Source organism: Mytilus trossulus, chromosome 4 (assembly GCF_036588685.1).
Source record: "Mytilus trossulus isolate FHL-02 chromosome 4, PNRI_Mtr1.1.1.hap1, whole genome shotgun sequence".
NCBI lineage: Eukaryota > Metazoa > Mollusca > Bivalvia > Mytilida > Mytilidae > Mytilus > Mytilus trossulus.
Window position 1 is genome coordinate 81240654 of NC_086376.1, and position 138522 is coordinate 81379175.

Genomic DNA, 138522 nt, shown 5'->3' on the forward strand with positions numbered 1-138522 from the left:
CATTCGTTTGGTGTGTTTTAGCTTTTGGTTTTTCCATTAGTAGGGACTTTCCGTTTTAAATGTTCCTCGGATCTCAGTGTTTTCTGGGTTTTATTTTTGTTTTGAATTTTTAAGTGTCTACATATGTTTCCTAATCATCTAGCGGCTTAGTGCCTTTTCAGGATATTAACATTTAAGAAATGAACCATTGATTTGTGTGTCGGTTTATTATGTTAGGGTTTCACCGGTTGACTAGTGGCTGCGTTGTTACATTCATGTGCATTGTATGTCGGGAGGATATCTATGCATAATATCCGCATTTATTAACACGATTCGCTACTTCATCCAACCTACGTATTCAAACACAGAGCATGCAAACCTGCTGGCCTAAATAAGCTCTAATGATTACAAATACTATGTGTAAATAATCTTATATTGTAAATCAGAGAGAAAACGAAAGGGTTTTCTGAACATGTCGAACCTCGATTATGCTACCATCGGATGGTCGGTGAATGAAAGTGACATATGTTTATTTACTTTACAAAAACTCTTCTTTTTTTCAAAGTATTAAGGGTAATATATGCTCATATGTTTTACAAATGAAGACAACAGTAGTATACCACTGTTCAAAATTCATAAATCGATAGAGAAAAATATAACCGGATTACAAACTAAAACAGGGGGAAACGTATCAAATATAAGAGAACTACGACACAACAGAGACACATCACCGAAACGTAACACACAAACTAACGAACTTTAGTGTAACAATGTCCATTTTCCTGAATTGGTACAGGGCATTTTATGAAAAAATGGTGAGTTGAACCTGTTTTTGTGGCATGCCAAACCTCACGCTTTAATGGCAGTGTTAATTATAACATTAAAAGGACAGCATTGCACGACAGGGTTAAAATAACTAAACAGATAAATGGGAGAAAATATAGGACAGAGAAACAAACAAACAATAGCCATGAAAAGGTAACAGGTTAAAACATATATTTTTACGCTAGACGCGCGCTACGTCCACACAAAACTATGCTCAGATGTAAAATGTTTGAAAGCCATAACAACTACTAAGTTGAAGATCGCCGAGGACCACAAGTTCCAAAAAGTTGTGAGGCCAGGTTTATCCGCCTTGGACAAAAACACCATTAGGGACTTATCATTATTTATCGGGTAGGGGGGGATTGGGCTGGTCAAAATACAGGGGGTCAATTTTTTTCCTGTATGTGGAAGAAGGGGATTCAAATTTTATTGTTAGTTCAAAATGGGAGATCAATATTTTTGGCACAAAGTAATTTCTTTAGTAGTTTGAGCATCACTAATCATGGTATCTTTTTTAAGTCATTATAAGATCCCTTTTGGTTCATTTAAACTCACATTCACTCAAAATCTGTATTTTTGGGACTAACAATTCAAAATTTTTCGAGTTTCTATCAAACATTTATGAATGAAATATGTCAATAAATGAGCAAGTATGAAAGAATGAACTATCCATATTTAAACGTTTACAGACTCAATGGACATTTCAATCAGGCTTACTGTAAAACTTAATTTTTACGCAGCGAGTCCAAGAGTGGAACATATACCACGGGTAATAGATATCCCTCTTAGTAAATAATGTGTTGTTGCTGTATTAAAAAGATTACTTTTTACAGAACTATTTTGGAACAAGTTTTCTTCAATAGTTCAATATAGGGAATAAGAAAAAAGTCAGAAAAAAGCTTTCCATTTAAGCACTGGCTTGCAACCTGCCTTTTAATATTCATGGACTCAATCCACTGAGAATATTTCATGTTTGCATTATATCTATTATATAACAAGTATTTTACATGTTAAATAGAGGGGGGGGGGTCACATTTTTTAAAACTATTTTGCGGGGAGTTCAAATAAAAATATTGAAATATTATGGGGGGATCGAGAAAATTCTATATGTTTGAATTCAAAATGACCAGCCCCCTCCCAGGTAAATAATGATAAGTCCCTTATTATCAAGATTAATACAAAGTTTTGCAAACAGTGTAAATATTAGAAAATCACAGTCCTGTTAGCCATAGTCAATACAACGCCTAAAGTGGCGTCACATTTATATTTCTAAAACGTGTTCCAAAAATCAAGATAGAATTTGGATGAAAATCAAGATTAGATTTAAAATAGAGAATGGAAATGGGGAATGTATCAAGCATCGGTCACACCTTACCGGATAGCTCGAACGGACGCCTAACGGATACCTTTTTTCAATCCGTTCATATCCGTTAGACGTCCGTTCTTATCCGTTAGACGTTCGTCCATGTCCGTTGCATGTCCGTTAAGCGTACGTTTTATCCGTTGACGTCCGTTCTGTCCGGTGGAAAATTTTGAGCATGTTCAAAACTTTGAACGGACGTCCAACGGATAAAATGTCCGTTGAATGCCGTTAGGCGTTCGTTTAGTACGGCACTCGTCCGTTTCGTTTCCGTTTTGTATCCGTTACGTGTCCGTTATGCATCCGTTGGAGGTCTGGAAGATAAATTCACCAACGGACTTCTACCGGACGTTTAACGGATATAACGAATGAGAAACGGACTTCTACCGGACGCATAACGGACAAAACGGATGATGAACGGATCTAAAACGGATAAATGCCAATTGAAAATTTCGCGTCAGAAATGCCAATTATTGGTATGTCAGATTTCTTAAGGTTCATGAATTCTTGTTATTCATAATCGATCTTAGAGTATAGGCACGTCTTCACAATCCAGCAGCTCTTATTCAGGCCAGACATTGTCCTTTGGTGGCATTTTAAAGTACAAACCAAAACCAGTTACACAGAAACATTTTGAACATTTATGCGATGTATTATTATTGTCGCCTATGATTTTTTCGTATTTCTTGTTCATCCGTTTTATCCGGTATGCCTCCGTTAGGTGTCCGTTTTATGCGATACTCGTCCGTTGGATGTACGTTCGACATCCGTTCTGTCCGGTACGTTTCCGTTTCTCGTACGTTGCAAGTCCGGTGTGTGTCCGTTATGCATCCGTTACACGTCCGTTTTATTCGGTCAGTACATCAACGGACTCCCAACGGATAACAATTTTGTCAACGGACAACCTTTATTTTCATCCGTTAGTCGTCCGTTCGTGCTATCCGGTAAGGTTTGACCGAGGTTTCAAAGAGACAACAACCCGACCATAGAAAAAACAACAACAGAAGGTGACCAACAGGTCTTCAATGTAACGACAAATTCCCGCACCCGGAGGCGTCCTTCAGCTGGCCCCTAAATAAGTATAATTTTATACTAGTTCAGTGATAATAAACGCCATACTAATTTCCAAATTGTACACAAGAAACTAAAATTAAGATAATACAAGACTAACAAAGACTAGAGGCTCCTAACTTGGGACAGGCGCAAAAATGCGGCGGGGTTAAACATGTTTGTGAGATCTCAACCCTCCCCCTATACCTCTAGCCAATGTAGAAAGGTAAACGAATAACAATACGTACATTTGAAATTCAATTCAAGAGAAGTCCGAGTCTGATGTCAGAAGATGTAACCAAAGAAAATAAACAAAATGACAAGTATACATAAATAAAAACAGACTACTAGCAGTTAACTGACATGAAGCTCCAACCTTCAATTATAAACTGATTGAAAGATTATGATTTCATCATATGAATATCAGGCACAATCCTTCCCGTTAGGAGTTTAGTACCATACCATCATAACATGTACGAGAAGAACATAACCTGTGTCATGCCAACAACTGGTTTTTGAATAAATGTGTTTAGTTTTGTATGACTTATCTAACTTATATTAATAACAGTGAAAATTATAATACTAATTAATATATAATTGTAGTAGGAATTAGATAATTAATTTTATCATATACTTAGACTAAATAGCATATGATGTTTACTGTATAATAATAGCATTAAATTAACGTAAATTCCATATATCCGTTGATTCAAAATCAAATCTACCAAATGTACTGGATGAGTAGTTATCCCAAACACAACACAATAATACAGAGAGAAAAAAGACGATTTACAACTACAAACGCTTAGACATTTGACAAAGTCCGATGGCAACAACAAACACAACATCAAAACCCAACTAATTAATTTTGGATGGAAAAGTATCGTGCCACGTCTTAAAGCAATACGAATTCACACGAAGTCTGGACAAAGAAACATCGCATGGATCAACGAATTCGTGATGGTGTCCGTAACATTTACGTAGTGTCATTTTTAATCTGTCCTCCTGATAACTTTGTTGGGGCAGTTTCTGCGTTAGGAGCACACTCCTGTATATGAAGTCCGTATAGTGTGAACATGCACGCACGAGCATAGCGTGTTAATTGAGATATGTAAACACAATACGAAGGGGTAGAGGGTATGTTACTGCTGAGAAATCGGAAATTGATAATTGGGAAGTTGAAATCGTCCCGTTTATTATAATTTCGTGTGTAGTCGTCAATATTGAGGAAAGCTCAAGGTATGAAGCAGTCCTTCTAGTATCAGTAGTATCCTTAATTTCAAGTTCGCTGGGGTATATGAGATGCAAGTATTGGCTGAAATATGGGTTATACAGTGATAGGAGATCATCTATATATCGGAAAGTGAAATTAAAGAATTTCGCAAGGTGCTTTTTCTGTTTGTCTTTTAGAAGGGTTTGAATGAATACTGCTTCATATGAGTACAAATCGGCTAGTAGGGGTGCACAATTAGTACCCATTGGAATTCCGACTGTCTGTTGAAATGTGAATCCTCCAAACTCAACAAATATATTGTCGATCAAAAAGTACAGCATTTTGATAATTTCATCTTCAAATATGTTTGGTAGATGCAGTGTGGTTCTTCACAAAATATGAATAATTGTAACCCAAAACAAGAAATTTGTATCTACGATTCCCATTTTTATAGAAATAGCTCTGCTTAATGAGATGATGGAGTCATTTTTTCAATTGAGCATGGGGAATAGTAGTGTAAAGGGTAGAAAAATCGAAAGTTTTTATGTTGTGGCAAAATTGCAAAGATTGTGATCGAAAATTAAGCAACAGATCTTTCGAATTTTTGAGAATCTACATCTGGTAAACACCACTGGTAGAATATATCTCATCACAATATTTTTGGAGCCCATCTTTAACTGTAGAAAGAATAGTAGTCAGTATTTCTAGAAAGATGTTTAGTCGAACATTTTGACGATCCAGCGATGTATCGTTTTTTATAAGGAGTTTTGTGTAGTTTTGGTATCCAGTATAATGATGGTAACTTTTCTTCATTTTCTTTGATGTTGATATCAAAAGAAAGAAGGACAGATTTGTGATTTTGTAAAATCTACCCTGTTAAAAGATGTTAAGGAATATGTAGAATTACCAGTTGTTTTATTTGTTCCAAGCTCTGTTGCGAGACATTGTAAATAATGGTTATACATGTGAAGACAATATTATTAGAGGCTTTATCTGCTGGAACAACGAGATATGTGTCATGCAAAGAGGATAAAGCATCCACAACATCCGGATTCTTGAAAGGGTTAGTAACTCTTGTGCTCATAGTACATCGTAACTTTTGAATGCGCTTCTTAATGCGCGTTCGAATAGCTTTGATCCATTCAGACAAAGTGTCCAGTTCTGGTTCGTCTGGTTCGCGCTTTATTCATTTTCTCACATAGTCCTAAACTGCATCCATCAGTAACTTAAAGTTCTTTTTAATGTTGATGGGCTGGGGATTTCTATATTTTTGTCCCTTGGCTAACAACTCGCTTATATATTAGTTGTTCATTGGTAACAAAGGTCACCAGTAATAACATGACCAGCTGGACTATAATTGTATTGTGACGAAGTACATGAGCAATCTAGAGGCTTGGATTTCACATCTTTGAGGTTAAAGGCCTCTAAAACCCTCTTGTGGTTCAAAAATCTTGGATACAATAGACTAAGCGTAAGTATAAGAGATAACACTTGTAGCTTTATTTATGAAGTTATCAGGTATAGTTTTTGTACAGATTTCTGATGGAAAATATTGCTAAAATTTACAGCATCTAAACCTTTATTGGCAAATTATACATTAAAAAAAATACGTTTTTCCTCATTTTCGGATTTACTGGTTTGAATACAAAGGACTGCACTCTGACTCACATACCCAGTGAGTCATGAAAAAAACATTAGATTTACGGTTATACGGTTATAGTGTTTGCGGCACTGCAAGTATTTCTGCTTTTTATTTGCTCACCTGGCCCAAAGGGCCAAATGAACTTTTCTCATCACTTGGCGTCCGTCGTCCGTAAACTAACAAAAATCTTCTCCTCTGAAACTACTAGGCCAAATTTTACCAAACGTGGTCACATCATCGTTGGGGTATCTAGTTTAAAAAATGTGTCCGATCACCGAAATTTTGCCGTTTTTGGTTATTATCCTGAAAACTATTATAGATAGAGATAAACTGTACACAGCAATAATGTTCAGCAAAGTAAGATCTACAAATAAGTCAACATGACCAAAATGGTCAATGACCCTTTAAGGAGCTATTGACCTTATAGTCATGTTTTACCAATTTTTCGTTATTTTTTGTAATCTTTTACAAAAATCTTCTCATCGGTAACTACTGGACCAAATTTAACCAAACATGGCCACAAACATCACTGGTGTATCTAGTATAATAAAATGTGTCCCGTGACCAGACCAACCAATCAAGATGGCCGCTATGACTAAAAATAGAACATAGGGGGTAAAATGTAGATTTTGGCTATTTACTCTAAAACCAAAGCTAAACTGGAGTTAAATTGTTTATCAAGTCAAGATCTATCTACCCTGGAATTTTCAGATGAATTGGACAACTGGTTGTTGGGTTGCTGTCCCTTAATTGGTTATTTTTAAAGAAATTTTGCTGTTTTTAGCTCACCGGGCCCGAAGGGCCAAGTGAGCTTTTCTCATCACTTGGCGTCCGTCGTCCGTCGTCCGTCGTCTGTCGTCCGTCGTCCGTCGTCTGTCGTCCGTCGTCTGTCGTTAACTTTTACAAAAATCTTCTCCTCTGAAACTACTGGGCCAAATTAAACCAAACTTGGCCACAATCATCATTGATGTATCTAGTTAAAATTTGTGTTTTGTTACCCGGCCAACCAACCAAGATGGCCGCCATGGCTAAAAATAGAACATAGGGGTAAAATGCAGTTTTTGGCTAATAACTCAAAAACAAAAGCATTTAGAGCAAATCTGACATGGGGTATAATTGTTTATCTGGTCAAGATCTATCTGCCCTGAAATTTTTAGATAAATCAGACAACCCATTGTTGGGTTGCTGCCCCATAATTTGTAATTTTAAGGAAATTTTACTGTTTTTGGTTATTATCTTGAATATTATTATAGATGGAGATAAACTGTAAACAGCAATAATGTTCAGCAAAGTAAGATTTACAAATAAGTCAACCTGACCAAAATGGTCAGTTGACCCCTTTAGGAGTTATTGCCCTTTATAGTCAATTTTTAACCTTTTTTCGTAAATCTCCATGATCTTTTACAAAAATCATCTCCTCTGAAACTACTGGGCCAAATTAATCCAAACTTGGCTACAATCATCATTGATGTATCTAGTTTAAAATTTGGGTAACAATGTTTTGTTACCCGGCCAACCAACCAAGATGGCCGCCATGGCTAAAAATAGAACATAGGGGTAAAATGCAGTTTTTGGCTTATAACTCAAAAACCAAAGCATTTAGAGCAAATCTGACTGGGAGTAAAATTGTTTATCTGGTCAAGATCTATCTGCCCTGAAATATTTAGATGAATTGGACATCTCGTTGTTAGGTTGCTGCCCCTAAATTGGTAATTTTAAGGAAATTTTGCTGTTTTGGGTTATTATCCTGAATATTTTTATAGATAGAGATAAACTGTAAACAGCAATAATGTACAGCAATTTAAGACTCAAAAATAAGTCAAAATGACCAAAATGGTCAATTGACCCCCTAAGAAGTTATTGTCCTTTCTAATCAATTTTTAACAATTTTCATAAAATTTGTAAATTTTTACTAACATTTTCCACTGAAACTACACGGACAAGTTCATTATAGATAGAGATAATTGTAAGCAGCAAGAATGTTCATTAAAGTAAGATGTACAAACACATCACAATCACCTAAACACAATTTTGTCATGAACTGTCTGCTTCCTTTGTTTAATTCACATTCGTCAAGGTGAGCGACACAGGCTCTTTAGAGCCTCTAGTTAGTTATTATCTTGAAAACTATTATAGATAGAGATAAAATTGAGAATGGAAATGGGGAATGTGTCAAAGAGACAACAACCCGACCAAAATAAAAAAACACAACAGCAGAAGGTCACCAACAGGTCTTCAATGTAGCGAGAAATTCCCGCACCTGGAGGCGTCCTTCAGCTGGCCCCTAAACAAATATATACTAGTTCAGTGATAATGAACGCCATACTAATTTCCAAATTGTACACAAGAAACTAAAATTTAAATAATACAAGACTAACAAAGGCCAGAGGCTCCTGACTTGGGACAGGCGCAAAAATGCGGCGGGGTTAAACATGTTTGTGAGATCTCAACCCTCCCCCTATACCTCTAACCAGTGTAGAAAAGTAAAAGCATAACAATACGCACATTAAAAGTCAGTTCAAGAGAAGTCCGAGTCTGATGTCAGAAGATGTAAACTGTAAATAGCAATAATGTTTAGCAAAAAGTTATATCAAAGATTCCAGGATTATAATTTAGTACGCCAGGTGCGCGTTTCGTCTACATACGACTCATCAGTGACGCTTATATCCATATATATTTATAAAGTCAAACAAGTACAAAGTTGAAGAGCATTGAGAATTCAAAATCCCAAAAAGTTGTGCCAAATACAGCTAAGCTATGTCTGGGATAAGAAAATCCTTAGTTTTTCGAAAAATTCAAAGTTTTGTAAACAGGAAATTTATAAAAATGACCACATTATTGATATTCATGTCAACACCGAAGTGTTGACTACTGGGCTGGTGATGCCCTCGGGGACGAAACGTCCACCAGCAGTGGCATCGACCCAGTGGTGTAAATAGTTATTAAAGCCTTAAGGTACCTTATAATTTAGTTCGTCAGAAGCGCGTGTAACTAAAGGGCCACGTTTATTATGGATCCAGAAAATGGAAAGTAGCAAAAATGTTCAGTAAAGTAAGATCTACAAACACATCACCATCACCAAAACACAATTTTGTCATGAATCCATCTGTGTCCTTTGTTTAATAATTATGCACTGCATAGACCAAGGTGAGCGACACAGTCCCTAAAGAGCCTCTTGTTTTTGTTTTGGAGTATACATAGAACAAGTGCCATGCTGATGCAAATTGTATGTTCGTGTCTTCTTCAAAACCTCATTGTCAATTTCTAGATGTTAGTCAAGACTCGATATGAGTCAAACTTGTGGCCATGATTCAAACAAAAAAATCTTTAAACCTAATATTATTAAGATACTTGATTTCGTAATTAATATGCATAATATAGATGACTGATATACCCATATTTTGACTATTTTATTTATTGTGTCTGTTTATTTAACGCATCAATGTAAATATAACGAAATTTGATGAAACTGTCATTAAAGTGAGAGGGTTAGCGCAATAGAACCAGGTTTAATCCATCATTTTCTACATTTGAAAATGCCTGTACCAAGTCAGGAATATGACAGTTCTTGTCCATTCGTTTTTGATACGTTTTGTTATTTGGTTTTGCCATGTGATTATGGACTTTTCGAATTGATTTTCCTCTAAGTTCAGTATTTTTGTAATTTTACTTTTAACTGTATCTGTTGTGTCTTTCATCTCAAGTTCGATGGGATAGATGCGATAAATATAGCCGTCAAATTTTGAGAGAAAAGTTAGAGGGTACTGTTATTTTCTTTCCTGCATTCCTATATGAATTTCCTGTATGAATCAAGAAGTGATCACACAAGTGGGTAAGAAAGGGGACACGGTTGGCCCCCATAGGAATGCCGGTTTTTGTTGTTGTTGAAAAACGCGTCCTCCAAATGTAACACATATGTGTCAATAACGAAATCAAGTATCTTGATAATATTTGTTTTAAAGAATTTTTTGTTTGAATCACGGGCACATATAGTGATCTACACTTGAAGTATTCCTCAAGACAAGATACTTTTATTTACGTTAGTAATTCCTTTTTATGAAACCATGTTGGACCAAATTCTTCTACAAAGTAAGATTAACCATTCCCTTGTGCCTATTAAATTGAAGATAATGTATCAATCTACGTTTACTAGTCAGTCTTTTTGTGAAATTTGAAATTTCCCGAGAAAAAATATTTGAACATCCAATCAAAATTCCTCATTTCTTAACTGCAAGATATGAGTAATGACCGGAAGGAAGACAAATTTTCCGACCCAGACTGTGGACAAAATTGTTTTGATTTCTATAATGGCAGGAGAGAAGTAGCTTGTTGAAAGCAATTTCTATCCAGCATACCTTAACCAGTCATAGAGGGAAAATATGCAACATTTGTCATACCACTGTAATGCATGAAGAGCAAAAAATCTGCGATACAAGGAAGTCACCGAAAGTGAAAAGGCAAATTATTTGTAGTTTTGGTTAGTATCAAATAACATAGGTTGCATTTACAAATAAAAATAAGTCTATGTCAGAATGATAGTCAATTGATAAATCCTACTTAATGCTGTCCCCAATATTTAACTGTAAGCAGACGTCCTTACAAGTGTGTTGTTGTTTATAATGCAGTCTGGCACATGCAAAACCCATTTTACAATGCAAAACAAATTGTTATACATGTACTACATGTAATACAAATATTTTGAAACATTTCGTACGATGTAGGTCAATACCATCAACTTTTGAAACTTATAAACAGTTAGGTATACATTGTAAGATGGTACTAAATTATGTCAGTAATATACTAATAACTAATGTAAGCGTACTTTCATTCCCCTTGCCCTGTGTATTTTTCCTGGTTACTGTATTTCACTAGACAATATTAGATGTAAATAGTGTGGAATCATTGATCTTGATATTGTTAATTTGTTTCTATTCATGGTATTAGATCGGTTAATTGTTTACATAAATAAATAGGTTAAAAATTAAATAATTTTCAAGGTTTTAACAGCTCTTCAGAGCTTATGTTTGTACTTGTAAATCTAATTACGACCCTAAATGAAGCTTTACGTCTTATATCTTTACTTGTAATGCTTATACTGACTCTAAATAAACTTTATGTCCTATGTCTTTAGAAACCAGTTTAAAAAAGCTGAGTCAATTTAGTAAACAATATTGATGATGACCAGGAGGATATTTTTATAACTCATAATACTTTATCAATGATTAGGACATTCAACTTGATATAAACCAAATTTAAAGAGCAGATGTGTTCTTACATAAAGTTTTAATTAAAGAAGCAACCTTTGATATTGACAAGAAAATATGATTTAATATCCAAGTTGACCGAACTCCGAAAAGCAAATACACAGAAAAACTTCGGCCATCCAATAGATATAAATATTAAAACTAGAATGACTTATGTCAATTTTAAGGCATATGATTTCATAGAATTGCATAGAAAAAATATTTTATTGTGTTATTGTGTGTTCAAAATGAGTACTAATCATTTCATCAATGTAACAATCTAAACTTCTAAAGCACTAGTGCAGTCATTCTGGTTCAAAATCACAAGTGTAATCATTCTGGTTCAAAAACACTAGTGTGAACATTCCTTGGATGAAAACTCTCCACTTTTTATATAAATCAGCTATGCAAGATTTAAATACACTAAACACTTTTAAGCCAGATTTTACTTTAAAAAAAACACCCTTTTTAGAACCTTATAATGACTGGTTGACGTTTTACACTGGACCCAGATAGAAAATCCTTTTGAATTTTTGTTGTGGGATAAAAATCACTTCAATTTTTTTTCTTCTGGATGAATTACTAGTACACTGGTGGATTCAAACCACTGTTACACTCATATTAAAACATAAAGGCATACGAACATACAGACATGGGTTTGTCTCCTTTTGGATGAATTACTAATACACTGGCAGATTCATACCACTGTAACACTAACTCCATTTTGATTCAATTCAAAGCTTTATTTATAGTTGGCATGTTACATAACAAATAAACACAAGCTCTCGGAGCTTTTATAACCGAAAAATACATACATTTACACAATACACAATAGTAATATTCAAACATAAAGACATAGAACATACAGACATGGAATATTTGTATTTTCCGGACAATAACTTGTGTTTGTATGGATCTCTATGAAATTGTACCACAAGGTCCTTAGCTTATAGGCAAAAAGGAAGACTGGGATTCACTGAGTTTGGGGTACATGTATTTGCACCAAACATGCAGGAATTAAGGGTAAAAAAAGGACCAAAAGCAAACTTTTTTCTAGTTTCCAGTCAATAACGTTAACATCTCCCTAAAATTGTATAAAAAGGTTCCATACTACAAAAAGAAGGCTTGGATTGAGTTTAGGGGTATTTGCTCAAGGGGGGGGGGGGACTTTTTTTATTTCCATTTTTTTCTGCAAATTTCAAAATTTTGAAAAGTTTCAATAAGAAACATTCAATTACACAGTATTGCACAATAGATTTTTAAGATCTTTTACAACATTTAATTTTTGTAAACTACATCATTTTGAATTTTGTGCCAATATTTGCCCCAACTGTTCAGGGTTTTACCTCTTGGGTCGTATGAGGCTGTGCTCAATGTAAAGCATTTTGTTAAACTTGTCAAAGTCTTGAAAATAATTGATTGTTCATGATATGTTTGTTTGCAGTAGTTGTAAAGGAGTGTTTCATTTATATTGGCATTATTTTAAAAGAATTACAATGTACCAACAAATGTACTTGTGTACATTGTACATTGTACATCACTATAATTATTCAGTACCAAAACATGCAAAAAGGGGGAAAAGGATGATTTGGGTTTCACAGCATTAAAAAAGCAAAGTTTTTGTCTTGCCTTGACAGTACAAACTTGCAGTGTCCAAAAGCAATACATTCAGTTCTGATACATGTAGGTATGCTGTTTCTCACTTTTTAGCTGCTGTGTCAAAATTGTATTATTTTGTGATTAAGTCGTGTCAGTCTAGTTTATAGAGTACCACTATTGATGGGTCAACAATACATGTATTTTGTATGCATTTGTATTAGCATTAGCACATCTTGTTACCATGTATATTATTTGGCCCTACCCCTCAGTATATTGACTTTGAAACCTTTCTTAGTTTACATGTATTAGTTTCACTTTGTGATTACAATATAATATATTTAGGTCAGTTTATGGATAACACCTAGTGGTAGGTCATGATTAATGGTTCAAATACATGCAGTTGTATGAGCATTTGTATATCTTATTTCCATGAAGATTATTTGGCTTCACCCCCCTAGTTATGGTATATTGACTTTGAAACTTTTGCTTTTTTTCTCATGTACATGTATATTTGTGTATTAGATTTTGATCAGGTAAGTTTAAGGCGAATTATTAGACAGTGGTAGTTCAGTTATGATTGGTATGCAGTTGTATAAGCATTAGCATATTTCTCATTTCCATGAAGAATATTTGGTCCTTAACCCTCAGTTATGGTCTATTGACTTTGAAACTTTTGCTTAACAGTTAATATGTATTAATTTGTGATTAGGTCAGTTTAAGCTGAACAACTAATATTAGTTAAATCATTGATATTTAGTATTTAAATGTATTGCATTTGCAAGTTTCATTTCCATGGAGATTACCTAACCCTAATCCCTCATTATGGTTAATTGACTTTGACACTTTTACATAGTTTTATCTTATAATTACACATTAATGTTTTTGTTTATGTTTGTTTAAACTGGTTTAACTTACATGACATGTATGAAAAGTCATTAGTATTTGTAGCATCTGATTTTGCATTGAGATTGTTTAGCCCTGTTCATGTACATTCAGTCACAGTTAATTGACTCTGAATATTTGAATACATGCATGTACTTTACTGTGTCAACAGTTTATTTTGCAAAATATTGAATTTTGTTATTTACATTCATGTACATGTATGATTGTAAAACTTGCAAGTTTTAAATATATTTTGGTCCAAACAGTTTAGGATTTAGGGGACAAAAGTGTCCACAACTTAAACTTTGTTTGATTTCATCAAAAATTGAATTATTGGGGCTCTTTGATATGCTGAATCTAACTGTGTATTTAGGTTCTTAATTTTTGGTCCTGTTTTTAAATTGGTCTACATTAAGGTCCAAAGGGTCCAAAATTAAACATAGTTTGATTATAACAAAAATTGAATTCTGGGGGTTCTTTGATATGCTGAATCTAAACATGTACTTAGAGTTTTGATTATGGGCCCAGTTTTCAAGTTGGTTCAAATTCGGGTCCAAAATTAAACTTTGTTTGATTTCAGCAAAAATTGAATATATGGGGTACTTTGAATATTGTGTCCATACATGCCCAAACTGTTCAGGGTTTGACCTCTGCAGTCATATCAAGCAGTGCCCTGCAGAGCATCTGGTTCTTAACTAAAAGTCATTGATTGTTTTCATCAATAAGGTACAAATGTATATATAGGAATTTTTAAAGATTTATTCTTAAAATTATTACGATACTTTGACAGTTATTTTTTTCATGAACTTTTGCCCATTTGTTAACTTCAAAATTTTTAATCAAATGCCAGAAATGTTTGCAAGTGAAAATGAGTATTTAATGAATCTGACCATCATTCAGTAACCACAGATAACATGGATGAGATAAGCCTTAGAAAGCTTTTGTGATGATACATGCTTGAGGATTGACCTGTGTTCTGTCACTTTTATTATTTATTTTTTAAAGTTAACTTTCATGTGCTTAGAAAAACAAACAGAGTTGTATGTGTTATGTAAACAAAAACTTCAGACTTGAGAGGAAAAGTAAACCAATTATCACACAAGAGGTATATATATGTATGATGTGTAAGATATGACTGGTTTTTAAAATAGTAAATTTCATCAATGGGAAAGTCAAAAGTTGCTAGCCTAGTGAATAACTGTCATAGATTAAGATACTACTTGCTTTCTATTTAACTGTAAGTTAAGTTAGGTTAAGTTAGTATTTAATTGCTCATTTGACTTTGTCTTGTGTAAATATTTTAACATTGTATATTAAATTCATAAACATTTAAAAATCTTAATATATTTATTTGGATAGCATTTATACAAGTAATAATCACTATTTTTGGAAAGTTTGCTATAGCTTGCTATTGCTGCTTTCCATAGCCATCGGCCTCAAACTTATGGTGACAGATTATCGCCATTTATTCTGATCCGAGATAATTTAGTACTAGTACTAGGGTTTGAATTCTGAGTCTTGGAAGGTTCTTTTAAAATTTCGAGTAACTACTCATTTGACACAGCTTTAATAAAAAAGAATTGAATATTCACCGACGATTCAGATGAATTTAACTTCATTTTGAAAATGAGAATCTCAACACTGCCATACGATGAAGAGAAAATCACAAGATATCTACGCCAGATTGCGTCAGTTTCATTCATGAAAATTTCATGAATGAACATTTTCCGCTCTACTTTTACCTGTTTACTATATACGTACGTAAACGTGGTAAAAGCCCGAGAGTATCAAAAAATCGGGAATGACTGATTAAAATGCGAGAGCAAGTTGTCATTTTGACTGCCAAGCCGTCGGATAATTGACAAGACTTAGTGATGATGTTTTGTTAAACAAAACACAGGTGATAGAATATAAAATTATCGATAATTATATTCTAATTACTCATTAAGGGACGAGTACATGTAAATACGGTACCACCGGCTTTCATAAAAAAAAAATTAAATGCATTGTTTTTGTCGAAACACTGATCGAAATGTTTTGATGCCAAAAATCATTTGAAAAATTTTAATTCCGTTATTTAAACACATTCCAATGTGGATATAAGGGCCTTCACTCGTTCAGCATGCTAAAGTGGATCAAACTGACAGCAGAAAAACATCGACCCAACGTCAATTCTTCTTCAGTCTTCTTCCAACAATTTACATCATACCACCCGTCTGGTGTATTCTCGCAAATTCGTATCATATAGCATCCGTATTAAAAGCAACCGAGTGTCAGCATCTACTTCTTAGAATAACGTAGCTCAGGGTATGAAGACAAGTGCTGTAGAAATGATTAAGGTTCATGAAATTATGATGATGTGTACCCTTTGACTTAAATGGCTGCATTTCCACCTCAAAATTTATATAGATTACAGACAAACATGTGCATATAGCATGCCCTATTTTAATAGAAATTCAATTGCTTTGTCATCCAAACACAGAGGCAATGATTACCATAATAATAATAATATATCAAACGAATGGCTTACAACAAAAATTCTATGAATCTAGCGTATATAAACTTTTTATCCCTTTGGTCATACTGCTGTTGTTATACTCGCACCGTATTGAGTTTTATCCTTGCTCTTCTGTAAGTATGTACATTCTTCCCTTACTTATGTTCCTCTGTATATCCCAAAATTCGTTTCTGTTATCTTACTTTAGTTTGCCTGAACCAAATTGTATGAAACTGATACGCAATGCTTATAACCACAATCCACAATTCACAAGTCAAGTTTGAATTTAAGTTGCATATTTTTTACCATTCTATAGCGTTAAATGCTACTTTACAAAAAGAAAAGTTGCTGGAAATTTTAGTTTCTGTTCTCTAAGTATAGTTTGTCTTAACCAAATGTTATGAAACTTATACACAATTCTCATTACCACAAACACTGATCAAGTTTGAATTTTGGTGGATTTATTTTTACTGCTCTAGGGTTGTGCCTTGTTAAATGGAACCAGATGCTCCACAGGGCACCACTTTATACGACCGCAGAAGTCAAACCCTGAAGTTGAACAGTTGGGACAAGTATGGACACAACATTCAAGCTTGATACAGCTCTGAATTTGGATCGCAATGAAATTGTTGACATAACAAATAGGTTTCTGACAGAAAACAAATGTCAAGATCTTACGATTCTATTGCGCAATACTGTATAATTAGGATGAATACACAATGTTTATTAACTCATAATTCAGATCAAGTAAAAATTTTGGTAGTGTCACATTTACAGTTCTTGAGTTTATAACATTAATGCTAGCGAGGGCATCATTTGAATCCCATGGACATGTTCCCTATTTTTGATAAAAGCCTATAATATAAATTCACTTTTTTTACAGTTGTATTGATATAAGTTACTGTAACTATTTATAAGTAAGGATGCAGTATTTTTTGCAAAGAACCAATGCTATCCAAAAGAGTTCAAAGAATGAAAATGTATTAATAACTATAGGCCACAATAAAGGTTGTCAAAAATGAGAAATGTTTGTACCATATACATGTAGAAAGCTTTAAAAGGCCCCGCCAGATATGAAACATGTGGAACAATTCAAACAAACAAAAAACTTGCATGTTAATTTACTAAAAACAAATATGAAGGACCTAAACCAATAGAAACATACTAATTCACAGGCCCTTGAAGTTGACATGGTACTTAAAGAAATTAATAGAGCTTTCTGAATGTATTTTTCATTATTTTAGATCTACAGCTTAAGGTTGTAATCATGAGAAAATATCAAAACTTTTTATGATAAACATAAAAAAAGTGATTATCCTTACTGATGAGACAATGGTTGAGTTTAAAACATCAAAGCTGTGATGAAATACATATTTGAAATAATACATGTCTATAACCTTTTTGGAATAATACACAGCTACAGTTGCAAACTTTCCAGAGGTGCTATCCAGCACTTTGATTGATTCTGTCTATACATGTATACATTTTTGTAGGTTTACATGTTTTAAAAATAACTATTTGTATGTATATAGTCACCAATATTTGAAGGGAGTGGGGGAAGGGGGTAGGATGCTAATTTCATATTTTGATTTTAATGCCCTGGCTTCTAGGCTTAAGGAATGATTAAGTGTTACCCTGGTCTGTTCATCTTTAAGTACAATGTACATCCATCCCATAATGGGTTACTGTTCTTAAACATTAGTTTGCCTCAACCAAATGTAATGAAACTTATACACAATGCTTATTACCATTAAACACACATCAAGTTCGAATTCACCATTCTCTGGTTATGTCCCTTAAGCAGGTGCATCATCTTTGTGTTTTGTTGTGTTTTTGTTCTAATTCTGGTAACTTTAATTCTATTCCTCTACTGTCTATTAAAGGGTTCAATATATTTTTTTATGTCAGAAAACTCTAATACACATTGTTGTTAAGTGCAGATTTTTTCTATTTAAAAAAATTTGGTTTGAATATTGTACAGTTAGTCTAAATGTGTTATGATTGCTGACTGAAAAAGCTAAAATATCATCTATATTTAAACCTCCTACTGCCATTACAGCTCAATGTTCCTCTCAATGGGGTGAGGAATTTATTCCTTGTGGAAAAAGGACAAAAGTAAAAATGAATTAATGTTTTGTACATGTATGTAAAGTAATGTTTTGATAAACTATGATTTTTTTTTTTAAATCCAAGGTTCTGTCTCCCCCAGACAAAGTTGTTTGCTATGTCGTCTTCTGTCTAGATCTTCTACTATCCATTAATTATTAACCTCCTTCAATGGTGCACACTCTTTTAAAAATTTGACCAAACAAGTCCTGAAATGAAATTATATTTACCATTGTCTTGATTAAAACACAATAGTCAGTATTTATAGGAAAAGATATAGCTATATAGATAGACAATGTAAATGTCATGAACATTCAAAATTGAATATTTTACTAAATTTCTATATATTTTGTTTTTAAGATTCTATATCTGTTTTGGTATAATACAAAAGTTACATTTTAAATTTTTGATCAGATAATAGGTCTGTGAATCATCCATTTCCTGTTGACAACTTATATATTTTGATTTTAACCTGGTCAGATGTACATAGTATATGTATCTAAATTGATTTAAATCGTGTGATAATAGCCAGACTTATAACTTATGGCATGATGGTATTGTTTGCTCATGGAATGTTTAATCTGTTAAAAAATTGTTATTTGAATGAAATAATGAATGGATCAGAGACCACACCAACTCATATTATAAATGGAAACGTTCTTGTGGTTTGATAAATGGTATTAAAACTTTAGGGAGTTCTTTCTTCAGCTTATTGTATTCATAACATGTACAATCTAAAACAAAAATCTACATTTATGTTTTCCTCCAAATAGAGCCTACACATCATGCACATGTAGCTTGCACAAAATGTAAAAAAAACACATTTCTACCAAATGCGCAAATAAAATTTATTACCAAATTTAATAAGTAACACTAATGTCTTAATATGCTTTCTATGAGGGAAGGAGCTTATGTATTCTATTTTAACCTTCTATTTTAATATTTTAAATGGTATATTGTATGTCTTGCCTTTTTACAATTTTTTTCCAATCTTGTTATAATGCATGTAATGACAGAATAATGTATGCTTGGTCTCACTTTTTTCCTGCATATTTCTGTAATTCAGAATTTTTCATATGCTGATGGTTATCATGGTTATTGTCTTTCCCATATTTGGAAATATTGTAGTTTGAATTGTTTCATTCATTTTATAAGTTAATATAGACTACTAGGCTTTGAATTTCTTTTAAAAATGATTTGGTGAAGTTGTTTTAAAAATTTTGACTTGATTAGAATGATGTCCTAATTACAAGACTTGATTTAAATGCATGGTTGCTTAAAAAATACTATTGCTAGGACTGATAATTTATTTGAAGAGAGTAAGAAAAATACTAATTTCCTCATACATGCTGGTAAGCTGATCATGACATTATAAGGTCAAATACTCTGAAAGAATAATATTGTCTAAATTATTAATAAGGTAGACTCTGCCCTGTTGTTCTTAATTTTTCTTTTATATATTTATTGTTTGAAAAATGAGATGGGAAGATATAAGCTGTGAAAGATTACCTAAATCTGGGTCACATATGACAGCAAGTCAAGTTTTATAACAATAAGAAAAATGTACATACTTCCTTAAACCTCCATATCCTTCTTACACATACATACTTTGTTTGTTGTATAAAATACTGGTAAGTTTTACAATTATTTTCTCATTTTAAATTCTGAGAGGTTGCTTTTTTTTTAAAACCTGCACATTTTTGAGAGAGGAATAATAGTAATTTTACAGTAAACAAATTTGAATACAGGTATTGTTGTTGAAATGTACAGCTGTTTATTTTAAATGTATGAAGTTTTACACATACACAAAATGTATATATAGTCTTTAAAAAAAGATGAAACAGGATTTTGTCATTCAGTATTTTTTGCCAATTCTATACACATGGGCTATCTTGATCAGTGTAGCAATGAATTCATTCATTTCAAGGAGGTTAAGTTTCTTTGAGGAGGGTACAGGTTTAAATTACAAGATGGCTGAAACTACTTCCTATTGAATGATTAACAATCATTGATTGAGTCTTTGTTATTTAATGTCCAGTGGCAAATGTTTCATGCAAAATCAGGATGAGCACAATTTTATAATAAACAAAATTGGTAGGACTTGTATTTGAGGCTTATTGGATGAAATCAGACTACCTGTAAAAAATGAGGTTATATTAGATGGGGACAGAAATTTTGCCTTTCAATTCAGGCTACCTACGGACCATCTAAAGCTTCCTACTAAAAATCAAATGACAGATCGAATCCTTAAGTTTAAGTGTATGTCATGTATGTACAGGGGGTGTTTAAATGTAGGGACATTTAAGGTAAATTAACACTATCAATTGGCAACTTGTCCCTTCCACCTAAGAATCTTTTTGTTCTGTTTTAGTCAATAGATTTCAAAACTTTGTTAATAGGACAAAGGACCAAAAAAGGCAGTAGACACCAAAGTTATAACTTAAAACATTATTTTTAGTTCTATAAGTCTTATTTTCATTCTTTAATTTTGTATACTTTTAATTCATTTGAATTTTAACTCCAGTTTAGAATGTTGTATAAATGAGTAAATTCCATGAATTATTACTGAATAATGTTGTTTGTTTTTGACCGACCTGAAATTATACTACTTTAATGGCAAAAAAAATTGACAAGCACAACTTAACATTTAATGTTTTCTTAAAAAAATTATGTACGTGTAGTTAATGTTAAACAAATAAAAAAAAGAAATTTTAAAAGAATAGAAGTGATATTCAAACTAAGTGAAATACCATTTGTAACATATAATACAGTGAATGTACATGTACATGTAGAAAGAAGTACCTGTACACCCAGATTTGACAAGATAAACAATACACATACATACCAAAATGTCATAAGATATCAACATAATCCAGTAATAATTTATTTCTCTGTCCAGATCTGATACTGACCCTCCTAATCATACTCCTTATCTTATTAACTGCCAGGGGAGATTTTTTAATTGGAAGTTTAGTTTATGACTTATCAATTGGGTTATTGCACTCCAAAATATTTTTACAAAATGATATTCTTATGGATTTAAGTGATGGAGGTGGCTCTCAAAAACAGTTTACAGCTTAATTATTTGGATTACTGTACACTATTTTTTTTGTTCTTGAATACTTAGTGACTAAGGTACATGTAGCTTTCAATCAAAGGTCGGTAATTTTTTGTACTAAAATTCATACTATACTGCTCTTTGTGATCAATGTAATGACTCACAACATCTTGGTCATCATGACATGAAATGCACAAGTTCAAAGACTTATAAAAGGAAACAAGAAGTCTTTTAATTTGATTCTGGGCAGTTTGTTATATAATTTAGGTGGTATAACACATGAATAGATTAAAAAAAAATGTAGTGGTTTTAAGAAAAATTTCTGATATCAACCAAGGTGTCAATTTTAAGACTAATGTTTAGATTTCATGTGGTTGCAATTCAAACAGCTCACTCAAACAGCTCACCCTCATATATTTTTTAAGCATGCATCAAATAGTTCTATTCAAGACATTCATAAGCTTCTTGCTTAATTAAGAATAACTTATTAGACTTTCAGCCTGTGTGAACTTTTTGAGAATTGAAGTTTTAGTAAAATGTGAGGTTCCTGGGAATATTGATGCCCCATTCATGATCTATCCATGACCTAGTGTCTAGTGATCACCTCATTCTCCTTGGATTTCCACTGCCACTCTTGATTTTATCAGAATAACCCTTGAGTTTGAGATAGTATGTCACTTAGAAAAATAATTTGTTCAAGTATTATTTTGAGAGATTATTATTAACATCTAAATGCATTGTGAAAGTGAAAAATTACTTGTCTACCATGTAGGTATAAGATTCTGCCAAAGACTATTATTAAGTTCTATTTTTTTGGGACCATGGAACAAAGCTGGTACATACATGTACATTTAATATAGATATATATGTATTTCTATTTTAAAAGAAAGTACTGTTACTAAATGCAAATATTTTTCATTTGTTTAATAGTATCTTAAAGGCTCGTCCTTTAAACATTTTTTGAATCTCTGTCATCTCATTTATATGTACATGTACATTTAAAACTTAAAATATTAACTTGTTGTAAATGATATTACTGATTCTTAAAGGATTTAAAACTGGAAGGAAACAGTTTTTCTTCTTCCTGTTCATTGTGTTTAAAAAACTTAATGAACAACCTGTTACAGAAAATTATTAAAACAAACTCTACCTCATTGGGTTTTAAACATTTTAAAGTTTATTTCCTGCAATAGCTGTCTGGTATTTTAAATTTTTCTTCAGTTTAATTATATTTCTAGGTACATTCAAGTCTTTTAATTGGGTTAGCCAAGTGCATTTTTATTTAATTCAGCACAGCCCAAGAATATGTAAGTACTCTCTGACGACATTCGTAAACAACTTATGACTTAAAATGAATATCTAACTTGAAAAATGTCAGTCTATATAGCCCTTTCAAATATAAGTTGCATCATGTGCTTTTGTTTTTCTCGTTGCAGGTTGGCTAACTGTAACCATGCCAGAAGAAGTGTTATCTCCCTTGTTCCCGTTTATTCTATTTCCTGCTACATTATCAATAACTTAGATATATATATTCTATATATATAAGGCATTCTGGAACACGAAATGGCTGCTTCAAGGACAGGAAGTGTAAGGATTGTCCGTCGGATGAGTATGGAAACATACATGGTCCGTGTTTTTGCTGGACAGCTGAGCACAGACGAGTATACTTCAATTGAAGCTGAGAAGACCTCATGTTCTGCAGATATTGTAGCGGCAGCGTGCCTTAAACTAAGACTAGGAGATCCTAGAAATTATGAATTAGCTGAAGTGTTCTCCTCTTCTGGTCAATTATGTAAGGAACGTAGATTAGAGCCAACTGAAACACCCGTCAGAATACAACTCATGTGGCCAAAAATTACGAATAGTGCAATCGATAGAACTTCTGGATTAACTGGTTATAGATTTTACATACGGAAAAAAGATCTGGAAATCCCTGATCGAACGTTGTCATGGAGGGAATGTTCACAAGAATTAAATGCAATAGAAACCTTTTTAACTAGCTTTCTACAACAAGTAACTTGTAACAAGGAATATTCAGATCTGTGCAACCTTCCTGATCTAAATGAGCGGACATTGTTAGACAACGTCAAATCACGATTTCAGAATTCAAATATCTATACATATGTAGGATCTATATTAATAGCAGTGAACCCATTTAAATTCTTTCCAATTTACAATCCCAAATATGTTAAAATGTATCAGAATAAACGATTAGGGGAATTACCCCCTCACATCTTTGCAATAGCAGACACAGCATTCTATACAATGTTACGGAAACGCAAAAATCAGTGTATAGTAATATCTGGTGAATCGGGATCTGGCAAAACTGAAACAAACAATTTATTATTACATCATTTGACGGCCTTAAGTCAGAAAGGAGCTCATGGCAGTGGTGTTGAACAGACTATTCTTGGTGCAGGGCCAGTTTTAGAGGTTGGTATTCTGTAACCAGTTTTACATATATATACATGTATTATAGTATCCTCTTTTATGATAAGACACTTTTTTAATGTTAAAGATGCAGGGATAACTGCCTTATCACATTGGAATCACTTTGGAATGAATACTACATGTATACTGTTACACTATTAGAATTACTTTATATATACACAATTTTGAATAATAGGGCAGAATTGTATAATTGTAATAACACCCTGTAATTTGTAAGTCATGCTGTTACAATATAGGCTGTTGTTACATATACCCACATTTCTTTTTATGCCCCACCTACGATAGTAGAGGGGCATTATGTTTTCTGGTCTGTGGCTCCGTTTATTCGTCTGTTATTCCGTCTGTGCGTCCGTTCGTTCAGGTTAAAGTTTTTGGTCAAGGTAATTTTTGATGAAGCTGATTTTCCAATCAACTTGAATCTTAGTACACTTGTTGCTTGTGATATGATCTTTCTAATTTTAAAGCCAAATTAGACTTTTGACCCCAATTTCACGGTCCACTGAACATAGAAAATGAAAGTCAGAGTTTCAGGTTAAAGTTTTTGGTCAAGGTAGTTTTGGATGAAGCTGAAGTCCAATCAACTTGAAACTTAATACACTTGTTGCTTATGATATGATCTTTATAATTTTAAAGCCAAATTAGACTTTTGACCACAATTTCACGGTCCACTGAACATAGAAAATGAAAGTCAGAGTTTCAGGTCAGAGTTTCAGGTTAAAGTTTTTGGTCAAGGTAGTTTTTGATGAAGCTGAAGTCCAATCAACTTGAAACTTAATACACTTGTCTAATGATATGATCTTTATAATTTTTAAGCCAAATTAGACTTTTGACTCTTATTTCACGGTCCACTGAACATAGAAAATGAAAGTGGGAATTTCAGGTTAAAGTTTTTGGTCAAGGTTGTTTTTGATAAAATTGAAGTCCAATCAACTTGAAACTTAGTGCATATGTTCCCTATAGTATAATCTTTCTTATTTTAATGTCAAATTAGATTATTACCCAATTTCATGGTCCATGGAACATGGAAAAGGATAGTGCAAGTGGGGCATCCGTGTACTTTGGACACATTCTTGTTATTCATACAAACACATGCATGTATTTTTGAATGAAAACAGTACTAGTTCCTTATTTCATATTGATTTTATACATGTAGGGAAGATTCACACACTCTAGAGGATGTTCACCTTTTAATATAAACCACTTCAAATACATTTCTACTAAATACATTTGTACCAACCAATACAAGACATCATGCAATATCTAAACTACTAATGAACTACAAGAATGTACTTTACTTCTTACAATTTCAAAAGACAAATTAAATATGACATCTGATAAAAATGTGTTCATTGACCAAATCCTGAAATAAATGAAATGAACAGTTTGAAGTCTCCAAACAATGATTATGATAATTATATAAAGAAAACCTGATGGATATTGCACGGTAGTACATGTACAATAGACAACATCAAGGGCCAACACATGATTTCTCCCCCATCCCCCTTCGTTACTTACACACAAACTAAGACAAAAAACAACAGTTATATTACAATTCAGTGTATACAAGGACTGAAGTTGGACTTTAATTGAAAGGTAATACAATATACTTTATATATCTTGTAGTGATATAAGATTATCTTGCATACATGTACATATATATCAGCTTTTGTTTTAAGAAAATCCCTACAATGTAGTTTTTATCTTAAAAGATTGAAAATCACTTTTTAAAGAAAAGTAAATACACATATCCCCATGGTTTATTTGCATACAAGTTACTCACACAACACATTTTACTTTTACTAAAGTCAACTAACTGAAAGGAAGTTATCTTTTCCTATCACCAAATCTATTTCCTCCTATAAAGTTAGGCTAATTATATAAATTTTTGTATGTTTTAATTTGAATTATGTATGTTTTTAAGGAGATCATCAGATAACAAAAAAAATCATGTACCTAGTGTAATGATCTACATGCACATGAATGGAGAACTGCGGAAATACATAAGAAAAATTATGAACTGAAAAAACTTACTTATTTGAACCTTGCATATTTGTTCATAACTATATTAAAATTTTCCTTATTTGCCATAACAAATGCATGATTTAAGTGAAAGGATTGAAAAGTACATACATTGTACTAGATTCCCTGTATAAGTTTATTGTTTCTTTAAATTTGCTCTCAGTAGAATTAGCGGAGACGTTAGCCATTGTTGGGTATATACGCATGATAAGTTTATGAGACAGCAACCCAACCACACACAAAAACATCCAAAAGATATATAATTATCAAAATATACACATATGCATTCTTCTTGAAGTTCCACATCAGAAAGATGTCTTACTTTTTACAATATATGCCAAGCTCTACACAGTGCTCTAATTTGACTAAAATGCATAGAAACTGCTTCAAAGGTAAACACAAGGAAATAAAGTATTTATATGTCATGTAAATTTTTTGGTACATGTATGTTGGATATATAGGGGTCTATCAGAATGTTTTTCGAAAAGTCTTTTTCAATAGGTGAATTGGTTGCCCTGAATTGGAGTTATTGAGGTAGATTAAAAAGTTTGGGAATTCTGCATAATATTGAATTAATTTTATTCTCTTTGAGAATGAGTCTTTTGACTAGAAGATGAGGATTGCCAGAAAAATCTTTATTTTCTTAAAGAAGTAGATACCGTATTTATTCTATTTAAAGCCCCCCTTCTAATTAACGCCCCCCTACCGAAAAAACTGTGTTCAGAACTTTTGACTTCTAATAAACGCCCCCATTTTGTAGTTAATTTTATTGTTTTTTCAGTGACCATAGTCTGATTCTGTAGCCTCATTTAGGTCAGAATCTATTTCACCCTCACTCTCGCTAACTTCCATGGCTTCTTCGTCGTACGCTGAAATGTTAGCCAACATTTCCTCATCCACTTGGACATCTTCCACGTTGAACCCCTCGAAAGGATCATTATCATCATCGTGGTCATTTTGAAATAAATGATCTTCGCTTCTGTCCAACTCACTCGAGATCCCACACTTTTTAAACGATTTTCGTATAATTTCTGGAGTGATAGAATCCCATGCTTTTTTAATCCAACTGAGAAATACGGATTTTGTAGGGGCCGTTTATTGCCACCTTTGGTTCTCTCAACAGGTCCATTAAATAACCATTCGTCATACATTTCCGATAAGTATGAAACATCAGCTGGTTGTAATTTTGACATTACCGATAAACGCTATTTATAGATTATGGAGACAATAAGAAACACGTGTATGTTACTATAGTCCTGTAGTCCGTTTCAACAAAATTCAGGTAAAGGTCAATGAAGTAAGGTACGAAATTCGTTTCTCTAATTGACGCCCCCCTTTCAGAAATTGTCTTTGCCCCTGGGGCGTTTATTAGAATAAATACGGGTACATGTAGCATTTGATCTATTCATTAAAAAGTAAAGTTTTTAATTCATAATTGTACATTTTGTACCAGCGAAGTTAAATTTACCTATTTTGTTAAAAAATGAATGAATATATGTATTGACAAATCATCAAAGTATTAGAAATGTTTTAATGTGTATTGAATGTATGATAAACAAATAATCACCTGTCTATGTGGGAGTCTGTCATTCAAACCTAAACCTATAATTGTATATGACTGACCTATGAACAAGAGTTAAGAGATTTGTAAGTTTATTTGGAGCACAGGTTGATCTGTGTATGCAAATCTGTTAATCAGATGTTATGAGGTTGCATACATGTAGTTGTCCTTCAAAGTCTAAAATATCTTGATTTAAAAAAAAACATGTTGGTCCTATGTTGCAACTTTTTAAAAATACTTGATGCACAGACTATCAATATGATCAAAGAAGTGATTGGTACATGTACATGATTACTTATACAATGTACATAAAAAATAACATTGCAGTTCAATACTAGTCAGAGTTGCTCTGATGTCTGACGGCATATTTAGCAGACTGGTGGCAACTGTGACGAAATAACACACTGGTGCACTTAAATTCCATTAAAATTTAATGAATTCCTTGGGTCAATTAGTCTTTGAAATCTCATAGTAAGCTTCTTATTTAGCTGGAAAAAAATGTCAAAAGTAGATAGAAATCGCAGAAACAAGAAGTTGTAAAATAGTAATATAATGCACAAACGATATTTAAATGTAATGGATGTGAAATAGAAACAAATTCATAATTTCACACCTGAGTTCTTTACATTTACTAACAACATGTCATAAGTGATAAATAAAAGTTGACAAAATCCTTGGCTAACAAATGCTGTGTGTATAATGGTATTCAGGGCATCTGTTTATATGAATTTCTTATTGCTAGAATAGTGAAAAATGAGATGTCCTGTTTACCTGTAGGCCATATAATTAGATGTTGTCAAAACAATAAGGTTATGTTGTAGATTGTACAGGTTACAACTTTTACCTGTCTCAAATTTGAAATTTTACGTGCATGCACATTTACAAAGTAAAATGTGTTTACATATACATGTGCATTGTACAAATATTGCAAAAAGTGTTAATCTCAAAGTCATGACATGCAATGGCATGAAATTCATGTTTTTTTTTTTATTTCAAACTGGATTTTTTTATTTTTAAGAAGATATAAATGAAGGTGTACTCTCAGACAATTTAAGAATTAGGGTTTGGTCTTCATCCTTTATGCAGCTTTGTGGGCATATAATATTCATCATAAATGCTTTGTCCCTTAAGCTTTAGTTTAGAGAGTTTCACCAGAGGGTTCTACTTTGAAATGAATAATCTGTGTGCAATAGCTGGATGTCTTTTTAAAATTTTGCAGGAATCACTTGAACTTCAATGGCTTGGCTCTGTAACATGACTGTGTCCTGCAACTGGACATCTTATTATTGTTATCTAGGTCAGGTGTGGTTTTACCAAGGACTGTAGAACCCTTCCTAAGACATACATGTACTCAGCTGCTTTATGCATACCTTAAGCCTATGGCTACCTAACTTAAAGTAATTTTTTTAAAGGTTGTGTTTTTGATAATTATTTACCCAGATGCTACAATTTGAAGACTGAAGATGTAACATCAAAGGAGATATATTGATCAGGATGTTATCAAAACTTACTTTGAGAGGACTGGTCATGTATATATAGATTCCAAATGATCAATGCAGACTCATTTAGCTTTTTAGTTTGTATTTTTGTTGCATTATTGTAAATACATAAACTTAAATTGTATTTATCTATCATTTGTATCTGCCAGTCATTGAAGATTCAAATAAATAAATAAAAATAAACCCACACAGTGAAATAAGTATCTTTAAATTGGGGAACAAAAATCAACAAATTTACATGTTTATTCAAAATGTATTTTATTCTCATTGAATCATTGATGCATAAACACCTTACATATTGATAGTCACAAATTTCAGTTAATTTATGTATGATGTGTACATGGAAAATAGGATTTGATTCAAATATGATATGTTATTGATTCCCTTGGGGTATCGAAACTGTTCGTGGTGTATTGATTTGGGTTAGTGTAATTCTACTAAGTGCTCTAACATAGAGGTCTAGTTTCATTGAATGTCAAAGTGAAATGATAAAAAGATCACATTTGACCAAAATTTAAGTATACATGCACTGATTATGAAAGTGTTAATGTTTAATACTTTTTAATTATCATCACTGCAAAAGCAACATTGCGTAGGGTTCAAGAAAATAAATTGCTTCAAAATCACGTTCAAGCATACAGTTTTACTTGAAGTAAATTTACGAAAGATATTCCAATTAGTTACTTGACCTTATTTATATAAGTGTCTAAAGAAGTTTATCATTTTAAAAAGATTTTTTGTATGGCATTCAAAATGTAGGTTGTGGTTTATATTCAACAAGCAGAAATTTACTATGAAATATGATATACATGTATAGTATTCAAATTCAGAATGGTTTATGTTAGAAAAAAATATGATACAAAATCTTCAAACAATCATTGGCAAATCCAGGTGTTGGAAACCTCACCTTTATTTGGGTCGATCAATGCATTTGAAGAGGAACATATAGTTGGAAACCTGCGTTCTCTCAGGTTAGGAACCATCCCTTTTTAAATGGCTGAATCCTCCCCTGAACAATCATGATCATGATATTACATTAAAGGATTAAAGGAAATACCCAAAAAAAATACAGCAGACCACAACAAGCTTTAATACAGGACTTCTCTGAAAAGCCAGATGTACTCAGTGACAAAGAGACAACAACACATGTACATGGTTCTGATAGTCTGGCTTAAGGTTTTAACTAGCTAAGAAATATTTTCTCTGAAATTTTAAAAATAAAATAAATTGTCAGTGTATATGCTTAAACATGATAAAAGGGCAGCTTGTGCCAAAATTGGCAAACATTTAAGATGCTAGTCCAGTATTGATTCAGTGACATGTCATTTTATGTGTATCAGTGTTGACAGTGAAATACAACCACAGGATACAGAGGCTATTACCTTAAAGTCATTGTTTAACATAACACATCAAATTCTGATTTGTGTATTGAGGGAATTTGCATTAATCAAAATAAACTATTGAAGTTCTCTCACATGGTGGTCATTTCTGCTTTACATTTCTATCTGTTTGACTTGTGTCTTTCTGAAATTTTGAGAATGAAATCTCGGAAATTGAAATATATTATATCCATGTGGAAAAGTTCTCCCAAGGAAAGAACCAATTTTGTTTTTGTTGATTTTCCACCCTTTTGAGGGTTTATGGATGAAAATTGGATATATTTGTGTTTGTTTTGTGGAAGTTTGCTTGTTGGTGTTTGTGTTATAGTGAATATTACAGTAAAGAAGGTGAGATTTGAAACATCAGTTTCTGTATATATAGTAATTTTTAAATATGTGGAAATTTTGCCTTGTCATAGCAGCAATACATTTGTACCTCGTTGCTACATAACATCAGGTACAAAAATATAATCTGTGAACTCACTTTCTAACACAAAAAACATAGTAACAGAAAACGGAATTTATATAGATATAACCATGGTATTTTTGGAAACAAAGTTACCAAATTGAAAAGTAACGTAACCTGAGTCACTAAAGCTAACATTGTGTTTGAATTTATTTCAGGCTTTTGGTAATGCTAAGACAGTACATAATAATAACTCCAGTAGATTTGGCAAGTTTGTACAAGTCAATTACAAAGAAAATGGAATGGTTCATGGGTAGGTATATAAAACTATATATTTGTACTAGGGATTTTATTTCATAATCAATAATATATGTACATATATACTTATGTTACATCTGACATGATTTATCTCAAAATTTATAAATTTTCATTTAATGGTATACAAAACATTTAAAAAGAACCTGGTTTTTCATCACTAAAAAAATGTCCTGAAGTTTTAGAGTTACTCCACACTCGAGGTGAATTTTTACATTTTGGGTAAACCAATTCTGCAAGCTCAAAATAAATCCAAAATTTTGTAGGTGGGTCTTAATTATTTGGTTATATATAATGCTGAGTTCACACGTAATTCGAATTCAAGTCGCATTAACTAATTGGAATTAGTTTAATTAGCATTAGAAAAGTTTTACGTCCTAACGTCTATTCTAATTCGAATTAAAATTCGCTTTACTGTCCAACATAAGTTAACTTTTAATTTGTATTAACAAAAACGTATTTCTAATGTGAATTGACTAATTTGAATTAGTTAATTTGAATCAATTCGAATTAAAAAAGAAGAGTGTGTGAAAGCGTTTAGCAAATTCAATTCACATTCAATTGGAATTCAATTCGAATTAAATGTCCGTGTGAACGAGGCATAAATTGAATCTATGTGTTTTCATGTTCATTCTTTACATTATGTGAAAGAGATTGCCAAATATAAGATGGGTGGGGTGGGGAGGTGTTTGGAGGACAAATGCAATTATCAAAAAAATATGTCTGATATATAATTAATAGAGATTTGTATAGAGCAGGATACCAGTAATTAACATAGTGTACCCTTATATCAAATAGATTAATTATGCAACTAAAAAATGTGCAAGATAGGTGGTTAGGCAACTTACAGTTCAAACTTTAGAAAAACAAAGATAAGGTTAGCTCATTGTCTAATTATACATTTTAAGGTTATATCCATTGCATTCATACTCGGTGTAATTTTCTTTAAGGAAGAGTTTACCTTTACGAGGATGTTGTAAGACATAACATCCTTATTATGGATAATCTTGTTGTGTAAACTTTAAATTTGCATGTTAAAATCACATTGATGTACACTTTGTAAACCATCAATATATATGTAAACTATATGCCAATAATGTTTCAAATGACTGAAAAAAGGTCAGATTGACAACAAAATGTATGAAAAAATGTAGATAAATTTACAGGAAGAAAGTAGTGTAAAATCACTGTATCCTTATCCTTATTGTTGAAGGTCATTGGGTGAGGAAAATAAATTCCATTGTTTAAAAAGTATTTAGAATACAGGAATCAGTAGTATAAATAATACAAATAAATCATGTTGTTTAATGAATTAGAAATTAAAAAAAACCCACTGTATGTCAATTAATTTGAGAGAATTGATTTGTTTTAGTACACAAGGGGGATGTATGACAAAGCATACAGTAAACTTGATGATTCAGTGCATAGTAGTCAGTGTAGTAGTTTTTAAAAGGAATTTGTCATTTCAAATCTTTGCTAAAAAAAAGTGCATTACATGTATAATAAAACTTTAGGGATCAATAAATATGGTTTCAATTCATAAAGAGTACTTGTTCATAAGTTTCAAACCATTGCTTTTATGTACATTGTAAATGGAGTAATATTTGCATAAACTTGGATTTACTATTTTTTATGCATTCCAATTTTTGTGAACACTTTATTTTACAGATATAGGAAAATTCTATTTTGTTGGGAGTTTTAGGGTTACCTTTTTTCTCTTGAAATTCATGAGAAATAAGTACCCTGATAAGATTCTATTTTTTGAAATTTGACCACATTAGCTGGAAAATTCCTCTCAAACAATCAACTCACAAAGATTTCAATTAATATGCAGTCCAATTTTTTTTTAACTTTGGTGGAGTATCCAGTAAATGAGACATTGTACACCAAATTGGTTTTGAACTTTATGAATTCCATCACACCTATTTTTCAGAAGTTAAACAGTTTAGTTGTTCCCTGCAGGGCCTGCAGAAAGAATTCCTAATTCTCATATTGCATCAATTTCTTTGAGTTGGTTCATTGCCAAACTTGAAAACTATAACTTATCAGAGATTTATACTGCTTTTATATTTTTTGCTAATATTTATTTTGAAAAACAAAAGCTGGCTGGGGTAAATAAATTATAAGTAAAAGGAGGAAAGAAGAAGAACACCGTTAATAATAAAAAATAAATGAAAATAAAATGTATAAAACATTTAAAAACACAAAACTGAAGATTGAGCAACGTCAGATCAAAAACTCTGAAAAATTACAAAACTTATTTTTATTACTTCAGTTTAGTTGTAGTCCTTGTTTATTCAGTTTTATTTTTATTCTGACATCATATTAAGAGAATTTATGCCCCACCTAGAAGCATTATGTTTTTCAGTCTGTTCATTCCTTTTGTCCGTCTGTCCATTTGTCTATCTGTCAAGCTTCAAGTTAAAGTTAGGTTGAGATAGTTTTGATGAAGTTGATGTCTTATCAACTTGAAACGTAGTACATGTTTTCCCCATGATATGATCTTTCTGATTTTAATGCCAAATTAAACTTTTGTTCATAATTTCCACTGAACTTAAAAAATGATAATGCAAGTTGGGCATCTGTGTACTATGGACACATTCTTGTTTTAAAGTAGGGATAAGAAAAGTAAAAAGGTTGAATAATCCATAAGACAATATATGTACTTGAAATGATAAGATTGATTGAATGATTATTTGCTTCACATCCAGTGGAAACTATTACATGTTCCGTATGATGAAATGCTCTGAAACAACTGTGTGTTTGTTTGTTTGTTGTCTATAAATGCTTTTAAAATAAATTAAGTCTTTTCAAATTACACAACTGTAACAAAGTCAATTTTTATCTTTTACAGGGCCATTGTGGAAAAATATCTGTTGGAAAAATCACGAATCGTCAGTCAAGCTAAAAATGAAAGGTAAGTTGGTATTCAATACTGAAGGAATTTATACAGTTTCATATCCTTCAAACAAATACAAAAAGTATCAGCACTTCATTTGAAACATAATGCAAGACAGGGTAACAACTTGTCAGTGTTTGCATACAGCTTTATGTTTTAGAAGCTAGAAGATCAGTATTCTTCATACCTTGTATACAGATACCTTATGTTTCTGTCTGTCACATGTCCATAGTCCTTGACCTCATTTTCATGTTTCAGTGATTGTTACACAAATGATACAGTTACAGTCATCTTGTTATGTAAATATCATTATTTGTTTAAAATCAGTTAACAAGAATTTGGTTTTTCTTAATTTTTTCATGAAAATGAGATCATCATCATGTGTGATTTATAAATGTGTTAGCCAAAAATTAACCTACAGTGAGAAAAATTAACTGCTAAACTTTACAGCAAAATCCTATGTTTCATTGTAGAAATTACCATGTGTTCTATTATCTCCTTGCTGGGTCAGATGAAGAAGAGAGAGAAACGTTGCATCTACTGGAGCCACAGGAGTATACTTATTTGAAACAGGTAAGTTCCTATTGTGTTGACAGCCATTAAATAGTTTCCACAATATTATATTATATACTTGAGGCCAGAAAAAAAAAAGGTATGATAAATCCTTTTCCGGCTTTAATTCAGAAATCAAAAACGAAATATACATCTCTCGTAATGGTATCCTTTAGACGTTCATAAGAATTAGTCTTCAATATCATTATTTGTGTAATTTTAAAAAAATTCCATACATGTTTGCTTAGCACGACAATTATAAAATCTTGTTCACTGTTGTTGGCTTATTACTTGTCTGTATCAACTTTCAGACATTTTTAGAAATGTTTTATTTTGTAGAGTGAATGTTTTATATTGGATGGTTTTGAAGAAGAAAGAGTAGATGAGAAACATGAATTTGAAAGGTTAAAACAATCTATGGAAATGGTGGGATTTTCAGCAGTAACACAGAAAAGGTAAATTTAAACTCACCCCAAAAATAGCAAACACATCTCTAATATTACCTTAACACTTAAGGCCACGGTTTTTTAATTTGTTGGTTTACGGATTTTTCCCATAAAAAAGTCCGGTCGGTCGGTCGGGAAAAAAAAGAAAAAAAATATCTTTCAAAACAGAAAGATATGCGAAATAAATATATATTTCACCTTACTAATAAAATGTTTGTCGTATATGCTGTTTTGTCATCATTTCTTAACATTTAGTTCGATGAAATATTATTGATCAGTGATCATGAACATCGCATGACATTGTTTAATAACTTCCTGTAAAAAAGGGGGGTTGCATGGACAAAGACGAAATTAAGGGCATATCCAACAGTTTCAGGGGAGGTAATAACAAACGTAAACGTCGTCTATTGTTTCCCGTAATTTCACGGTGTTTCAACGACGTCATAATGGCCGTTTGGAAAGAGCGGTTTCTTTCCTCATTGGAAATGGCACGGCGGGAATCGGCAAAAAAATCATACAGAATATTAGCAGAACTAGAATTCAAAACTAAAAGATATCTTTGTCCATTTGGTCTATTATAAAAGAACTGCAATTATCTTAATCATTACTAGACCATTATACTCACTTTTAAGTTTCCGTTTTATTAAATTATCTTCAATACAGTAGAAAACAACGAGAGCAAATGCATAATGATTTATTATTGCATAAGAAAGTAACACAAATTGTAATTAGTTCTTTATCAACTTTTTCCGAGATTTTGTCATTCAGGATAGAAAACTTAAAGTTTGGTTTTACTTGAGAAAGATGAAAAAAAAGGTTTCTTGAGAAAAATAAATACGGCGTAAAATAGCATTTATCATGCATCTAGCTTTGCGTTGAAGTGCTAATATATATACAGTAGCTCTTTAAATGAATATGAACTTTAACTGGTAAACTATGTAAAACAAAAGATGACACAGAAATAAAAAAATATTGAAATAGGAAAACATTGTAATATATACACTGACATACAAGTAGAAGATATCCGACGATGTTGGTGTTTACTTATGTATGAGGAAACAAATATAATTAAAAAATAAAACACAAAAAAAACCAGTGTAGGTGTCTTTACTAATTAGACACGCCCTTTTCAGTCAGTAGGTCCATAACATGATGGGAAAAAAACAGTCTTTGACAAAATACCATAATTCAAAATGGGGAGGGGGGGGGGGGGGGGGGGGGTGCTAATAGCTTTACTCACGATTTTGATCATCATTCAACTTTATCTAGTACGGCATACGTTTAACCGCTAGTGCACTCTTTATATCTTGATAATGTATCAATCGATCCACTCTCGCCTCGTCGTAGATATGCGTGATATATTTGCCACTGGAGCACGGCAGCAATAAATTCATCAGTTTCATATAGTGATGCATAATCATTAGTTCTCAACTAATAATTTATTTGTCTCAAACAGTGTTCCAGTTTGGTTTTTTATTTTTATTTTATATCTTATTTTAAAAACGAAAATTTTAGAATTTCTTTCCGCATCTTTCTCTTTGAATTCACTTTTTTGAATAATCAATAATAATATAGAGTGGGGTGCTCAATTTCGCCATATCTTTCCATGTTTTCTTCAGTTTATGTTCAGGTCTTTATGTTTTTGAAGTATACTGATATTTCTATATGAAGATAACTTCAAATGCAAATTATTCTTAGCTTGAGAACGTGTTTGTTTTGAGAAAAATCATCTGAAAAGTGTGATTAAAGGGTGTTTGAAATTTCCTGATTTTTTGTCAACGGGGGACACATATTCGCCGTTTTAGCATATCTATTTTAAACCAAATAACTGCAGCTTTAAACAATATTTATTAAATAAATTTCATTAAATATGAATAGCAGACATTTGAAAGGTGTAAAAAACTGAAATTTTGGGCAATCAGTCAAAAAAATAACTAAGAAATATTTCTTTGAATTTTTTTTTTCATGTCCGTTTTTCTGTCCTTTGCGGTTAGTTCCGAAATTATGCCTCATTTTCAAAAATAACCATATTTGTTTTAAAAATATAATTTATCGGCATATTTCTTCCATTTCAACCATCCTTTGAAGTTTTTACACCTTAAAATTATAAAACGGCGTAATTGTGTCCACGGCGAATATGAGCGCCCCACTCTAGTAGTCTACATCAGTGGTTACATTGTATACAGCCAAACTATGTAGAGGGCAGTAGAACAGAAAACAATTTCCATTGTGTATATATGCAATAACTCATATATTGAAGCGTAAAACCACGGCAGTCAGGCTCGTTTAGGTGAAAAAAATACTGTCACAGTTTCAATTTTATATACTTATATAAATTATAGTAAATATGTCATAAAAGCAAAAACACACGAAAAAATGTCCACAATTTATTTTAACATTCAACATTTTTCGGTCGTTTTGTTTATGCTCAAGTTAATGTCAAACTGATCTGTTTTGTTCATCAAAGTATGTTTTCATCTACAACTGCAAAAGGAGCAACTTAAATTTTCATGTGACCTTTGTTGTTGTTTATAGATTTTATTCGAAGTTCGTATATCCCTTCAATCATTTATTTAGATGGTATTTTAGCGTATAGATAGCGCGAAACTCTCCTTACTCTATGCATCTGATATTACGACATTTTTGTTTCGACTAAATGAGGCTGCAAATTTATACATCCGAGCAGCTAAACGGCCGCACCCAATTTTAGCAAATATATACACGTAACTGTCGGACAGGAGCAGTCCAGAGACGGAATATTTCTATACCCAATCAATCCATTTTTAATGATAAAGATTTTAAAGGTATACATTAATACGTCAGCAAACCAACGACACATATAAATCAAAACACTAAGAGTTAACATACAGACTTTTGTTATAGCTAGAAGCCTGTAAAGAGAAAAAGCCAAAACTGCAACAGGAATATATAATACGGAGTGGGTGAGATTTTAGACAAGTGTTTGGTTGCAAAATTATACGTGCTCTTTATTGATTTCGATATGTGAAATTATATAGACAGTGTAATGTAAATCAGTGTAAGACAAACACTTCTTTGTAAAGTAACGGTAAAATAAATAATGACGACGGAAAAACATCAAATGTATATAATATGAAAATTAACCCTGCTTTGTACTATAGACCGACACACAGAAACGGACTTCTAACGTGTAATTCGTTTGTTGTAAAAGAGGGATGAAATACCGTATACGATAGCCGGGGACTATTTTAATAGTTTGTTATTCCATGGTTTGCTAAACCGAATAATTCAGTACCTCCCCGTAATCGATCTCTCCTACTTGCTAGGTAGTAATCGTAGATCAGCGGAATATAACGACTGAATTATTCGGGTTAATGGTTTGCATGTTTCACACCCGGGTTTCACAATTTTGACGAACACTTTAGTAGAGCTAACTATTTTATTATCTCGTTCATATACTGGTCCATTATAAAGAAGAAGAGGCGACATGACTGCTGTTGAGACAACTATCCAACAAAGTCACAGTGTAAAAATACATTTGTCTGCAACACCGTCGCACTGCCTATGAAAAATTAGCGGGAACTATAACGTTACGTTCCGAAACGTCTTATTTTTGGCGCAATTTGTGAGGCTTACGGAAGGGATTGAGTAAACAGTATGATATTACTCGATTTTTCTCAAAAACGAGTACGGTGACAAATATTTTTCAAAACGTTATGACGTTCCATTTTTTTCAAAGAATAACATATCTTACTTTGGTCAAATCGACACCGTTAGAAACATTTAAAAAAATCTAAAATGTGCATTTCAAATGTTCATTTCTTACCGTTTTTTGGGGTAACCATGACGTTTTTGGCTTTATTTGAGAAAGAATTAATTCTTTAAATGGTCAAGTTAGATTTTTCTAACCATCTTGAATTATTTTGCTTCAATTTGAGCCCAATTATATAAGTATATTTTGATTAAAAAATCATATTTAAATTTTTTAAATAAAAAACGTTTTTTACTCCAAAATTCCAAAAATGTTCAATTTTCACCAGCATTTTTTGCAAAAACGAAATCGACAACATATATTTTTTTGGGCAAAATTCGATTCTCTGTCAATTGAAGAATAAAATATCTTAAAGGGAAAAAATTCTCACCGTCAGAAATAAACTGTTGGATATGCCCTTAAATCAGTCATTTCACAAACAAGAAAAACAGATTCGCGTAGCTCTCAACCAATTTCAGAAAACTTGATAAACAATGATCTTCAATCACAAAAACTGACAAAGAAAAAAAATTTAAACACGTCGTACAAAAATAAGTTTCAACACACGTGTCGAAAAACGTAATAGACTCGTCCACTGGAAAAACGACAATATCGGGTTAATCAGTTGTCATGCAATCCGGTTTTTATCCCAATGATCGATATTTTTTATTTTCAATGAAACAAGAAAATTTCAAATGATTTGTTAATATTCAGTACTTTAATTGATGTATTCCACCTGTCCACATTTGGACAAGTCTATTTCTCTGAGATGATGCATCTTACGGACTGATGACAAATAAGGGAAACGAACTTGTTTTGTAATTGGTTTTAAACACAGGTTTCGTTCCGCAAAATTATTTGCGCAAAAGACATTTCAAGGTCAGTTATAATTGATTTGTCTATTTTTAGAAACGTAAATAGGAAGTTTTATTTTTCACAGCAGAAAGTGTTATCAACTTTGTTAATGATTAATGCATTTCATTTCATAAAAAAAGAAAATTTTAATTATTTTTCAGGGATAATGCATTGATAAGGGTCGGCAGGAATAAAAAAGCATGAAAAGTCAATTTTATTTTTCTTGTGAAAATCGGCAAAATCGGGTCGGCGGATCCGTAAACCAACAAATAAAAAAACCGTGGCCTAAGCAATGAAACCTAAAATTTGAGACAAAAGAAACACATTTGTCAATTTGACAAAGAAAAAATACTGACTTTATGAAACCATGAGTATTGTGTATATAAAAATGGTCTTTGTTCTGTTGTCCAGGTTGTAATGTTTCTTTTTATAAACAAATCATTTTATTTTCAGAATATTTTCTGTGTTATCAGCTGTTCTGCTGCTTGGAAATGTAGAATTCAAAAAGGTAAGAAATTTTTTCACCAATTTAATGGAAGATTTAGGTCACGTTAATGTAGAGTGATTCATCCATAATAAACTGAAATCTTTATGTAGTTTTCATCTTGCTGTAATTATAAATATTTTTTGTTTACTTTCATCTTTTCTTAGTCAGGATACTGGACTGTTGGCATTATTTTGAATTAACACTATTCTCTTTATCAATGCATTGACAGTTCATCCATTTAAACTAACTTTTCTTCAATGACATTTATACATTTTCCATGTAGTTATGCAATGAAATTCTCTTATAAAATATTCTTTTCCATTGTAGAAAGGGGATCAACATCATGATGAATCTGTCACAGTGAAAACAGAATCTGTGGTACAAATCATTTCAAGTCTCCTAAAGGTAAAAACATATATATAAGATGGAGTGAAAATAATTCTATATAATATAAGAATGAAACAATGTAATTATACCCCCGCTTTCCCTGCTTTGAAAAAAGGGGGGTATACTGTTTTACCTCTGTCTGTCCCTCCGTCAGTCAGTCTGTCCCATGAAACTTTCGTCACATTTTTCTCAGGAACTACACATCCACCCTTTCTGTAATTTGGTATTAACATTTATATATGTCAGCCATACCGTGTGATGCGTTTTCAGAGTCATCATTCATCGACTTCCTGTGTACTGAACACTTGTATGATTTTACACATGATAGCCAAGTTGAAAATTTTCATCACATTTTTCTCAGGAACTACAATACAAGGATTTCTGAAATTTGGTTTCAGGATTTATATAAGTCAGCTATACCGTGTGATGCGTTTTCAGATTTATCACTCGACAACTTCCTGTTTACTGAACACTTGCATATTTTTACACTATTTATATTATCCGCTTGCGTCGGGGGTATCATCAGTGAGCAGTAGCTCACAGTTTCACTTGTTGCCAATGAAATAACTCTCAACCAGAGAACAGATGCCATAGTAATTAACAACTATAGATCATCCTACGGCCTTCAATATTGAGCAAAACCAATGCCGCTTAGTAAGTTGTTAAAGGCATGGAAAAGACAAATGTAAAAAAATTAATACGAGAAAACAACCAACTGACTGATTGATGTACAAAACAATTAACGAAACCACATATGATATACAGCAATAAACAACAACCAATTACAGGCTTCTGATAAGAAAAATTGTTTTAGCATTTGCTTTACTTTTGATATTAATAGCTAAATTTTTAATCCAGAATACATTATTTCCGGTGAATTGTAACTTAATTAGCTAGCATGTGAAAAAATTTCTTGCTCAATTTAATTTCTTATTGGAATCATTTATATTTCTAGGTGAAGGAGAAGACATTAGTAGATGCCTTGACCCAGAAAAGAGCTACAGCAGGAGATGAGACAGTGGTCATGAACTATAAAATGGAGGATGTAAGTGTTTTTCATCAGGAGTAACTACAGGCTTTCATTTTCATTGTTCAAAATACTAGTTTCAAGAAATTTTACATGTACTCATATTATGGAGATCATATTCTTATCAAACTGAAAATGATGATTCACTAATAAAGAAATCATTGATTTAAAAAAGTAATTGATTAGATTGACAAGCATGTGTTTAGTAAAGTCAGTTTTTGTTTTGGTCACATTTTAAGTTACACTACACTAAATAAATTGGTAACAGCTCTTGCTTTCTTAACTGGCTATATATAAATGCTATAATAATTGAAAGAATTCAACTTCTAAATCAAATTGTAGTTACTTATCAAAATATATATCATGAAAGACATGAACATTTGTATAGCTTAGTAATAATAGGTGATACTTGATATCTGTTTTCAGGCAATAGCTACCAGAGATGCCATGGCAAAATGTTTGTATGGTGCCCTGTTTGACTGGATTGTTCTGAAAGTAAACCAGGCACTGTTAGCAAAACGACATCACAGTGATCATCAGGTAAAAAAGGAATTGTAAACAAATTATAATCTTTAGGATTAAATGAGTAGCCTAAAATAGAACAGATTGATTAGAAAATTAAGAATATAAAGTAAAACAAAAATATCAGTGACATTATTGAAAAAAATAAAAAAATATTTTTGTAAAATATGAACCATGGTTATGTTATTTTACATATTATATATCGATTTGGGGATATCCAGTCTTTTCAAATAATGAGTTATATGTTGTGGGGTTATCTTGCATTTTGTTATACACCATCCTTCAAAATTTGAAATTTCCTTTCTTCTACAATTCATAATTCATTACCACCATTTTCCTGTCAATCCCACACCTTAAACAAAATCAATGGAAAATACAGTAATATGTGATTAAAATATACTCATTTGAATACAGAGATTCTTATATTTTCAAGAAAAGAGAATGCATGACATGCTTTCAGGACAATAAAAAGATTATGAGTACAGTTAGTTTATATCAAAATTGAAATATAAAGCTGCAGTACAAAAAAACTATGTATATTTCTGGTTTCAGTATACAGGCCCATCAAATAAAGTAGTGAGTTCTATTTCTTTTGTATGTTAAAACAACAAATTATTTATAAATAGCACATTTCACTGAGGGGTTTCATAAACTCAGGTAGCAAATTATCACATTTCATGCACTAAAACTGAATGAAAATGAAAACTTAGTTGTGTTGTCATTGTCTTCAATGTCTGTTCTGCAAAAATGCATGTTTGTAAAGATTTTAACATCACATTGGTAAATACAAGAGTATTTGTATTTTTGTAGTGATAGATATTTAATTTCCATATCACTTTCATAAGAAAATAGAAAATTTTGCAATGACTTTGAAAGTCCTTGATGGCTGTTTCATTTAACATACATTGTACCTAGGGAAGGTAGTTTTAAATGGGTCAACCCCCTATGGAGAGAAATTTTGGCCCATTATACCTCCTCTATAATATTACCTCTTTGAAGGGTATATGTATATGCCCATTAGTTACTTTTGTAACTGTTTTTAGATCAGCCAATATTGATCTCGAAAAGAATCTTTTAAACAAAGTTTTTTTAAATGGTTTAAATAGTTCTCTATATTGATTTACTATGGCACTATGAATAATTTTTCAGACTAGAAAAGTGAGTATAAGGCACACCTTCTATTCATACATCTTTCTCTTAGTATATGCATATTATGCATATACATGCATTGCCAGGCAATAATTGTGGGTCGTATGTCATAAGTAGGAAATCTGCATTTAACTTTTACCAGCTTTCATGAATTAAAACGTGGGATTTTTTATAAAACCTTAATGAAATACCGTAATTAATTAGGTAAAGAATGAAGAAAAAAAAGAACAGATCATTAATATCTTAACAACATTTTTTAGTACAAATCTCTCACATCTTTCAATATTTTGTTGCAAGTTATCAGTTCTGTTTAAATTATATCTAGACCTGTTTAAAAATGTGTAGGTCAAGAGGTCAAATGTCAAGACATATAAGTTGTTTCTGTTGTAAAATCAGATTAACTTTGTTCATAAGAACTCAAGTGCAAGATGAAATTTGTTTTCACTGGAATATATACTTATTTGAAGGTTATTGTTTAAAACTATATTTTCAGTGAATCATTATTCTTTTTCCTCTTCAATTTGAAAAAAAATTATATCTAGTTTCTTTATATAGTCTTTGTTATACCCATTATTTATTGAATGTATGAAAAAGTATATTGTCATTCTTTTTATAAATACATGTGTATATATGTGTTTCTATCTTCAGTTTTACACCTCTCAATATTCCCAGAACGTTTTAGTATTTTACTACTGTGTAAAACTTTTTACTTATATACATACCTGGTACAAGTTATTATCTCAGTACATGTAGATGGTTTTTCATACAACATTATTTCAGAGTTACTCCCCTTGGCTCTATGTTTAAGGTATAAATGGCTGATTTTATTATTTTGTCCATCAAAATAAAAATAATTAGTACATGCAAGTCTGAGAAGATATCTGTACTAAATCCTATCGATAAATTATTCAGAGCTGCAATACTGATGTTTTATAAGAAATCTAGTGAAAACAAGTTTCATAGCATTCAGATACAAAACTAAATGTTCTGTACTACAAATAGGTGGAAGTTGAAACAGAAGGATAGATTTTTTTTATTTTAATATTATTATTTTTTAAGAATATGAAAAGATGTTTGAAAGACAGTTATAATTCTATAAGCACTTGTATATGATATAAGGAGATACACATGTTACCCTAGATACACATGTTACCCTAGATACATACATATTGCACTAGTGTAACTCTAGATGCAAGCATTTCCAAAAACTTGTTTTTACGACTCAAGCTTTTTCCATTTAATGCTTAGGCTAAATTAAGAAATAAGGAAGGTCTTTACTTCTAAAATAAAACTTGAAGGTAGATGCTTTGGCAATAACCATGTGCATTATTAAGGAAAGCCAGATGAATAGGAAAATATGTATATGTGTGTGTTTGATTGAGAGCATGCATTTTATGTGTGATGTATTTTTTATTTTCAAATTTAGAGTACAACCATTATTGAAATTTAAATCAGAAAGATTTGCATGAAATACACAGAAAATCTATATGTTGCATTGTGAAGTTTTTGTAATTGTGGAAAACAATTTATTCTTAAAACATGTATATAAGAATTTGACATGCAATTTAGATACCTAATATTTACCAAACACCAGCAAATTTAAGCTATAACATGCCTTTTTTTTCAAGGAATGTAGGTTTTTAAAATATTTTTTATGTTAATATTTATTCCTCAACAGTAATGTACTAATTAATCAAAGTAGAAAAAGTAACTGCTTACACTAAAACACAATCACAACTAATGGAAATTTTGGTTTGTACATGTAGTCATTTTTACTTAAACCTTGACTTTTAAAAGTTAGGACATGCCTTGAAAATGAAATATATAGTGAGGTTAACAACTATCACCTCCAACTTTGTGTAACTTGAGTGCATGAAATATTTTTTATTTTTACACCTAAATATTTTTTTTAAGTAGCAGTTGATAATTTACTTGGAAGAACATTATGAACGGTTTCTAGTGTAATTGCATACCTTGATTTTATTGATTGTTGTGTCGCCTGATAGTAAAGCTGCATTGATAACTAAAAATCACTTTGGTTATCTTGTTTTATCATCCTTGATATTTTCAACTACATGAAAATGGCTTGACAGAATTCAGCCTATTCAGATTCTTTTTGCAGGATGCATAGTTACATTGTATGTTCCTGTTTTTTTTTTTTTTACACTTTTGATATGAATGATTCTCAAGCCAAAACATGGACTTCATTATTTCTGCTAATATCATTTGGAGACAAAAGGAGATACACATTTCCCATTTAAAACATACACAATTTTATAATTACAGAATTTTATATTTCGAAAAATCAGAAATTTTTACTGTTTTAAAAGGACTTTTTGGAATAGTTATGCATGATTTTTGCCTTCCCTATTATAGTAATAAATTCATGGTTAATTTCTAATATAAATAATAAATAGTCATGACAAATAGCAAAATGAAATAGAATAGACATATTCATATATTTATATCATCTCAAAGTTATGAGAAATCTAAAAGAATATTTTTGAGCAATTTTGCTTAAATGGCAGTTTATGTGTTATCTCTATTTTATGGAAAAATGGTAATTAAGATAGAATTAAGTTGTTAAATATTTTTCTCTTTTTACTGCAAATAGGTTTACATGTTACTTCACTTTATATGCACAAATGAAAACTTATTCTAAATTTCTGTAGATATTGCAGTCACTTTATACATACCTTTCTAACTTTGATTATGTCTAATTTCAGGGTAATTCTATAGGAGTATTAGATATATTTGGATTTGAAGATTTCACCAAAAACAGTTTTGAACAGTTCTGTATAAACTACGCCAATGAACATTTGCAGTATTACTTTAATCAACATATCTTCAAATTTGAACAGGTGAGTTGGTACTGTAGTAATATAGGTGAGGGGGGATAGGACCTTTAGTGGGACTCTGGGACCGGGTGTTTTTAAGCTCTGGATTTCTGGATTGATCCTTTTCGAATCTGGGAATTATTTTTTGGGGATTTCGGGATGTTGGGATTGAACTCATTTAAATTCAGGACATCGGGATTTCAGGTTATTAAGCCTGAGATTTCGGGATCAGGACCCCTCCTATCCCCTCTCAGAGGTTCTTAACATATACTTAGTGTGATATTTTCATGCAGGATACACATTATTCTAATAATAGATGAAATTTAAAAAAAAAGTAGGGGTTGATGATTATAAGGATTAAACATGTACACATTCCGTTAGTGAGTTTTGTGGATTCTTTATTGTAATTGGGATACCAAATTTCATGGATTTCATCATGGTATTCAGTAAACCACTTATTTGAATGCTCAATAAAGTACAGTTTGCTATAGGCTTGAATTCAGACTGGCCAAATCAGGAAATCAAGTAAACAGGAAAAGTTTCCTCAATCCACAATAGTTATTACACCATCTTAGGTTAGTTTAGGTTAAATCCACAACAATTGGTACACCATCTTAGGTTAGTTTAGGTTAAAGCCTAAAGGGCTGGGTTAGTATAGCCCTTTGTGGACGATGAAATATATGGGGATTTCATACATAACTTAAATCAGTGAGTACATATTATTTTAAAGAGAAATCTAACAATATATTTATTTATTACTTTTCAGGAGGAATACAAAAAAGAGGGAATTCAGTGGAAGAATATTGAGTTTATAGACAATACTGGATGTTTAGAATTATTTTCTAAGAGAGGAACTGGACTTTTCCCTCTCTTAGATGAAGAGTGCAAGTATGTATTATAAGAATTGGTTATTTAAAAAGTTAGTGAAATCTTATATTCCTATACCAGTTTGTGTTCTTATTTATTAACCTTTTTGGCAGAAAGTGATATAAGACTGAGCTTCTGTTTTAAGGAATTATTAATTACTGTAAATTCAGAATTTTTTTAAGTTCATTTATTGTTGAGATTTTGTCGTTATAGACTAAAATTCGATTTTAATTTTTGCGATATTGAGAAATATCCTGTTTAATTTATCTAAAAATTTTCAAAATGTAAGTTTGAATTTTTGTGACTATAACCTTGTTGCATTTTTTTGTTATAATAAAAACATTGCAATAATTTCTGAATTTACAGTAACCTTTATTTGCCAGCTTGATAGTGTTAGGTATCACCCAGTCAGCTATTTTATGGAAAACATTATTTATATTTAAAAAAAGATTGAAACTAACAATATTCAAGTAACTGGCATATAAAAGGAAAACATATGGCCCGAGAACACAGTTATTTCGTAGTGCATTTCTTTTAGACAGTAAATTCAAATTAAAAAAATCACACCTGCTCTTTCTCAAAAATATTTTTACAGTGTAGTGTACTACCAGTGAGACAAATAATATCAAAATTATAGAAACTTCTACCAGCTCTAACTGAAAATATTGACAATTCTGTGTTAAGGGGGTGTAAAATTCAGTTTGACAGCTTCAGACGTGATAAAATTTGACCTGGACCAATTCACTACTTAACATAAAGTTTCAGCACCCAAATTTTTTTGACATGTAATAACATGCCCCTACTTAATATTTCATACATTTAATATAAAGAAATAAATTGGGAAAGTGTATTAGATAAAACCTGCAATTTATACACTGTTTACACTAGGGAATATATTCGTAGACAACGAAAACCAAAGGACGATAACTGTGTCCTTGGACCTATAGTGCATATGAAAATTAGTAAAAGATGAATATTTAAAAAGTTTTTGAAAAATTTAAAATGTGTTCATTATTTTCGTTAATGGTTTAATTCCATTCATAGAATTAATGATAACATAAATGACACAAATCTATACTAAGTTCTTTCCTGTTGCAACCCCAACACTAGGAAGTGTGTCAATAAAATGAATAATGAGATAATATAACGAAAATCTCAAAAACATTTGTTTTTTCTTTCAGTTTTCCTGGTGCTACAAATACTTCTTTACTGACAAAATTTAATCACCACAACAAAAGTTACACATATTATCAAGTACCACAACTCAAAGAAGAAGCTTTCTTTATTGTACATTATGCTGGCAAAGTCAAATATCAAATTAAGGTATAGTATATACTTATGAAATTAATTTATCTGTTACAAAAATACAGAGATGACATTAAAGAATTTCAGCCTTGTAATTGGCATGTGCAATATGTATGGAATCTGAACCTATACAATGTGTTCATGTTATTTCCCCAGTTAAGGTTAGCTGTTTCAGATTAGGTCGACATCTTAAAATTCGCCTCTAAATTTGTTCGCTGATATGGCAACAAAGTTTTGCACTTTCAATACGTGGTAACCATCTGTAGAGGCAGTTTAATAAATTCAGTTACATTTTCACTTTACCAAGAAGATTTTGACACCCACCCATGGTTGTGATTTCAGGCTTCTTTTCCTATGTCCCATGTCTGTTTTTATGGGAAAATCCCTTGATAATTAAAAAAAATGTTTTATAAGAATTATATACAAATTTGATTGGTTTGTCAGAGATCTGAAATTTGAAAAAGATATATATATATTGTAGGATTTCCGAGAGAAGAATGGGGACCAGATCAGACCAGAAATAGTGAGTGTACTGAAGAGCAGTTCACTCACATTTGTTAGAGAAGTGATGGGTGAGTTAGAATCCTTCAAAACAAAGATATTTTATTTATTACATATATGCTTTATGATTCATCCACAGCATTCTGTTCAACTGAACAAGAACCACCTCTCCTAATATATAAAGGTCATCTGCTGCTTGCTAAAACCAGAGTCTAAAGGCTGATTATGATCTTGCTTTTAATTACAAAGATTCTTTAAAACATACAATGTTACATATACCCAAACAATCAGCTCACATTATTTACCTAGTCTTCAAATTACAGATTTTAAAATGACCACAATACAAATATATTTTAAAGCAGTTCTTCTGTGTGAATGATGTTGTCCTTACATGTTTAAAGTGACTTCATAACTGCTGAAGCCATCCAACATTTTAGCAGCCAGCAATAAATTAGTATACTATCACTATAGTTAAATTGGAACATACTTAGTGAATAAACAACACCATGACATGTAGAAAAGAAGATAAAAATAGACACATCAGTCCTATAAAACAGACACAGAAACTTATGAATTACCACAATATCTCAAAAAAACATGGTAAACCACAATATTATTTCTTATGTGCATATTTTACAGGAATTGATCCTGTTGCCTTACTACGATGGTCTATAATCAGGACATTGATAAGAAGTGTGTTTGCCTTCACTGCTGCAGGGGATAGATACAGAACGTCTAATAGTAAATATTGTTTAATTTCTATACTTGTAGTTTAACAATATATAACTATGAAAGGGCTTTATTTAGATATTAAATAGCATTTGGAAATAAGAATGGGCATATTTTATTTTTGTATATGAATGACAAATTAAAAAATAGTGAGGGGAAAGCAGGAGAAGCATTTGAATATTTATAAGAAATATGTTCTTCATATAGACAGATGCAGTTGCAAACTACCTAGTAAGTTTAATGCATGTACTAAATAATTTCAAATCTAAAAATAATACTTATAAAAATTCTTATAATAAACAATTTTGAATTTATTTTACTATCATGTGACTATGCTCTAATGACTCCTGAACCACTTAGCTATATGAATATATTAACTCAACTTAAATGTGGACATTTTACAAAATTAATATTTCGGTGAATAATAATATTTAAAACTGCTCTTTTGTTTTCTTTTTTTAAACTTGACAATATGTCACAATAGAGATATAAATAGATGTAACCTTACTCATATTCAATTAACTTTTCTGACATTATTTTGAAAATGGTGGTGGAACTTCTATTTCTTACTAGTCATCATTCTCACAAATATGTTAGGTTTATTAAAGAGAATGTGCAATTGTGCAATATATCAAAATATGCATACAATTAGTTTGTGAAACGGATCCCTTAATGATTATAATATATGTAAAAGACACTAAAGTCAATGCATTTGTTGCTTCAATTTGATATTTCTTGATGCCTCTTCACAGAATATTGTCTCAAGAATACATATAGTTGCTATTAACATTTCTGTCATAATGATATAAAATTCAGATGGAGTCAATAGATTATTTTTTTCAGTTTAAAATCAATGAACCTCAATGTGACAGATTCTAGCTGCCAAATTGTACATGTTGAAATTTGTTTATCCATGCATTGAAGACCCATTGGTGGCCTTGGGTTGTTGTCTGCTCTATGTTCAGGTTGTTGTCTCTTTGACACATTCCCCATTTCCAATTTCCATTTTATTTATTTCAGATTTAAGGATAAATACCAATTCACAGCGAAGAGGGTCTGATTATTCCCTTCCAGATTCTCTCATACCAAGTGAAAATTTGCTCAGGTAGGATGTGTTCAAATAAATGTGTCACACAAAGTTTTATTCAATTCTTCATTATATTTTGTAAACTTTGAATATATTCTTTGAAAGTCTTTATATATCACTTTTGTCACTTAAGTTTTTTTCTATTTTTTCCCGTAGTAATTCATGTAAGCACGAAGCTGGAATTTGTATTACAGCTCACATACTTATTTCACAGATACTTATTGATAATAAACTATGATTTTAGCATATTTTCAATATTAGAAAAGTCATGTATCTTTCTTCCTGTCCACCCTACTATAAATAGAAATGTTATTACAGTTTACCTCAATTTGGAAGTGAACTTAACACCTTGCTTTTCTCAATTTTTAAGTGTGTAGATTTACAAAAGCACCCAATTCATTAGTTAAATTAGTTAAATAATTGATACACCTTTGATAAATTCACTTTCTTTAGTTAAAAACAATATGAGAAAAAAGGGTGCATTGCATTTGCGCCAATTTTTAAAAAATCCAATCTTTCATTTGCGCCACAAGGACAAGGTTATATTTCATTTGCGCCAATACATAACTACTTTATTTGCGCCAATACATAACTACTTCATTTGCGCCAATTCATAACTACTTCATTTGCGCCATTTTACAGGTAATACAGGTAATATATAACAGGAAAGTGACAAGTCATTAAGGTGTTCCAAAAAACTTGCAAAGGTAAAATAACTTGTAAAGGCAAAATAACAACTGATATGGAACACAAAACAATTATCAAAACCTTGAACAATAGCAACCATGGTGTTAACCAGCAGAAAGTATAATCTCAAAAAAACATTGAAAGGTTTACTTATGGTTTTATTATGACTCATTTCTGAGGAATATGTTTTGACTAACAACTAAACAAGAACTTTATCAAAAGTTTTTTTTTTAACTTTTTTTTTTTATTTATACCTCAACTAACCTGTATCATGCGTATTTACCTGCAATATTGGCGCAAATGAAAGGTTTTATTATTGGCACAAATGAAATATAGTTTGTGGCGCAAATGAAAGATTTTTTTGGCGCAAATGAAATGCCAATTGGCGCAAAAGCAAAGCACCAGAGAAAACTGTATACATGTAAGCAGAGTTCAATGAAATAGCAGTTTAAAACAAATGAGATGATTTTTGAATAAATCTGTCTTTTACTTTTGTGCTGAAAACAATTGAGGAAATGGTCCATAAGATGCAGGTTTCATAAAATAGCTTTGAATAAATGAGATGATCCTTTTATAAATCTTTGTCTTACAATTGTGTTAAACTTGATACATTAATTTGTAATCAAGTATGTTAAGTTTTCATTTTCCATGTTTCTTTTATAGCAGTGTGTTTATTTTTCTGCTTTATTAGTAAAAGTCACAGTCAAATATTTTTTGTGACTTACTTATTTTTATTGGTTTAAGCAGGTGTTTGTTTATCCCTCATGTGTCCCCCTCTTTAGTTCAGCCAACTAATTACCATAATGAAGATGATATTTGTGAAAGACTATATCAATTTAATTAATTATCTTTAACTAAACATAAAATAGACTTGAATTATATTTCAATAAATGAATTAGAAATGAAGAATTTCCAGTGAAATTATTTTTGTTCACAACTTTTGTACTTTAAAGATTTGTGAAGATAGCCAAGACGGCTAGTGTTTTAAGGAAAATTCAGTAAGTTGAAATGTTGTTATAAAATTGTTTCCAATGCATGAAGTGGTATTTGGATGGCTGTGGAAACACTGTTGTAAGTTCTGATATTTGCTGGTAATTATTCTTTTGTGGATTCATAGATATACTGGAATTATACAATTTTCCTTATACCTGCATTTGTGATGCAGGTTGTCTTGAATTGATGTTTCCTTTGATTTTAGGATCCCATATAGGTCATACCTTAAATATAATTTCCAACCAATTCTATATTTGGAACTTACAGAATACATTTTATTTTATTTTAATTTCAAAATGTTTTTTTTTACTTTTTAGTTTTTGTTAAATTGAATTTTTAGTTTTACTTTTAACAAAAAAAATGAAAATATTAACCATGTAATTTCTTGTCAACAAAATAGTGCCTTGAAATTTTTACCATGGAATTTAAAATTTATATGATGAAATTGATATGTTTTGAAAACTCATGTTTCAATGTAGTTTATTAATTAAATGGTAATACAGGTACAGTTTAGAAATTTAATAACATGCCGGAAAAAAACACTGCACCTAACTTTTTATAAAGTAAACAAAACGAGCTGTAGGGCAGTGTGTTTAGATTTGTCTAAATTTTGTAACCCCCCTTTCCTACAAAAAAATCTGTTTTTATTATAATAAATGTCAATTTTGTGTCTGGTTAAATATAAAACTGAACTTACACTACAACATGGGCATCAGTGGAACAAATCAAAATAGCTCACTTCTAGTGTTCTCTTTCAGGAATCCATTGATTAAACTTTTGAGTTTATCTTCTCATACAACTTCTTTTTCCTTTCCTCTTTCACAAAAGACTTCCTAATTAGCACAGCAAAAAGTACTTCACAATGATAAGGTCTACTATAGTTTACTGTTCATATAGAAATAAATGTGTGCATTTATTAATGTGAATTGTCAAAAAATAATGAAATGGGAAACTTATCAGTGTGAATGCAATTAATTTTATTTGAATATTCAAACTATAAACTTTAGATATTGAATACTATCAACACATTTGCATTAATGAAAACGTCACATTCTTTTCTTTATATACCGCCTTTGTTCTTCGAGTTCATCATGATGTTTTCCAACATTCTCTGTATATGTAATGTAATATTGTTGTATAAATGTGCTTTATTGGTTTAGAATGTATGTGTAATATTGCTGTTTGATTGCTACGGTTTTGTCATATAAATGTTTCATATCAATTCTTGCTTTAAATCAAAATACAATAAAACCTTGTTCAGGCAAAGTAATACTGTTACCTTTGCAGCATTTGAATAGAGCTTTATGGTTGACATGATTTTATCAAAACACATTACTTTTCCTGAATGAATTTTTTGGGTGTTGGGACTACCTTGCTGTGAAATTGTAACCATATCTAGACTGATATTGCAAAGATACTATTATTTTTTTTAATCAGAACAAGGTTTTATTGATATTTCTGTTTGCATCATGTTGTCTTTTCCTCTTTTAATTTGCATTACTTTATCTGTATAGTGCACGAAGCAAATCTCCATTGCATGATAAATCTGCATGTAACAATACAAAAGAAGACAGCGGTTGCTTTGACCCAGATGATGATGATGCTTTCTTAGACAACGATCAAAGTGGAAAAATTTGTCTAACAAGCCCAGGATTGTCAAAAGATGAAAATATTCTCATGCGTAAAGCCGAGAGAATTTTGAAGTATGTTTATGATAATCGCGCTTTTTGAAGAAATTATTGTAGGAATTAAGAACATGTACATACAAGATATTGATTAAGCAGATTATAAAATTATATATGCATTTCTGAAAAATAATTACCATAACAAGTTTTCCGTGCTTGAAATGATGGCTTTCAATTGCATGTGATATTATGGTTTACAAAAAAACAACAACTTGAAAATGTATTAACAATTAGAATCAATTGCAAACAATTCTTACTTTAAAAAGCATGATGCAGTATGGTTCTTATAAAGCTTTCTGACACAATTGCTTAACAAATGAAAAAAATACTGACACAGAAGCATACATGTAATTTCAAAGATACTGGATGTTATAATTTTTCTCATGCTATTGCTCTGTTACAGGAAAAACAAGTCATTCCGACCAAAGTCAAAGCCACCTACAGTAAGTTTTTGTATGCTTTATTTGTAGATATGTTTTCATTGGGCTCTTAATAAATTTACATAATTATGGGGACCGTTAGATAGAGAAATGAAAAATTATAAATTGTTTGTTTAGCATGTTGATTTATTTTATATGAAATTGAGCAAAAATGTTACAATTACCTATTTTGTCAATAATCTTATTAAGTAACTGTTTACTATCAGGAATTTGGTATTGGCTGTCTCATCCATTCCTGATTTTGATTTAGACATGGTTTACAGGAGATATAAACAAGAATTTTAGGGAAGGGTTAAAAATTTTACAAATAAATTTCTTAATTCACTAGGACAGCTCATAACTTTTGTTTCAAAATAGGAAGGACCATGAAAGCTTAGATAGTATAGGACCATGATTGTTTAACTTTTCAGATGCTTAGTGATATAAAAACCCTAAAGGATATAGCTCGTCGTACTATGTATGGTAGTGGTAGAGATCCATCTAAGAAACAGAAATCCAGTGTCAGTGCTCAATTCCAGTGGTCTTTAAATAGACTGATGTCAACACTACAACAAGCTAACCCATTCTTCATCAGATGTATAAAATCTAATGCTGACAAGGTAAGGTGCTGGCAAGAATTTTAGAATGATCCTCCCCTAAACAATGTACAATGTAAATAAGTGTTCCCTAATTATCCATGAATCTCTATTGAAATACTGATTTCTTCGAAAAAGAAAGTTGTAAGCTCCTTCATGTAATATATATCTTTTGTTTGATAAAATCACTTACTTAACTGTAACTTTGAAGTCTCAAAGACCTTAAAGTTAACTTCAAAAATTAATTAAGGTTAGTTAAATGCTAGTTTGGTTTGGTTTGGTTGCCTCAAAAGTACTAGCACAAAGGATACAAACAAAATTTGCTTTACATTCACATTATAGCAGAATAACAATTTCAAGAATAAGTATGAACAAGGCTAATGCTATACAGTCATCTGGTTATAGCCTATTGCTATACACCGATAGAGGACCTCTAGAGGTTAATTATTCAAGTGTGGGAAGTTTTATATCACCAATCTTAAAATTTCTAGCTTGAACTATAAAAAAGTATGCATAAGAAAATTTGATTTAATTTTTTATCTAATGTTTATCATACCTCTGTTTTTGTAGCTGCCGTGTACATTTGATGATGTATTGGTACTCAGACAGTTGAGATATACAGGAATGTTGGCAACAGTCAAGATCAGACAGTCAGGGTATAATCATCGACTCACATTTGATGTTAGTATAATTATTTATGAAATTTTTAGGTCCTGCCTACAATTGTAGGGAGTATAATGTTTTCTGATTTGTGGATATGTGCATTATTTTACCCTATTTTTCTTTTCTTCAATCCCATATCAGATAAAAGTGTTTAGATGAGGCAATTCACCATGAAGATTTTGTCACATTTACTTTAAACTCTCTTAGCAATTTCATTATGAGTGATTTTTTTTTTATATATGCCAAATGACTGTTTTGACCCTAGTTTCTTGGTTCAAATGAACATGGAAATGTGACAGTGTGAAATCATTACATTTTCAGGTAAAAGGTCAAGGTATAGTTGAAAAACTTAGTTCTCATATTCATTATGATTCAAACATTAAATATTATATTTATATGCAAAGTTACTTTTTTGGGTCAGATTTACTAAAAACTGATCTAAAGTGCTTAGATCTGAGGAAAAAAGAAAGACAAAAAAGAGAAAATACTGCAAATGAACCATAGGCTAGAATTTAACCTGTTATCTCTTTCCTCCATAATGACGCCTTATGACACCTGTGTAGTACCTCAGTTGAAATGCTTTGACTACAAAATGTCTGCATCAGACTTAACAAAATTTGTATTGAATATGAAAAGAACATTTATGAGAATATCTGATTTGAATTTCCTTGATAAAATATTTGTTTTCCCAATAGATATAGGAAGATGTGGTGTGAGTGCCAATGAGACAACTCTCCATCCAAATAACAATTTAAAAATTTAACCATTATAGGTTAAAGTACGGCCTTCAACACGGAGCCTTGGCTCACACCGAACAACAAGCTATAAAGGGCCCCAAAATTACTAGTGTAAAACCATTCAAACGGGAAAACCAACGGTCTAATCTATATAAACAAAACAAGAAACGAGAAACACGTATATATTACATAAACAAACGACAACTACTGTACATCAGATTCCAATGCATTGATACTTTAAACCTGATGATATTTTTTTTTATGAAGGAAAGGATTAAGCCAATATATTGCACTTCTTTTTTGCAAGTTGTGAAATATTTGGCATAAAAAGACCAACTCATGAAATAACTTTAAGCCCCAATGGATATTTCTAATACATTTCTATGTATGTCTTTGAAGAGAAGGTCTTTTTAAATTGCAGATCATTAAATTTGCAGGGGTATTGATGGAAAAAAACCTGTTATATTGTCTTTTATTTCAGGAATTCATACAAATGTATAAGATATTACTACCTAAAGGTTTACTGAGTTCCAAAGATGATGTGAAAGACTTCTTAGAACATATGAAATTTATGGAGGAGAATTATCAAATTGGAATAACTAAGGTATTTTTTGTCGAGAAATGTTCTTTCAATATGCCATGTCCTATTGTTTATCATATTACTATAAATATATGATATTTTAAAAAAGTCGATTTCTGGCATGAATTTTTATTAGTATTTGGGGCTGTCTAACTTTTTGTAATCAAATTAAGCAGGCAAAAATTTCATAGGCACTACATGGATATATCTACATTATTCTGAAAATCTGCCAAAATATCAAAACAACAGAAGCAAACATCCTGACATACGCTGAAAATATGAGAAAAAGACATTTTTGATGGCTTCTACTTGTGATAAAACCAGAACAACTTATTTTGTTATTGTTCTACTGATTTTTAGCAAGAAATACTGTTTAATTGAGTTTAAGCTGTTTATTTTGGTCGAGATTTTTTTTGGAGGAAATAGTCTCAATTTAAATTTTCCATTTGAAATTTGAAAGTTATTTTTCTCAGTGGCACATTATACAATTGAAAAAAGTAAAATCACAAAAATACTAAACTCAGAGCAAATTCAAAACGGAAAGTCCCTAATCAAATGGCAAAATCAAATAATAAAACACATCAAACCAATGGACAACAACTGTCATATTCCTGACTTAGTACAGGCATTTTTGAATGTAGAAAATGGGGGATTGAACCTGGTTTTATAGGGCTAAACCTGTATAACAGTCTCATCAAATTCCGTTTGATGTTTCACAATTCACAAATGTTTTAGGTATTTCTAAGAGAAACAGAGAAACAAAGATTGGATCAAGCCTTACATGTAGCCATCATGGAAAGAGTAATTAGAGTTCAAAGATGGTTTAAAACAATCTTTGAAAGAAGGAACTATATTAAAATCAGAGCTAGTATTATAGTAATACAGGTTAGTTTTGCAACTGTATTTTATGACATAGTTATTTTTTTTACAGAAAAACTTCATTGTTGTAATACTTCTAGCAACAAAGTTAATGGTGGAATAACTTTTATTAACCCTTTGCTGTCATCCAAATATGAGAAATTTATGACAAAACATACATTGTAATTTAGTTGACAAAAATATTGTGATTTCAGCAATAAAAAAAAATTTTTATTAAATTTTCTAAAAAAGGCAATTTAAAGTGGAATATTGTATTTGGTTTATTTTGTCACTTTTATAGACCTATGTTAGTTAGCAATACCTTTTTACATAAGCACAATATTTACCTTCAAGAATATCATTTCAACTATAATAAGATGCAGTTCAACAGCTTATAAATGCAAACAAAATTTCATCAAAATCTGAAATATTGACAAACAACATTTACTTTCCCTAAATAAAAAGTAGTATATATTATATATTTGAACCATTACAGGCTTGTGTAAGAATGTTCCTGGGTAAAAGAAGAAAGCTGAGGTTAAAACAGAACATATCAGCCATGTGTATTCAGCGTTACATGAAAGGATGGCATCATAGATATACATTTCTCAAAACATTATCAGCGACTCTTATCATACAGTGTTGGTACAGAGGATATAAAAGTCGCAAGATGTAAGTTTACTTATAAATCAAATGAATCTATAGCAAATTTATCTTAGAAAGTTTTATTTGGGGAGAGTGGGGGGGGGGGGGATCAAATGAATCAGTCAATTGTCCTATTTCATAGGCAAAGAAGGTGCATTTACTTATAAATCGAATCTATCTTAGAAAGTTTTATTAGGGGGGGAGAGGGTAGATAAAGGAATTAATTAATTGCCTTATTTCATAGTTTATGAATATATTTACATGTAAGGAAATGTGGGTGTTAGCAGATATTTTTTACTCAAAACACTTCACCCATGCAAATATCAGGTGATATTATGTAAAGGCAAATAAAGAAAGAATTTTTATTTGAACAATACAATAATTTTATTTAAATAAAAATAAAAATTCAGTTTGCCAACTTTCTTTTGTTGGTTTAAAAAAAAAAATTGATTAAGTCTGGAATAAAAGAACCAAAATCTCAAGGATATAAACTGCATGATATATTTAAATTTAACAATTGTGAATGAATAATTTTGTATATGTAATGCAGATATAGAAACCTGTTACTTGAGAAACAAATTGAAGAAGCGAAAGCCAAGCAAGCTCAGATAGATGATTTACGATCCTCTAACAGTGATGAAGGTATTCTGACTAAAGGATCCAGCGGTGAAGAACTAGATGACATTGGCAGATCTCCTAGACGTGATTCATCGTTAGTATATTAATATTATGTTTCTTGAACAGAAATAAATACATGACAGACAAAAAAAGAATAGCAGCAGAAAATACACTATTGAAAAATAAAACTGATATGATATTTTATGCCACAAACTTCAAATGTTTTTCATTTATATAATTCTGTTGCAGTTATTATGCAGGCTCATGTTAAAGTCCTGTAAGCTATAAAAGAAAGTTATTAATTGAATTACTACTACTTTATATAAAATGTTGCAGAGTGTTTGAAGTAATAATTTAAAGTGATCCAGTCAACACTGATGTTGTGAGCCCAAACCCCTGTAGCTTTAATTTAAATAGTGATAATAAACTTGCAGAAGTCTTGTTTATTATTATATTGAAATTAAATAACTCGAGTTGATATCAAGCAATATTCCATTCTATAACTATTTGATCACTTATGATACTATTTGTTTTGATTTTCTGTTGCAGAAGTAGTGGTGTTCATGATGAAGACTCAGAATCAGAGACAGTTTCCCTAGAATCAAAAAGTCGTGATGGCTCCATAGTAACCCCACCTCCAACACCCACTGATGTTAAAATTATAGTACAACCCACCATTAAAATAGAACAAGATGAATACCTTAGACAAGACAAGAGATCATCAAGGTAAGCTGATCATCAATTTATTCAAAATTGTTTTTTCAATTGTTACCTCCCTTGTCCTGATTTGTAGAGATAAGAAGATGTGGTTTTAGTACCAATGAGGCAACTCTCCATCCAAGTCACAATTTTTTGTGGTTATTAATATGGAATTTATTTAAATTTAAAGATGTTGGCAACTGGATTTTTTTTTAATTTAAAGATTTTGGCAACTGGACTTTTTTTTAATTTAAAGATGTTGGCAACTGGATTTTTTTTTAAAGAGAAATAAAAAAAAACTCTCAAAATTGATCAATATGTTAGAAGACCAAAAGTACAAGTCAAGATGAATATCTATCAAATGCTAAAAATTCATATCAACAAAAAGATGCTTTATCAGGTATAAAATATTTACATATAGTTTATACTTTGGTAATGAAATTCTGCTTACATATTTATTTCAACTTCCCGTATCAAAATTTAGCATAAGTTGTTGGTATTATTGATACCATACTTTTATATGATATATTTCAATGATATTCTGTTAATGTGTTGAGTATTTAAAAAAAATTATTCAGATACCAATAGTTTGTAACTAAATAAAAAAAATATTATTATTATTTTTATATGATTTTACAGAGTTCAAGATTTGGCCAAATTTCATGAAGCGAAAGCTGTAAGTAGTCATTATTCCTACTCTTTCAAAGATTCTTATCAATTAATAATTAATTGAATTGTTCCTAAGGGTATTGAAAAGTCACTAGAATGTTGTAAAATAATAAAAATCCAGGTTTCTAAATGTTGCGGGCTCTGCATTGTTCTTGGGCATTATACTTATTATTTTATGTAAATGCATACATTATTTAACAAAAAGTCTATGATTGGGTTGTTGTTTCTTTGACACATTCCCCATTTCCATTCTCAATTTTATGTAAATATAACTTTATTAGATAAAAGTACTGAGAAATGGATTCTGTTTAAACATTTAGAATTTGGATCTTTATAGAAATTAGAATGGTTAATGAAAATAACATAAGGTACATCAAACTATGAAAAAAAGAATCTAATTGATATATATCTCTACTTACATGACTTATGTTAATAACCTTGCATGTTTCCAAACCAACACGGCATGACATGTGGAATCTAAACATGCATGATATTCTTAACTTTACAGATCTTGGTCTTGAACCCTAAACATTTTCTACACCTTCTTCTCCCTCTTGAATATTGAATTTAGTACTAAAAGACATTTTTTTTGTGAATATTTTCAAAATGAAAAGCAATTTTTTTTTTATTTCATAGATTATCTCCCATTTTAAGACTTTTTTTCAAAGTTTTTATCCACAAACATTTTACTTTACAATTCATTTTGAAAATTGATTTATAACATGAATAAAGACGAAATGGTAGTCAGGATGATCAATAGGGTATTTTGGTCATCAAAGTTCTGGCTTGCTGGTATTGAGAAGGTTCATTTTGGTGCTCCTTTTGCCCCACAAATTAAACTATTGAACAAATGTTGAGGAACTATTTGAGAAATCCTCCATATTTAGAAACAAATGATAAGAATACAAACTTGATTTTTGTTGTAATTTTTATGAATATAAGAGCTGTTTGGCTTTTCCAAGTATGTTTTAAGAAAAATATGACTTGTTCAAAAGTATACTATCTGTTGAATGGAATATTCTGATTCAAGGATGCCTTGAAAGAGAATTCTGACACAGTATCTCTTGAAAGAGGTCCAATGAAGAAAAAGCCAAAAGTTATTCCTGCACCTCTGGCTAAGCAGGAATCATTCTCTGATTTGGTAAGAAGAAGCTTTGTTTGGGTGTTATATCAGATTTCGCTTGAACCACAACATTTCAAAAACTAGATTCTATTTCCTATCTGTATATTCGAACATGGCATTAAACTTGTATTTGTCAATCGGTCTTTAAGGTTTTGAAATGTCTTTCTTGTGGAAGACACCGATAGCAACAAAATCAATAAATATTGATATCAATCCAGATTCACTTTGCCATTGTTGTATACCCTTTCCCTCAAATTGTCTCAACTGAAAGATCAAATTTGCATATAAACATGGATACAGCTGAACTGATTTTACACTATCAAAAAATGAGTATAGCCCCCTTTCAAAATTTTATTTAAGGAGTTAATAAGAGTAAATTATTTAGTTTCCAAATTTTATCTTATGATGCCATTGTCTTACCAATTTTCTTGGACTGCTAAAATAGCAATGGGTATTAATAAAAAGCAATCATAAATCTTTTTAACCACAAGAATGAAAATTTTGATTCTGAGGTCCACCACCTTTTATTTCCACAATTAACCTTTAATTTTGAAAATTACAATGTCATCAAACATTGAATAGATTTGTAACAGCAGACTTCGTTTAAGTGATCCTTTTATTTTTGTAAATCACCAAGTCCTGGACATATCACCTCTAAGAATAATTTGAAGCCTTGAAAAAATATGAATAGGCTCCAACATCAGAAGAGAATCTAGACTTTGAATTGTTGTGGTCCAGTAGTTTTGCAGAGTGTGCTTCATCTCTGTTGTATTAGTCAGTTTCTTGTCTGTTGTGTACTCTTTACACCTTGCTGTGTATTCTCACACTTTGCACTCTATACGTGTGTCATACACCTGTCACCACTATATAGATACTACACTCTTTTCTTTGAGCTAGCACTATGTATAAGGATTCTTACAGAGAACATATATAGACTGTATACAGATTTCTCTAGTGTTAAGTTTAGTGTCTATGTACAATATAAAATATGGTGAAAGTTGTGTCATGTTGATAAGTAAACAGTATGTTATTAAAAATGTAGTCTAACATAAAAATGTAGATCAATGTACTGTGGATTTTTTTTTTTTTGGTAGATGTACTATTTTTTTTTGTGGATTGTGAAAAAATGTTTGTTCATTAATATATGGTTTTAGTTGTTGCCAAATTCAGCATACAATCTTATTTTAGAAAACATGTTCAATTATTGAACATTTAAATTTGTGTCAATTTAACCCCAAAATATCCATGAAAAAAGTGTCCCATCTATAAAAATGAATCCACAGTATCTTACATGGTGGGGTAAGTTATATAAGATATAGCATAGGGGGTACAGGTATTTTTTCATAATTCCATGAGTTGTTTTCGACTGAAAAAGTTAGACACATTTTCAAGGAGTCATTTTAAAAGAATGAAAATCATTTATAGATTTTAAGTCACATAGAATCATTTTTATGCATAGGGATTGAATATTTTTACAGGTCTGTTATTGATAAGTTAAAAGGCAGTCAATTCATTGGTATATTTGAAAAAAAAGAAGCTACATCACCTACTTTAAGGTGCAATAGCATAAATGGAATTTGAAAACAAAAATAGTAAGGGCTATTTCATAAAATTGGATGTCGAAGGGTAGGGAGCCACACCCAACATACTTTCTATGAGAAGATAAGCATGCATCAAGTTAGTATGCAACCACAAATGACCAATCACCAATGTCAAGAAATAAATATGTTCTCCTTACCTTCCTGCATTTATTTTAATGGAATAGCCCTATGTTATCTTGCATTAGGTGAGAGGATAACTCTTAAATTATTACTAATATTAATAATTTAGTATTATTGAATGGTTGTTCTCATATTGATCCCTTATTATGTATAACGTCCTAGTAAGAATTGGGTTGAGGCACAGCTGAGGGCAATTTCAGCTACTGTTAATCAAGACTCAATATATCTATGAGAACATGATGCAATTTCAATATGAAAACACCTACCTTTATTAACCCAATGACTTAAAATAATTAACAGAATCTGAAAAAGAACAAATAGGACTGAAAGAAAACTAATACAAGATCAGTTTAAACTAATTATACCCCCGCTTTAAAAAAAGGGGTCTTATACTGTTTTACCTCTGTCTGTCCTTCCGTCAGTCCGTCCGTCTGTCCCATGAATATTTTTCATCGCATTTTTCTCAGGAACTACAATACAAGGATTTCTGAAATTTGGTTTCAGGGTTTATCTAAGTCGGCTATACTGTTTGATGCGTTTTCAGATTGATCACTTGACAACTTCCTGTTTACCAAACACTTATATGATTTTACGCATGATAGCCAAGTTGAAAATTTTCGTCACATTTTTCTCAGGAACTACAATACAAGAATTTCTGAAATTTGGTTTCAGGATTTATATAAGTCAGCTATACCCTGTGATGCGTTTTCAGATTCATCAGACTTCCTGTTTACCAAACACTTGCATATTTTTACACTATTAATATTATCCACTTGCGGCGGGGGTATCATCAGTGAGCAGTAGCTCCCAGTTTCACTTGTTTTCACTAAAATACAAGACATGGTGTGTAACCCTAAAATTCATTAATGTAGGACAAATTACCATTTTATTCACTAATTAATAATCTTTTGAGTATCTCAATTTATGCATAAATTATCTTCCTTTAGAATGTTGTCACATAGGTATGTAAATAGAATGGCAACCGTAGGCAGATCCAGGGGGGCCCGGGCAAAATTTTGTTATTTATAAAGAGAATCACTGAAGCATGACTGAAGCGGGCCCCCCTTATTAAAAGTTCTGGACCCCCCACTTGCAACCGCCAGCTTATAATTTGGTTATGTGAGAAGGAAACAAGTATAGGAACAGTAACTGTTGCCATTGGTAGTTCAAGATTTATTTCTAAAACCTTTTTTAACCAATAATCTCAAGTGAAAACTATTTGACCAGGAAAACCTATTTTGTAGAATTATTTGTTCTGTTAGAGATTTCATGACCAGCTTTCAGGCACAGGAATTGTAATGAATGGTCATTTGATAATGTATTTTAAGTCATTGGTCAATAAAATTATATAATGTGTGACTTGTTTTTTAATTTTTTTTATATAAAAGTGAGTTATAGGTAATAGTTGGTGAAAGGAGTAAAAATATATTGAAATGATGCTGAATAGAGTTTTTATGATAACCCATTTTCTAATTTGATATTTATTAACCTGGCATATCTTTTAGTTTATTCAGAGAATGCAGAATTTTTTATTGAGCTTTATTTTTTTCAAATAATAAGTCGACCAAAGTGTCCATATTTTATTACCATGCTTTCACTTGTATACACTATGTTGTTTTTATATTACTGTATTTTAGATTACAATCTTTGTTGGCTTATATACATAAAAAAATCATCAGTTTCTACTTTCTAAATTTAAAAAAAATAGAATTGTACAATTCAGTATTAACTTCTGAATATACTAATTAAAATGTTTCTTTCTAGGAACCAATGTCACCCTCAGATCAGTATGTTACTCAAGACAAGAAGCGAATGGTTGAAGAGGCTCTAAAGAAGCCCCCACACCAGAAAGACCAGTTAGATAATGAACCCCAATCTCCCTCATCATTTTCATATGCCAGCCCATTGAGGAAGGCCAAAATATTTAAACACAGTAGGCTAAAGAACCTGTTGGGAGGTGAGTGTTTTGTTTAAATTTCAGAATTTTATTCAAAATTTAAGTACCAAAGCTGAGATTTGTTACTTTAAATAAAAAAGATAAGAGGAATTATTGTCTCAAAAATTTTATCTACCAACAAAGACATACAAAACTAGCAGTACATAGTCCAGATACCTGACCTGGCATAGGCAGAGAAGTGGTGGAGTTTAACCTATTTGGTGTCTTTTGGTGGTTTTGTCATTTTGTTATTATCTCAATGATCTTTACCCTATATATTTATATAAATAAGTGTAAAATATGTTAAATCTACAGATTCCATGAATATGATTACTAGCTAGCAAAAATGAATATTCTGATCCAGTTTATGTACTGACTTATTTTTTATGTATAGGTCATTTTATATTCATATAGGACGACAGTATTTAATCATATAATAAGTTTATATTTTTAACTGGAATTTTTAACCTGCAAAATTAAAATTGTTTAGGTTCACTGTACACGCACTCTCATACACATAAAAGTCTATTAAGAAGGAAACAGATCTTTATAAGTGTTATGACCTTTCTGTAAAACACTCATTTCATTTTTTCCGTGCTTTCATGTGCAGTAATATATCAACTCTGTATATACATAATTATATCACAACTATTTTTTTTGTTGATAAAAGCCTTTTTAATTAAAAATGTTGGACAGTAAATTTTTTTGATTAAAATGGCAAGTTTGTTTATAGATATAAAAGAGTCTACTCAAACTTGTCGCAGATCGTCTTTTCGATTCCTTCATCGGGACAAGAGTGAGTAAATGGCCAGTCACTAAGCATATAGCATGTCACATGACAGAACAATGGCTGATCGGTTGATATACTCATAATAGACCATATTATATGGGGTTTGTGAAAAACGTAGGCATGCAAAACAGATGTAGAATGAAGAAAAGGTCTTTAGCTATCTAAGGAATGGAAATATTACAAATCTCACAAACTTTATGAAGACTGCAGTGAACTTTCGCATATATTTGTGTTTTTTTTTAGAATACTTAAAAGCATGACTGACACATCAGAAATGACAACCACAATTTCTTCATTTATTACCTAGCTTTTGCTATCCCTTTCATTTTTCTCTAGGTCTTGAATGCCGTGTGAATAGCTTTCAGAATTTTGGACAATTATTAAAAAGCTTTGCTAGTGTTTTCTCTTCTTTGTCTTCTATATTGAAGCATGTTGTACAATGACTCATCCCTCAAATCCTTAAACTTTTAAGCTTATCCATCTATAGAATAGATATGAAAAAAACTAAAATCTAGGGATATTCATATCTGTTTTCATTAATATGGCTTACACACACACATTATAATTTAATATTTTATTGCATTTTCTCAACTTCAGCAAGTGTGGTTTTATCTGAAACTTTTTGTGTGTACTGTTTAACCGGACTGTTGACTGTATTAACCTTTTTGTGAAAATATCAAAATATGAAGTGGTTTATTTATCGATCAACTCTCTTCAAATAGTAAACAAATGGGTAACTCTTTTCCATTGGCAGACTATTAGTTGTTTATGAGTAATCAGCTGGTCACTGTATTTTGATTATTGCCCAGATTTGATGGATATACAATACTATGAGAATCCTATCAAAATGTTGTTGAGCATAAAAATTGGAATTCCCTAATTATTTTCTCACTAACATGCCTATGTAATAAACATTGAAAAATCAACTAGTTAGTTAATAATTATCAATACTCAGACAGTAATGAGAAAGTGTTGCCAAAGTTAATAATTATCAATACTCAGACAGTAATGAGAAAGTGTTGCCAAAGATCATAAAATCAATCAGTAACGGTAGTTTCTTTTTAAAAATAAAACACATTAACACAGAAATAATCATGAAAATTCAATCCTTTTATTTCAGCATTTTTATCAGCTTTTTTGGGTAACAGAATTTTATTGAAATTTTACCTGCAAGTTCTTTAAATGTAACACATATATTCTTTTGAATCCCTGTCAGCTTTTACTAGTATTCAAATCTCTTGTCTTCATGGCTGCCTTTTGCATTGAAAATTACCAATCCAATCTTGTTTGCTTCTGTTCTGTGGATAAACATAGTCTTTGTCTAATATTAAGCTGTGAGTTCTAGAACATTGAGGTTCATTATTTGTTGGTAAGATAATTTGTGAATAATATATGATGATTTAACAATGCATAATTATTAAGTAAAATAGATGAAAAAAAAAGAGTTAACTGTTTTGCTGGAAATGAAATCTAGCCTTTAGCAAATACAATCGCTTTGCATACTTTGTCATAAACTGTTGTCTTGACAAATTTAAAAAAAATAAATTCAAACCCTGCTTTCTGGTACATTAAATGATTCATATTAATAAATTTCCAGCTAGAAATGTATCCAAAATATTTATCCATTAAAGCATGATCTTTGTTTTTTTTTTACTGAACTTGGTTCTCACACAAGCAGTAGCAATGTCATGGCCACTTCTTCTATAAACATTTTTCTGGTACATGCTGCTGGACTTTAATCAACCAACAATCAATCAATCATCTCTCTGGTCTAATCACGTCCTTGCCTTATTATGTTAGTACAAAAAAAATGTCAGACCATTGCCACCAAATTGCTGATATATCCAGGTTGGAAACCCTTCAGTCATTACGTTTTATTGAATGCCAATAGAATAATAGCATAGACTTGCAAAGGTTTATTTCCATGCCCCTGTCATTGGGCAAAGGGGCCATTAAGTTTTACCAATTATTGTTTGTCTCCAACTGTCACAAAAGTATTCCTGTATATTATAAGCAAGCTTGACCAGGGGCAATATCATCTTTATATGATTTCGTGCACAGATGATCAGGCTTCAATGTGAAGGGTAATTGAGTACGTAGAATGTCTCTTTCATATTAACCAATCAAAATCTGGTGTGAAGTATAATAAACTAAATTGATATATGGACATTAATCTTTTAGTTTAAACAATATTTAATCAGATAAATAATCACATAACAATATGATACACTTGAAATAGATATCTAAAATTCAGAAACAAACTAAGTCAGTCTCTTTACAACTTTTTGTAGAGGGATATGTTGCTGGCCTTTCCCCATCTTATATTGTCATTGTGTCTGTAATTAGTTGAAATCATTTGATTGGGTTGAATGTCTTATAAAATTTTAGGCTTTCATCCTGTGTAAAAGATTGTGTTTAAAAAAAAAAATCATCTTTTTTTACCTCATGATACTTAATTGTGGTAATATTTAAATTTTCATCTTCAGAACTTGCTAAATTGCTTCTATAAGAAGGAAGTTTGAGATTTGAGAATTCTCTTTTGGTATCGTCCTTAGTTGTTCTTATCAATCATGTCATGGCCTTACCTTTATGTCTATGTTGATAGCAGTTATACACTTGTAATTTTTTGGGGCTCTTTATAGCTTGCTAGTCGATGTGAGCCTAGGCTCAGTGTCATTTTTGGGGCTCTTTATAGCTTGCTGGTAGATGTGAGCCAAGGCTCCGGTGTCATTTTTGGGGCCCTTTATAGCTTGCTAGTCGATGTGAGCCTAAGCTCAGTGTCATTTTTGGGGCTCTTTATAGCTTGCTGATAGATGTGAGACAAGGCTCTGTGTTGAAGACAATACTTTGACTCCTACAATAGTTTACTTTTATTAATTATGACTTAGATGGAGAGTTGTCTCATTTGCACTCATACCACATTTTCTTATATCTTTACATATAGGTCAGTTTTTGACATAGTTGACATAATTATGAGTTATGTGAATGCAGTTGTTCTTTTCTAAAAAAATATATAATCTTTATAATGTTTGAAGAAATTAATTATATTTTCATTTTGTGTAGAAACCCTAAACTATGTAATATATTCTCACTTTGCAGGTAAAAAATCAAATCGTGAAGACAGTGATGAAGACCAAAGTCCAACTAACACTGAACGTAGACCACCATGTACGTAAAAATTTATCAGGGACAGATTATAACGCCTTGTTTCATGTTGAGAATAGAATGCCATTTGAAACTTTATTATATTTCAAAATGAAAACAAATTCCCACCCAATGAAGTTACAAAAAGAAGCATTCATTTCCTAAATAAATGTCAAATGAAATATCAAAATCATAAGTTAATCTAACCTAGGATAGGGTTTATGTGTAGTGTTGGTAGGGCTGTTCCAGTTTTAAACAAATTGAGGGTTGGGAGGCACTTTTTCTAAACCACAATCAAACATTATATAAAATTTAATTTTTACTTATAATTCTTACAAAAAAATGAAGAAAATGCAACTGCTCACAATTTATTTATTTGATTGCTTTCCACTACAGTCCCTAAAATAATCTTAAAATGACAATATTCTGAATTGCACCTATCAGAAGAAAAGTCTTAGAAGACCTGGCCTTGAAGGCATAAAACTTTGCTCAGTGCTTGGAGCACAAAAATCATGCTTGAAACATGAAATCCAGCAATTTGATTGGTTGATTTTCGACTCTTAGTACAAAAATCATGCTCGAAAGTTTTATGACCGTGAGGCCTGGAAGTTTTCAGGGTACACATATTTATGTGTCCTTAAGGGTAGTCACCCTGTGTATCTAGTAGGTCATTGACAGCGATATCTATCTAATTATATAATCTGAAGATGCATTTACATATATTTTTTTGAAAAAGGAAAGACTTCCAGAGCCTCATTTGAAAATCTAGCTGTAAACAGATTTTTTTTTTACCTTACACATATAAAATTGAATTTGAAAGGATAAAAAAAACAACCATTTTGTTTGTTTTGTATCCTAACCTTATTTCCTAAATTAGCTGTCTTAAAGTTATTCGTAATAATCCAATGATAGAGTCATAGTCATTCATCAGACATATGTTGATTATTTGTTTAAAATATTAGGTAAATATACATGCTTATGGAATCATAACATTAGTATGACATTTGGCTTTTATAAAGGATATAATAATTTAGGTAAGAAACAAGTATTTTTTGGTTGATTTTTGTTAATTTTAAACTCTTTTCTAAGACAAGAATCACTGATATAATTACATGAATTTCACCAGCAATAAAAAAAAAATGCAAATGTTATCCCTGAGTTTGTAACAACTATTCAAATGTGTTTGGAGTTGGGGATAAATAAATGTGCAAGCTCGGATTTATACATTTTTTTTTAGTTTTTTTTTATTGAATGGTAAAAATGATATTTATATTTTTGGCCTAAAACAAATTATATATACTGCTATTTTGGTTCAAAACTATGTACAAATAAAGAAATATGATAGACAACAACCAGCCAAATTACTTAAAACACATAATATTAAAGTTTTGCTCATTTTTCAAACAGCTAAAAACTCAGGTAAGTTACAGGAAAATTAATGTAAATGTAACACCATTTCTTTGCGAGAACATAATGCTTTTTTTCAAATTTGCGCCAATATAATGCTTTTCATTTTCAAATTTGCGCTATCACAACGCTTGTCATTTTCATTTTTGCGCAATCATAATACTTGGCATTTTCAAGGTTCGTGAAAACATAATGCTTGTCCTTTTCAAATTCAAGCAAATGTAGGTTGCCCCAAACAGCTTTGGTCTGTCTATTACATTTATTTTTAAAAAAAGATTGAAGAGGTATTACAGCATTTCATTTGACTGCATCACCAAAGGCAAAAGCAGGTTATTCATTGTCTGTCTGTATTATGTATGTCCATCAATCCAAAAGACCTTGTAAAGAAAAGTTTTCTTGTCCTCTATGAAAAAGAAAAAATATTTTATTTGATCTCAAGATTCATAATTTTAGTTGTAGCAGATTAGCAATTTTAACGTCTGCAATACAGTCACCTCCTGTTTGGAATTTTACAACACTCATTGTACAAGGAAAACTTTCTTCATATTTTTCTTGGCTTCTGTTGAAGGGCATTATATTCAATTCTTTTTGTAGCTTTATATGAAATTAATACTACAATTTCAATTTTTCAGTTGGACTTATTGGAGGCATACCTGTTCTCCCAGGGCTTCGACCAGATCAGCTGTCACCAACATCTCCGAAATCACCATCAGATCCCAAATATTTCCCTGGTGTAAAGAACTTATCACAAGAAGATATTCATGATAAAAAGAAGACACCAAAACGAGGAAGTAGTCGCAGAGAGAAAGAACAAAACGATACACCTAAGAGAGGTGAATCACCAGCTCGTGACGTGAAATTTGGAGAGAAAACAGAATGGCAGTATCCCAGTGATCTTGTTATTACAGATTACAGAGAGTTAGCTGCCTTGGATGATTTTATTCTGAAAAAGGTGAAATTTATGATACTGATTAGATATAAAAAGATGTGGTATGAGTGCCAATAAGATCACTTTCCATCCAAGTAACTATTTGTAAAAGTAAACCATTATAGGTCTACATATCAACTGAAGCTGCACTGCAGTTTATTTGGCATGTTCTTTTATTTTCACGCAATATGATAGCTTATTCAGAAGCTCATTATTTTTATCATGTTTGATTTCAATGTTAAGCAATCCCTCAAAAAAATATACCAGTAAACCTAATTAAAGGCAATCAAAACATAGTAAAAATGATCTGTAGACTGAGAGCTGTAAAGCTAGTCAAAGTCGTTAAAAATTTCCATTATCAATGAAAGGATCAAGTGCTAAAGTGCTAATGTTATCAAAATATATGAATGGAATTTAGATTTTAATATTATCAACCGACTTTCAACAAAATTTGTTGTCTGCTTTCAATATATAAAGGGCACTCAGTGGCCAAGTGGTAAAAATAGTTACTCCTGTATTCACTAGCCAGTCAACACTGAGGTTGTGAGTTAGAACCCTGCTCGTGCAGGTGCACTTGACTCCAATCTTAATTGACTAAGATTGTCAGTTTTCCTATCTAAGGGTGTGGTTTTCTCTGGGCACTCCGTCTTCAATTACCAATAAAAACTTTACGCCATGAAATAGCCTTAATGCTGTGCTTAAAAATGGCATTAAAATACCAAAAATCCAATCAATTAATATATAAACATATAAAGTTTACATTCATTTTTGTTTTTTACAGCTGATTGACTATAGCAAAGAATTAAGTAAAAACAAGCAGAGTGAATCTGTATTTGATGATGTTTTCATGAGATCAATGTCAGAATTTCATCTAGAAATGCAGGCCACTTTGTCAGTGGAAAAACAGGTAACAATAATGATTTTATGCTATATAGAGAATATCATATGGCTTTTTATACGACCGCAAATTTTGTTGCTATCACGTTGGCGTCGTCGTCTGCGTCGTTGTTGTCGTCGTCGTCGTCGTCGTCCGAATACTTTTAGTTTTCGCACTCTAACTTTAGTAAAAGTGAATAGAAATCTATGAAATTTTAACACAAGGTTTATGACCATAAAAGGAAGGTTGGTATTGATTTTGGGAGTTTTGGTCCCAACATTTTAGGAATTAGGGGCCAAAAAGGGCCCAAATAAGCATTTTCTTGGTTTTCGCACTATAACTTTAGTTTAAGTTAATAGAAATCTATGAAATTTTGACACAAGGTTGATGACCACAAAAGAAAGGTTGGGATTGATTTTGGGAGTTTTGGTTTTAACAGTTTAGGAATTAGGGGCCAAAAAAGGGCCCAAATAAGCATTATTCTGGGTTTTCACACAATAACTTTAGTTTAAGTAAATAGAAATCAATGAAATTTATACAAAATGTTTATGACCACAAAAGGAAGATTGGTATTGATTTTGGGAGTTTAGGTCCCAACAGTTTAGGAATTAGGGGCCAAAAAGGGACCCAAATAAGCATTTTTCTTGGTTTTCGCACCATAACGTTAGTATAAGTAAATAGAAATCTATGAAATTTAAACACAAGGTTAATGACCATAAAAGGAAAGTTGGTATTGATTTTGGGAGTTTTGGTCCCAACAGTTTAGGAAAAAGGGGCCCAAAGGGTCCAAAATTAAACTTTGTTTGATTTCATCAAAATTGAATAATTGGGGTTCTTTGATATGCCGAATCTAACTGTGTATGTAGATTCTTAACTTTTGGTCCCGTTTTCAAATTGGTCTACATTAAGGTCCAAAGGGTCCAAAATTAAACTTAGTTTGATTTTAACAAAAATTGAATCCTTTGGGTTCTTTGATATGCTGAATCTAAAAATGAAGTTAGATTTTTTATTATTGGCCCAGTTTTCAAGTTGGCCCAAATCGGGGTCCAAAATTAAACTTTTTTGATTTCATCAAAAATTTAATAAATGGGGTTCTTTGATATGCCAATTCTAACTGTGTATGTAGATTCTTCATTTTTGGTCCCGTTTTCAAATTGGCCTACATTAAGGTCCAAAGAGTACAAAATTAAACTAAGTTTGATTTTAACAAAAATTAAATTCTTGAGCCTCTTTGATATGCTGAATCTAAACATGTACTTAGATTTTTGATTATGGGCCCAGTTTTCAAGTTGGTCCAAATCAGGATCTAAAATTATTATATTAAGTATTGTGGAATAGCAAGTCTTTTCAATTGCACAGTATTGTGCAATGGCAAGAAATATCTAATTTCACAATATTGTGAAATAGCAAATTTTTTTTCAATTAGAGTTATCTTTCTTTGTCCAAAATAGTAAGCAAGAAATATCTTATTGCAAATTTTTTTTTTGATTGGAGTTATCTTTCTTTGTCCAGAATCAACTTAAATCTTTGTTATATACAATATACAATGTATATTCACTTTTACTACCAACTGATAAATTTAAATAATCTTTACCATTCAGTGATAACAAGCAGTTTTTTTACATTTTATTTAGTTTATTTTATGATGTATTTAAATGAGTAGTTATTGTTGCAAACTCCATTAGAATATTTTAATTGAGATTAGTTTTGGAATAAGGGAAAGGGGGATGTGATTAAAAAATTGGGTTCAATTTTTCTCATTTGAAATTTCATAAATAAAAAGAAAATTTCTTCAAACATTATTTTGAGAGGATTAATATTGAACAGCATAGTGAATTGCTCTTAGAGAAAACAAAATTTTTAAGTTCATTAGAACACATTCATTCTGTGTCAGAAACCTATGCTGTGTCAACTATTTAATCACAATCCAAATTTAGAGCTGAATCCAGCTTGAATGTTGTGTCCATACTTGCCCCAACCGTTCAGGGTTCAACCTCTGCGGTCGTATAAAGCTACGCCCTGCGAAGCATCTGGTTCAATATTGCATCCGTATCAACCCGAGACACCAATATAATCCCAAGAGCTCTACTCGAGGGATTATATTGGTTGGGGGTTGATATGGTGTGTGATATTGAAAAAGCCATATCATATACACTTTATTATATACATATACCTCAAGTTGATGTTTTTTATGTAACATGACATCATACAGATAAGGAAGTTTGAAATGACTTCATACAGATTAGGGATTTGATAAAGCCTTTGCAACAGTGACTGCAATCGATTATGTGACGTCATACAGAATAAAGGTGTGATAAAGCTTTTGCAACCGTGCTGATATCGATATCATCACGAGTGGCTGATACAGCAAACTTGCCAATGACTGTATTACACATACCATTTATCTGTATTTACTACTAAGTATATAATAAAGAATTATATAAGGAAATTTAATGTAGTGTATTGATGATATCATTAATCAAATCCTTTGATAACAGTTTTGAACTGGTTATTTTAGAATGTTTTCCTAAGTTGATTCAAATGTAAATATTTCATTTGAATCCCCTGCTTTTGGGACAAGTTTACCTGAATAATTTGTATACTCAAATTGATTGTTAATGGGTTTTCACAGTCGAGTAGAGCGAGAACACAATGAAGTCATATGCCAACATCATTGAAGTTACCTAGGAAAATAGCGATAAATAGGATATTGTGTATCATTATTGTTTGTATGTATCAATTTTCATGGATTTTGTGAAAATATGACACCACTTATAATAAATAATCACCAAGGAATAAATCTTCAATTGGCTTGTTTGCAGAATTCAACAAAAATAAGAAATCAAATACCAAACAAAATACAATTTCCCCTCCAATATATGCAAATTGGTACCAACAGAAAAAAATAAAACCACAGTATATTTGGTCTTTCAACTTCAAAAAGTGTCGCTGACAGCTACAATCTCATCAAAGATATTTTATATAGTTATATTATTCATTGCAGAAAGGGAATATGGACATTCCATATAGAGATCTTCTACAAAAATTTGCTCAGATGCTTGAAGCTACATTAAAGAACAGGCATTCTAAAGGCACTTTCCCAATTACAATGGGAGTTAATGCATTCCGTGGTTTTCTGGACGAGTTTATCAAACATAAACGAAAAGAAAGGAAAGATGAACAAGTACCCAAAAAGATGAGAAGAAGAGATAGGGCCAAAAAAGATATTTATGTGAGTAATTTTTGTAGTAGGTTTCATTTAAAGGCAGTAAACACATTTATAATCACAGAATTTATAGAAAGCATAATAAAAGCAGTCTAATATTATAATTCAGCTGAAAATGTTTTATTACATCATCATTTCTGGTGACATATTTTTTCATGTTACTTTGGCATTGACAATATTGCAATAGACTTGTTTTGTTTGTATTGAGCAGCAGTGTTTAAAATATCTTGATAAAAATTCAGGCTATATTTCTAAGGTCATAACATCTTGGTATATGTCTGGTTATGCCATTCCATGTGACATTATAAAACCGTTCTTATGATGTACTACTTCCTGTTTGCAGACACCTTTCATCTTGAATGTTTCATGCACATTTTTGAAATTAAGTCACAAATAGCAGGAATGTTTTTGTAATTTTGTGAGTTTTGAACAATTCAGACTAACCTATGTTTGACCATTTTTAGGAGACTAACCTTAGTCCTATGTTTTTTTTCTATTTCCAGGAGGTGATGGGACACAAGTTTATGTTAGTACAGTTTGGTATTCCCACATTTTGTGAATATTGTTCCAATCTACTATGGATCATGGAAAAGGGTAGTGTTTGTCAAGGTATGGATAAATCATGATATTAATTTAATCAAAATATTTTAATTACAATGTGTTAATCAAAATTATTTTATGGTGGCTTTTGGAAAATTAAAAAAATATCCATTGGTATGAAATAACATTTTGAAATTTCATTGAAATTTATATAAATTCTCACAATATCGGATGACCTGTTTAAAAAAAGAAAATAGTTCAGTTGTTGCACACATTCTTTAAAGCAATACTTTTATTATCGTTTTATTTTTATCTTTTCATAAAATTTTCCTAAATGGGAAAGTTGTGCAAATATATTAACTGGGTGCAAAGTGCTCTGCTTGTTCTTATTATCTGTTGTCAAATTTGTAATTTTAACTGAGACTTTTATTTTATTTTTTTACAGTGTGTAAATACACCTGTCACAAGAAATGTGTAAATAAGACAACAACTAAATGTAAAGGTGTTCAAGACAATCAGGTAAGCACATATATCTCAATGGCATGTGTCAATTCTTGGCAAGTGAGAATGGGCAAGTTATGGGCAATTTAATAGAGGTTTATTTAAGGGCAAATGAAACAAAATATTTTTTGACAGCATAAATTGTATCAGTTTAAAGTTAAGTAAAGAATGTTTCAGTTCAAAGTAAAGAAAAGATTGTTTCAGTTAAAAAAAAAATGTCATTTTTTCAAGGCAAGGTAAAAATTGTGAGGAAAATAACAAAAATATTATAGATTTAAAGATATTTGTTTAACTTAAAAAAGTTTGAATTACAGAATTGCATTATTTGGCCTATTCAGTTTAAAACTTAAAAAGAAAGAATGTTTTAAGTGTTTGAGGTCAGATGCATTATTTTCTTTTTGCTTGAATTTTCAAAAATCAAAATGCAGATATATTTCTATGACATACTAAAGTTTAAATTCTTCTGTTCAAACAGGATTTACATCATGCTAAGTTAATTGGGATCTTCAAAAAAAAAATTTGTACTATACATTTCAGATTCATGGCTCCTTGAGGCCATTTATTCTTCCTCCGATAATGGGTCCGAGAGGAAGGTCTCTCTTCAGACACCATCAAAAGGTTTCAAATTTTAATGGAACACCATATTAGATATCAATAGAAATTTGCTGACTATCCCACAAAAAATGGAATCTTGAAGTTAAAAAATTACACAACATAGTACAAAGTTGTTTTGTAAGATTTCTCAAACCTACATTTCTTGTAGGTCTGTTGTAGCAACTTTCTGTGAAAACTTTGAAAATCTGCTTTAATTAATCATTTTTACAGAGTTATGTCCCATGGAAATGAAAATTTTATAGAAAATTGTTTTGAAAGCACTCTAACTTGTACAATTCTGGCCAGAGATTTATGAAATTTATATCAAGGGTTCTGAGGATCCAGCTTGCAAACTAACATGCCGGACATTGCTAGAAAAAGAAAATAAGGGTTAAATTCAGAGTGTTGAGTTATTCCTACGATCCAATATACATCAAAACTGTAAGGTGACTTCTCATAGATGTTAATGCCCTTAAATGATAAATACTAAAAAAAAATATTTGGCCTTTGATTTTGGATTCTAGAATAGATGGAAACTTTCAAAAATTATCAGCAGGGCAATATCAAATCAGCAAAAATGTCAGATACTGTCTAACAACACCGTGAAGGAGTTAAAGCTATTGATATTGACAATTGATGATTAGAATAAGTCTAAGGAGTATAAAATTATACAACACAGACGGTGTATAAATGTATCTTTGAGATACTTTCTTTGGTGATTAGTATTTACCTAAGTCTAATTAGTACTTACTTACTTACTGTATGAATAAAGGGAGGTAATTTATTAAATTCTAAATATTTAGAGAAAAACATAAGAATTAGTCAGCAGATTTCTGTTGTAAAGCTTGCTGTCAAACTAACATTGTTTCTTTAACTGTTTATTCTAACCAGTACATTTGGAAGTGCAGATGTTGCTTTAATGTAGCATCTGCTCGCTCATCTTGGGAATTATTAGTGAGTTTGATTGTTGTCCATATTAAAAACCATTTTTACTTACACCTGCATTTTTTTGTTTATATGATGTTTTTTTTTATAAGATTCATTTAAGTTTTCATATTTAATGTTGTTTTTGGTAGGGAGAGGATTCAAATTTGTTAGTTTAATCATTTTACATTTTTAGACAGAGAGTAAGTGTTAGTTTTTTGTCCCCTCTGCAATAAGTTGTTGCAGAATTTGAGACCATGGTATGCTGATCCGGCAAAGACATAAATGATTAATATTAAGCTTCATATTAAAGAAAGATTAAATTAATTTTATTCAGGTGCTTTATAGTTGTACCTAAGAGACAAATCTCCAACCAAGTCACAATTTGTAAAAAGTAGACCATAATTGGTCAAATTATGGCTTTTAACACAGGGCCTTGACTCAAAGCTAACAGCAAATCATAAAAGGGGCACCAAAATAACTGGTTAAAAAACATTTCAAACAAGAAAACAAATGGTCTAATTTATATATAAAATAAGAAACAAGAAACACTTATGCTCTTCAACTTTGTACTTGTTTTTCTTTATAAATATTTTGATATGAGCGTCACTGATGAGTCTTATGTAGATAAAACACACATCTGGCGTACTAAATTATAATCTTGGTACCTTTGATAACTATGAACCACATATGGTCACTTACAATGAGAGGAATATCCCTATTGATTTTGAGTTTATAAACTATAAAGGTCAAGGTCTTAGTTAATAAAAATAGACTGAAATTTGTGCGGACGAGTGGTTTCCAGCTGCTTTAATATCAATTGCTGAAAATTGGATTATCACCTTACCTGTATGAGGTTATTAATGCCCTTTACCGTCAGGCGTCAAACAATCATTTTTTTGGCTACTGTTAGTGTCAAATAAGTTAAAATCATATCCATGTCATGATTCGTCAGAGTTCTAAAATTATTATCGTTACCATTATTTTGGGGAAAAAATAACTTTATTTGTCAAAATCTGTAGACTTTGTTTATCGTCTAAAAGAAATTATATTTTATTGTCATGCACAAAAATTAACCGATAACTTCATTTGGCTAGAATTTTTACCATTACTTGTCATCAAGGTACCCCCATTACTACCCTCCTGTATACCCAGATCTAAAATCACAACAGAATCATTCATTAAATAAACAGAAAAAAGAATGCCATCGTGTCACTTCAAGCTATTGCACTCTACACTTGGGGTGTTGGGTATACGTGTGAGTGCTCTTTCAAAGATGATTCCTAGTTTATATTATCAGTGTTGTAAAACTGTGATGTTTAAGAATGACTTTCAATATTAAATTCAGTATAGCAGGCGAGACATTTTTGTGTATGCACTCTTGTTTATTATTTTTCGGCAAATGAGATCTAATGTTACTGATGTTGTTTAGGATTAACAATGAAAAACTAAATATTTTTCTTTCTATTTTTAATTTGTAATTGCAATTTGCAGTGAAATATACTCAGTAACAGTGAAAAATATGTGTGTTCTTTTTTAATTCTTGTATTTTTCTGTTGAGAAGAATATTTTAATTAGATTCTTTAAACAACTAATTTGTGTGATTTTTTTAAGTTATTTTATTTCTTTCAGTTTTTGTGTGCCTAATACATGTATTCAAATTTATAACAGTTTATGTGCTTTTCAGCTAATTCTTATTCAAATTGTTGGCTTATTTAAAATTTGAAAATTGCCTCTCAATGAAATCACCTTTCAATGTTAAACATAGCTTAATCTACATTACTGCTATATTTTGGGGAAAAAATAGAAGTTGAGATGAAATAAGATCAGTTAATAATTTCATACAACTTCTTTCCGTATATGTAATGTGTTTGCTTAATGTAAAATATTTACTTTAATCAAAGCAAAATACCTCATTACAATTTAACATGAATATATATGCAATATATATATTATAAGGCATACGATTATGTAAGATATACGATTTTGAATTGATAATTTTGGAAGCCTTTGAAGAATGTAAGCAAATGACGATTCCTTAAGAAATGATGGCTATAAATTGTTTGTTTGGAGAAAATAATGACAAATGGTAAAAAAAAAAAAAAATTGAAAAAAATTATACAATGCCATGTTTTTTTCTGCCTCAGAAGGTGGTAACACTATCAAATTATAGAAACTTTTATTTAGAGTAAACTTATTTGAATGATATGTGAAGTCAGCCTCTAAAAAAGTATGTGACATAAAATTCTGTAAAAAATGTGTGCTTTTTTTTGTGCAGTTTGCTGGAACCCGTGTGTTTGGTGTACAGTTATCTAGTTTAGTGTCGAAGGACAGAAAAGTTCCTGTGGTTGTGGAAAGACTTATAACTCTTATAGAGCTTCATGGATTATATGTAGAAGGATTGTATAGACGAGCTGGAGCTCAGGCAAAAGTCAAAATTCTAAAACAGTTAATAGATAGCGGCAAAGAAGGTAATATGTCTCCTCACTCATGTTTAAGGTATTCCATTCTCAATTTTAATGTGTAAAAGGGAGACACTTAATCCTGTTTTTATAGTGCCTCTTGTAAAGTATCCCCTATTAAATCTTGTGATTAGAAAAGCACCTTATCGGATGCTCTTTGTATTTAATAATGGGTTCTACTCATCAAAATTTTGGGTGAAAAAATGTATAGCTGACAGTGGAAAATAAAAAGTTTGCAAATGAAATATGAATATCCAAAAGTTCTAATGAAGTGGATGTATGGAATTATCGGCAGCCATATGGCCTTCAATAAGAACAACCCATAGAAAAATTTGAAATTCCCATGTCTACTATGGTAAGCTGTGGGGTATGAGAATATGTTTTCCAAAGGTTCTGTCATTGAAAAAATCACATTGCTTTACAAAATATTTGTACAATATACGTTAAATCAGTTTTGCTACTTTCAGATTTAGTGTCCATAGATACAACTGAATACCAAATTCATGTCCTAGCAGCAGTACTAAAGGGCTTCTTCAGAGATCTACCAGAACCAGTATTAACCTATGACCTTTATGATGACTTCATCAGGGCAGCAGGTATGTAAATTTAGGGAACCAGTGTTTGTAATATCCTAGTTCTTTTGCTCAATATTATGATACGAAAAATACCTACATTATTTGTTAAAAGAGCTTGACTATTTTGACATGGAAAAAGAGAGGCGATAGATATCAAAGAAATGTTCAAACTCATACGTCAACAACAAACTTTAAATGCCATGACAAACAAACAATTGAAAGACGAACAACAGTATTATAAACATGACATAGAAAGCTTAACATGACATAGATAACTAAAGTAGAAAACTAAACATGAAGTAGAAAACTAAAGTAGAAAACTAAACATGAAGTAGAAAACTAAACACGAAGTAGAAAACTAAAGTAGAAAACTTAACATGAAGTAGAAAACTAAACATGAAGTAGAAAACTTAAGTAGAAAACTAAACATGAAGTAGAAAACTTAACATGAAGTAGAAAACTAAACATGAAGTAGAAAACTAAAAATGAAGTAGAAAACTTAAGTAGAAAACTTAACATGAAGTAGAAAACTAAAGTAGAAAACTTAACATGAAGTAGAAAACTAAACATGAAGTAGAAAACTTAACATGAAGTAGAAAACTAAACATGAAGTAGAAAACTAAACGTGAAGTAGAAAACTAAAAATGAAGTAGAAAACTTAAGTAGAAAACTAAACATGAAGTAGAAAACTAAAGTAGAAAACTAAACATGAAGTAGAAAACTAAACATGAAGTAGAAAACTTAACATGAAGTAGAAAACTAAACATGAAGTAGAAAACTAAACATGAAGTAGAAAACTAAAAATGAAGTAGAAAACTTAAGTAGAAAACTAAACATGAAGTAGAAAACTAAACATGAAGTAGAAAACTTAACATGAAGTAGAAAACTAAACATGAAGTAGAAAACTAAACATGAAGTAGAAAACTTAACATGAAGTAGAAAACTTAAGTAGAAAACTAAACATGAAGTAGAAAACTAAAGTAGAAAACTAAACATGAAGTAGAAAACTTAACATGAAGTAGAAAACTTAACATGAAGAAGAAAACTAAACATGACATAGAAAACTAAAATGACATGGAAAACTAAACATGAAGTAGAAAACTAAACATGAAGTAGAAAACTAAACATGAAGTAGAAAACTAAACATGACATAGCAACAGGATTCACATCAAAAACCTGTTGTAGTCTCAGAGGCTTCTGAAGGGAAAGCTGGTCTGATCCTGCTCCACATGTGTCACTCCTAAATAATATGTAAATAAGTTTAATCAAGTGATAAGGTTATCATATCTTCATATAAGGTTTTAGATCTATGTTCTTCTGTTGTCAGTTGCATTGGTAACAGTAATTTCTGGTGAACAATTTTTATACGACCGCAAATTTTGAAAAAATTTTCGTCGTATATTGCTATCACGTTGGCGTCGTCGTCGTCGTCGTCCGAATACTTTTAGTTTTCGCACTCTAACTTTAGTAAAAGTGAATATAAATCTATGAAATTTTATCACAAGGTTTATGACCACAAAAGGAAGGTTGGTATTGATTTTGGGGGTTTTGGTCCCAACATTTTAGGAATTAGGGGCCAAAAAGGGCCCAAATAAGCATTTTCTTGGTTTTCGCACTATAACTTTAGTTTAAGTTAATAGAAATCTATGAAATTTTGACACAAGGTTTATGACCACATAAGAAAGGTTGGGATTGATTTTGGGAGTTTTGGTTTCAACAGTGTAGGAATTAGGGGCCACAAAAGGGCCCAAATAAGCATTATTCTTGGTTTTCGCACAATAACTTTAGTTTAAGTAAAAAGAAAATAATGAAATTCAAACACAATGTTTATGACCACCAAAGGAAGGTTGGTATTGATTTTGGGAGTTTAGGTCACAACAGTTTAGGAATTAGGGGCCAAAAAGGGACCCAAATAAGCATTTTTCTTGGTTTTCGCACCATAACTTTAGTATAAGTAAATAGAAATCTATGAAATTTAAACACAAGGTTTATGACCATAAAAGGAAGGTTGGTAATGATTTTGGGAGTTATGGTCCGAACAGATTAGGAATAAGGGGCCCAAAGGGTCCAAAATTAAACTTTGTTTGATTTCATCAAAATTGAATAATTGGGGTTCTTTGATATGCCGAATCTAACTGTGTATGTAGATTTTTAACTTTTGTCCCTTTTTCAAATTGGTCTACATTAAGGTCCAAAGGGTCCAAAATTAAACTTCGTTTGATTTTGACAAAAAAATAATCGTTTGGGTTCTTTGATATGCTGAATCTAAAAATGTACTTAGATTCTTGATTATCGGCCCAGTTTTCAAGTTGGTCCAAATCGGGGTCCAAAATTAAACTTTGTTTGATTTCATCAAAAATTGAATTATTGGGGTTCTTTGATATGCCAAATCTAACTGTGTATGTAGATTCCTCAATTTTGGTCTTGTTTTCAAATTAGTCTACATTTAAGTCTAAAGGGTCCAAAATTAAACTTAGTTTGATTTTAACAAAAAATGAAATCTTGGGGTTCTTTGATATGCTGAATCCAAACATGTACTTAGATTTTTGATTATGGGCCCAGTTTTCAAGTTGGTCCAAATCAGGATCTAAAATTATTATATTAAGTTTTGTGCAATAGCAAGTCTTTTCAATTGCACAGTATTGCGCAATGGCAAGAAATATCTTATTGCAAAATATTGTGAAATAGCAATTTTGTTTTTAATTAGAGTTATCTTTCTTTGTCCAGAATAGTAAGCAAGAAATATCTAATTGTAAGAATTTTTTTATTTGGAGTTATCTTTCTTTGTCCAGAATCAACTTAAATCTTTGTTATATATACAATATACAATGTATATTCACTTTTTACTACCAACTGATAAATTAAAATAATCTTTACCATTCAGTGATAACAAGCAGTTTTTTTACATCTTAATATTTTATGCTGTATTTAAATGAGTAGTTATTGTCGCAAACTCCATTAGAAATTTTAATTGAGATTAGTTTTGGAATAAGGGAAAGGGGGATGTGATTAAAAAAATTGGGTTCAATTTTCTCATTTGAAATTTCATAAATAAAAAGAAAATTTCTTCAAACATTTTTTTGAGAGGATTAATATTCAACAGCATAGTGAATTGCTCTAAGAGAAAACAAAAATTTTAAGTTCATTAGAACACATTCATTCTGTGTCAGAAACCTATGCTGTGTCAACTATTTAATCACAATCCAAATTTAGAGCTGAATCCAGCTTGAATGTTGTGTCCATACTTGCCCCAACCGTTCAGGGTTCAACCTCTGCGGTCGTATAAAGCTACGCCCTGCGGAGCATCTGGTTAATTTTAAATTTTCAACATATGAACTTTGGCTTTCTATTTTATTTAACTTTGTGATAAGAATTCAAAAACATTTTCAATTGTTGATTAAAAGCTTATTTTTATGTGACTTAGATATAAATGTGATGATTTATTGTATATTTCAGAAATTCATGATGAGAAAGAGAGAATGCAATCTTTGTATGCAGTCATTGATAAACTGCCTAAACCTAATTATGATCTGTTTGAAAGAATTATATTCCACTTGGCTAGGTAAAGACCAGTTATAAATGTTTACCGGTAGTGTCAATAAAGATATTTCAAATAAGATTTTGTGTTTATGCACTTAATTGTCTTGTTATCCTTTGAGAGCCCAGCAACTTAAAATTTCTAAAATATGAATAGCATGTTTAATTCTTTAAGGTTGATATTTAACAATCAAGGAAGTCACACATTGCAAAATAATTTTTGACCTCATTATGTATCTGTGTTTAAATATATGTGTTACATGTATATAGGTAGTTGAAATGTAATAGCTAGATTTCTAGGATGGAGAACTTCATATTAGAATCTTTAGTCTGCTTGTAATTACTTTAAAGTTAAATACACCTTACCGCTACTTGTCCGCCATTACTGGATATCACACAGGTTCCCGTAAAATTTTGACGTCATAAAACAAGATATCTGACACCACAATGGAAAAGTGATTGTTGTATGCGTCAAAAGTTCAAGTGGCCGTGTCAGTCGGGATTAGCGATAAGGTGTATTATACATCCATAATTGTAAATCAATAATAAATCACCAAATTTATGATGTGTTCACATCCTTTTGCATATTTCAGAGTGGCTCATCATGAAGATGTTAACAGAATGAGTGTCAATGGTTTAGCCATTATTTTTGCTCCTACTTTCCTCAGAACAAATAAAAAACTTCAAGCACAAGAATCTTTGAATCAAGTGCCAAAACAAACCATGTAAGTATTTATTATATATTACAAGATTAACCCTATAGCAATGATGGCAAATGATAAATGTTTTGAACAAAGTTAAATCAGTTCTAATTCCAAGATATTAACCTGCCAAAGAAATAAAGTAAATGAGTGATATCAGAAATGACATCAAGAAACAGAGGTATTTTAAATACTTATTGAAATGAAAGAAAAAGGATTATGATTAAATCCTGATCAGTTAAGGAAGGGTTGCATTGTGATCATCTTATCTGTTTGTTTGATTGTGTTCATGTTGTTTGTAATATGTCATTTTGTTTTCACCAATTGTTCTTGATCTCATACACAAATAGTCCATAATGATAACATGTAAACTTTCTTGCAGAGTAATTGAAAAAATCATCAGTGAACAATTAGACAAATTAAGATCAACGTTAGAAGATCTACAAACACTTGAGAGTGCAGAGATTACTGCAGTCGATCGGCTACAAGTCGTCAGAACAAGCATGAGAATCTCTAAGGTAACAAAATAATCAATTAAAAACAATTTAGGCATAGTAATTAAAATAGCTCTTGATGAAATCACAGATTTTTTATTTCATTTATTGATAAGTTTAGGCTATGTTTAACGATATAGTGAAGAATATCTAAGGCAATAATAATAAGTCACTAATTTCATACAACTGTCTTTAAATTTTACTTATATACAAAACCAATCTTTAAAACAGTCAACAATTCCAGAATGCAGTCTGTATTTGCCACTAGACCCCAAACACACAATCAATTAATCAGATAGCAGTCCCTAAAGAAGTTCTATTGGGACGGTATAATTAAAAGTGTCTCTTCTTGGGATAGAGTGTAACGATTCATTTTATTTCTGACTTGTATATTTAATTGCTTGACAGGAAAGTTCTTTTAAGCAGCATAACTAAGTGATAGTCAGGGGTACATTATGTTTGTTTTCTATTTAGTTATATATTTCAGCTGTTGACAGACAAGTTCTTTCAATCAGCTTTATTTAAAAGATAGATGGGTACAATAATGTTTCTTTTCTATTTAGTCCCCTACGAGGGAGAGAGCTGTGAGTCCTATGATACCAGATGTTCCTGTCACAGAGGAGGAAGAGGAGGAGGTTGAGATCTCTACAGATGTGGAGGAGGAAGAGAAAGCTCTCAAATCTCATCTACGATCAATCAGAAAGGAAAAGTATGTTGGTTATTGATCTGAAAATTCTCACATTACTTTCAATCTCCCTGTGTCAGAGTTGCCTGATGATATTGAATATTACCTTATTTCGTCTTATTCACAATGTAACATTAATAGAATTGTTTTTGTTATTATGGTTATTATTTCAGTCTTAAAAGAGAAGGACGAGTTAAAATTGAAAAGTTTAAGCATCAATTTATAATTGCAATCTCATTACAAAATATGTAACCATTTTCAATTAAAAATGTTCTGTCTTAAGGTAAATTTTATAAAAATAACTCAAAATTCTCAAACTTAAAGCTCTTATGGAATGATCTTTTTTTTCTCATGACACTATTCTTATTTCTTGCAGACAAAATTTAACATCCAAATTGCCAGCATTAGAATGTCGCCATTTGTCATCTGATGATGACATCAACAGTACAGATGATGTTGACAGTACTTACGATACTGCTGATGATTTTGACGAGAACGAAGAATTTGCAATGACATTTGAACATCCAGGTAGATTGAGAAGCAGCTTTAGATGAACTTTGACCCTGTTATTGTTTTTAGTTACTGTTACTGCTATGCTCCAGCAGTGTAAATTAATGGGACTATATCCCTGGCTTTGATTTAACATGTGATAATCATTGTGCATCAGATACTGTTCTTGAGTACTGAAGCTTTGCAGGAAGTTACGAAAAACAAAAATGTTATATGACACTAGGCCTTTTAAAACTTGCTTCAAGTCTTGTTTTTTTGGTATCGGTCCAAGTTTTACTGTCTCAGTCTGTATTTCTTAATTTCTCATTTCTGGATGTATGCATGGTTCAATTTTCTCCTAACCTCCATAACCATTGCTAAGTCTGTTTAAATAGATATTAGATAGTTATTGCATTCCTTCAATGATTTCAGTTCTATAGTTGATGTATCTGAATGTATGTATCTGCTATTTACAACTAATAAGAAAAAATTAAAACAAGTTCATGAAATAATACAAACAAGTTCATGAAAAATTACAATAAAAATAAAAACTAGAGAATCAAAAATTTATTTTTATGTATTCAGGCGCTAAAGCTAAAGCCCAGGTTCATGGAAAAATGCACTGAAGGCACAGTTAGGTAAAAGTACACATTTTTAGAAATTTTCCAAGCACTGAATATAATTATAACTAAAACCAGTTAAGAACTAATGTTATTAAGTTTATTTTAGTTGCTTTGGTGGCAGGGCTAGAAATTAACCAATTACTATCAATTCACATTTATTATGTTTGCACACAAATAGATTTATCTTAAAATCAGTTTTCTTTTGAGATTTTTAACTGTTGATAAAATAGTGATGATGGAATATTCCTTTGGAATAACAAGGTGTTTTTTGGGGTGAAACAGTATAATATCAACTGATTTTAAAGTAAGAGGTTATTACTTTACTTTACTTTCAAGGGGAATAACTGATTAGCCTTTGCATTAGAAGAAACCTGTGGGTACAATTGATATTTTAATTTTCTAAATCAGTATTTATTACACCCAGAGCTTTGTTAATAATCTGTGTATCTGTTTGATGCATTGATGTATTGATGCGAGGAAAATTAGTTATACATTTATTTTTCAAGGTGAATAATAACCTTTAAAGGTCGCTTCTGTAATCTGGAAAGACAAAAAGAGATGGGTGCTTAAACGGAGGACTTAAAAAAATAAAATATAGCATATTATATTTCAAGAAAAAGAAAGTAGTCAAAGTGTATAAAATATTTATTGATTTTTTCATATGGTTAAAGAAATAAAATGATGAGTTCTAAAAACACTGATGAAGAAAGATATATATTTCTGATTGATTTTGAAACAATAAAACACTGTTTTGGATTAATGAAACATATGAAATCAAAATGTCAATAAACCGTTACTAGATTTAAAGGAAAACATAAAACCTTAAATTTTATAGTTGTGCTAGGCCAGAGCTATGTAAATAGATTGTAAGTTTTAACATTGACATGAAAAACTTTCTTTCCTTCATCAGTTCTTTATACTATTTAAAGTGTCTTCAATACCCCTTTTCTTCTCATTTCATACTTAAGATGTTCCTTCATAGTTCATTTTAGGTGATGGCATTTATATCATTAACTTTAGAGCCTTTAATATTTACTGTAGATTAACTTTTTATATGCTCGGAATGAACACAATCATATCTTATAGATTAAGTATTTCCTTAGTTACTGATTCTTTTCACATATATAACCCATGATTCTTTATTTCATATTTATTACCCATAATTCTGTTGCTATTTAAATTGAGTTCCTGTCCTTGTAGTAGTTTGCCTTTGTGTATATATACATTGCTTGCTTCTTTGCATTGCCATTTATTCTCTTTTCTGTCTGCTTCAATTTCAGTCAGCCCACCAAAACAATTAGAACATTTGACAAAACGGAGAGCTTCAGTGCCATTAGCCAAACGTCTTCCAACAAAATATCAGGCCATTTTGGACAAACAATCTGATGGAGAAGCTTTGTGCATACAATCAGAAAGTATTGATTCAAACGATTTGTGTGAGAGCAATGGTCAGTTAAATACACTGACCAATTGTCAAAGTGCTTGTGAGATGACACACAGTATTCTTCTTCCAACATCAATGGAATCCAGTTATGTTGCGTTACCTGCACGAACTTTAGATGACGATGATGATGACGAGATTATGGTTTGACAACTGGAACCATAATCTTTAACGCAAATGTGCCAAATTTTTTAAGCCTTCAAAAATGTCTCTGCATGATGCTATTGTTAAGCTTTAAGAAGCTGAAGTCAAAAACAAAACATGAATAAATCAAAATAGTTTTATGGAAGGTAATTTTGGAAAGTGATATTGTATAGTGCTAAGGCTAAAAGGAGCTAAAAGTTAGTGTTTCAATACTAGCGACATTTCACAGAAGAAATACAAATACCATACCCAGCTGTGCTGTGGCTTATGTAATTATTTTTTTTAACAAAATACGTGTTGATCATGTATAAACTGATAAATGACAGTCTGGGAACAACAAAACAAACTCCACATATAAATATTTTGTCTGTCTTTGCAATATTAGAACACCTCATGTCCATTGATAACCTTGAATAACCTTGAATTCTTGCATTGTAAATACATCTTATTTATGAGTTTCTATGATTTTCCTGTAATATTATCTTGATTTCTTGAAATATGAACTTCAAAATTAATATAATTGATAGTAATGATTCCAATAAACCTTCTTTTCATGGTTTATATCTACAATGTATGTCAAGCCATAGCAATCAAAAGTTTAAAACTTAAAATTAAATTTAGACTGTCTTAAAGATTTTCAAAGCAACATTCTGATATGCTCCCCAAAACTTGTGTAGATATACCCCCATTTCTATTTGGATATAAGGCCTTTGACTTTAACTTTTTATTTGATATTCATTAAAGAACAATGATTTGCTTTGTCATAAATCAGAAAAATGTTATGTTCTTCAGTTAAAATTCAAGTATGTGAGTTAGAGTACAACAGTACTGGAATTAAGTAATGGTGTCTTATAATTGCTGTTTGAGATATGTAGATATGTCATCTCTCTTATTTTTGAGTGCCTTATTAATTGTTTTAAAGATTTTGTTTATTGTTGGTCTTGAATTTTTAACATTACTTTTAGGTTTAAGTTATAGCTTCAACTGGTTTTGGTAAATTGTTGTTACAAGAACTTGAAAAGAAAATGTTTTTAGTTGTTCAAAAGATTAAAAAAGATCTCACAATTAAAAGCTTTACACCACTTTAGATATTTTGTCTTGTTTCTGATTGTTCTCTTTTTAGTTGATATTTTATTGACCTCTGTATTAAATTTTATTTGTTTTGAGGTTAATTGTTTAATATAGATTGAATGTGATTGTTCCATAGGTGGTCTGGATTAAATACATGTAAGTAGCACAAATACTTCACTGAAATATGGATGTCTATGTAAAAAAATAAAGCTTTAAAAATTTCATCTGTCTAGTACGATTCAAGACAATGTTTAATTTTTATGAAATTTGTTTGACTTGCAAATTTAGAAAATAAAAGAAATTTACAGAACAGTTAATTATACAGACCTTCAGAAATACTAAATCTAAGCTCCATAAAGTCTATTTTTAGAAAGACGAACAAGGATCTCAAATGGGTATTTTTATTGACACTGTATGTAAACAACATTTTCTTGCATCTGTTGCATCATATTTATTTATAGGGTAGGGTAGGGAGGGATATGTAGTGCTAATACATATAGATGTGCAATATAGCAATTATGTTTTTGGTTGCATTAGTTCATTGTGATGTCATGGCAAAGCATAAATATTTTTATTTTATCTCATGAAATTTCTGTTTGAAATAAGAAAAGTTTTTTAAACAGTTCAAACATTTTAAGTTTATATATTTAAATTTGACTTAAACCAGGGTTTCACCAACTATAAGCAAAAACCCTTCTTATTGTGTAGAAATTGTGTGTGTTTCAAAAACAGAATCTCCTATAGACCATAATGTCCACACACAAATTTTTCTTCAAAGTAGCAAATATTTCAAATTTAACTTGTTTTGTGAATGTGATAATTTGTTTTGTGATACAATGTATTGACAGTGATAGTAGATTAGAAATTTGAAAAAAGTCTACAGCAGATTTACTACTGTTAATATTGAATAATATGTTTTCATAAAATATTTTCGTTCTTTGCTTGATTTAAGAAAAACTTTAAGCAAAATGTGTGTTAATTATCAATTTCTTATCCATTGTTGACTACCAGATATCTATAAGTGTTGCTTTTGGTGAATTTGTTTTCCCGTTTGAATGGTTTTACACTTGTAACTTTTGTGGCCCTTTATAGCTTTCTGTTTGGTGTGAGCCAAGGCTTCGTGTTAAAGACTGTACTTTGACTTTTAATTGTTTACTTTTATAAACAGTGACTTGGATGGTGAGGTGTCTCATTAGCACTCATACCACATCTTCTTATATCTATTAAATCTTCCTGTTTATGTTTCATTGAGTCCACATCTGTTTTATATTTACTGGGTGCCAAAATAAGTTATGTGTCTTATACATTTGTTTTTGCAAATTGGAAAAAGATCTCTTCTCACAGACAGTGTTATTTGTTTTTTCACATTTTACATGCATACTACCATCATTGCTTATGTTAAACAACAGTTCAGCTTCATCTTAGAAAATTGGCAAGATAATGATTACATGTGCATTAAGCTGTTTAACATATTTGAAATTACAGTTGTGTTCAATATTGTCTGTCTAATTTATTTAAGTAAGTTTAATTTTTGCAAGGGTAATAGGTCACGATGATACATGTTATTAGAATTTAAATACATGGACCTTCTTTTACCTAAGGGGTCCCTGTTCTTTAGGCTAAATAGGATTAGTCTTCAATTATGGTTAGGGTTAGTTTTTAGGGATAGAGCTAGTGTTAGGTTCAGGTTTTTTTTAGGATAGCTCTTTATGTGTTGGGACCCCTAAAGTACTAGAAAGCCCATGTAATGCAAATCTGATTTCATTTATCTATACTCTTATCACTAATCTAAACAACGATCTATCCATACGTATGGATATTTTGATATTTAGTTACAATTTTTGTTGTACACACATCGTTTGCACATAGTGAAATTTAGGTCATGTTGTTATATAGTGTTGTAAATAAGATAAATTAATAAAAGGTCAATGATTATACATTAATATTTTATAAGTGCAATTTTTTTTCTTTGAATTGAAGGTCTTCCGATAAAATGCTGAACACATTTGTGTCTTATGTTGATTATTTTTGAAACCAAATTAGGGATATACCTAGAGTATGTAAATGAAATAATCCTAAATTAGACCAGGCTGACTTTTTCACACAGGTTCATAAGACTAATGACAAGATGTAAACTTTAACAAATAAACTGAACTATTTCATCATTCAATACTCAAAAATCATTACCATGACATCGATTAATATGATATTTGGATAGTAATATTATGAGAATTTAGTTCTTCTGTTATTTTATTTTTTAAATCTTGCAGGGGTTTATAACATAAATAGCTAAATAACTACTTTATGTATAAATTTTGTATTGTGTTAACATTTAGATAGGGATTTATACCTCCCTGCTATTGTTGAAATTACTGGGTTCAATTATTCTAAAAATGTGAAAATGAAAGATGAATAAAGTATATAGACAACAACAGCTATATTGGCTGTAGGTTGAAAGTTCAATATGGGTTCACAAGGTTAAACTATCGATGAACAGCTAATATAAGTGATGTTGTCTCCAAGTTATTAAAAAAAAAACCACCAAGATGTATATCATTATTCTAGTGAATTGAATGTCATTAGAATTGAAGCAAGTTACATGGTTAAGTATCTGCTCTAACTCTGGTTTCCTACTTTATAAAAAAATGTACATATAGTTACATGAAACAATACAATTTTAAAGATACTATTGGAACAAACAGTATTTTGTTTTGATTATATATGTTACATTTTTCGCTTAATACATGTTAAGAAGTATATATAACAGCAGGCTTAATTGTTGGTTTTAATCGTCTAAGTATACCTTATATTCATGTACATTGTATATATACAATATATATTTATATAATCTCCTCAGGGAAAGAAAGGGACCATGTTACTTAATCTCAATGTAAAATAAATATAGTATGCTCAGATTATCAGGCCAAGTACTTTAAGAAACTAAAAAAGTAACGACTTTTTAAGGATGTGGAACGTAGGGTAATTAAGGTAGTGAAGACATAAGAATTTGTGAGATTATTCAAAAACATATTTCTGATTTCAAGAGTTGTCTTCCTTATCCTTGTTCAACCACCATAAAAATTGATAAATATATCATTGATTTGTTACCATTTAGGCCTTAAAGTATATTTATTAAGAGTAAGGAAACCAAATTCCTTTTTGTTAGATAGAGAATGATTTCTGGTAGGAGAAACAGTTAAAATAAGGATGATGCTGTTTTGTTGTAAGAGTAGATATAAAGAACAAATATCCTCCCCAAAACAGAACAAAATTATATATATTTGAAAACTGGGGAGTTTTGCAATTGTCTATCCAAAGTGAAGAAATCGTCATCCAAAATGAATCATAAATTGACATGTTTTTCTCCATTTGACATAGAATAAATCGTTTTTCCTTTAGAGTATATTGGAGTTGATTTGTAAAATTGTTGTTCTTTGGTCTTCTGAAGAATTATGACTTACTATGCATAAGTTTTTATTTATTATTAATATATAGAATTATGAACTTGATGCAGAGGCATCATATAAATCGAAAAAAATTCTAGTCAGATATTACTGTGAACTGATTTACTGCTACTGTAACATGTTAAATGACACATGAATACTTATTATTCAGAAAAACTGTTTTGTAAATATAAAGTCTGTAATATTTATATAAAAACATTCAGGCCACTTGTCTGTAGTTTGTAATAGATTCATAATTCATGTTTTGAATTATTCATATTATATAATTTTCTTTTGAGATATTTAAAAGCCTGCAAATTTTAAAAATAGATAATTTGGGATTTGGGATCTGCTTCAGAAAGCACCTTTGAAGATATGTATAAGTACTTAACAAATTTGTTTGATGTGGATTTGATATTTGTAAGTTTAAATTCCCAATATAAATTGATTTATGAATATTGCATATTAGATTTAGAAAATTGCTTTGTGCCAGCATTTTTCCATTTGGCTTTAGAATAAAATTCATTAGTGCTTACACCAAATATTTATTCCCAAACAAGTTAATTGGTTACTAGTTGCTAAAGTGTTGCTCCTAGCTATGGATTCTTATTTGAACAGTGTTAAACTAGGACATCAGACCTTTTTACCCTGATCTTGGAATAGGAAAATATAAAAAGTCGTAAGACTTTATCTGATCCGATTTATTATATAGCTTAATTTCCTTTCCTTATGACTTGATCTGCACCAATCGTGTTTACTGTTTTATTTTATAGTGTATAATATTATTGAAAAGAAACTTTGACCCATATATCTTACTGTGTGTATGTACGATAGGGTCCTGTATCAAAATTAAATTGTTGACTGTATAAAATTATAGTGCATTAATTGTTGAAACTTGTGCTCATGTCATATTACTGTTTATTATTGTATATTTATAAATATAAGTTACGTTATGAAATATGAGAGAGAAAGAAAGAAGAAAAAGAAAGAGAACAATGAAAGTGACCGAAAACTAAGAGTGAAAATGAACATTATTGATGTATGTGTTTGAAAAGTCAACACTAAGTGCTGAAATGATTAAAAATATTTAAAAAAAAACCTTGTTCATTATTTATATTTAATAGAATAAAAATGGGGAATGTGTCAAAGAGACAACAATCTGACCAAAAAACAGACAGCAGTCAAAGGCCACCAATGGGTCTTCTGTGCAGCGAGAAACTTCTACACCCAGAGTCGTTCTTAACATATACTTAAAAATATCGCTTTTTCTTTTATTGAATTCTCTTCTATAGTAAATCACCTTGCTGAAAGAACTAGAATGACCTATTTTTTATCCCTTGACAATTTTGAGACTAAAGATCACATTCATGCAATCTACAGTTATCATTATATTTAGTTTGTAAACAGATTTGCTAAGTATTGCGCAACAGCAAAATATTGCACAAGGAATTGTTCAGGAATTAAGCTTCAAAAACGGGGGGAAATGTTTCTATGGTTAATGAACAATTACAGGGTCAATTATTTTCTGCAAGATTAAAGAGATTTTCAATTTTCTAAAGAAAAGTTGGGGATCATAATTGCTTATTCTTTGTATATAATCTTAAACAGATTAACTCTAAGTAATTGGCAAGCCAACAGCACAGTGCGCAGTGTATTGCACAAAAGCAAGAAATATTCAATATAATATAAATCCAAATCATATAACTAATTTAATGTTCTTTGACTACATTTATTCTTTGTCAGAAACCTATAATGTGGTAAATATTTAATTTCCAATTCAAATTCAGACATGTATCAGTCTTGAATAGTATATCCATTTTTGACCCAACTACTCAGGTTTGGACCTCTGCAGTCCTATCCAGCTGCTCTCCGCGAAGCAGTTTATTTTTTTATGTGCTACATCCAATCATGAAATTAGATTTTGGATATCGGACCATTAAGTAGATTAAATTTTTAAGTTATCTGACCACATTCATTCTTTGTCACTCGCCCCAGTATCATTGGGATTGATAATGATTGATATCTATCTGGATGACGACAGCGAACCCTAATAGATAGTCCAATATCTCAAATAATGTTCAGATAATATCACAATATAGTAAGTATATATCAGTTTTAGATATATAATCAGAATCCTTTACTGTAAATATGTATTGGTTTAAATTTAGCAACGTTTGAATAATTCTATTCCATTAAATTAGTTTGTATGGAAGATATTTTTAAAGTTCTTTGCAAGTAGATGAAGCTGCCCCCAACCTATACTTTTTGATTGACACAAATTTCACACATTCAGTTTATTTCCATGTCCAATATAATCAGATTATATATTTTTTTCTTTATAAAATAAATACCTTGTAATGATCTCCTTCCCTACTTCGAGCAGTATAAACAGATCGTGAGGATCAGTTGCTAACAGCTTTTATCCTGTGATCAATGTCGTGTTACCATACCTGGCATTTTTTGTTTTGCCTTATTGGCTATTTCCATGTCTGTGCATGTCCTTCTTCTTAAACGTTTTCAAAGCACTTGTCTAATTGAGAACTATTTACACCACTGGGTCGATGCCACTGCTGGTGGACGTTTCGTTCCCCGGGTATCACCAGTCCAGTATTCAACACAGGTGTTGACATGAATATCATTTATAAATTTCCTGCCTACAAAACTTATATTTTTTCGAAAAAATAAGGATTTTATTATCCCAGGCATAGATAACCTTAGCCGTATTTGGCACAACTTTTTTTCTTTATTTTGGATCCTCAATGCTCTTCAAATTTCTACTTGTTTGGCTTGATACATTTTTTGATAGGAGCGTCACTGATGAGTCTTGTGTAGACGAAGCGCGCGTCTGGCGTACAAAATTTTAATTCTTGTACCTTTGATAAGTATTTAACCAAATTTTGAAATTCAATAACTGTAAGGTATTTGTATTTACATGTACTGTTATTGTCCCTGCAAATTGCCAACAAATAAAGCTGTAATGGTTAAAATTCGAAAAGGACAAATTGTACAATGTCCAATACTAGATTTTTGTTTAAACTAGAAGAGTTTTGAAGTTATGAATTTGGAATGAAATCTTAATTGCTTCTTTTTTTCTGTAAACAAATTGATACCTTAATTCTGCTTTTATATGTCATGAACATGAATCGCTGTATTACAGTAGCCAACTAAAAATAAGAAAATTCAAGTAGATTCCCAATAAGACAACTATCCTCAAAACAATGAGCAGTCATCTGTTAAAGACCCCGAAATGACAAATGTAAAACAATTCAAACGAGAAAACTAACGGTCGTATTTTTTTTTAAAAGAATGAACGAAAAACAATAATGATATACGGCAAACTTGTTACTGGTTTATTTTCCAAAATCTGAACTTTTTGCTGACAAGTGATAACACATCGTTGTATTGCATACACCTTGACGCGTTAACCCGAAAAGGTGTATCTAGTTTACATCTAGATATTATTGTCATCATTCAAGCGAATTGGGCATATGCTATTGAAAAGCATGGTAAATGCGGAGTATCCAATAACATCTTATGCCATCCGATGGGTGTAGTTAAGTACAGACTAAATTTTTTAAGACCAGATTCTAAATTTTGATATACAAAACAAACACTTAACTGATAAACTGAAACACAACAGAACATGAATCACTAAGAGGAAACCATTGTCGGTTCTAATGTAGTTCTTCAATTCGTTTAACTGAATTACAGAACTCGTAGGAATATAGGTCCTCAATTCTCTGTTTCAACTTCGTACTTTATTTGACCTTTTAACTTTTTTGGATTCGAGCGTCACTGATGAGTCTTTTGTAGACGAAACGCGTGTCTGGCGTATATACAAAATTTAGTCCTGGTATCTATGATTAGTTAATATACAGTACCCTTGTCATGTCTCATGCATTGTTTTTCTGTCTTTGAACTGCACTAACCTAAATTCATAGTTGACGATGAAATATCTGACAAGTATATATTCATTCCGAGCAATCACATATTCAGATTTGATCAACTTTGTTAATACAGAAATCGCTATAATACATGCTTAATTTCTTTGCTAGACTAGTGAGAAATGCATTTAGACGCAAGATAGTTCTCTCAAAATCAGTGTCGCTAAAATTATTGATTTGTGGAGTTTTCAATGAATGTATGAAAAATCCCTGTTTTATAAATATCTTCGCTTGACTTCGTCTATATTTATATCACATAATGTATCAGAAACTCTTCTCATCAATATTTAGCACGAATCGTTGTGCTGCTTTTGTTTAAGTCATTGTCATTTGCCCAACACCCCAATACTATTTCCCAAAGTTTGTTCTTTCCAATCCGAATTACCCAATCAAAGGAAAGTGCTAAAGAACCTATTCATTTGATTTGCATGTGGAATTCTTTATTCAAAGATTTGTAATTGTCCCTCTACTTTCTATTATTTTTGGTTAGACTGAAATTTATTATTTTCCACAAAGTAAATATGTGTATCTAACATTAACTAAACGAATGTTTTGCAGAATTATGGAGAATAATTGTGAACCTTGTGAGGTAAACAGCAAACATAAATTGTCGGTTAAATGGTGTGTTATATGTAAAGAATCATTTTGTGAAGAATGTTCAGAGAACCATCAGGCGATGAAAATGTCACGTGACCATCAGCTGATTGATATCACTGAAAGGGCAAATCATATTGGCATATCACTATGGTGTAAAAAACATGAAAATATGTTATATAAATACTTTTGTGTATATCATGATACTTTGTGCTGCAAGGAATGTCTCGCAATGACTCATGGTATGTGTGAAAAAGTTGTATCAATTGATATGGCGGCAAAAGGAGCAAAGCACTCGCAACCATTCTTAAATTCCATGGAACTCACCAAACAAGTCTTGGATACAATAACAATCTGAGAAATGTTTGAGATCAAATTTTCAAAGCATTGAAAATGGCGAAAAACACGTTCGGAAAAGATTGCAAGCGCGTATGGCAGTTTTAGAAAAATCAATGATAAAAGACCTGAAACATGTTCGAAAGGAGTGTGTCGACACTATCGATAAAGAAATGAACAAAGTAGAGAGTATTGAAAAGCAAGCAAGAGATCAAATTGAAACCTATGATCTAGTTGAAAAATATGGAACTGATTCACAAGCCTTTATATTAGTCCACAGTTCAAAAAAGATTCTTACTGATATTGAAAACAAAACTAAGGCTTTAACACAGAATACAACTGTCAATAGTTTGGACCTCTCACCGCTGCCTTCGAATTCGATTGGATTAGTTGAACAAATATCAAGTCCATGCAAAATAAAGTTTGAGCCACCCAAAAGGCTCCAGTCTCAGATTCCAGTAAAAAAACCAACAATCATCAATCATTTAAATATGACAGCGATAATGCCAAAGTCCATTGAGAAACTTTCCACTTGTAAAAGACTGTTAAGTGTGAAAATTGTTTGTATAAAATATTTAGCAATTGTTATCAGATCAAAAAGATCTATAAAATTTCGAGAAAATCCATAAAAAAGGGTAACATGAATTCCGATGAGTTGCCAACACAACAAACACTTGAAAAATATATGATGAAGAATCGCTTACAATAAAAAAAAAAAGGATGTACTATTATAAATTTTTTTTTTAATTCTAAACAACTGAACAAAATAAAACAAAGTAATCTAAAACGAGAAACACAATTTCGAGAAATTCCATCAAGCAATATAGGAGGTTATAACAGCACACACAACTAGGTCAAACTCAATAGAGTCTATTGTAGAATAGATGTATTATTAGAATAATGTATATATGATGTTGGACGAACATCAAATCAGAAATACAAACTTAGACCAAATGGCTCTTTTATAAACATTGTTGTAAACTACTTGATTGATAGAGTACCGGTAATTTACTTTAGTTAAGACTGTAGAGAGCGGCCTAAGAGTTATGAGGAAGAATGACTACATGTTAAATCAACACTAGTAGTACAGTGACTACATCAATTGGTTGACCCTATGCTGTATCTCTGTCGCAACTCACTAGTGATATATTTCAATGGTCTTAGATCTTGGATATTACAATAGTTGTTTGGTCTTTAAAGTTAACGATTGAGTCCTATTCCCGATTTTAATAGTTCGACAAATTAGCATAGTGGAGGGTTCAAGCAAGTAGTGTAGCTTAGTGTCGACACACCAGGTCTTACTGTTTCTGGAGTCCATCCTATTCCCAAAGATTTTGTGAGATTTGAACATTTGATGCCTTTAGTGGTAAGACCCAGTCCATTTTGAACCAAAAATGTCGATATGAATAAAAGTTTGTTTACCATCCTCAAACCTTGCATTTGGCATCAATAATACTTACATGTGAACTTTGTCTTGTATGAAGATATCTTATTTTAAGCTTGAATTATTTAGCCATGGTTTAAAAGTAAGGAATGGTATAGCAAGTTGAATGGCAGTTTAACCGAACTGTAGGAAGAAGACGAGAAAGATTCATAGAACATAAATAATTATCAAAAGTACCAGGATTATAATTTTGTACGCCAGACGCGCGTTTCGTCTACATAAGACTCATCAGTGACGCTCAGATCAAAATAGTTAAAAAGCCAAGTAAATACAAAGTTGAAGAGCATTGAGGACCCCAAATTCCAAAAAGTTGTGTCAAATACGGCTAAGGTAATCTACTCCTGGGGTAAGAAAATTCTTAGTTTTTCGAAAAATTTAAAGTTTGGTAAACAGAAAATTTATAAAAATGACCATATACTTGATATTCATGTCAACACCGAAGTGCTGACCACTCGGCTGGTGATACCCTCGGGGACGAAACGTCCACCAGCAGTGGCATCGACCCAGTGGTGTAAATAGTTATCAAAAGTACCAGGATTATAATTTTATACGCCAGACGCGCGTTTCGTCTACATAAAACTCATCAGTGACGCTCAGATCAAAATAGTCAAGTAAATACAAAGTTTAAGAGCATTGAGGACCCAAAATTCCAAAAAATTGTGCCAAAATTCTCACAAATTCGAAAACCGGATAACACGAAGCCAAACAGAAAACTGGGGGGAAATGGAAGGCTTGGAAAGATATTCCTACTTCGCTTTTAGCACCAATCTTGTTGCAGTTTAGAAGCGTAAAAGTGTAAACATAAGTTTACTGAAATTCAAAACGGAAAGTCCCTTATCAAATGGCAAAATAAAAATATAAAACACTTCAAACGAATGGATAACAACTGTTTTATTCCTGACATAGTACAGACATTTTCTTATGTAGAAAATGATGGATAGAACCTGTCTTTATGGATAGATAAGCCTCTCACTTGTATGACAGTTGCATCAAATATCATTATATTGACAACGATGCATGAAGAAAACAAACAGACATATTATGTAAAAATGTCAAAAATAGGGGTACAGCAGTCAACATTGTGTTATAATCTTAATCACTAAAAAACAAAAACAAAATATTATGTAACCGCAAAGCACAAATTGGCATACAGACAAATAGTGATAGATAACTTTTTTCAATTGAGTTACAAAATAGAAGTTTCAGAAACGGGCAATCAAAAATGGCAAGTGAGCCTGAGGAAGATTGCAGGATTTTGGCTTTGTAACATGAAATGATTTATGGTCATACGTGACAAAGATGTTTAGAATATGTCAACAAGTACTGTCCGTAGAACCATCGAATGTTTTTGGCCTAAGAAGTATATTTAGAACTGTATACAAAATCGATGAAATACATGCTCAAGATTGTGTTTTAATTGGAAGACATATAATATATATGTGTTTCTGGTGAAATGTTTTGCACAAAATTGAAAGGTAAACAAAAGAGAATTTTTTAAGGAGCCTCCACCCATATTTTAGTTCTCAGTCCTTTTACACGAAATTCTGGCAATTTTAATTTTATGAAAATAATTGAATCAAACGATGCAAATATACCACTTGTCTCAGATTTTTTTAATAGAAACTAGAATGTGTCCAAAGTACACGGATGCTACACTCGCACTATTATTTTCTATGTTCAGTGGATCGTGAAATTGGGATAAAAACTCGTATTTGGCATTAAAATTAAAAAGATCATATCATAGGGACCATGTGTAATAAGTTTGAAGTTGTTTGGACTTCAACTTCACCAAAAAATACCCTTGACCAAAAACTTTAACCTGACGAACGAACAAACGGACGAACATACCAGAAAACATAACGCCCCTCTACTATAAGAGGTGAGGCATAACTTTGAAACATTCGGAGACAAGTGTCTGTGGTATATACCCAAAAAAGCCCGTGTGTGTTTTATAAATCAAGTACACACTATACTAATATATATAAAAGTATAAAAATATATCAAACACAAATTTACAATTGCCGATCGTCCACCAGACTTGAAGGACATCGGATTTTATTATAATCTATCATTAATTCACATAATAGTTTATGCAAATAATATCTATATACACAAACAAATGTTCAAGCTTTCAATACGAAATGGAAAAAAATAACTGTCATAAACGAACCCGTCGACCAGGAAAAACCAGCAATCAAGTTTCCTTAGTCGATATTGAAACCTGTGTCCAAACCCTAATGCTAGGAAGATCATCTCGAGTTTACATAACCAAATACCAACAAAATGTGTAATAATAAACAAAATACCAATATATAGTACAAAAAAAGAAAGACGGAAACATTAATGAACCAACATTAAATCTGAACTTGACCAGTTTGAAGTTGGCGAGAGAATGGTCTAATTGGTAAATTAACCCGCGAAAAATTATCATTCACGTGATACTACAATTAATACCACGTGTTCATACATATATTTGAAAGAACCGTTAGTACAATAATTTTCCTCTATTCTTCGAAACGCAGAAAATTACAATAATTACGAGTTCATAATCGCAAAATATTTTTATTTTGTATTCAAAGTGTTTTATAAATGACCATATAATTGATGTGCATGTCAACACAAATGGGATGACTACTGGGATGGTGATACCTGCGGGACGAAACGTCCACCAGCAGTGGCATAGACCCAGTGGTTTAAATAGTCCAGTATCGTCAAACAACAGAAATATTAAGCAATAACACAGGTAGTAATGTTGTGAGGATTTAAAGCCATGACTTATACAAATTATTCTGAACAATGCCAAAATTACACATTGGGATATTTCCAAATGACTTTCTGGAGATTAACTCCGCCCGGTTCTTGCTTTGTATAATTCTATTATATTTGTCAATGGGTATTTTGTTTTTGATAGGTGATAATAATTGTTAAAGTTCAGCCATATCAGGGTTATATTCATGTTCGTCATGGTTCAATACTGAGATTCTTATAGTTTACCAAATGAAGGAAACGTAGTGAAGAAATTGACAAACGCAATCTATACGAAAAGGTTTTGTAATTTTGGTATTTAAGTCTTACAAAAAGTAATTCAATAGTACTTTTATTAATAAAATTTGTAAGGGTTCCGCGGAACCCAGTGTCTCGCCTACCTTTGCTGTGAATTGCAGGCTCAACAAAAATGAGGGGAAAAATCAATAAAAATATTCCTCTTGATACTATCTTTTAATTGTAAGAAGCTTCTGTCCAAATTTAAACATTCAGGATAGTTTATGAATCTAATAAATGTTTTAAAAACTTTAACTGCAGACTGTATGTAATGTTAACTGGAAGAAAAACTAAGTCCATTTATAAGTAAAAAACAGATAAACAGGTACAAAATTTTGAATAAAAATTTGATCTAGTTACTTAGCCTTTGATCATAAACAAGCTTCTGTCCAAGTTTGGTACAAACCCAGGATAGTTTAAAAGTTATTAAAATTTCAAAAACTTTGACCACAGAGTGAATGTAATGTTTCCCCGCAGAAAAACAAAGTCCATTCATAAGTAAAATATGGAAAAAATGGAATTTTATTTTTGCAAAATTTACTTCTGGATACTATCTTATGATCATAAACAAGCTTCTGTCCAAGTTTGGTAAAAATCCAGTATGGTTTAAGAAAGTTAATAAAATTTCAAAAACTTTAACCACACAGTGAATGTAATGTTTCCACGGAGAAAACTAAGTCCATTTATAAGTTAAATACTGAAAAAATGGAATTTCATATTTACAAAATTTACTTCTAGATACTATCTTATGATCATAAACAAGCTTCTGTCCAAGTTTGGTAAAAATCCAGTGTGGTTGAAGAAAGTTATTAAAATTTCAAAAACTTTAACCACAGAGTGAATGTAATGTTTCCAAGCAGAAAAACTAAGTCCATTTATAAGTAAAATACTGAAAAAATGGAATTTCATATTTACAAAATTTACTTCTAGATACTATCTTATGATCATAAACAAGCTTCTGTCCAAGTTTGGTAAAAATCCAGTGTGGTTTAAGAAAGTTATTAAAATTTCAAAAACTTTAACCACAGAGTGAATGTAATGTTTCCACGCAGAAAAACTAAGTCCATTTATAAGTAAAATACGGAAAAAATGGAATTTCATATTTACAAAATTTACTTCTAGATACTATCTTATGATCATAAACAAGCTTCTGTCCAAGTTTGGTAAAAATCCAGTGTGGTTTAAGAAAGTTATTAAAATTTCAAAAACTTTAACCACAGAGTGAATGTAATGTTTCCACGCAGAAAAACTAAGTCCATTTATAAGTAAAATACGGAAAAAATGGAATTTCATTTTTACAAAATTAACTTCTGGATACTATCTTATGATCATAAACAAGCTTCTGTCCACGTTTGGAAGTAATCCAGTATGTTTTAAGAAAGTTATTAAAATTTCAAAAACTTTAACCACAGAGTGAATATTTGTGGACGCCGCCGACGACGACGACGACGGAATGTAGTCTCGCTTAGTCTCGCTTTTTCGACAAAAGTCGAAGGCTCGACAAAAATAGAGGCGTGGGGGTACCAAAGGGATCAATCAAGATTCATGGTTCGGAGAGAAACCGACAAAACAAGAGAAAACGACGAAAAGACAACAACATTGTAATTATAGTTTTATTAGAATCTTTCTAATTGCAATCTTATATACCAAAACACAATGCTCAATTATTCATTATAGTTCCAGGTTGCTGATGAGGAAGATTATCTTTAGTTTGAAAGCAGAATTAAAGTATAAAGAAATTACTAGCTTTTTAATCGCGCTTTTCATTAGCATAGTTCATTCTACCGAATGACTGTACAAAACATAGCATGAACTACTGGCATATCTATTACATTATTGACAGGGAAATTTGCCACTTTGCATCAAGCAATCAACAATTAATCAATAATTATTATTGACATGGCTATCTTTCTGATTGGTCAATTGGTTAACAGTTATGTAAATGAACAAACATATTAAACTAACCATTTCTCAATATGAAAACGTTCAAGGGCAAAGTATGAGCGAGTTGCTACGTTTGCAATGACATCTTTGACTTTCCAAATACATGTATACACTTTGACTCTTTCGATATTAATATAGGAAAACATGATTTGTTTTCAGTTTGCTACCGATACAAATAATGATGGATTTGTAAATAGTTATAATAGGTACCAGAGTTATAATTTAATACGTCGTATGCGCGTTTCGTCTACATTAGACCCACCAGTGACGCTCAGATCAAAAAAGTCAGAAATTTGAAGCCCATTGAGGACACAAAATTCCCCCCAAAAAATGCGCCAGATATAGCTTATGTCATCTATGCATGTAATTATAAAATCCTTAGGTTTTTTTTAATAATTCAAGTCATTTACAGGAAATAGTGATATATATATAGACAAATGGGGATTGCTTTTAGAAAATGTTCTAATAAAGTCTCAGTTGATGAAATTCGTATCGTTTAAAAAAACAACTCTTCCAAATTTCGTAGAAGTTTTCCTCAGACAAGGCTGTTTGATTTTTTAGTTCCCTTTCGGTTAATTTATTCCCTAGCGCAAATGTCTGCTTTCTTAAATTTTGAAATTACAAACTGATATAATTGTTTAACCAGAACAGCGCTTCGGTCGTAGCCAATGAGGCATATCAAAACAAGAATCCCATGAACACTTATTTTGTCGCAACCACTGAATCTCCAACAAGAGTCATTAAGACTATAATCAGTCCGCGCTACTATATTTGGCATGACACCACATGTGCACATTTGATCATTCCCTTTTAAAAAAATAAATTCGTATATTTTGAAAGTTTCAAATACCTGAGATGAAGTTGACGAAAGTTGTCCTTTAAGAGTGTCAAGCTAGACGGTGGTAATGTTCGGTAAAGTTGTTGCATTCCGATGCTGAGATAAAGGACTCACACATATAATTTCAAAATGAGATGGGCGTGCGTTCGAATAAAAAAATACCACTGATACATATTCCATATTTGATTTTAGTGAAATAACAAGTTAGGGATTTTTATGGAAATTATCGTCTTAAACTATTTTACAAACTTGTCCTCATATTTTTCATGAATTCGTGTTAATTTTGATATTCGCATATATAAGTGGGAATGTATTATAAACTCCATGAATTCGAAAAAGACTGGAACCTACTGGAGTTTGTATAATAAAAGTCCATGATTAATTCAAAGCCAAAATTATTCAATAGAGGCTTAACCATGCGTTCCACATGTAAAGTATATTAGTACTTGGACTTCTCATGAACTGAGTTATACTGTGCGTATTTTGTGTGTATGATTTTTTCTACATTGGCTAGAGGTATATGTAGAGATATAAAAAAAGAACATGTTTAACCCTGTCGCATTTTGCGCCTGTCCCAAGTCAGGAGCATCTGGTCTTTGTTAGTCTTGTATGACTTTCAATTTAAGTTTTTTGAGGATAATTAGGAGTTTAGTATGACGTCCATTATCACTGAAGTATACATATTTGTTTAGAGACCAGCTGAGGGACTCCGCCGGGTACTGGAGTATCTCGCTGCATTGAAGATCCATTGGTGGCCTTCGGCTGGTCAGTGTCTGCTCTATGGTCGGGTTGTTGTCTCTTAGACACAATTCCTCATTTTAGTAACAAATTTTAGAACTCTCTCTCTCACGCTCTCTCTTAATTATACAACACTCACCCTCACCGCACAATTGAAAAATATTGTGAAATTTAAGTTTTTATATGGTTCATTATAATTATGTTTATCGGAGAGAACTCGATACTTATTAATATTGTCCTACATTTATGTGCATCGATATATGCATTAACACGAATACGATATTCCTTCGTTAAGCAATTGTAAACAAAATTGCAGCAGTCATATCATAACAAGATTGGAAGTACTACATAGAACCTGCAAGTAGATATAAATCAGACTGACTTAACCTTCTTCAAATTGGACAAAAGTCGAAAACGAGCTGCCAAAGGTATGGCAATAAAAATCGTCCAAAAGACAAACAACAGTACTAAAATTCAGAACTAGTCAGAACTGTGGCAACCAATTAACACATGTTCCATTAATAATTTTTGAAAGGTGATTTAGCGGACATATCGCTGGCACTCATACTACATCTTATTTTTAAAAACATTTACTATTTTTTTTTACTTTTCGGCTATCCTTTGGATAGACACACATAACTTTTTTTTATTTCAATAGATAAACACAAACGGATTTTTGTAAAAAAACATTATGAAGATTTTCTTTACATAAATAAGCTCTTTACTACAATTTTATGGATATAATCAATATTTATCAAAGTTTCATGATTTTCTAGAATTGTACTCTCTTTCCGGGAGGCTTTCATTCTTAGACTTGTAGTTTCCCAATGTTGTGTCATGCAAGAAATGAAAGTTGATTAAACATGTATAGGAAGATGTGGTATGAGTGCCAATGAGACAACTCTCCATCCAAATAACAATTTATTAAAGTAAAAATTATAGGTCAATGTACAGCCTGATATCTGATATCTGAACTTAGAATTCGTTTTTCCTCATACTAATAAAAGATTCGAAATAGACTAAGCGTGCATAATGAAATATAAAAGAAAAAATCAAAACAAAAATGCTTCTTATATTAAACTGAAGCAAAACAATACAAGTTAATAAATAATAACATAATGTGAAAGTCCGGTAGTTTTAAAACCTCATTTCTCAAACAACTTTTGACAAATCTTTAGTACCATGTAATAACAAGTCTTTCGTCTAATGTTAATCTACCTTTTTGCAAGAAAATGGTTGATATATGTATTCACACATTAAAAACTGTGCTAAAATCTAAAACACTTGGTCTCGTTGAAGTTTGATAGCTGAGACATCGTTAAAAGTTGGACGTGAATTTTGCAAGCTGTTAACGTTGTTAACCTTTAGTGTGTTTGGGTTATCTACAGCCATTGGCTGAGGCATGCTGTCATAAGTTGTTGAATTGCTCATGCTTGTTGAAATAGTCCTACCGGAACCAGAAGTGGACGATGTTGAAGGCGGCGAATCAATATTTCTGGCATATCTTGGTTGACGAGGCGAATAATTTTTTGTATAATTACTTGGAGATATTCGTGACTTTTTTTCGTAGTAAGAATCATACTCATCTTCATAGTGACCATAAAAGTAATTAAAATTCTGAACTTCCGGAACAAATAGAATACCGGCTATTATGGCCAAAATGAGAGCCACCAATGTTAATCCATAAGACCAAGCGATGGAAAAATTCGTCAAAAGTGCAAATATCCAAAGGACACTTCCGGTAAATAACAAAGCAGCTGAAATAACAAAAGTAATGCTAAGTTCATGATGTAAAAAGTTTCTTATTTACATGATAGGAGCTATACCTCTATTAGTAAAAGGTGGCGGTCTTCCAGATAGAGATGTTAACCCAGTTGATGGAGGTAAACCACTGAAGCCTGTCGAAGGAGGATAAGCACTAGACATACCCGTATTTGGTGGGTATCCTACCGATGATCCTGCGTATACCCATCTAGCTGGTTGTGATACAATAGGGTCAGATCGAAGAGCCTTCCTTGTTGGTGGGGGAGTGGGACTAGGGGTTCGTTGCTGTTCACGACAACAATCACAATCACATTCGCAGCAGTCCCCTCCACAAACACCAGCACACATGTTTGACGAATAGTAACCGGAGTTTGAATATGAAGAACACCATCCTAGTTCTGGTATGAGAAGGAGACCAGCTATAATTGCCATTATTGCAGCTAGGATCACCATACCACAAGACCATGCCATATAAAAGTTTGTCGGAATGTATGCCAGCCAAATAAATACGCCTATCAATGCAATTGCAGCTGGAAAGAAGAAAATGGGTCAAAAGTTCGAACTTTACATTTATTTATCTAAAAAGACTACTATGATGGGATGTGTTAAAAAGCATAGAATTATCAAATAAGCAAGGGATTTAAATTATACGACGATACATATTTGGCTTGCAGCATTCCGATGTTATATAATAAACCAATGGCAATGATTCGTTCCAAATGCCTTTAACAAGTCAATGGTAAGGGCTCGTTCTAAATGCTTTTTATAAGTTTAATGGTAAGGATGCGTTTCGAATCCATTATATAAGCCAATGGTAGGGATGCGTTTGAATAAAGCCAATGCTTAGGATTTGTTCCATAACAGTTTTCAAATCTAAAAAAAAAAATACTTTCAAATCTTTAATTGGCCTTTTTAGCTTTTTGGGATTCAAGCGTCACTGAGGAGTCTTTGTATCTATAACAACTTTATTTGTAAGCCAATGGTTATGATGCGACACAGATCTATGTTGTAAGCCAATAGTATGGATGCGCTCCAAACCTTTTTTGTAAGCCAATGGTAAGGATGCGATCAAAATCCATTTTGTAAGCTAATTGTATGGGCGCGTTCCGAATTTGTAAGCCAAGGGAAGGTTATAGGGTAAGGATTCTAAGTAAGGGATATAAGTATAACTATAGGTATTGGGAAATATATATGAATAAAAAATAAACAATAAACAAACAAAAATAACACAATAAACAATAACAAAAATATCATTAAAAAAAATGACAAAACAAACAAAATAGATTAAAATGTTGTTATGTTATGCTGTTGTACCACTGTCCTAGTCAGTGGGAGCTTTGGGGTTTCGCAACCGAAACCATGATTAACCATGTCGCGTTATGTATGTGCCGTTGTTAATTCATGGCCCTGTAATGCAGTGCATTTTGTCTGTTCCTGGAGATCAGATTTGTTTTTCGTCAATAGTTTCGTTTTCTAGTTTGAAGTGTTTTACATAGTCATACCGGTCATTTTATGGCTTTATATGTGGTATAAAATTGAGAATGGAAATGGGGAATGTGTCAAAGAGACAACAACCCGACCAAAATAAAAAACACAACAGCAGAAGGTCACCAACAGGTCTTCAATGTAGCGAGAAATTCCCGCACCCGGATTATGTATTTGTTTGAATCAGTATGATGATCATATGTATACTATTTGGTTTATTGATGGATTGTTGTATTTTTGGCAATCATACCACATCTTATTTTTTGTACAAATTAGTATTTGTTTAGTACCTCATAAACAAAAACAAAAAATAATCATAACACTCATCAGTGACAATCTAGGAAGTTTGGCGAATTTTCAACTTTAGTGAATAAAAAGTATTTTCAGCTATATATACACAATACCATATAAATGTGTATAGAATCATACTATATGCTAAGTTTTCTATCATCCCTTCGAAAAATTTACGAAAGCAATCACAAGTTGGTTGACCGCCATGGAATATCTGATTTAATTCAAAGCCTCACGGCTAGTGGTTTTTAAATTCTGTTAATAATGTCCTTTTTCTAATTATTTTAACAAATTATGAATACGGTGTATTGTGCAAATTCATTTACTGATTCAAAATTTGAGTATAAATTTCATTGTATTACTCGTTATATAAAAACATAGAAAATATTTCTGTTATTAAAAAGAAAAGTATTTGATAAAGAATCGTGCAGCTTACAATTTCTGTTTACTTTACTGAACTGAATATACAAAGACCGATTTCACTTTTGAAATATTGGTAGAGCTGAATACTCATTATTTGCTATATAAACTCACCTGTTACAAAACACATGACCATACAAAACACAGCATAATTGTATGTTCGGGCTCCTGCAGCGAAGACATATATCCCTAAAAAAACTGGGGTCACAAGAAACATAATCAACGCCATTATCTCAAAAGCTTGGGTGGCTCTGAAGTTATCTGAAATACAGAAAATAAATGTAAACCTGTAAAATTGTCTGAGCTGTTATTTACTATAGAAAGCACCAGTTACTATTGTGATGATTTTGTATCTATGGTTAGATTGTTTACATTGGTTACAGTTCGGCAGAAGCCTTATTCTATATGTTTGTATAATACTTTAATAAACATAGAAAAGAGTAAGATACAATACAATACAAAGTTTTTTATTGTCAATTATGACGCCCAATAATTTGAGCAGTACAATTAAGTTCAATTTCATACAAGTGATTACATATTGATTACATTGATTATTTAACAATTAAACAAAGTCAAGTCTTTTTCACCCAAATAATATCTGCAAAAAAGATGAATATATATATATATAGTTTTACAATATAATATAGATGGACAAACTACCGGTGACTAAACTGTATCTAGAATTGATTTTCTCTCTTTGAATAAAGTACACAATAATAAACTTACTTTTTTAATTATAACATTATCCTCAGATGACATTAACCATATCAATTTAGATTTATTTGGGAGGCTTTTAAAGTTTTTGTTGACCTTATTTAAGTAATCTATATATTCAGATCTTTTATTTTCTAAAACAGGACACTGAAGAAGAAAATGAATTTCATCTTCAACTTCAGTGTTACATAATTTACATATTCTATCCTCCACTCGAAGCCCCACATATCTGCCTCTTTCAATTTCTAATTTATGTGAACTGACTCTAAACTTAGTGAGCAGTCGCCTTTCATCCTCATTTAAAATTAATAAGTATTTTTCCATATAAATATTTTCTTTAAATAATCTGTAAGTTCTTAGTTTATTTCCATGCTGTTTATCTTGTCTATCATTCTAAGATGTTTCGCGGGTAAACTTTGGGTCAGGTTCAATGTAAGGGATGTTCCTTAGGAAACTCAGGTACGAGTAATGAGACACTTTTGTAGAACACCCCTCCTTCAATAATGGTACGGCTACCATCGGGGTATATAAGCTGGAGAGAATCCTAGCTCAGGGTCGATTGTCATAGAGTCTTCAGAGACATAAGACCAAGGTACGGTACGTTTATATTCGAGATCGATGTCTCTTATATATTAGATATTGTGTTATTATTACTAAGTGTAATAAAGAACAGGTCGGTGCCTCTTATAAATACGGACTTGTACATTTACAAGCGGAACCGTATTGTACCGTATAGGACAAGTGTGAGTCTGTGTGACCACCTTGTAAAGTACATAATTGTACCAACGGAACAAAGACAAGTGCGTAAACTTGTAGGGTACATTATTGTACCAGGAGGACAAGTTTGTTCCTGACCCAGGACAAATTTGTAAGAGTACAACTTTTTACCAGTTGTATATATATATTTAAAGTATAATAATTTATCGATAGTTGATTAGACATTGCAAAGAGCAGTTGTACATATTTTGGTTCATTGACGTATATGACGTATATATTTGAATAAAGATTATTTGTAATATATTTTGTAAATAGAAAAATTTTGGATCCAGTATCAAACTGGTAACGGACTCATTCTAAAGAGAAACAGACACGCTTACCCTGTGTACACGTTACACTATTTTATACTGAAAATGATGTTTTATGTACATTGTTTTTTGGTGGTATGTAGTCAATAGCTGTAAAGCGTTGGTGTATCGCTACATATTTCCGTAGAAGTCTTATTTCTGACGCTACACATGATTAATGGTTTGAGGAATTTACAGTTTATCCGTCTGTCCGGCGTAAACATGTCGCACCGTTACTTGAGAACAACTTATCCAAATTTCCTGAAGGTTAACATAGTTTCTCTTATGCTCGTCAACGATCTGTATACTTTTTGGTAAACATAAGATTAAAACTTTTTGAGTTACGGGACTTTGTCACTAATACAAGGGTGTGGTTTTTCACATGCCACGCCGTATCTCAAAAACAATTTACGATTATTGCTTTAAACTTTACACACTTCTTATTTATATAAATCTAAAGTTCTGTATACGTTTTGGTGATGATTCGAAATTCTATTTTAAAGTTATTGAGTTTTTTTTGTAAAAAAAGGGATGGGGGTTCACATGTCGCGCCGTATCTCAGAAAGTTTTTATGATTATTGCATAAAACTTCAACCAATTGGAAGTTATATTAGTTTGAAGATCTGTATTCTTTTTCGTGATGAATCTGTATTTCATTTTTGAGTTATTGAATTTTTATTGTGCCTTTTGGTAATAAAAAAACATATAAAACATGTTGTGAGAAATTTTTCTTCTGTCTCTTATTTAAACTTCCTTTTGGGCAAGAATAAGAAATTAGTCAGGATATAATTATCATGACTTCCTGTACACACCCCGTGTTATTCCCAAAAACATTTATTATGTTTTCCACAAGTCGACGGGCGTATCATGCGCTCGTGGCGCAGCTGTTACTTAGATGTATCTCTGTTTCTAAACTACTTTCTAAAAACTTTTTCATTTAAAGTTTAGGCGAGTTCGTGTTTTTATGATCAGTGTTGCAATATTAAAAACCGATCTTGACTTCGGACAAAGAGTTACAACATGTGTAATCATAACCAATAATCTATGTAATTTTTGTAATGTATGAAAAAAAGTTCTTGTAAATGTAATCTTCTGGACGAATATTAAAAAGTGTCCGCTTTACAGTATTTTTGTGACTTAGAGTTTGTGAAACATTCAAGTGGTTGTCAATACAGATCATCACGAAAAACTATGAAAATACCATTTTAATGAAGGAAGTGTTTCTGGAAATTATATATCTCTCTCGCTCTTTCTCTCCCTCCCTCTGATAAGATATAAATAGAAATTATAATTATAATTAGCATGTCTTTAATTTCCATTTCTATATCAATTTAACAAACTTTGCTTACCATTTTTATAAGATGATGGTACACTTTGAGTATCACAAGTCCCCGATGTACACGTCTGAGCTTTCCACAAACCGACACTAGTCACCGTTGTACTGTCATTTTGCATCCAGTAATTGGTTGCAAAACCTACTATGAATAAGATAGGAGCAATACACATTATCACAAAGGCCCATTTGGCCCAACCAGTTGATGTCCCAAAGGGCATTTTTTTGAAACGCTTTTTATCCTTTTCCACTGAAATATTAGATTAAAAGTTACACGTATAATATATCAAACGCAAGTACATTTTGGTAATATTTTCCAACTATTGTTTGTCTTAACTCAATTTGTGTACTCTTATAATTTCTAGTTTTTCTTCTGAAAAAATCAAGTTTGAGAAACTTCTACATCGAAATTATAATTTTGTTCCCGTTATTCTTATATTGATTTTTATATTTTGTAAATATTTGATCACAGTAGAAACAGCTCTGAATAGATAACTATAAAGTATATGTTTTATCTATTGATGTGAAATGTATGATGAAAATTAAATTCATGTATTTCAAGGGTGATGGTCGTCAATCCCATTAACTAGTTCACAAACGTAATCAAAGATATTAAAAAGACTTTTGAATTGAATTTCTATACCTTTATACACATGTGAATGTCAAATGAAAATACTAATATGATGTAAATTTGGACGATTCATAAGGCATTTATAATAATGTTGAAAAGAGCGAAATTTAAATAACGCTATGTATACGAATTCAGTATTCAAAACAGAAATAAATGACCCGTTCGACAAGTATAAAATATACAAAAAGGATTGTTTGAAATGTAATTGCTTCGTATCGAATAATGTGAATGTCACAAAAATATTAAAAAATGAACGTGACGCATTAGATGATATTAACCATTTTATGCTTTGAAATTAAATACACTGAAGTGCAGTAGTATAATAACGATATAAAATTCTTAAAATTATAGACCATTAGCATTTAGAACCAAACAATAATTGATAAAAAAAAAAAAAAACACACGAAGTAGAAATAGAGGATAAGGGATGAACGTGGAGAAAAGGGACCCCTCCTAAAAAAAACCAAAAAAACCCAACAACATTAAAATAGATCCCCAAAGAAAAGGAAAACGATCGTTAAATATAATAGTTACACAGAACAATGATCTATTAAATGAAAAGAATTTAGAAAGAAAGGACCCCATAGACTCTAACTTATCGTTGTCATCGCTAAATAAATGATTAATTTTCCTGATCTTTTTTATTTCGGTTCTTTTGAAAAGTTGGAATAGGAGACCGTCATTATGATATGAATATTTTCTGCATATATGCTTGTTTGTTTCCAGAGCATAATATACAGGTTGTTAATTCTAGATCAAAACATAATTGAAGACCCTCATAATAGTATGAACATTTAACCTTGTTCAGTTTTCAATTGTATCCAGAGCTAAAAAAACACCAAACATAATTCGTACAATAGATACCAACTGTGTGACAGTATTAATTTTTTAAATGTTATAAATGTATTATGTTTAACTACCTCTTCAACTAAAAAGCATGCACAAAAATTATCATGCGTGGCAAGCCTACAAATACTAATATGATAAATTATATTTTTGTTAAGAATGCAAAGTTATATCAAAAAGCTACTTATAAGTTCTACTTAAACTCGGGTCTATTGAAAATATAAATCCTATGGAAAGCATTACGAAAGTTATGTAAAGAGATACGTGATGTATTTCTTTGTGACTTTCGAATCAATTTTCTTCCATGGACAAGCAGTATGAAAAGAACCATCACCCGATTCATGATGTTAACAAAACAGTTAGTCAAATAACAAAACAACATATTGGTTGATATGAATCATTTTTGAAAATTTAGTGGCTTAAAGTTATTATTAATAGCTTATTTATAGTTATAGCATATTGCCATGACAGATCCATGACTGAAAGGGAGGTGTTATTCCATATAACTGAAGAAAAACTGCCGAGGCGGTAAAATGTTTGTACGATTTTCTGGTAAAACATATTTATTTTCCAACCTTTCCCTTGAAACCTTCAGTAACTCTGTGTCAGCTCTTATGAAACTGGACATGAATAAATGTTTCTGTGGTATATTAAATTAATCAATACATGATCATCGATAAGCGCTGTAGCACTTCAATCTCAAGCTGAGTTTAACCGTAATGGAAAATTACAAGAAATCTGTTTCTTTAAGTAATTTCAAAACTAATGGCGATATAAGAGAAAGTTAGACGATTGTAATTCGAACAAATGCAACATCATGACCAATATAACAGCTTTTGAGTGTAAGTAATGAAAAACTTGATTTTAAATACTTTCGGGACCAATTTATAGATCTGTCTATACAGTATTACTTATGGGACCGACCTTGTAACATGTGTAATCAATAATAATTGTCTACATATATTGTATTCTTGACCTGAAGGGTCTCTGATTGTTGGCCATGTGTAAACTTTGTAAGTGTTTGTTGAACACTCTAAACGGAATCAACAAGCTCCTAAATTCTTTGTTCACATGGTCTATTTTAGCTTCTTTTAAACGTGTGTATATTGTTGGTGAGTTGATGAGCCAATGTTATGACAAAGAACGTGTGTTCTTTTTCTATCAAATTTCATTTAAATTTATACCATAAATGATATAATGATGGTCTTGAGGAAAACATCCTATTTACTGACGTTGTTTAACACTTAAATTTCGTTTCATAGTGATATTTTTTTGGTTGTAACATAAATTGGATTTTTTTCCTTTGATGTTTTTATGAAACAATTTGCTTAAAAAGTGTGGTGAGGGAAACCCATGGTATATTATATGCAAATTGATGTTGTACCATACTTTGCTAATTAAATATGCAACTCAACTAGAATCCTAAGGGGAAAAGGTGGAGCTTCAGCCATGGTATAACATATTCATGTTCATGTTATTCCATGGCTGAAGCTCCACCTTCTTTTTGAAATGTATCCGCCTCTAAAATATTTAGGAAACTGTAAAACGTACTCAAAGGTCAAGATCTTCATTTGTTTTCATTTTATAACAACAAAAAGCAATAAATTATGTGTACCACATCTCAAAAAAACTTTTTCAAACTATATCGGATTGTCACGGAAACAATTACTAAATGATTCTTCTTTCAGTTTTGAAAAAAAAATAGAATGTAAAACTATCTTTTCCCTTGCGAAAATTCAACTAAATTTCGATTTAAAAAGGGGGTACCTATAGACAAAGGAATAAATGTCGGCTACAAATATCTGTGTTTTTTGCGATCAATTAGGGGAACGTAAACTAGCTACGCTCCCTGGATCCGCAACTGTTTAAATACAGTGTTTTGTGAATTAAAATTGTGTTCTAATAAATAAACTTATAATCGAATAAACTATACATGTATAAATATGCATTTTTCAATGAGATGAAAAATATGATTAATTTGTATGATACCTTGAAAACAAACAAAAAACAATTCTTACCGTCATTATTATTTAATCCTTGTCGCTGGAATCCGACTTTTTTGTTTACCTCAATCTGATGACATTATGAAATTACCTGCCCATACAATTATTCACGGGGCACAAAACTAAATAAAAATCGGGGGAAATCCGACATTTTCTTTACTTTCTGCAAATTCAGGGGTTCTATAACATAAAATACAAAGAAGATCATACACGAGGCGCAAAAGTGACTTGCGCGAGCTTCCATTTCATTGGACAAAACTGTAACGTGATCAATTTCCAATATTAGCTGAAGGTCTTGAAGCTGTCAATCATTTTATTTATATTACAAATTTTATATACCATGTGTCTTACTCATTAACATATTTAAACAAACTCATCCTTCGGATTTGTCTGTTTAAATATGTTAACTCGTAAAAACCATGGTCTATATAGTACTTGTAGTGCAATCAAACCTTTATGTTAAGTCTATTTTTTTGGGTAATATACTTTTGACGTGGCTTGGTATTCAGACATCCCGTCGTTGTGCTATGGTCAATTTTGAATTCTTGGTTTTCATTTTTGGCTATGTGCTTTGTTTATAGAGTGCCGTTTTCTAAAGGAATTTCCGTTCAGAATTTTCCTTGGAGTTCAGTATATTTCTTATTTTATTTTTTAGCCATTAAAATATATTCAGATATTTTTTAATTTGAAGTTTCATATGCATTTAAATAGTAGCAGTTACTAGTAGATTTAATGATGAAACTGAGCCAAATCAAAATGAAGAATACATAATTCTATTATTTTCTACCTGCATCTAAGTTGCTTAAACTTACATTATCAACATTAAACTACACAGGGTTGCAAAACAAACTGTCAAAACGAAAAATAAAAGAATGAATAGAGCAATTTATTGAATAGACATTGTTTTTCTAATCAAATGTCCTGCTCATGTCTTCTAATGCCATTTTCCAGATTTGCCGCCATATTTTCCACCACCAACTCTTCCTCCTCCACCACCTACACTTCCGCTTACACCACCGCCTAGACCACCATGTATACTACCGCCTTGTCCGCTTACACCTCCTGAAACCCCTCCTTTAAGTCCACCACTAACACTTCCTCCACTTGAAGTTCCTCTAACAGCACCCCCAAGATTGCCACTTACACCACCGTTAAGCCCTCCTCCACCTCCACCAGAAACCCCTCCACTAACACCACCTCTAAGTTTGCCACTTAAACTACCGGACGATCCTCCTCCTAGACCACTTGAAATTCCTCCTCCAATTCCACCAGAGACTCCACCTCCGATGTGACCAGATCCATCGCCACCACCACCACCTACAGATTTAAAGTATTCAAATATTTAATCTGATCATGTGATTCCCTTGAAAGAAAACCAAATTATAGACGGAAGTTTAAGTTTTTTTATATAAGTTTTGCTGGATTTGATTATTATCAACTCTAAATGTAAACACTTATATTTCATTTTATTTCAATTTTTACTGATTGAAAATGTTGATACTTATAACACTGTCACAGCGATTTATAGTGACACACGTATTGATCTTATTTGCTATGACATTTCTAAAAAGGACAACAAACCAAGGAATGTAACTTCTAATTCTAAAAAATGAAGAGTTATCAATAAAATAGATTTTTCTTACATCATATAGCATTCAAATATGATTTTGTTTGTTTTACATAAAACACATTTGTCTCAATGAACGGTTTACATATTGATGGAAGTTTCCTACCATATCCTGATCTTTTTCTTCTGTAATCTGTTAAGAAAAAAATAATTTGGAAATTAAATATGCAGGTGTTTATACAATTACCTATACCAGCAGGTGTTAAAATTTTTCTGAAATGGTGATACTTCGTTTTTTGTGATTAAGCGATTTTACATTAAATAACATGAAAGAGAGGCAAAGGATATCAGACGGACATCCAAACAAATAAATATTGATTTACAAATTTTTAAATTATTAAAAAAAAATGACGTTCAAGTACTTATGTCTGTATAAATAACCCACATGCCAAAAACTCGAGTAAAAAGATTGGATTAAGAAGGGATTCTTTAACCAAGTCGGTGATAATGATAAACTATGTTTCTAATTATGTTTCTTACCTTGTTGTGCAGAAACACAAACAATTAAAACACACAAAGCAACGATGAACTGCATTCTGAAATTATAATTAATATTTTCGTTTTACCGAATAAACAGATTTTCCATATAAATTATAAAGATGTATTATAATTGACAATGCTTCCCTTTTCCTACATTGAAAGCAATGGTTATCTATTTAGCCTTAGAAATGAGTAAATGAAGATGTGGCTGTGAATTTAAATATCCCCTCCCCCCCCCCCCCCCCCCCCCGAAATCCTACAATACTCGAATCAGATTTCACCAAATTCTACAGATCTGATTCCAATTTATCTTTGTTTGAGCGTTCTATGACTGTGACGGAATTCAACTATGGTAGCACTTTATAGTAATTGCAATCCAAGCATTATGTTGTCAAATAATGCGGACCTTAAACTTTTTATGAAATTAATTTTATATTTAGACCTACATATAAACTAAGGACCCACATTATCTAAAAATAATATATGGATGGACTGACACATTTTGTACACAGGCCCCGAGTTACATAAAAGTATTATGTCATATCACATAGCTTTGAAGACAGACAAATTAAACTGCAATAAATTTAAAAAAAGGTATTGTTCTAAGATGTAAATATCTTTTCTGAAATCAAATTGATTTTAACCATTTTTTCAAATTTGGAAAATTATATGCGTGCTCTCGCACTTATTGAAATTGAAATTAAATGAAACTAAATACATTTGTAGATTTAACTTTACTTTACTTTAACCATACTGTCATTTATACATACCTGGATATTTGTGTGTGGTAATGGACTGTCCTTGGAGCTTATCTGACGAAGATATTGCAGCTCCTTATTTTATACCCTTAACCAGACATGTTGTTACTTTTCCTGCAGGTTAGTTAGCCCACTTCATGTGTGGAAGTTACGGCCATGCGGAAATTTACAAATCTTGTTAATTAACTAGACGTCTTACGATGTACAATTTGTGTTTTGCAACAGGAAACCATTATTACAGTAAATGTCAGAGTGTAAATTATACAATTTGTTTACTATTAATTTGAAAATCGTAAAAGTGCAGAATTTTGAAAAATCCCCTTCTGCTTCCGATATTCGTCAAAAGGAGTTCTTTGTTACACGAATCGGACACACCCTTAACATAACTGTTTTAACGTTTTCTAACCTGTCAAGGTGAATAAATGTAATAGTTAGCAAAAGTACCAGGATTATAATTTAGTACGCCAGACGCGCGTTTCGTCTACAGAAGACTCATCAGTGACGCTCATCAAAATATTTATTAAGCCAAACAAGTTAAAAGTTGAAGAGCAATGAGGATAAAAAATTCCAAAAAGTTGTGCCAAATATGGCTAAGGTAATCTATGCCTGGGATTAGAAAATTCTTAGTGTTTCGAAATGACCACAAATATTTGATGTAATCAGACAAATTTTAAGGAATTTCCCCTTGTTTTGAATTTGCGTTGGAATTCGATATTTTTCGTACACTTTTTACCAATGCACTTTTAACAACAACTGATTGCAAAGAATAATCATATCCGTTTCACTTTGATAGGTTATCACTTATAACCCAGATGCCCTGTATAAAATCACAAAAATACTGAACTCCGAGGAAAATTCAAAACGGTAAATCTCAAATCAATATCAAAATCAAATGATGAAACACATAAAAAAAATGTATAACAACTGTCTTATTCCTGACTTGGTTGAGGCTGAATGTCAATTTGATATAACTACCCTCTCTTTATCAAACTAAAATTCTTTTATTTGATATTAGACGATTAAAATCATTTTTCTAATTTGTTTTTTTAGAATGCATGTTTGCTGCTTTAAGTTTTTTTCTTCTATTTTGTAGTTTTTTCCAAGCTGCCGATTAATAGTATACTATACTGATATTTTCACATGTATTAGTTTCAGATTACGCAATTTAATATACTTTCTATAAGGTGCGACTGTTGATTAAGGTGCGTTTAAAAACGTTTGAGGTGCGTGTAAAAAAGAGGAACAAAACAGTGGTGATACCCTAAGTGATTGGGAAATAGACATATTGTAACTATATATTCGACAGGCAGTTATACTAAAGGTCTTATTCCAACCGTAGGTAAACCCTTGCCAACGAGTGGCAGTCGTTTGTCTGTGTTGGTTGTACAAGTTCGTAGTCGGGTCCTGTCTGAATAGGGACGTTTAATCCAATGCCTCGTGTTCAGAGAATGTCACGTTTTAAGTACGTTTTAAAAGAACCAATGTAACAACTCTGTTAAAGCTTCGTGGGTGGTATGTTGCATGGATAGAATTCTGTCACTATTCAATATACCCTCTTTTTATAGTTGCAGTCTAAATATCCCCGACCTTTATCCTTGTCGGCCTCTTTCAATTACTGTATTACTAGTCTTGATAATACTGAAGTTACGTGTTCTTAACCCACACGTGGCATGTGTATTCTAATATTAATCTTAATTGACTTGTTTTCAAGTGGAAGGTTGGTGTTTCGTTCCGAGCACTCCAGCTTAATTTACCACGAAATAGCCACTAGGGCGAAAACTATCCTCAAACACAAAAAAAAAAGAACAATCAATTTCGTGGAGCGATGTTAAATTTAATTTATTTAACTATCGAAAATATTTTTTTAGTTTTTTTTTATATATTATTAGGGACAGTGTTTCAAATCAAGTTAACAAATGTCGTCAGGCACCAATATTTTTTAGAGGGAAGAAGACATGGATGAAAAATGTGTGATTCTAAATGTCTTGAAGAAAAAAAATTCTTTTAAATGGATGTAAGAAAAACATTTTGTTTCCATTGAAAAATAAACAAAAATTAGAAGATAAGTTGAAAAGAAAAACTTGTTCAAGATTGTATTTATCATAAAATTTTTTTTTTTAAGTTTGAGTTTTAAAACAACAGTTGGTTTCGTTGACTAACTAAACCCATAAAAGAGAAATTTTTCGTGCCTTAGCTGATATTCATGTTCAATGGAAACAATGGTGTTCATGTTGCTCAATTTTCAGTTTGGTGTGTCTTTTTTTTTAATGTTAGTTGTTTCCTATTTTTTCATTGATAATGATCTTTTATGTCGTTTGAATTGAAAAAAAGAAAACAAGAAAACAACTGCAATCTTTAAACCCCACATTAGTATATTAGAATTCTCTATTGAGTCCGAAGGTGTTCAGTATCAATCATGATTCGCTGTACTTTGACGTCATTTGAAACTGGTTTCTTATAATTGAGTTACTATCCATGAATATAAACTATATTTTGTCCTGAACACACTTTTAAAAATATATTTATTACGAGTCTATAACGTATTATCGACAAATAATACTTCTGTCAGAAAATGTTAATCGCAAGCTTATAAACATTCGAGTTTGTTGCTGACATTCATCGGATTGCGACAAGGATAAACAAACAAACACAGCGCAAGTGAAAAATAAGTGAATTTAAAAAAGATAATATTTTCCGTGCGTTCTTCTTTTATAATTTAAAAAATATGTTTGATTCATTCAACTATGAATATAAGGTGAACATTAAGTGTGATATTATATTATGTAATGTAAACCTTAAAACTAAGCGTAATGATGCAAAACCTGTTAATTTCGTTATATTTTATTGTACATTTCATTTCTACTCTCAGCTCAATCCATCATTATATATAAAGGGATGGACCAAGCAAACTTATAAAACACAGGACATTGAATGAGTCATATTTGTGAAAAAAAGGTTTCAGGCATGTTTTTTGCTGCAGATTTCAAGTGAGCTTTTAAATTTGCCATTTGATCGGGTACTCCGTTTTGAATTTCCCTCGGAGATCAGTTTTTTTGTGATTTTACTTTTTTCAATGGAAATCAACTCATCATTAGAACTAGGATAACAAATGTGTGCCCAGACACACTTTTCGTCTACAAGTTACTCTTAAAAAAGCCTAAAAGACCAAATAAAGCACGAACCTTTGTTTTTCGCTACTATCCATAAAATGAACTAATGGAAACCTACTGGATAAATAATAAATAGCATTTGGTCAGTGATTTATTTATTTACGTACGAACGTCTATCATACAGACTGCTTGCTTCAAAATACTTTTTTCTTTGTCTCTATAATGACTTGTATCTTTTCATAAGCTATCGATTTGCCTTAGATATAAAAAAAACCAACCTTATATGACCACAAATAAAACATTGCAATCCAAACTGCTTCCAGTCCACGATATTTGTATTTAACATCTTAAGCTTAAAACTACTGATTGTTCTGTATAAAACTATGAGAGACAGCTAGTGAGTGCACACAATGAGCCACAAACAGGAGACAAAACCATTGTTAATACATAATTTGCCACTTTAATACAGACGTGTCATAAATGTACCATCAACAGGACACAACTAGTGGTAAAACAGAAGTGACCCTAATGGGCCATCAACAGGAGACACAACCAGTGCTAATATGCAGTGACCAAAATGAGTCACATACAGGCGACACAACAAGTGCTAATATGCAGTGACCAAAATTAGCCATCAACAGGAGACACAACCAGTGCTTATACAGAAGTGACCAAAATGAGCCATCAAAAGGACACAACTAGTGCTAATACAGAATTGACCCTAATGAGCCATCAACAGGAGACACAACCAGTGCTAATATGCAGTGACCAAAATGAGCCATCAACAGGAGACACAACCAGGGCTAATATGCAGTGACCAAAATGAGTCACATACAGGCGACGCAACAAGTGCTAATATGCAGTGACCAAAATGAGCCATCAACAGGAGACACAACCAGGGCTAATATGCAGTGATCAAAATGAGTCACATACAGGCGACGCAACAAGTGCTAATATGCAGTGACCAAAATGAGTCACATACAGGCGACACAACAAGTGCTAATATGCAGTGACTAAAATGAGCCGCCAATAAGAAACATACTACTTTATAACTGCCTTTATAAGCCCCATCCAATGTGTAATAAAGCAATACTATTTAACTATAATTAAGGATAGTTTCTGTATATAATTACCAGTTTTATCACCTTCTAGGAAATTAAGTATGTTTTTTTTATTCTCCAGAAAAAAGATAAAAATTTGTTATTCGAAGCAATTAATTTTTATATAAAAGAGCTCTTATTTCAAGCTTTAGAATCATTCTAATTTCCCAAATGAAATAAATGAGAAACAGTAATATTCTGAGATTATTATTTTTTTGCCAACAGAAAATTACCGGAACGAATCATGTTTTCTCGAAACTTTTATAGCCTTTATTAATTTTGAAAGACAAGGTATGCCTATATTTACTAGTATATAATAATTGTATTAAATTTTTAAACCAATGTTCGGCCATCGTCTAGTAAGACAACAACTAGATTTCTAAAATGACTTTAAACACCATAATAAGATCATTTGTACTATATTACGCTTTTCAAGATTGTTTTGTTTTTGCAGGAATACCCTATCAAAGACACGAAAGACCAAGTAATGATAGTGTGGCTAGCAATACAACCGAGAATTATCAACGTGGTGAATATTTAGATGTGGAAAGAAGTTCTGTTAGTAGAGAAACGACGACTTTTGTCAACCAGTCGTTTCACTACCATACAAGTGTTTCTCCATATGACACTTTACTTCTATCAGATCCATGCTTTCCTTTCGGGACATGTGCGTTTACACAGACACAGATGGTGGAACAGTATTGTAATTGTGATGAAAAATGTCACCAATTTAAAGACTGTTGTCATACCATCAAGCTCAACGAAGATTTAAACTCCGTATACACACCATATTATCAGTGCTACAGATCATCTAGTAACATATACAAGGGACTGTTTGCAGTGGCTGAATGTCCGGCAATGGAAAAAAATACCACAGTCTCACATCTTTGTAGAAGTAATGACATGCTGACCACTGGACCTTGTGTCATTCACGATGAAATCATATTCAAAAATAGATACTGTGCTTTGTGTCATAATATTACTTCATATAAAACATTTGATCTTCAGTTTAATGGGGCAGACACGAGAAACATTCCAGAAAATATTTCTAGAACTGACAAACTCAGTTTTTTTTTCCAAAACAGCATAGGATATCATTTAATCCCACCAAATGGTACAGTCGTTCGTCCATGTATGTTAGGACTAACCAGCAACAATGACGCACTTTGTCAAATATTTATAAATCCAGTTTACATCTACATTAATAGAATTTTACATTTCTACAGAAACCGTTTTTGTGTTCCAGTCTATAATCGTGACATAACCAAATGCATTGCTGACGATTATGATAGAATAAATCGTAATAGCATCCACCCGATGACTGTTTTGTTTTCATTCAAAGAAAAAGAAACCAATGACGAAGATTGCACACGGTGGTCGAAAGAGGTAATTTATCAAAATTACTAGTATAACACAAGCCATAAATGTTTTGACGGTGCTTTTGTTTTGCATCAATGGGCATTTCATTTGCGCCCCAAACTATATTTCATTTGCACCAATACAAAAATCTTTCGGGAATCATTTTGCAACTATGTACTAGTAGTTTATTTCAAAGTTCTTATAACAAATAAAAAAACTAGTAAATAATGATTTGAATTAAATTATTCAAGTTGAAGTGCTATTTGGCTCACATAGCCCAATGGGCCGAGTGAGCTTTTCTCAATTGTAATAAATTTTCGTTAATTTTTGTAATCTTTCACATAGGGGTCAAACACATTTTTGGCTCATAACTCTGAAACCAAAGCAATTTCAGCAAATCTTACAGGTAAAAATTGTTCATTTTTACAAAAATCTTCTCCTCTGAAACTACGGGGCCCAATTTATCCAAACTTAGCCATAATCATCATTTAGGTATCTAGTTATAAAATTGTGTCCGGTGACCCTGCCAAACAATCAAGATGGCCGCCATGGCTAAAAATAGAACATTGGGGTAAAATGCAGTTTTTGGCTTATAATCAAAAACCAAATCATTTAGAGCAAATCTTACATGGGGTAAAATTGTTTATCAGGTCAAAATTTATCTGCCCTGACATTTGCAGACCATTCAGGCAACCCGTTGTTTGGTTGCTGCCCCTGAATTTGTAATTTTAATAATATTATGCAGATTTTGGTTATTATCTTGAATACTATTATAGATAGAGATAAACTGTAAACAGCAATAATGTAGAGCAAAGAAAGACCTACAAAAAGGTTAACATAAACAAAATGATCAATTGACCCCTTAAGGAGTTATTGCCCTTTAGTATTTTTTTTTATTTTCATAAATTTTTTAATTTTTATTAAATATTTTCAACTATAACTACTGGGCCAAGTTCATTAGAGATAAAGATAATTGTAAGCAGCAAGAATTTCAGTAAAGTAAGATCTACAATTACATCACCATCACCAAAACACAATTTTGTCATGAATCCATCTGTGTTCTTTGTTTAATATGCACATAGACCAAGGTGAGCGACACAGCCTCTTTAGAACCTCTAGTCTTAATTTTGAAAACACACATCCAAATTCAAAACAGTCATATGAAAATCTAAAAAAAAAGTTAAATATGCTATATAAACTTGAATGACTATGTTTTACTATAACACAAATGCACGTGAACTAATATCAATTTGTTTTCCCGTATACTAATTCGACAATACACAGAACATTTACATGCATTGATTCAATCATTCCAAAAACATTAAAATGACAAGAATCTCGTTTCATATGACTTTAGGAGGCTGTGGCATTATCTCAGACTCTTATAGTACATATTTTTGACGAACAAGCAGTCTAGTTCATGTTTCGTCAGTTTATTTTATTCTATAAGTTTGACTGTCCCTCCCCTCTGGTATCGTTCGTCCCTTTTTCACAAACTTACTTACATATTTTGAAAAAAATATGAAATTATATAAATATGTATTAGTGTAAAATAAAGTCAAAAAAAATACAGTAAATTACTACTAAATTTAAATACTAAGGTTTTTCTTCCTCAGGAATAGATATTCGCAGATGTATTTTGCCAAACGTTAAGGAATTTTTGGTCCTATGATCTTCATCTTTGTAAAATTTCTTGGCTTCTTATTTTTTTTTCCGAGAGTCTGTAGACGAAACGCACGTCTGGTGCAAATACAAAATTTCAATCCAGGTATCTGTGATGAGTTTATTCTTAACTTTTCTTGAAAGCACAGAGTACCATTTTTCATATACTAGAGGTTTTAAAAACGTTTTCTCCTACACTTTTAAGTAATTTATACCTTTGAGAAAATCTAATATATATATATATCCGATGGATACATCTGTTGTAGGGTTGTCACTGACTCAGACGTACTTATGAATATAAATATTTTCTGTGACTGTATCTCACATTAATTTGTAGGATCCTTTACTATAGATAATTTAGCTGATCTGTAACAATAACATCTTCATGCCTTATATATCATGTACTGTAGTACGCCGCTAGATTAAAACTGACGTGGAAAGGTAACATATGGCCACCGAAAGCTCTTTTTTTGAGAGCCCAGGTGGTCGTGTGGTCTAGCGGGACGGCTGCAGTGCATGCGATTTGGTGTCACGATATCACAGTAGCATGGGTTCGAATCCCGGCGAGGGAAGAACCAAAAATTTGCGAAAGCAAATTTACAGATCTAACATTGTTAGGTTGATGTTTAGACGAGTTGTATATATATATATATATATATTTTAAATGAATATCATATTACGATGATTTTGACGGGGTTTGTGCATCTAAGTGTTTACTTTTGAAATTACGTACTAGTAAAATAGTCAATTTAAATTTCACCTCTGTATTTTTTATTTAATTTTATTTTTGATAAATAGAGAACTTACCATTTCACAGTATTAAAAACATAGAGTTATTTACCAAAAGTAATGACTGATAGAGCTATGTTTTATTTTTAATAAAAAAAACCAACACTCTCTTTAGGAACTTTTGTCTTCAAATTTATTCTGTTTAACCCCTCTGTCGTCTCATCCATTTTAAAAGAGACTAATACCGACTCTCTAGACAAAATGAAGCTTTTTTTTAGTTAACAATATACTTACTTTTAAAACTAAGATTATCAACAACGATGGTTCCCTTTTCACAAAACAGCCCCAGAATTGTAATTAGGAAAATGATTGAAAAAGTCAATACATACTTTTCACAAAAAACTAATTGATACGTGTGACTGCATTATAACTTACAATAGACATATTTTCGCAGTCTTATCACTGAGCAGTACATTTACCGACTGTGACCTTTTATCTAGTGTGGCATTAAAATTAAGGGTATATTCGAATAATGTATGTATAGATGGAGACTCTTACTCTGTCGACACATCCGAGTTGGTCCTTTTTGGACTTATTGTAATCCTCCAAAGTCTGAATTCGAGATTTAAATTAATTCGAAAACGACTGTTGGTTCTAATTCTACCAATTTCACAAATCTTTTACTAAATGAGATCTTAATTTTTCTTTTAGATGCAGGTTAACAACGAATGCACAGATTTAGAAACTTACACCAATTTTTTGTTAACAGTTGAAACTTTTTACCTTGTATCAAGTATGACCATGACAAAGGAACAGTTTTTATCAATAATTGGTACATATATATGGAGTTTTACCCAGTATGTAGACAACTTAGATTTACGCAGCACAAGTATTCTCTTCCCAAAGAAAGATAAAATTAAAGCTGCAGAAATTACACTACAAGTTACGATAAGCAAAACATCTTTTATCGATGAAATACGAACAATACAGTACAATTGTAACAACTTTATATGGAAAATAGTATTCGCTTTTGAAAACAATACTTCCGAAATCACCAAACAACAAGATTTACCAACTGCATTGCAGAATGAATCTTTAAGTATAATAAATAGTGATATAATCAAATATACAATTAATAATCTTAACAGGAATAATATAGAAAGAACTGGACACTTATACTGTCACAGGATGACAGTGACTGCTGAACAAAACGCATCATTAAATATACACGTAAAAGACATAGTATGCCATGAATACTATAAACAAAAAGATTCTGTAGACATCAAAGGACTGCCGTACTCTATAAAAGCCATACTGACATACGCATGCTTTTCAATCTCAGTAGTGGCGTTAGTTTTCTCTGTCACGATGAACAGAAAATTTGAATTGTCTGCAACCGTTGCAGGTTCTAACATGGAAAACTTGTCTATATCATTGATAGCCTCAAACATTTTGTTCATGATAGGTAGTTATGCCTCGCAAATAACCTACGTGTGTTACACCATTGGAGTATTTCTTCATTACTTATGGTTGTCTATGTTTTCTTTCATGATGATAACAGTTCTATACATAGCTAAGAACCTTACCTCAATGAAGTCAGGCAACAAAACAATAAAACAGACAGGAACCGAAACTCGAAGAGTTTTAACTGTGATTGGCTTGATGATTCCACTTTTATTTGTTGCTCCTGCTGTCATTCTTGATCAATTCAATGTTGCTTACTTATCTGTGGGGTATGGAAATTCAGTTTGCTTTCCAAATATCTATCCAGCAAATCTTATTTTTTTCACTGGACCAGTTGTCGTTTCTACTGTGATCAATTGTTTTGTTCTGTTTCGAGTTATATTTCAGGTTTGTGTGTTTCGTATGGAAATGAGACATCTTTTGAAATCTTCATCTTATCAAGATGCAAAATTGTTTTTGCGACTTGCCATTTTATCTGGTATATTTTGGATCACTGGATTGTTATCTGGTATTTTTGAATCAGAATGGCTGCAATACATATTCATATTACTTTGTGGTCTACAAGGTCTTTTTATCTCTATTGCTAACTTGACAACAAGATATATGTATAGAAATGTAAAGACAACTTTCAGCAATAATTCATCCAGTCCTCAAACGGGTTGATTGATACGATACTGGTTCCACCAAACACCGAAACCTCCATTCCCAATGAAATTATATAAGATAGAACATATACCCCTATTACGCTCAAGGCATAGTTTTTTTGCCATTGCTCGTGGAAGGCAATTAGATCAAATTTTCAGAGAGTACAATAGTATATAATGAAATTTAAAAATTAACCTCCAGAGTGTGAAAGAAAATATTTACAGCACCTTCAGATTTTTTATATTTTTAGCACCATTAATGACGAATTCGTATAGTGGCTGTAAAACCTTCTTTGTCATTCCGACAATGTTTTTAGCAATATGTCTTTAGAAAGATGCTCCATATTTGTTTTTTCAATGAACTAAATAGTATATTTTACAGTTTTATATTAAGCACATATGCAGGAAAACAGTGCCATCAAAATCGTATCAACGTCTCTGCTTGAAGTTTGATGAATACTGTTTTAAAATAACATAGACCGTACGTTCTCATTGTCTGGTGCCGTCGTAAAGGTTTTCATTTTCTTTTCTCCTTAATAGAGGAGCAAAACAATTTTAAAATTATTTTTTTTCAGTTGATTTGTGGGTTTATATGACCGTTAGATAGCAACTGATTACGAAAAATAAATCATTTAGTTGTGCACTTTTGTTTTGATACGACCATTTAAAAATACCCTTATTTCAATGATTTTCCCTTTTTTTATTACTTTTGACCAAGTTTTGGGATATTATGAAAATCTCACATTTCGACAATTTAACTTTAAACTATTGGTCGTTTTTACAAAAAGCTTTCTCATGTCAAATTGACAACGCTGTAATGTGGTCGATTAAATGTTGGATTTTGCTCAACATTTTTGCTGATGGAACTGACCAGATAGGTTTTAATCCAGAAAAACTACTTATTGTAAGTACTCAATTTGTGCACAGAGATTCGTTTGGTTGATACATTTTCTTAAATTCATTAATATATTCGTCTTGTCACAAATGATCACGTGTTTTGAAAAAATATTCAAGAACGACATTTCAACGAGACTGAAACACTCGAAGAAAACTAATCTAAATTACCATTTAGATTTAAAAGAAGCTTTTTGTTAACTTCGGAGTCTCCCCCTGTGGTTTTGTTCGAAACGTGTATTAATGACTGAAACTAATTTGCATACATCTGACTGGCAGGATTTGAAAGAAAGACAGGGAACCGTTTATCTACTTTGTAAATTTCTGATCTGCAGTTATTGTCTTAATTTTCAGAAAAGTATAAACTATTTAACATCTCAAAAACTAATGGTGAAAAATGAAACTTGCAGGTAGAACAAGATCTACATGTATCTACTCTGAAAATTGTTAAAATCGGACGACACATTTGTGAGTAATATTCCGGAAAAGTCAATTAACGTTTGTTACCGAAACTTAATGTATTTACTAGATCAAAATCATTATTGGTAAACTGATCTAAATAATAGGATCTTGTTCAGTTTATTTATAACTAGAAAAACCATAAATTTTGAAAACGTTGTCTGTTGTATGTCCATTGCTGACTAACATTTTTCAAGCTTCTCATTATTTATTTGACTAGCTATCCGCGTTGTTTTATTGTTAATCGCTTTCATTTTGAATACATATCTGTATTCTAATATGTAGTCTGCTCTTTCAATTTTCTTTTTTTTGCATAGTTGTTGCCGGCCTATTTTCAAAAAGTACATCCCTGGGGTATAAGTGTCTAACTAATTAACTTCAATTAGTCTGTTCTGTTGAAATAATGATTGATGTGTCACAATACATTGCTTCATTGTTGTTTGCTTGATCTGGTTGATGTCTGCATTGTGGAATTGTTGTCTTCTCAATTCTATTTGGTATCTGCATTGTGGAATTGTTGTCTTCTCAATTCTATTTGGTATCTGCATTGTGGAATTGCTGTCTTCTTACTTTCTTTTTGGTATCTGTTTTGTGCAATTGTTGTCTTCTCAATTCTGATTGGTATCTGCATTGTGGAATTGTTGTTTTCTCACTTTCTATTTGATATCTGCACTGTGAAATTGTTTTCTTTTCAATTTCTATTTGGTATCTGCATTGTTGAGTCGTCTTCTCACTTTATATTTGGTATCTGCATTGTGGAATTGTTTTCTTCTCAATTTCTATTTGGTATCTGTACTGTGAAATTGTTGTCTCCTCACTTTCTATTTGGTATCTGCACTGTGGAATTGTTGTCTTCTCACCTTCTATTTGGTATCTGTAGTGTGGAATTTTTGTCTTCTTACTTTCTATTTGGTATCTGCATTGTGGAATTGTTTTCTTCTCAAATTCTTTTTGGTATCTGTACTGTGAAATTGTTGTCTCCTCACTTTCTATTTGGTATCTGCATTGTGGAATTGTTGTTTTCTCACTTTCTATTTGGTATCTGCACTGTGAAATTGTTGTCTCCTCACTTTCTATTTGGTATCTGCATTGTGGAATTGTTGTTTTCTCACTTTCTATTTGGTATCTGCACTGTGGAATTGTTGTCTTCTCACTTTCTATTTGGTATCTGCGCTATGGAATTTTTGTCTTCTTACTTACTATTTGGTATCTGCATTGAGGTATTGTTGTTTTCTCAATTTCTTTATAGAATTTCTTTTTTGGAATTACTGTCTTGTTAATATCTATTTTAATCTGGATTATGGAATTAGTTAATCAATTTTAACTGGTAACATGTTTTCAATACAGACTTCCTGATTGTTTAATTATGAAAGAAATAATGTTTGAATGTTGTTATGTTTGTAAATTAATAAATTAGATTTTGTCAATATCTTATATTATTCTTACAGTTAAATTTTCTAGGGTGTCACTTTTTTTTTTACCTGATCAGAAAAGAGAATCATTTATACATTGAGAATCATTTATACATAGTCTTGAGTTATGACTGTACATAGGACTGCGAAATACAACTTTTGACCCGATTGCCCTCTCGCCTCTGATGGACTCGTTTGAAAAAATAAAAAAAGATACAAAAGATGAAAAATATCACATGTCAATAAATGACATCCGGGATAAAAATTTCAGAAACTGTTTTTTTTTGGGTCTCCTTTGACACCATTTGCGAGTATGGTCTTGAGGAAACGATGATAGTCCGTCGGAAGGGGGCGATAAATAGCTGCCCCATATTAAAAGAGAGTCAAATATTTGCACATTTGAGACACCCTTGTATACTTCGAAAAGAGCAGGCTAATGCCGCTACAAGGCAGCACTCGCACCCGCGAAGTTGAAAGGTTATTCATAAGTTGCAAAACTTGTTTCCCAATCCACTAAAAATGAATATGTTTAACGTTATAAAAGACACACAACATCTCGGAAAAAAAAACACGGACAAAAAGACAAACGGATCCAAAAATTAATATACAGAGAATTAACAAGAGACTTTCTAACTTACATTTTTTCAAAACATGGGATTATATAAGATGCCTAAGAAGCTTAAAAAGTTAATACACAATTAAAAAAAAAAAGAAAATCAAAAGAAAATCTACATAGTTTTTAATGGACTTTGTAATAATTATGAGTAAAAATGTTAACACTAATTGTAAATAGTTATCAAAGATACAATGATAATGATTCAATACGCCTGACTGACGCGCGTTTCGTCTACACAAGACTCATCAGTGACGCTCAGATCAACATAGTTATAAAGCCAAACAAGTTGAAAATCATTGAGGACTCAAATGCCAAAACGGCTAAGGTAATTTATGTCTGGGATAAGAAATCCTTATTTTTTTTCTAAAAATTTAAAGATTTCTAAGCAGGAGATTTATAAAAATTACCATATAATGTATATTCATGCCAACACCGTAGTGAGTACTGACTACTGGACTGGTGATACCATCGGGAACGAAACTTCCACCAGCAGAGGCATCGACCCAGTGGGTTAAATAGTTATAAAAATACCCGGATTATAATTTAATACTCAAGACGCGCTTTTCGTCTACATATAGACTCATCAGTGAAGCTCCGATCAAAATAGTAAGCCAAACAAGTACAAAGTTAAAGAGCATTGAGGACCCAAAAATATTAATGAACTCCGGTAGGCCAATTGACCAACCGAAATAACTAACAGCTGTTGAATGTATAGAAACATTAGTACAGCAAAGGAATAAATTATTTCTTAGTTTTTTTTTATCATATTGATATATGGATGAACATTTTTGGATTGTTTTTCCAGTTACCAATAGAATACAGTCTGGGTTAAAGTTTTTTAGTCTCCGACTTCGTCAATCAGTAAAGTCTTTAAAAAAGGAAAAGCGTTAGTATGCTCAAGATGCATGATCCGAAGCTTAATTTAAATCAAGTATTCTGTGCATTTTTCGTAATTACATGGAAATTTGCGCTAACAATTAATTAGATACACAAAATGGTTTAATTGGTATATACAACGTGCATTTATTCAATAAGATTAAATACAGATGACATATTTAAATCATTTGAATGTATGTTATTTTTTTATTTTCACTGCATTTAAAACATAAATAATAAGATAAATATTGTGAGATAAATATTAAAGATGGACTTAGTTTCAAGCCGCATTGTCTATTAGTCACAGGTTAATTAAAGGTAACAGTTGTATACCGGTGTACAAAAGTCATAAATCGATTGAGATAAAACCAATCCAAAGTAAAAATGAGGGAAACACATCAACAATAAGAGGAAATCAAAGGAACAACAGGAACACTGAAGTGCAAAAAAAACCCAACACCAACATACATAGAAACGAACTATTTGATAACAACTGCATTTTCCTGACTTGGTACAGGACATTTTAAGAAAAAATGATGGGCTTATTTAATTGTTCTTTAATGATGATATTTGTCAATCGTGCTGATATTGTATCAATACATTCGCTTAATCAAAAAGACAAAACTGTCTGGCGTAAATACAAAGTGTAATCATAGTATATATGATGAGTTTATTTATAATCTCTTGGTCGATGCAACTGCTGGTGGAATTTCAATTCCCCCAGGGTATCACCAGCCCAGTAGTCAGCACTTCTGTGCTCACATGAATAATCATTCATATGGTCATTTTTTTTTTTTAAAAACTAACCGTTTACACAAACTTGAATTTTTGAAATACTAAGACTTTTCTATCTCAAGGATAGATTACCTTAGCTGTATTTGGTAAAACTTTTAGGAAATTTTGGCCCTCAATGCTTTTTAACTTCGTTCTTTTTATTTGGCCTTTTTAACTTTTATGTATTCAAGCGTCACTGATAAACCTTTGGAGATGAAACGTGCGAGTGGCGTAAATACAAAATTTGACCCTGGTATCGTTGATGAGTTAATCTAGACAGGAAAATGTTAAAAACAACAACATGATTATTGTTATTCTTAAAACATATGCTTTAAAATAAGATGCAACCACATTGGTTACAGTTCATTTGTTCATATTATCTATACAGACCTGACCACAATTGGGAACTATTTGTCAGCGTGTATAGCAAATATGTCTACTTTTTGTTTGAGAGGCCGATGCCTTAGGAAAGAATTTCAATCTTTCTATAAAGAAGTAGGTCCAATAAGATCCCTTTTTGGCCCAAACATATAGCAGTTTTTCAAAATTGTTAAAATGTAAGTTTTTAGTTATTTATTGTAAAGTAGAATGGTTCTGCTACATAAATATGGGCTGTTTCAACGATACACTGCACATATATCGGGTACTAGCATCATTACGTCATGCTAAATTACTGAAATCTTCACCATTTAGCATTTAAGTTCAATTTTAGACAAATGTACGGTTTTTGTCTTTAAAGAAAGTGGCCGCATTTGTGTTCATTCTTAATATTTGAATGTAAGCTGTATTTGATGATAATACATAACATATATAAAGGTTGAGTTCGTCTACAATTGACTCATCAGTGACGCTTGAATCCAACCAAGTTAAAGAGGCCAAATAAAGTACGAATTTGGAGATCATTGAAGACCAAAATTCCTTAAAGTTTTGCCAAATACAGCTAAGGTAATATATGCCTGAGATAGAAAAGCCTTATTATTTAAAGAAAATCAAAATTTAGTAAACAGTTAATTTATAAATATATTATGAAATATAAATATAACCATATCAATGATAATTCATGTCAGTACAAAAGTGCTGACTACTGGGCTTGTGATACCCTCAAGGAAATAAATCTCCACCAGCAATGACATCGACCCAGTGGTTGTAAATAAACTCATCATAGATACAAGGGACTAATTTTTTATATACTCCAAACGTGCGTTTCGTCTACAAAAGACTCATCAGTGACGTTCGAATCCAAAAAAGTTAAAAAGGCTAAATAAAGTACGAAATTGAGCATAAATCAGTTAAAATCTTTCACATTAACTAATTGAATCAACTGAAATAGACACTTAATTTGTCAGATGAATCTGAAATTTGAGGCTGAAATTTGAGGCCAAAATCGGCCCTTACCGGACCTACTCCTTCTGTCCATCTCTCAAACAATACTAAAAAGAGAAAAACAACAACATATGTTCAAAGGTTTGTTTCGTACCATTAAAAAGCTTTTGGTCAACTTTCATAAATTTCCTAGGAAGGTTTGACAAGTAATTGATGTGTAACAAACGTTTACCACAGTCGGCATTTACTTGTTAGATGGAAAAATAATCGAAGTGATTGTTAGCACTAAAGGGTAAAGATTGCTTTTATCTATAGGGAGTAAAATTAAACATTACACTGTATAAAGAATGTAGTAGTTGATTTAACTACATTTATGGACAATGGTAGATAACTCAAATTAAAAAAAAATCTAAACCTATGACACTCGATTATTTCAAATCAGATAGTAGCTATGTAACTCTTGACAAGTATAACATCATTTTGTATCTTGAACATTTGAGTATATATTTCATTAATAAATGTTTTGAAATGCTCATGGATATGTTGTTTGGAATGGTATGGCCAGTACACTATATTTTGTGTATCTCAAGTGGAAGATTTATATATCAAGTCAGTATCATAACCTTTTATTACGTTTCATGCAATCTTTACCAAACATTTAATAAAATTGGGAAAGGAAATGGGGAATGTGTCAAAGCGACCACAACTCGACTATAGAGCAGACAACAGCCGAAGGCCACCAATGGGTCCATTAATGTGTAGTACCAACGTTGATTTCCCCTATTAGTTTTTTGTTAAATTTGCAGAATGTATCTTTGTTTCGAATAAAGAAATACTTGGCATGAGTAACAATTTATTCTGCCTAGCAATATAGAAAAAAAATCACATAATGTTTCATTGAATATAAGAAAATAACCATCACTAGAAGTCAACAATAAAATTTTCACCCTTTTTCTCCCTGTGTAGGTTGCAGTTATGTTCTCTGTGTTCCATCTCACAGAGACATAACTTAAGAATGTTACCAGTACATTTATATGTGATTATTGTTTACATTGAGATTTGTGGTAACCTTTCATTTGAGGTAGGGGTAGTTAAGAAAATTAGTGTTAGTTTAAACTCTGAGAAGTTCAGGGCATATAAACGTTGAAAATATGCCGCACAGCCCTGTATTTTGACCTTTGAAAAACTTGTGGTTCAAATGAACTTTCAATTCTAGGATAAGATTTTTTTCAAAACTTCATAGTAAAAGTGGGATTTTGAGCCGTAAAAGGATTTCCTATGGGAAATCGCATTGTCAATATTTATAGCAATGCAACCTGTACTAGCTTTTTATTATCCATGCACCTCAATTCCAAATCATTCTATAGAAATACCAAATAAAAAGAATAATGGTGCTTCAAAACAGCCAAGATATAGATCTATGAGACAGATTTTTTTCCTGCAAAGAAATGTAGGATAAATTTCCTACAACCATTAAATTCAAGACAATATTTTTTATCAACCCTTTCTCGTATGCAACCGGATGTGACGTACTATGATCTGGTGGTATTACGCCTTAATCAATCAGTTAAATACAGAAAAAGATAAGAAATATTTTCAATATTTTTCGATGGATACTATCTTTTTTGGTCATAAACAAGCTTCTGTTCAAATTTCATTAAACTCCATGTAGGTTTAACAAAGTTATTGATGTCAACAAAAACTTGAACCGCCGACTAACTCTAAAAGTTGAAGCTGCCAAAATAATTTAGCTTTGCTGTGTCTCCCTTCATCAAGGTTAAGGCTCCACAAAAATGGAAATTTTCTTTTCAAATTCACGCACCTGCATTCATTATGCTTTAAGCAGGACTAGCACTATACACATCCTGGCCAAATTACAAGCCTTAAAATAAGTGTAATGTTCTGCATTTTTAAGCATAAATTGGGAGTGATAAAAATGCTCTTGAATTGTTTTCAATGTGCATTTGGGGTCTTTTAAAGCTGACTAAGTGGTATAGGTTTGCTCATTGTTGAAGGCTGTACAGTGACATACAGTTGTTTATTTCTGTGTAACTTGATCTCTTGTGAAAAGTTTTCTCATTATCAATCACACCAAATCTTCTTCATTATATTTTT

The 138522-nt window shown here is 31.4% G+C and overlaps 2 protein-coding genes and 1 long non-coding RNA gene across 4 annotated transcripts; 1 reads left to right on the forward strand and 2 right to left on the reverse strand.

Moving 5' to 3' along the window:
• Positions 1-10312: 10312 nt before the first annotated feature.
• On the forward strand, positions 10313-90264 carry LOC134716109 (unconventional myosin-IXa-like). 2 transcript variants are annotated; one of them, XM_063578884.1, is made up of 47 exons: positions 10313-10546; positions 22891-23887; positions 30988-31082; positions 33939-34001; positions 34457-34556; positions 34875-34990; positions 40020-40074; positions 40381-40458; positions 41396-41485; positions 41894-42007; positions 42542-42565; positions 45865-45999; positions 46742-46863; positions 48024-48165; positions 48629-48719; positions 49288-49389; positions 50398-50482; positions 52105-52149; positions 53659-53847; positions 54233-54272; positions 54680-54868; positions 55415-55525; positions 56726-56848; positions 57560-57709; positions 58179-58354; positions 58878-59039; positions 59495-59671; positions 60284-60320; positions 61344-61454; positions 64922-65114; positions 65827-65889; positions 67004-67024; positions 68983-69051; positions 71067-71386; positions 72144-72269; positions 75244-75471; positions 75969-76074; positions 76451-76524; positions 77044-77124; positions 80303-80495; positions 80954-81082; positions 84518-84623; positions 85192-85323; positions 85682-85817; positions 86357-86502; positions 86855-87006; positions 88871-90264. In XM_063578884.1, the coding sequence occupies exons 2-47, from the start codon at positions 23018-23020 to the stop codon at positions 89179-89181; spliced, it is 6378 nt and encodes a 2125-aa protein (XP_063434954.1). In that variant the 5' UTR covers positions 10313-10546; positions 22891-23017; the 3' UTR covers positions 89182-90264. The 2 variants fall into 2 exon arrangements, with proteins under 2 accessions (XP_063434954.1, XP_063434955.1); XM_063578885.1 differs by lacking the exons at positions 61344-61454; positions 65827-65889; positions 67004-67024.
• Positions 90265-107621: 17357 nt separating this feature from the next.
• On the reverse strand, positions 107622-114239 carry LOC134716110 (uncharacterized). Its single transcript, XM_063578886.1, has 3 exons — positions 113657-114239; positions 110644-110790; positions 107622-108326 (listed from the first exon to the last, which is right to left on the reverse strand). The coding sequence occupies exons 1-3, from the start codon at positions 113859-113861 to the stop codon at positions 107845-107847; spliced, it is 834 nt and encodes a 277-aa protein (XP_063434956.1). The 5' UTR covers positions 113862-114239; the 3' UTR covers positions 107622-107844.
• A 3936-nt stretch (positions 114240-118175) lies between these two features.
• On the reverse strand, positions 118176-119286 carry LOC134714233 (uncharacterized). The gene is made up of 3 exons (XR_010106518.1): positions 119228-119286; positions 118854-118880; positions 118176-118437 (listed from the first exon to the last, which is right to left on the reverse strand). It is a non-coding gene; the product is annotated as an uncharacterized LOC134714233 (long non-coding RNA).
• Between the last annotated feature and the right edge of the window lie 19236 nt (positions 119287-138522).

Bases quoted from the DNA above. Each gene is read 5' to 3' on its own strand.
- LOC134716109 (XM_063578884.1), top strand. From the start codon at position 23,018: ATGGCTGCTTCAAGGACAGGAAGTGTAAGGATTGTCCGTCGGATGAGT. The intron at 57,710-58,178 runs GTTAGTTTTGCA...GAACCATTACAG, and splicing joins CTAGTATTATAGTAATACAG to GCTTGTGTAAGAATGTTCCT. The intron at 80,496-80,953 runs GTAATATGTCTC...TGCTACTTTCAG, and splicing joins AATAGATAGCGGCAAAGAAG to ATTTAGTGTCCATAGATACA.
- LOC134716110 (XM_063578886.1), bottom strand. From the start codon at position 113,861: ATGCCCTTTGGGACATCAACTGGTTGGGCCAAATGGGCCTTTGTGATA. The intron at 110,791-113,656 runs GTAAGCAAAGTT...TCTGTATTTCAG, and splicing joins ACCATCATCTTATAAAAATG to ATAACTTCAGAGCCACCCAA. The intron at 108,327-110,643 runs GTGAGTTTATAT...TTGTTATTTCAG, and splicing joins GGTCATGTGTTTTGTAACAG to CTGCTTTGTTATTTACCGGA.